Raw genomic sequence first — 117,926 nt, forward strand, 5'->3', positions numbered from 1 at the left:
TCCCAGCCATCCTGCGGGGATGCAGCTCCCGCTGGCTTCGTGGGTCGCCCACATCGCGCCCCACCAGCCGTCCTCAGTGGGGACAGCGAGCGGCGGGTCCAGCTCTCCTTCCCACCAGCGCAGTTATTGCCGAGGGCTTTGTTCACGTGCCAAAAAGAACGTAATTTTTTTTTTTCATGCATGTCTGCCTGGCGGTGCAATTTGGGTTTCTCAGCATCCGCCGCCTGCCGATATTCTTTCATGTCTATCAGAAAGATGCTCTCGCACAGGAGCCTTCAGGGATTCCCGATACCAGTATTTGCGTGCCAGCCGCTGCTAACGGCAATCCTTGGGTCCTGGCAGGAGACCCTCATTCTCATAGCGAAATTGTTCTCACAGCTCACTCTACCCCCATCCTCTCTGCCGGGCACGATCGGCGTCTCTTTATTCAGCCTCGCCCGCCGCAGCGGGGCGTGGAGGGAGCGGGGAGGTTCCACGGTGTGCGCCGGCCCCACCGGAGCCCCGGCTGCGGGCAGAGCTCCTCGGCGGCCGGGCGCGGCGATGCTCGGCCGCAGGGCCGGCGCACGGGAACGGGACTGCGTCGGGCAGTGCCTGTGTCCCATGGGTCGGTGGAGAGGGCGATTCCTCCGCTGCCTTCACCCGACTTCCTCTGGCCAGGCGGCAAGTTTAAAGCCCAGTAGTTCAAGAGCCCAAAAGGCTGCAAAACCGAATCGGTGTTCCTTCTTGTGCCGAGAAAACGCAGCGGCGACTCAGTCAGTACCTGCCCGGGAGAGGGAGCTGACAGGCTCACGGGGGGCCCTGAGTGCTTACCGCGCATCAAGGACGCCCGAAGGCCTTCGTGCTTAGGGCAGTTCTAATCGTGCTTTTATACGGCTTGTGAGAGGGCTTCCGGCCCTGTGCGGCTGCTGACACTGAAACACGCCGTAGTGCAGTCTCAGCAGTTCCCATCCTAGTACAAACCCAGGTGACTGGCTTCAGTGGAAACACGGAAGGGGATGCGGGAAAATAATCGCATGGGCACTTGTTTAATCACCTGTCTACTCTGCTTGTATCCTCCCTGCTGTTCAAAGTGGGAAGGGTCATGACGCGTGCCAGCCACATCTTATGTTGGGCTGACGTTGAGTGTGTTTGTGACTCCATCGCCAAAGGAAAAAAATACAGAGCTCTTATAGCATTAAACCTGTGCGGGTAAAACAGACCTCGAGAAGTGCAGAATGCAAGGCTTCTCCTGAAATTGCACCCAAGGGAGCACCATCTGCTCTCTCTTGCAAATATTATACTTTTGAACACATTACCTCTGCCTTTGCTGGGTGCGGATGTGCAGATGATTACTGTCGAGCTGCAGGCAATTTTCTATAAAGCTGCACAGCAAAACACGTTTATGTTGTGCTACGTTTCCTCAGCAATACAAACCCACAGTGAGATTGGCTCTCAGTCGAGCTTAGAGACTTCAGTCTCAAGGGCAAAATAGTTTAAAATGTTCAAATATTTGTCTCTCTCTATGTGCGCTGTTTTCTCTCATGATATGGGCGGCTGTTTATTGTGAGCAATTAACTGAACTCTTACTTAAGAAATCCCACCAGCCTCGGACCCCCTCAGTCTCGGCTCTGGGGGAATAAGTGCTTCGTGACGCCCCTTAGGAAAACTGCCATTCCCAGGGCTAAAGCCGGGCGCCGGAGGACAGGAGGGATGCTGCTCGGCAGAGGGCGGGGAGGGGCGATCCGACCGGCCGGAACAGATTCGGTCTTTAAGGGGTAAATTCGCAGCTGGGAGGGCACAACTTCCCTCCTCCCTACTCAAAAAGGTAGGGGTACTTGTGATTTTTTGGAAGCGGCAGCTGGAGTTGAAGGGACACCGCCCTCCGGGAGAGCAGGAGTGAGTGGCAGAGAAAAGCCTGAGAACCCTCCCAAGACTGGAAATTTGACATAGCAGCTTTTTTCGCCTTCCTCCCCAGCGACACCCGAAAGCCGAGCCGGGGAGCGAGTGAACCCCGCGCCTCTTGTTCTGCTGGGACGGGGAGGTGGGGTCCCGAATGTGGGAAACATCAGAACAAAGTGACTGTGCGTGTCAGTGACGGAGAACGAGGGTTTCCGAGCCCGGCGGTGCCCAGCAGGGCAGGGGCGGGGGCTGCGAGGGGCAGGGCGCAGGCGTGGAGCGGACGTACAATGGGAGCTGGCCAGGGGCGGGTGCTTCAGCATCCTCGGCACGAACCTGCTGCCGGGGCGGCTCCAGCTCTGCCCACAGCACGGTCCTGGTTGGGACCCCCCGGCGGAGCTCCGGCAGCGGAGGTTGCTCCGGCTGCGTGCGGGGGCACTGGCCCCACCGGGGAGGAGATGCTGCGCGGGGCGGCGCTGGGAAGGCTGGTGCTGAGCGGGATGCTACATTAAAAGATGTTTTGAAGGGAAGATAATAATAAATGCCGAATGTCACTTTTCTTTCCAACCTGCTTTCTGCGCTCTTCTGCATAGGAAAGTTGCCCGGTCTACATTGTTCTTGTCAGAAAACCACCTTAACACTAGATCATATTTTCTTATATCTGGTGCCTTAAGAAACCAAAGGAAAAGTGATTGTTGTTCGGTCTGAGACACTATGGTTTATACTGAAAGAATTCCTTAGTACTTAACCTAAAATAAAATTCCATCCTCACAAAGTGTTAGCTAAAGTCCAGGGATCTTTTGGAATGAACAGGTAGAGCTATGCTTAAGGTACTGAACTGGAACTGATGAGCAGTACTCAAGTTTGTAGCTGCAGAACTGAGTGATCCCAAAAACGTGTCGGTGCTTCTTCATCCCATCTGGAAGAGAAAATTATAGGTTTTCTTTGTCTTGTCTGTGAGCAGTGGTCTGGGTTCTGGGGCCGGTGCCTAAGAAGCCAGCAGGAAGACATGCCCAGGGCTGCCCAGGTGAATCCCTGCCCTCCCCTGTATCCTCCCGCAGCCGCGCAGAGCGGCGGAAGATCACCCTCTGCCTCCCTGCTGTGGGCTGCTCGGAGCAGGTTAAAATGGCGACGGCCACCCTGTCCCTCGAAGGCTGGGACTTCTGCCTGTCCCTGTCCGGCTGTCCAGGGGCTGTGGGGTGCGGGGGGACCCGGGTACGGCCATTACCGCCCAGCTGAGGGAGGCCGGGTGTTCTGCCCGGAACCAGCCCCTCTTTGGCCCGGGGTGCTGTGGCCCCTGCTCGAACCTGCGGGGTGACAGGGGTCCCCACGCCTCGCAGCCCTTCTCTGCCCGGTGCTTTCACCGCCGGGACTGACCGGCTGCAGGTGGAAGACTCTCACTCACTTCTTTGAGGGAAATGCGGCGAATCACAGTGTGGGGGCTCACCCCCAAGCGCCCCGGAGGACCCGGGAGGTGCTTTCCGGCACGGTCGGAGCAGCGGCAGGCTCCTTTCAGACTGGTCTCCGGGGCATTTATGTGCATCAGTGGATTTAAATTGAATAGAGAAGAGCCAGGGAAGGATGTTCTTGGATGTCGGGCAGAGGTATTTTGGACAGAGATAATCAGAAATGTGTGACTGAATAGCCCGAGCAATACTTAGTCCTGCAGTGTCGTCCCCCCCCCCCCCTCCAAATTTATCTTTATAGTGTGCCCCCAAGTTAATAAAAAAAATTCAAGACGTCCATGTCGAGCAGTGGTTTTAGCCGGTGTCCCCTTTGCCCCCGCTCTCAGCCTGTCCTCCCCGTCTCTGCTGAGACTGGCGGACGTGATTTTCGCGTCAGCCTTTCACAGAGGGGAAGGCAGCGGCTTCAAGCACACCTTCCCCGACGGAAGGGGACCGCCCTCTGCCTCCCTATGTCATGGCGGGGGTGGGGGGGAGATCCTCAGGCTTGAAGCCTTCCTTTTGGTCAGAGCCTGGGAACAAAGCGGCGGCACCGACTGTCAGCGGGGTCCTCTCATGAGCCGGGAGCCAGGGGCCCCCAGAACCCCCAAACGATCGCTTTGCGGGGGCCGCTTTCACCCGGCAGCAGCTGTCGGGCTCAGCCGGCTGCGGTGCACTGGCCTTTGCCGAGCACCGAAAATGAGCCCCCGGCACCGAAACCCTTTCTTCCCGCCGGCGGCAGCGTGTCTGCGGCTGTCCGTGCCGCTGGCCGGCCGCACGGTGCTCGCCGCGCCGTCGGGGGAGCGGAGCCCGGGCGAGCTCCCCCCGGCCCGGGGAGCCGCTCCGCCGGCCGGGGAAGGCAGGCTAGGGCTCTACTTCAGCCGCTGTAGTGCTGAGACCCATTCATTCAGGTAGTCCAGGCTTTAAAGAAGACCCCTTGCCCCACTGCCTTCCATAATACAGGGTGCACAGTTCGGCTTCACTTCTCCCGATTTAAGCATTATCCAGATTCTTCCGCCCCTAATTAAATTATCTCCTGTTTTTGCTTTTTCTGTTTGGGTTTTTTTGGTTATTGTTGGGGGGTTTTTTTTTGTGTGTGTGTGAAATTTCTAGGGAAGATCGTTGTGTGTTAAGTTTTCTTTCTGTAACTTCCTGTAAAAATTTACCTTTCAGTAAGGTTGTCTGTGCATAAACATGGAAATGAGGGGGAGAAGGGATCTGATCAGAAAATTTAGACAGACATTCAACCAAAACTACTCTTTCTCTTGCTCCAAACGCTGCTATAAATGTCCTAAGTTAATCACTTGGTGTTTGGGGATAGGCAGCAAGAGATTCTTAGCTTTGCTTCTCTTGGTGTCTGCAGCAGCTTGCACATGAAGGTGACCTCCATACTTCTCTAGGGTTGGTGAGAAATCCCCTTTTCCTTCAGGATGGGAAGTTTTTTATTTTCTCCTTCTCTCACAACACAGCCTCCCTTTTGTTTGAATTTTTCAAAATAATTTAGAAACGTGTAAAAGGTGTATCCACTGTGAAAAGAAAACCAAGTAACAGAATCTTGTGCTGGAGGGCTGTGTAAACTCAGATGGCCATCACCCCAACCTTGTTCTGAAATATGACAGGAATTCATAGTGGTGGAACAAACCAGTTTGTTTCTAGCACCGTGTGATGGTGGCTTTTGTAGTCAGTGTAACTCCCTATAGTTTTTAATTGGGCAAACTGGTCACAAAGACATAGTGGCTCCTGACAAAGGTGTTACTTGTTAGTATATCAGTGTTTGAGGAAGGCAGGGCTCTGATATTTGTTGCAGTAGTAGCAGGGTGACTATAAAATACTTATTACATTAATGAAAAATGATATATTTGAGTTTGCACCATAGCAGCAGCTTATCCCTGTCATCTGATTACTCTGTATCTCAAGATGTTTAAAAGGCTCAACTATCTCCCAGGTGAGTGAGTAAGTAGGAATTTACCGAGTCAGTGTCTGATGCTGAGCCCAGTAACTGTACCTAGTTTCATGCAGTGCCACAAAGACTATTTTGGTTTGCCCTGAGGAACTTCCATTCTCAATTAGCTACCCACCCGCTGTTCTGCTAGTTCCTTATGGCAGAGATCCCTGCCCATGGAGCTTCTGGTGACAATACACTAAAGGGAAGAGCACCGTTTTAAAGCTCTGATGCTTTGAGACTTTTCTCCCCATCTGTTCACTTCTGAGCAGAGGGATGCATCCTTTGCAAGAATGCAGGGCTGCCAGATCCAAGCTTTGCCTGGGGAAGCTTTCCATTCTCAGGAAGGGTTTAGCTGGAGTCTCAGAAGTTGTGTACAGATTTAGGCAGGCTTCAGCTGAAAAGCTGGATAGATAATGCCATTGTCAAACCTCCAGAGGAGCAGTTTGACCACCTGCTACTCCATTTGGATGGGAACAGGATGTTTACTGGAGGGCTTTTCAGGAAGGGAATGTACTTTCAGGTACCCCATCTGAACAGGTTTCTCTAGAGGACTTAACAGTGTATACCTTTTTTCCTGATCAATAACAGCTAGGATTTAGATTTTTTTTTTTTTTAGGTGCTTCATCCTCTTTCTTAGCACTTAGTTTCTTGTAATTGCTGGAACATGTCCTGCTCAGTCTGTGCTGAAATGAATTCTGAGGCCTGGATGTGGAGCAGTGGCAGGATATGGCCCTAAAGCCCAGCTGCTTGTGCTTCCTGCAGGGAAGTGGCTGTCTATGGCGGCCCTTCTAGAGGCAATGTACATCCTCTGCTGCAGTGGAGTGAGCACAGTGCAGACCAGCAGATCTAGGCAAAAAATTCTGTTGTGCCCTGGTTTTCAGTAAATATGCTATGAGCTACCTAGTGGTATTAGGTCTAATCACAGGCCTCAAAGCTGTGGCTAGATTTATGTTGATCACTTTAAAACAAATCTCACAGATATATTTAGTAGAAGAATGTGTAAAACCCCAACCCCCAAATGGTATTATGTAACCAATACAGTATTTAAGTGCCCCCTGTGTAAACTAAGTGAAAAGCCTGCTGTTTGCTTTCTTTGCCTCTGTTGTATATTTGTCAACCGAAGCCGGGTGCTCTGTTTGCTGTTCTGATTACTATTTTAAAAGGAAAGATCCATAGGATCATGTTATCCAGAAATTGAAAAAGAGTTAAACCCCTCTCACTGGGCTTAAGAGAGGGGTCTGGGGCTGAGTGAGAGCCCTCTCATGGGCTACCAGGGGTGTCCATTGCCAGGGGAGCTTGTGCCATTTGAAAGCACACACCAAGGATACAGCCCCGCACAATGTACTTTGTCTCTTTATTTTGGCATGTGTGGTGCAGTCGTTGTCAGCGGCCTCAGCAATCTCAGCCACAGGGTCCAGCTGAGCTCAGCAAAGATGAAGATGTGTTAGTGTAGGGTCAAGGAGATGGTAGGAGCTAGTGGGACAACTGGGAATGTTACTGCTGCTACATCTAGAGCTGATATCTGGTGGAAACAAGAGGTGGATTTCCTCTTGCTTTGAACCAAGAGGACTTTGTAGGCTTTCCCCCTAATTTACTGTTATTGATCTGCCATCAGCTCCTTGCCCAGTTAAATCCTTTATTCAAGGTGCTGGATCTGAGGAGCACAGTGGTTTCCCATTATTGTTATAATCTTTTGCCAAAGAGAGATTCCCCCTTCTCAGTAATGCACCAAAGTGGAAGTAATCGCTCTTTTTTCTTCTTGCATTTGTCCTTTCCTGTTTCATTCACCGATTGAAAAATGGCTAAAGAGCAGCCCCCATTTCACCTCCCCTTTTCCCTGATTGACTCAGCAGCTCCTGGGACAGAGAGAGGAAAGGGGCCTCGAGGTCACAACCTTCACAATCTTCAAAGCCCCTGCCGCTTCCAGCAGCTGTCACAGCTCTCACTGACCATATCCCCAGAAGGTCAGCAAAAAAATAAACACTGGGGCCCGACAGGTCCCCTTCTCATGCAAACTGGCCATTTCCCTCCCCAGCTCCCATTCCATGCATAGATTACACATTGGAGACCCCCTTGGATTTGCACAGAGCTATGCAAGAGCAAAATGCCACAGAAAATAAAAGCAGAAGGGCTTCCTGGGCAGGCAGGGTGGGAAAAAGAAAAGCAGCTTCCTGAGCTCTCCATGCCCACCCACAGGCTGCTGCAGCCATTTTGTGTGCGCAAAGCCTGAAGGTGAAGCTGGGGAGGGGGCTGACTTTTCCCTGGGAGAAAGACTGCAGGGAAGGATTCAGCTTTTGTATCTGCTTGTGCATGTGAGGGATGGAAGATAGAACCCAAAAGAAATAGGAAATTAAGCATAGAGTGTAAAAGCCTTTTTGTCAGGATTAGATTGCATCCCTCTCTGACAGCCAGCCTGCTTTCTGCACTCACCTTCCTCTGCAAAAAGTCATGATGAAGCAGAAATAGTGCCAGGGAGAAGTACAGGTTCAAAAGGACAGAGCAGGAAGGTCCTTTGCTAAGGAAATACCCCTCCCCAGCCCTCTTTTATAAAGTATCCATTTCACCATGACCACTAATAATCAAAGGGCTATTTCCTGGCCTTCCCAGATGCAAAGCACTGTTCTCATCTCCATTATTGCAATCCCTTCCCCTCCCGCCCCACACTCACTTCCCTAGCCGTGCTCTCCCATGGCTGAACCCAGCACGAGGGCGCGACTCGAGTTTTTCAGGCTCCGCAGTGAAGGAAGACGCTCGTTTCCTATTCACATTTTCAGCCTCTCCCCACAAGACCAAACGGGTGAGCAGCACACCGGATCGCAGGGCAAAAACTCGTCGAGGGGATTTTTATCTGCGAGGGGCTGCCAGGGAGGCAGGAGGGGCTGCTGACCTGCAAGAAACCCCCCAGGAAGAAAAGGCAGGGACAGGGGGCTCGGAGGTCACTTTTATTTATTTGTTGTCGGCCGGGTACAGCAGAGGGGCTGTCCCAGGCCCCGCGGCAGCGGGGAGCGCGGCCAGGGCCGGCGGGGCGGGGAGCGGCGGCGGGCCCGGGGCAAGCGGTGCGCGGAGCCGCTCACCTTGTCCTGCCCCTGCGCGTACGCTCTCCGCCGCTGCGTGTTTAAACAAAGAAAGTTGCACAACCAAAGTCCGTCCGTCAGTGTCGTGTGTATCCCCTCCGCCCCGTTAAGGCGGCTCTCGGGTGCGGCGGGACGTCCCCGTCCCTGCGCGCTGTCACCGGCTCGTCCCCGGCTCTTGCCGCTCCCCGGCGCACTGACGCCCTTTCATTATTGCACTGCTCGCTGCGACCGTGACAGTAGTGCAACAGGGAAAGAGGGGCAGCCCGGCCGGTGGTCCCAGCGCTGGCACAGCAGCTGCGGCGGCTGCCGGGCTGGGGGCACAGAGGGAGAGCCCGAGTGGGGCGGGAAGATCCTGGCTTTGTCCCCGAGCTGGCCGCCTCCCACTGGAATGATGCTAGGGGGCAGCTCGGGGAGGGGGGAGTTAAACCGAGGGTAGCGGCAGCCGTACAAGGGGAGGCAGCGGGCATGGCCCCACAGTATGGCTCCGGCCCCTGCCCCGAGCCCCGCCGCCCCGGGGAGATGCGCGGCAGCGGCCCCGCGGCAGCTCCGCCGCGCCCTGATCCGGCCCTCAGTCCCCTCCCACCACCCCTTTCCCTGGGCCCCTGAGGTCCCGAAAGGGACCGCGGGGACCACCTGAAATGGAAGGCAGGGCCACCCACTCGGCCATCCTGGCTGCTGTCAGCCCCCAGCTGATCCTCACAAAGCGGAGAGGAGATTTAACACCCCCATCCCTGCTCCGTTCCCACGTACCTCAGAAAGCAGCTCTCGGGAAGGGCCGGAGGCAGTGCCCGGCCCCGCTGCGCCGCCCGACCCTGGAATAGCCCCGGGTATTCGGGGCACGGTCGCGGAGCCCGGCGGGCCGCACTCGCCGGGCAGAGCCATGAGCTTTGTTTCGCCGAGGTTATTGGGATTAGAGCCTCGGCCTCTTTGTGCTGTGCTCTGCTTTGCACCACACTGGTTTTCGGGCTGGGATCAGGCACAGAAACAGCAAGTATGGCTATGTATCTCCTCCCATCCTTTGGTGGGTGTTTACATCAGTATGTAATATAGACACCCTTCAAACGTCTCAGAACTCATACTATTTTAGAAAGGAACCATGATGGGTTTCTCTGGTTTCAATCACTGCTTGTGTTTTAAACACGAAGCCGTTTTGAATCCTGTGTGATAGCATCAAAAATATGCCCATTACTCACAACCTGAGTCACCAGAATAGCACGATTATTTGTCACAAATAACATCTCTGTACAATTACTCGCCTATCTAACAACACTCAGCATTTCACAACTTTTCCCTTAACTCGGTGGGCATATGGGGTTATTTTTTCCTGCTGTGGCTTTCTTCTCTCCATGAAGAACAACCCTCAAAAGAAAAGACCCTATAAGCAATATTGCACTACTACCCTGATCACAAAAGCAGAGGCAATATTGATAGGGTCTCATCCTTAAGGTTAGGAAGCTGGATTATGTGTCTTGCAGCAGGTGACTGGAGGGAGCTTCATTCCATGCCTGCAAATGGGGAAGGGGTAAAAAGTTAGAAAGCAGTGCACTGCCCTATGGATCACAGCACCATGTGCTCCTGGGAGAGTGGGGATGCAGGAATGGAGTAAATCTCTGACCCACAGAACCCGTGCATGGGCACTACCCCTTTCTCCCAGGTCACATTTAACTCCAGTATGGATTTTATCCAGATTTTTGTACCTCCATCCCCAGTTCTCACTTTCTTCTGTGTAAATTCCTCTCCTTTATTAATAGCCTCAGTCAATTAGCTGCCTAGCTGTCAGAGGCTGGGAAGTGCTATTTATTTGATTAACTGATAGTTGTATTTTGAGCCTCTTAGTAACAGGCATCAAGTCCTCAGAGAACTTCCTTTCTAGGGCTGTCCTACTTGGAGAGCCCAGTGTTTTAAATATCCCTCCCTTCATTGGAAATCACGGGATTAAGTACACACTAAAAATTAGAAAGCAAAACAGGATCTCCAGGGCTGGCTCTCCAGCACTGACTTCACATTTATGCACACAGGTTAAACAGTGTTTGGAGACGCACGCGTGTTTTGCCCTAGCTTGTTTTGTTTGGCTTTTTCTTCTCTTCCCCCTCCCCAGCACCTTTTCTGTCCAAGGCTGGAAGGCACAATCTTCAGCTGGGGCTGGCTTAGTGTTGAACACACCAACAGCCACAGAAATTACTCCCAGGGAAGGGCTGAGACACCTCCAACTTCAGGGGTGCTTTGCCAGCTAGACTCTTCCTCTGCACTCTGGCTCCCAATTAACCTGCCCCAGCGCATTTGTCACGTAGGAACACTTAAAAGGCCCAGAGGAAGGGGAAGGAAATTTCATTCCCAGGCCATCCCAAACCAGGTCATGATTTTGACACATTAAGCTTCTCTTTCCTCAGTCTGCTTTCCAGTGGATTAAATTGGAGTGTAATGAAGGGACAATCCCCTAATTCATGGATTCCTGGCTAATTTATCCATGCTACGTTGATCTGGTCTTTGCCATTGGAGGTCCCGGGCTTTTGGCATGCTGGTGTAAGGCAGCCCTGCATCCTCTTTGATGCTGCCTCACTTGCCAAAGAAAAAGGAACTAGGCAAGCTCCATTCAGTGTTTGGTTTTTCTAATGCCCAATAATCAAAATCTCCAATCTGTCCCAATCCCTCCTTTTCCCCATCCTTTGTGATGCTTGTGGAAGAAAACAAGGATCTTTTTTTCACATTATTTATTTATATTAAATCTTTGCTCACACTAATTAAAAGTCCACATTCACAGAGATTGCTGAAAGCAGCTCAGAATTGAGCTTTATCAAACTTCTGTGTTCGTGTTACCTTGGCAAAACCTCAGGTTTAATCCTGCCATTGCTTTTCAACAATTCCTGCAACCTAGACATCCAGTTGGACTGAGAACATAAAAAAAGATGCAACTAGGCTCAGCCTTACCTTTCCATCTATTCCCGTCCAGTCTATTTTGTTTATTGTTTACCATGTCTTTTCCACTCTTCAGCCTGGATGTTATCTCAAACAAGACTTAGGACATAATACACACAATTTAACTTCTCCAGGGGCCCAAGAGACAAACCTACTGGCAAGCTTACAGTGGAAACACACAATCTGCACGAGAAGTGATGTTACTGATGCATGGATGGTGTGGGGGAAAGCACGATTTGACAACTTCCTCATAACTTAAGTACTTCAGTAGTTGCAGAAGCTACAACTGGCAGGGGAGGGTAAGGGATGTAATTAGAAATGTCAGCCACAAGTTCCAAGCAAAGGCAATTAAGTTACTTTATGTTTCTGGATCTGTGCTAGGAGCCTAGATGTGTCTCAAAAATGTCCTTATCGCTAAGTGGCGTATTGGCACAGGCCTCCTCACACATTGCCTTTTTTTTTTTTAACAAAAAATAAAGACTGAATCAGCCTTCAATAGTATTCCAATAGTATTCCACCTAGTTTGCAAATGATGTGCAAAGCCTGGGTTGCACTATGTCCTATAGCAGGGAGACTCTCTGGAATGTATATGGGGTTATTTTAAAATAAACGTTTAAACACGAGATTATGAAATGCATGCTATTTATACACTGTGAGGCTCAGCATCTCTAGATATGTTTAGAAACCTCTCTTGCCTTTAATCACAGTTATAGAAACTAAATGGAAATGTCACCCAGACTAGTATAGAAATAACACTTTATATGTTGCTCAATAATGGAAGCTCTTTTTTTGGCAGTGCGTGTGGGGGAATCTTACTGTAGTGGAGCCTTTGCTATGTGTTTAACTCCCCTTTTTCTGATGTTAGGAGACAAACAGACTGAAGTGTCCTTACTATGAAACATTGGGATAAATAAAGTAGTGAGCTGAGTCTCTGGAGCTGAGAGGCCTCTGCTCTTCAGGAGATCAGAGCATGCCTTCCCTGGTTTAGCTTAGGGAGCCATTTCTCCCTCCCTTTGTTGCTCTTTTGTTTGTTTATTTTTCTTGTGGTTAAAGATGCCACTGGGGCAAGTGTTTTTTTTAAATTTTCATCTCAGTTACAATCTCACAAAACATAGAAGGGCACAGTCCAGCCTTGTTTTCCTGGTCACAGCCAGTTCTCTAGGCTGAGGAAAGGAGACCATTTAAAAGACATCTTGCAATTAAATACATTATATAGTTTACAATATATTTTCTGCAGTGGAATTGACACTATCACCAAAGGTCAAAGCAAAAACTCTAAATAGCTGTCGGCTGAAAGTTGATCTAGAGTTTTCCATCATATTTAATAATTTTATCATTGTTTTAAAACTGGGAAGTGTTGCCTTTTTAATTTTTTTTTCCTTTTTTAAGAGAGAAAATTCTTAGCATTCCAGTCCTGGCTCCTTAAGTCTATCTAGCAAGTTTGTACAAATCTGTCCAGAAAAAAAGGGGATTCTTGCTTCCATGCAAGAGTCAACTTGTCCAGGTGTGAGACTCCAGAGAGTAAGGGTTGATAATCCTCTCTGAAAACATCACCTTCCCAAGTGTGTTTCACCCACCAAGCTCAGGGATTCTGTCACCCACAGCCACTTACCAATATGTTCCCCTTCTCCTGAAATCAGGAGGGATTACACTCCAGAATATCCTGCCATTTGATTCTTGTTCATAATATTTAGTTTGTGGGTTTCAATAACCCTTTTCTCAGCAGCAATATTTCCTGGGCTGGCAGAACCCAGATCTGCGTCAGTGAGCTCCATTAAAAGGAATGACAGAGCTCCTTAAACAGCCCAGACTTTGTAACCCCACAATACGGCTTTTCTGCATGGTGTTTACCAGCGCTCTGCTGTCTGACGGAAAAAAAAAAAATAAAAAAGACGACTTATGGTACTAAATGCAGGAGGAAAATAGGGCTAAATACTATCACCCTGGAAGTGCCGATCCCACTGTTGGCCCTGCCTGTACAGGGCAAGTGAAAGGCCTTGTAGTTGCCTTGGCTGGGGAGGAGAACACGCAAGGCTGATCCTGAGCTCCCCCAACTCTTTCCCCCACGGCAAGGGCCAGACTCCCGGCACCGCACACCCAGCAGCCCCCAGCCCGCCCGTGCCCGCAGGGCCAGAGCTGCGGTCTCTGCACGGGCCCCAGGGACGAGCCTGCACAGCGGGGCCGCACGGCACCAGGGGAAGCGGCACCTCCTGCCTCCCTTCCCCAGCCACCCAGGAGCGGCCAGAGCAGGAGCGACCTTAACACAGATCTAGCACTCAATGCAATGACTCAAAAAGTCCCCCTGAAAAAAAAAAATCCCTCTGAAAACTTAAACCATCTGATTTCACTTTCCGCTCCAATTGGTTGTGTAGCCAGGGCGCAGGTCTGGCCTCCTCCACCACACTAATACCCTATGTGTGCTGCCTCCACAGAGGAGGGGTTCTTTTAACAAGTTTATGCAACAACAGGATGGAGGCTCTGCCGGAGCCCTTCCCCCCGCAGCCCGACCTGATTCCCCGCATTCCTCCCGCGCCCTCCCCCTCCGACCCAACTGGAGACAAACTCTGGCATCTCCACACACATGCAAATGGTTTCCCTTGCACAAATACAGACTCCTGAAGGGGCCTTTGCTTCCGAATCCCCCCTCTTTTTTTTTTTTTCTTTCCTCCAGTGCCTTTTTTTTTTTCTCTGTTACATTCCTCAGCCAGGCAGGGTTGAAAAAAAAAAAAAAAAAGTGGGGAAGGGAGGGTTTGGAATGTGTAACCTCCATCCCAGGCCCAAATCTGCAGGGAACCTCGTCCTCTCCCCTCACACCCCTGGGGCCTGCCTTCCACAGAGCTGGCCCTCAGCACAGGGCGTTTGTGGGCTCCACTGCCCCAGCCAGAGCCAGGAGCCCTCAGAAGGTTGCACCTCTCCCTTTCCAAATGGGATATGGTCCTTGTCATCACACAGGCCTTTCCCTGTATCACACGCCTCAAATTCCCCCCACGCCCAGGGGAGGTTTTGAAGCGTAGTGACCATATTATTTTTAAAGACATAACTTCATGCAGGAAAATAACTATGCATCTATTACCCCTGTGATTTCTCCACCTCCAAACAAGGCAGGCTCGCATGTCTGAGAGGCCATCTTACAGCCCAGCATCAGCCCCACCAAGGCTTTCACTAGCACTTATTTCTATTCGCTGATGGGCTCACACGAGCGCACACACACACAGAGAACAAAGCGTTGCCCTGCTCCAGGGTGGCTTCCAGCTCCTCACTGGTCCACCCTCCTTCCCATTCTCCCTGGCCAGGGGCAGCAAAGGGCCCTTCATGCTCCCACTCTGGTCACTCTTACACTCCTATTGATGGCGAGGGGGGAAAGACACTCCCTAGCAAATCCCTCAGAGATTTCACTCTTTCCTACTTCTTCTTGAATCAAGAATTAGAAGGAAGAAGAGGGGAAAGTGCCAAAGCTAAATAGGCCTCCCTGTTCCTTAACACACACACACACACACACATACAAAAATGGCAACTGTGTTACGCTGCAGAGATGGACGAAAAGAAAAGCTCTAGAGAAAGGGAGCCATGGCAGCTCGAGTTTCCTCCACTGAGGCCTAGAATTGCACCGCATGGGCCACCAGCACCATGCCTCCAGTTCAGGCATAGAGGCATAGCCTTCTCCTCTGGGCGTGAAAGGGACACAGCCTTCAGCTCACCCCAGCAACAGAAGGGCTGAAAAGGTGTCTTTTGTCTGCTCCCTCGGTCATTGGAGAACTGGAGTGCGTTATTGAGGATTCAGCTTCTCCTCAACTGTCTAAAATGGGACACGCTCCCCCCCTTAGGATGTGGTCCTCCATTTTCTGCCTCCCCATAGCTCGCTCACCAGCACGTCCTGGCCTGGCTTGGGATGTGCTGTGCAATCTGAAAGCACTCGTTTACCTAGATTTGATTTCCAATATGACGGCTCTCCCCACCCCCACCCTTTGCTCCCAAGGTAACAGCTCAAGGCTTCAGGAAAAAAAAGACAGAGAGAGAGAGAGAGAGAGAGGAAGGTCCCATCCCCCAGCCCTCCAAACCCCTTTCTTAGCAGCTGCAAGCTAAAATACCACATCTGCCTCCAACTACACCGCGAGTGACAGTCACCAACATATTGTTATTTAAAGATCAATTCTGAATGCAGTGTTCCTGTTCCTAGGCCTACATCATCCTCACATCTCAGCCTTGCTCCACGTTGCTGTTGCGAAGTACAGGGACAGATTGTCTTTCAAATCCTATTGATTATTGTTTAGGTATCTTGTACTATTTTTTTTAATGAAAATGAGGGTATCAATATTCCTTTAATTTTAACAGTAATTTCTCTAAAAGTGAAATATGATGGAACTTGAAAAATACGTCAATAGGAAGAAAAAATTAAATTGTCTGCAAATACATGGGTATATATTAAAGTCACTCAATTCTATACACAACAGTAACATCCTTAGGTTCATAAATCCCTAATTTTTAGAGCAGAAGGAGGAAAATATTCAAAGCTGGTCAGGATATTTTTAATGGTGATGATTGCTCTGAAGGAGGACAAGAGGGCTTTAAAAGGTGAATAGGCCAGCTTTTTATTTTACAACTTGGACACACAAACCCAAGCTAGTGGCAGAAAGGGCAATCCATTTTGTACACTGAAGCAGTCAAAACGGGGAACAAAACCCAAGGAATTTCCATACAAACCACTCAACCCAAACACAAAATAAACAAACAAACAGAAGGGTAGGGATTTTTTTTTAAAGCAATTTCTACATGATCTTGGGTTTTTAATGCTTGTTTGAGCCTTTGTGGTGGAGAGAAGAAATCAGAGTAGGGGGCCGGTTCCCTACTAAAATGCATTAAATAACTACAGAATGCCATAATGTCAGGGGCTGGGTGTGCAACAGTAACTGATCATAAAGGATGTATTAGGACTGGAACCAAATGCTTTGACAATATTATTGCACTGCTTTATTTGTGCAGACAGTAGTGCAACATTGTCAGAGCCAGCGATACCAGCAGCCACTGTCACGTTCTGCACAGCTGTCCCTGCATCCTTTTGTAAAGGACTGTTACATTACAGTGTTAACCACAATAACGTTTTTATGTTTAGCCCCAATAAAACTCTGCATGACAAAGTTTATTTGCAATCGTAATTAGACAAGGTAAAAAAAAAAAAAGAAAACAACAAAAAGTTAGTTAAAAAAAAATGACAGAAAGGGAGGAAAACAAGGGATAGGGATAGAAAAAGACCACTGTTAGTATGGCTTGTTAAACAAACCATTGAAGTCTTCTGCTACATGCCCAGTCTATCTAGGCATGGTACATTATAAAGGTTTTATACAATAAAATATTTTTCTACTGTAATGGAGAATAAAACAAGAAGGGACATAATTCAGTATCCTCAAACGTATGTGCTTCCATAAAACCCAAACTGGTCAGTCAATGAATCTGAACTAGACTATTTAAATAAATCACAGAAAATGCCAAGCCTTTCCTGTGCCTTCAGAAGTTTTCTTAATTGTGCTGTGATTTTATCATGGTTGACCAATACCGATGAAAAAAACTGGGGGGTGTGGTGTATATATAGAGTGGTATAAATACACAGTGCTTTGATTTGGAAAATGATGAGACCTGGGTACAAAAATATCCAGTGCCTGGGCTTCAATCTCACACATATCTGTGTGTGTGACCACTCAAAAATTACAGCATAAACACCACAGATTCCTAGAAACAAATCAACAGCATTAAATCCCTGTAGACATCGATAGGGATCACCTTAAACATATAGGAGAAAGTTTCTCTAAGGGGAAAAAAGTATAAGGAAATCATAAAAAATTTCAGTGTAGATATTGTATGGAAGAGTGTAGAAATTAGCAACTAATTACTCACAAGCTATTGGTAAACAAAGCAAGTAATGGGATGCCTTGAAAGCTCTCAGAAATGTTTGGAGCTTATGTCTGAAATAGGATGTTTAAATTATTCTAGCCCATTTCTATAGACAGACACATAAAAATGTAAAACCCAGAATCTCTCTCCTTATTTAAAACCACTCTCATATGTATAAAACCTTGTTTAACACACGTGCATAAATACACTGGAGGAGGCATCTATTTTAGGGTTGTTTGCCCACTCTGAAGAGGGTGGGCTGCTAAAGGGGGTCATGTTTCTGCCAGCCAATGCCCTTTTAATATTGCACTGCTCATCATAATTGCCAGTAGTACAACAGAAAAAGGGCTCTGGACAACAGCATACTTCAGAGACTTTCCAAAATAAATGATAAATCAGTTAGAAACTTCTCCAAGTGATGGCTTCTGTGCATGTTTTAGTCTAAAACAGATTTGTTACATTCAAAAAAAAAAAAAAGGAGTTTCTTTAACAACCACATTGAATCAATGTAATTATTTAAAATTAGATTTTAATATTTTGTAACTGCTTGTTCAATTAACTTCAGCAAGAATTTAGGTAAGCTTGCTTTAGGGACTTTATTTTCCTTATCAATAGTAAATATACTGTATTAGAGCATGTGAGAGCAAATACCAGAGCTGGGATTGTCCTGCTTGCATTTTAGCACCCCAGTATTTTACTAAAGTAGGTATAATGAACTAAAAGACACAATGGAGGATAAGTTAATATCCTTTCTCTTGCTTTCATCTGAATCAGCTGTTAAAATAATTGGTATTTATTACATACATGCTTCTAGTACCTTAAATTATTCACTTCTACTTGCTAAGGAAGTATTGCTATTTTAGAAGCATCTAAACAAGCTTTCAAAACAACTGCCATCCAGCAGTGAGAAACCTTTAAAAATCACCTACTTGCATCATGAAAACATTATTATTGTAATTTTTCCTTTTTCAGAAAGAATATATGGGTAGTAAGGAGAAAACATCAGTTAATCATTACAAATCAGACATTCCAAATAATTTTAGCAATAAATAACATTTAAAAGTCAACTTAGTCTTTAGGCTCAAACTGTTTACCATTTGTTTCTCTAGACAATTTCAAACTTAAAGCTGGAAAATGTAACTATTTGTTAAATAAGAATCACTTGAGAAATTACAAAATTATTTTATTTCAAACAATGCAAAGAAATTCTATGCAAAGAAATCAAAACTTGAAAACTACTTTCCATGAACTGTATAGACAAATAAGAATTGTACCAGATGCTAAAATAAATTAAACTAATTTGGTTCTGGGGGAGTTTGGGCTGAGTGAGAAAATTCACTACATGAATTCTAGTTGTCACTCTACCATAGTAGTATTAACACAAAGCCAATTGATTTGGAAACATCCCAATCCAATTAGAATCTTAAATTGTATCATTCCTGTTTTCTCCCTTTATTTTAATTTTTCCTCCCTGTTTTTTTGGGTTTTTTTAACAATAATTTACCCCTAATCCAGAAACCTAGGCTGGTTTGGAGGTGTTTTTTAAAAAAAAGGAAAAAAGAGAGAGAAGGAAGGAAAAGAAAAGGAAAAAAACCTAAAATAATTTGCGTTAAACCTTAGGAAGTTTTTTTTAATTCCAGAGCCCCAAGTCTGTGTTTGAGGGTACAAGCTTTCCTTACACAACTCAAAGACCACACACTGGAGGGAAACGGAGCGGAATTGGGGCAAAGTGCAAGAATGCCAAAGAAACACTTTGGGTTGCGCACCCTGGTTTATTGCAAAAACTCTGGACTATTTAAGCAAAGCATTACTTTTACGAGATTTAAATATTAAGCCAATATAAATAGTGGCTGGAGATAGCATGTGACTTACTGCCTCGCTCTTTGGGGGTTTTAGCAAAAAAAAAATCCCAAAAAAGAAAACAAAACAAGAAAACCAACAAAAAGAGAGCTCCTAAAACAGGATCTTTTAACAGAACAATTCTACGTGGTATCTAGACAGATAGGAGTTTTGCTGGGTTTAAAAACATGAATAGTATTTTGCAGGAGGAGCGCTGTGGCACAATGAGAGCGGGCAGAAGCCGCGAGCCCTCCCGTGGAACAGCCCTCGCGCGAGCTGGGGGTGGGGAGGGAGCGCTCGGCTCCGGCGACAGCAATTTCAGCCGTGGGATCCCACTCAGTTTCTCAGGAGTGTTTGCACAGGTGAAACGTTTGAGAGGACGAGAAGGGGGGAAAAAAAAAAGCTCACCACTATCTACAGATTTCCAGCCCAGCCCGCCGGCACTCGTCTCTCTCCCGGCGCTGCTCGGCGCACGGGCGATGCGCTCCGTGCCGCCCCCGCTCCCGCTCCCGCTCCGCTCCCGGCGGGCACAGGCGCCCGTTCCCCACTCCTGCCGCTCCCAAGTTTTATCCCCAGCCCCGCCGCCACCCTCGGCGGCTCCGGCTGCCCGCTGTTTTCAACGCCTCGTATCGATCGCACGCCGGAACGCAAACCGACCAGCCTAACTTCACTCGGGGAATCGCCACACTTACAGTGCGGGTGGAAAGGACTCCCGCACGCCCGCTCCGCGAGGAAACCTCCGCGGGAAGCGCACGGCCCCGCCGGGGAGCTTCCGCACGGGAGGTGGGCGAGGGGCGCCGCCGTCCAGCGGCTCCCCCTCCCCCGCCCGGCCCCGCGCTCCCCGGCGGGTCCCCCCGCCCCGCGCCCTCGCTGCCCCGGGCGGGGGGCGCCGCTCGGCCCCCGTCCCGCCGCCGCTCGCCCCGCGGGCCATTGTCAGCGCCGCGCCCCCCGGCACCCGGCGCCCCCCCCGGGCCCGCGCTCCCGCCATTTCCGCCCGGGCGGGCGGATGCGGGAGCGGGCGGCGGCAGGGCCGGCGGGCCCCGGGCCCCGCGCGGTACCTGGCGGCGGGAGGGACGGCGGACGGGTCCCCGCGCCGCGGGGGGGAAAGTTGCCAAAAGAGGCGCAAAAGAGGCGGCGGGAGCGGCGCGGCTCCGCGGCCCCCCGCCCGCCTCCCGCCGCCGCCGCCCCGGGCGCGCCTCGGCGCGGGTCCCTGATCGATCCGAACGTGGGCAAATCCTCCGGTACCAACCTCATGGCCTCCCCGCTCCAGCCTCCATCTTTGACTAGTTGACATTCAGCTCCTGCCTGACCAACTCCTCATTAGCATACCTCCCCCGCCATTGGCCCGGCCCTGCGCTAGTCTTTGCCACCGCCTCCGCCATTGGCTCCCGGGGAGGATGTTTAAAAATATTACCCCGCCGCCCATTGGCGCCCCGGCGGCCACGTCACGGATCGCTCTTTATTTTAACAATGAATGCACAAACACATTCTTCCATTCACAAATTTTTTTTTTTTTTTCAGTAGTTTGCCCGCCTTTTCTCCAACTACATTTTCATTGATTTTTTGTTTCAACTGAGGGGGTCCCGGTTGTAAACAGATAAATCAAAGGCGAACAGAGGGGGGACTTGAGCAAATATTATTTTCTCTCTCTTTTCTCTTTTGTTCTGCAGCGCTGGTGTTGGGGGAACAAAACTGATCCCCAGCCGTCCCGGATCGGAGAGGTGTGGTCGGGGGTGGGGGGGGACGGGCTGTTCTGCCCAAGAGGTTGCAACTATTTTGTGCCTATTTCGTTTTCAAAGCTGGACCTCTTTCCCGCAATTAGAAAAGCAACCTCTGCCCGGGCAAAAGAAACCGCTAAATTTGTCAAATTTATAATAGCAATTATTGCTGTGGGTGTGGGGCGTTTGCGGGGGGGTGGGGGGTCGGGCAGTGCTTGCCCACGGGGCTGCTCCGCTCCCTCCCGGAGCGCAGCGCCCTGCACGGCCGCGCTCCCCTCCCGCTCCTCCCGCAGCCGCGGGCTGAGCCAAGCAGGGGATTTAATTGTGACCGACTGAAACACACCAGGTCACTTCAGTGCACTTTCATGACAAGAGCTTTTCCTTTTGTACCCGCGGTTGAGCTGAAATCAGGAGATATCAAACTTTAAGGGCTAGGGAGGAAAGATCTCTAGCATTTTCTCTTGCCCTGCAAATTGTAAAAACCAGGAATCGTTGAAACGTTAATCAAAGAAGACTGAGTCATTGGCTCTGAGAGTCCCTCTCACAGGGAAAGGTCTCGGTGAGTCTCTTTTTTGGAAAGGTTTCTGCCATATTGTTAACTAACAAACTCACGACTGTGCAGTTGCTTCCCTTTCCAAATACACAGTTCCCCAGTTCTTCAACAATTGATTTCAACAGATGTTTGTAAAATGGAAATATTTCCATACATCAGTGAGAACAATTTGTCAGCAAACTGAGTGAGAAAGCACTAAACTTTCATACACTTTAGTAGGTATGAAGGCTTTTTTTAAATTTTCAACTGTATTTACTGACATTTTATTAAGTTGCCTGACTTTAAAAACAAAACAGTGTATTTTTTTTTCTAAATTGCTGTGTTATTTTAATTCTTAAATATCCTTTCCTCTAATTTGTTCTCTACCTTCATACCAAATCCAGCCCAAAACTACAACTTGTGTCCGTCTCAACTAAAATTTTACATTATACAAGAAGAAAGATATTAGCTATTTTTAAAAATAAACTAAACTTCCTTTGTATCTATTCTTGGGCTTGGGAGTTGGTTCTGATTTGGATATTTTCTCCATATATGTATGCATACATGTGTGTAGCCCCCCACGCACAAACATTGAACCCAAGCTGTAAATGCTGGATCTGGGTACTAATGGGTGGGGACTTGGAGCAGTGGATCTCTGGCAGTGTTTTTGGAGATGGGAGAGAAGGGCAGTGGGCTGTGAAATCACACATTCCTGTCCAATGGAGCTGAAATAATGGTATTGTTCTCTGGAAAAGAGGTTGCTTTTCTCTTCTCCATTCTTCCCCTGATCTGCAGGGACCTGATTGTGCAGTTAATCAGCAAAAAAGCGTTTGATGTAAGGCAGGGCGTGAATTCAAAAGGGCCAGGGGGGATTCAAGAGGGATTCTTCTGTCTGTTAGAAAATGTTTTTCTGATTTCAAAATGGTAGGCATTTGAAAAGCTGCACTGGTCTCTCTTCAGAGATCCGAGTTTGTAGTAGGTACCAGCACTAATTATATCGCTTCCTTTGTGAGTTTGACACTTTACTGCTTGGGAAGGAAAAAGAAAAAAAAAAAAAAAAAAAAAAGAAAAGAGAAAAAAAAAAAAAGTAGATATCTTACAACAAAAAGAAAGATGTCCTTCCTGGAGCAAAGGTGAGCCTATACCCCTGCGCTTAATTCCTTCAGCTTGCTATCAGTCGCCAGAGAGTCTCCTCATGCCTTGCCACACGTTTAGCATTTCACGATTCTGAGTAAAATAAAGCCCGTGAGGAGCAGGTAAGAACTAAGTTGGTTTTGTAGCTCTTTTTGGTGACTTGTGTCCTGAGCACGGCACCCACCTCCCCGAATCTTTGAACACGGAGCCTTTCCTGTCCCACACACTTCTCTGTAAATCTTTCCTTGCCAGACCTGTCTCGAATGCCAAGAATATTTGAAGCCTGTTTCTTATTTCAGTGTGGCCATTTCCCAAACTTTAACAAAATACTTTCTGCCGATTTGTGGTGCTATCTTTCATATGCACAGCGTCTATACATATGTAAATATGTAAATTCATTGCTATCCCTTTACCTAATATGTTATTATAGCTACACAGGAAATGACACATCCTAGAGAAAGGCAACTGCCTTGGATGTTTACGTGAAAAATGTATAACTTTACAGCAAACTCCAAACGGATTTGTCAGTTTAACTTTGAACAAACTGCAAATAAAATGAATGAAAGGTGCCCATCGCCCACCCTCGGTCCCCAGCCCCAGATCTGTCACTGCACACTGCAGCCCCTTCCACGGTTTTCTTCCTGCTCTGTGAAAGGGGGATTGCTGTTTTGTAATGCTGGATTAATTGATTTAATTTTTGTGTTTCAGGGCTGGGGGACACTGGGGAATTCTTTGGATTTTTTTTGGTGGTGTTTTGCTGCAAACGTGCAGTTGTGCTCTCCCCTCCCTTTGGAAAGGAAGGCTGAGGAAAGACATTTGTTCTGCTGTTAGTTTGCTTTCAAGAAGGGCTTCTCGCAACTGTCCAATGCTGGAGAAGCATGGCGTTTTTATAATTTTTAAACATCGGGGAGGGGAGGGAGAAGAGCAGTTTTGGTTTTTTTTTCTCCAGATCTTGGGGTGTTTTTGCAGTGTAACTCAATCTGATGTCACTGGGGGTGGAGTCTCCGCTGCAGTTTGCTTAAACTGGAGCTGCCTCAGTTCAAGGCCTTGTGGCCGAAAGTTCTTAAATCTGTGGCAGACAGGCATGACTATTCCTTAATGAGACCCCCGCTGCAATAACGCATTTTGTATTTTAATCAGCTTCTCAATGCTATTAATTACGATTTCTTTCATAATACTCTCCCCATCTGCAAGGTTAATGCAGTCCCACGCGAGCAGCACAGTAACACGCTCCACCGTTACCGTCTGTGTGAAAACACATGTATAAACTCATATAAACCCCTCTTAATTAGGTCTTGAACATGCATATGCTTTGTGGGTGCGGGTGACAGGCAGAAACAAAGAGAAGAGAGGAGGGCAAGGAAAATTTCACAGAAGTTTCCAAAGATATTTACAAAAGTAGTTATAAATTAACTTTAAACTTCATCCTTGTGGAAGATTGCTGCATATAGGAAGGATAGATTTGGGGTTTATGTTTTGTGTTTTATTCTCAGCTCTCTAGCTGCAAACGTTTGCTTCTGTGGCTGAAACTATAGGTTTTATCAAAACTAATTGATAAAACTCCATGGGAGACGGGAACAAATAGATTCATAAAGTGTTCACAGGGCTGCATTGACTATTCATGTTTAAACTTAAACAGATTGGACTTTTGGTTTGCTTCAACTTCAAAAAATCAGTACTACTCATTCAGAGGGGCTGGAAATCAAAGACCCTCTGAGATCAGCTAAAATCTTAATTCTCTTCTCATTTAGTACAGCTGCTTTGACTTTTCTGTTTTAACACACAAACATGAAAAATAAAGTGGACACTTTATTTAAATATTGATTTGAATGATCCTAAAACTTGTGCCTTAAATATGGGAGATTTTACTATTCCCATATTTTTACCCAAGTAGACTAAAAAAAAAAAAAAGTTTTCTTTGAATGGGCTTTCATTCAGACACACAAGAATAAAACAGTTTAAAGGTATTATATGTATGCATTTCTGTCTCCAGATATGTGTCTGCATATCACTGAAATTCGAATTGTTTCTTAATTTTCCCCCAAATTCTTAGTTTTTCAAGAAATGCAGCTTGTTAAAGGCTTTTTCAAGTGAAAAAAAACCAACCAAAAACCAAAAACCAACCAAAAACAAAAGAACTATTCACAACAAAAAGGCATCCCCCAAAACATTTTAGTAATTTAAAAGCTGTCAGAAACGATTCCTAAAAGTTTAAAATGCACCCAAACTCCCTCCCTCTCACCACATCTTTATTTAGACCGAACAATCGTTTTAATGTGATAAAAATGCAATATTTTCTTCAGGATATTTTCCTATCTGCAGGATTGAAAACAAGAAAGGCAGAGAAATCTCGTACCTTTTACTAAAAATAATCCTAATCATTTCCTAACTAGCAGATGGCAAAAAATACCTTACATGTTTCCATAAACATATCCAATCGATAGCTTCAAAAGTGATTGAATGTGACCGAAATGCAGCCAGCCCAAAGAGCTCAGCTCTCTCCTGATCAAACCTCTACAAAGCAGGCTCTTGTGCTCGACTTGACAGTGTCCGAGAGGGAGGGGTGCGGCAATGAGAAAACCAGTCACTAAATGCGAGTTATGAATGAGGGATTGGATGGGAGGGAAAAAAAAAAAAATGGGGACGCAGCTAATGCAAAAATCAGTTTAATTCCATCGGTTTTACATTGATGTGCTTACGCTCCCGAATCCCAGCGCGGCTGCGGAGCCGCGGTTAAACCCATCTCCAGCCCAAAGCCCGGCACACATCCCCGCTACAGGAAAGAGGGGCATTGTGCTCCTCGGCTCACATTTTCTTCTCTCCCCCCCCTTTACTCGTCCCCCATCTCTCCCCCCTCCCTCTTTTGTAAATCAGAATGAGGAGGTTTTATAGTGAGTCTAATTCTCACTCCCTCCATTTCCTTCCTTTCTGCATTTTTTATCCCCCTTCCACCCCGCCCCTCCTCTGCCTGCAGCCCTGGTATTGATTAACCACTTCGCTGCTTCCCCGGGCGCCGCCTCGCTCCGGGCCGGGCCGGGCCGGGCCGGGCCAGCCGCGCTCGGCAGCGCCGGGGCCGCGGGCGGGAGGCGGCCGGGGCTGCCCCGGGGCCGCTGCCCCAGCGCCCGGAGCCGGCCCCGCGCTCCCGCAGCTCCGGACCGGCCCTTTGAAGTCAGTGGCACTTAATGGTATTTAATGAGGCTGCCGCAGCGCCGGCAGTGCCCGGGCGGCTCCGGCAGCGGGGAAAAGTGGTCAAACCATCCGCCAGCGAGCCAAAAGTGTGTGTGTGTGTGTGTGGGGGGGTGTTCAGCACAGGGGTGCATCCCCCGCGACTGCGGAGCACTGGAAGAAGGAGCGTGAAGGAGCGAGGAGGAAAAACCCCGAGCACCGAAATAGTTAATGGCCCCTGGATGCATTGATTAGTATTGATGGTTTTGGTAGTTTTAATGGATTTGTTGTTTGTGGGAGGTGGGGAGCTTTTCCCTTGCTTTGAATTCTAACCCCCTGGCTGGGAGCTTGCTCCTAATTGCATGCACAGCATTCCTTCGGAGTGGGTGGTATCACCTTTTACTGCTGCTCCCTTCCACAGGGAAGGCCTGTAAAAAATCCCTTTCATGTGCCCGAAAATCAATACCCAGGGCTCTGGATGGCTGCTGTAAAAACAAAACAAAATCCTGTCCCTCCCTCACACAAAAAATAATTATACATACATACAGACACACACACATATATATATATACTTATACACACATTTATCTATATGGGGATAGGGGGAAAAGAGCCCCAGAAGAGCCACCCCTCCCTGCAGACAAACGCAGGGGGCAGTTGGTTCCTTTTGCCAAACCAGGGCAGAGGCAGTGTCAGGCTGGTGTGGAAGAGCCCCTATTTTTACAGCTGTTGGGGACACTTTCAGAGGGGGCTGCAGTTGGGAGCTGGAGGTTTCAGTGTGGTTCTGGTCAATAAAAATGGATGTGGCTTGAAAATGCCTGCTCCAGTGACAAGGAGGATGGAGGGTCAGAAGCAGTGCTTAAAAGGTTAAAAAGGACTCTGTGAGTGGGAAGTTGCAGGGTTATGGGTGGAGTTATCCACACTTTTTGAAAAAGCACAACAGAATAAACAAATTCATCTTTCAGTTAGTGTCAGGATGGAGGTAAGAGTGAAAGTGTGTTCTGCCTCACTGTGACCGGCACTGCGCTTTTTGAAATAAAAAAATTGAGACGTTTTGTTAGGAAACTATTAAGCCGAGTTTATTTTTCATTCTGTCCCCAAATTGTGCAAAAATGATACCACTCTAAGTTACAAGTGAACTTCATGTTCACTTCTCTCTCTGCTGGATCTTAATTTCTTTAGCACTGAGGGGAGAGGGAACGATTGTTAAGCATTTAAAAATCCATGCAAAATAAATCAATGTGTTTCTGCCATCTACATTTCAATTCAATAACATCGTTTTCATAGAGCTATTTCATTAGGATGGAATAACTCACCTGTAAGTAATTACAGCTGACTTGCTTTCTAGCAGAGACCAATACAAGTCCAGAAAGGGGATAAAGGTTAGCTCAAAGAAATACTGCAGAGGTTTGGCATGGGTATAAAAGCCAATAGTTATGTTCTCTCCTTAGAAAGCAAGTAACTTTGAGTCATCATTTAAAATAAAATTCCTAGCTGTGCCTTGAAACTTCATTTTAATCTAGAATTTAAAACCAAAATCTAACTTGAAAGTGTTTCATCAGTAAAAGGTCTGCATCAAACAGAAAAAAGCTCCAAGTGAACAAACAACCCGAAGTTCCTATAATAATTGTTTGAGAAATCCACCTTTCTCAGATTTCACAGAGGCTCAAGCAGTCAAATAGTTTGTTTGGTATTTGTTGTTGTAATTCTTCTTCTTGTTGAAATTGTGTGTTGGCACTGAGTAACATTTGTTTGAAATTAGTTTATCAGTGTAACACTAACTTAAGAATGAGTTTAGTGGTTCAAAAGTGCACTACTTTGAATGAGATAATTTAAGTGGAGCTGTACATGGAAAAAACCCCAATGAAGAGTATTAAAATTTATTTTTAAATCTAATATTCACTATCAGATTTAAAAAGCATGTTTCAATACAGTTTAGTGCAAAAATCCTAGGTCAAAGTTCTTATTTAAACCCTAGTTCAAATGCTTACTAATTTTATTTAATGATTTTATTACAGCAAACTGCCCAAACATTTTGTATTAATTCATACCAATGTGCAACACTTATTTCTATCTTGTCCAGATAATGCAGTAGGAAATTTTCCAGGACAATTTCTTCTTAGGAAAGCCCATGTTTCTTAGTAACAAACAAGATTTTAAATAGAAAAAACCTTTTTCAGAATTAGATAATTTCAGGAAGTTCTTCCTTTCAACATTCTACAAGCTTTTGTACATACATTTTAAAACAAAATACTTGCAAAATAAAACATCTTTCTAAAATCCCTAGGACATGCTCATCTCCACAATTTTGTGTGATTGTATTTTAATTTCTTTTTGGAACAAAATTTTAAAGGTTATTTTGCTTTACCAAACAGTTAAAATGTGCTTTCAGACAGGCAGGGAGAGGAGGGAGCTGGGCTGTGACGGATTTGAGGCATTGTTTTAGGAGAGCACTACAGCTACAAAATCTACACTGCCAGCGTTTCAGGAGTACTCTTTGTTTTAGTCTTAAGTAGAACATTCAGATTATTTTATTTTATTTATTTTTCAAATTAAGACAATCCACAAAATTTAATCAGAAGCAGAACATAGGATTCATTTCTCTCCTTCTTTCCAAATCTGTTTCTTAGTTGCTTTTTTCCTTAAACAGTTTTAAAAAACCCTTAACACCAATCTAAAATAAAATAAAGCAAACGACTTGCAGTTCAGAGAACATGAAAAAAAAATGGATGGTTATTTTCTTAATTCACCGAATTCACCTTAACACACTATTTTGGAATTTTATTTGTTTGAAAACTGCAGCATATTTATCTCCCAGGCATTTTAAGGCACTAATCTGTTTGACATTCAAGAAAAGTAACTGAAGAAAAACCCACCTCTCTCCCACCCCCAAGCAGAATTGCCAATTAATATGATTTTGTTAGTCCTGACCAAATGGGAGGAATCATGAGGTATTATGGGAGATTTATCAAAGGGTCACATCTCACTTCTGAGTTAAGAATTTAAAATGAAAAGAAATAATTATAAAGGTTTTCTCTTTCTTTTGGTAGCTGTAAAATAGGTGCTAAACATGAAGATACTTCTGTGCTTGTTGAAGTGTCAGAGCAGTCTCTGGGCAGAGTTAGCAGAGCTTTTTGTTTCTCTGCTAAATTTTGAAATCAGCTTCCCCTTTTCTAACCCTAAAACCCCACCAGCAAACATTTGTGCAGATGCACTTGGTATATTCAAAAGGAGCGATCTGTATAAATGGAATGATGAAATTATGGTTTGCTTATCAAACAGTTTCGTTTAAAGGGCTCATGAAGCTTCAGCTTAAATTTGGGTGTTTTAGAGGAGTGACCATGTGGCTGTGATCTTAGCTGGACTATCTCTTAAACTGTCCTTTCCAAACGAAGTAGAAAACTGCAGACAGAAATGTTCACAGCTCTGCTTGGCTTGCTACTGAATTGCGGTCTGGAGCTGCATTGCAAACTCATTTCCATTGGTTTTAGCTGTTAACCAATATTACTTTGTTTTAATCTTGCAGACCTAGTGAACACTTCCAAAGTTAAATTTAATCTTTGTATTCCTCACTAGCACCAATGAAGCTTAATTTTGAACAATATTTATTAAAAACTTTGTTTCAAGATTAATTTCCGTTTCCCTTACAACTTGTGTGGTTTTCTCTTTTCACAAATCCAAAACAATAATTATTGTCATTTTGCTAAATTATTTTTTCTCAAGTTGTGTGCCAGTTATTCAAGTACATCAAGGATTAATGGTTCAATTATATTTAAAGCATCACTTATAAGTTCACACCCAGGTTTCAGGCACCTCTGGTTAACCAAAGAGAGCACCTACCTTTCATTATTATTTAGTATTCCTCATCACTTGTAATGAAAGATGCTGTATTGGTTAAGCAAGACTTTATTGGCACAAGAGGAAAAAGGAAAATAAATGAATTAACAAGCCCTGAGAAATGATCTTTGTAATTACAGAATTTCTTTGTTTCATATCTCACGCACATTGTGCATTTAACCACAGGAAAGTGGAGGGTGCTTTAGGTGTAAAAGACCCTTTAGAAATATTTCAGTCAACACTGCTAGCTCTTGAGCATGTTTATGTTTGCCTTTCATGTCAATGGGGGAAAAATAGCAATGAAATTTTGGTGTTTATACACCTAGGAGCTGGGAAGTCCTGGTTAAATATACCAATCTGGAGCTGGCAACATTTATGTCAGTGAATGAGAGCTTCTTTGTGCTAATTGAAATCTGTACCTGGAAAATAACAATCCACAAGAAGAACTAATTTTTCACTCAGAGCTCAAACTGGTCAAGAGCCTGTGACCAAACCCAGGACAAATTCAGATAGGTATGGTGCTCTATAAACACCCTCTTACAGAATAGGAGCTTTTTCTATCGTGGAGATGAAATTCAGATTGTAGAAGTCATCTGTTAAGATCAAAGAGATAACAGTGTCTTTTCAAAACATTTAAAAATATTCCTTATCCACAGTGTTATCTTTGTGACTAAATGATTTTAGTAAATGCTGCAGGGAATATGACATTAGCTAACAGAGTGCAAAGGGTCCCTGTTTGTCTCAATCTTCTGAGTATTCCTTGTAGTGGGCTGAGTCCACATTTAAAACATTCAAATGCTTTTCCCCAAATGACATCAAAGACCGTTTAAATCAATATTTGGATGATCAGGGAGCAAATGTTTGAATTTGGGAAGGAAGGGGCAAATGTAGCTGTGTGTGGTTGCTGCAGCACATCCCACACAATTTGAGGTGGGCAAAGGTTGTCACATGGCAGAGCTGCTGTGGGAAGGGCAGGGAGGGACAGCAGCCACTCACACGGTCCGAGGAGGTTTGAAGGATTGCATGGCTGGGCTATTCCATCAGGCAGATTAAAACTGGGAGGAATTAGCACTACCTTCAAGGAAGCTCTGATTTTTGTCTGGGCAATATTAACAGGGAACTAGAGATTCTCAGGGCAGAATCAGTTTAGCAGTTCTTCCAAGTACTTGATTTAAAGCCACCAATGAAGAGGTGCCTTTGTGGCGGAAACCAGAGATAGCACATTTTTTTTGATCTAACCTTAAAAGGAAACTACTTTTCTGCTGTGAACATCACCAAAATCCTTTTAAAAGTCCAGAATTTAAGAGAAAATTTTCTCTGTTAAGACCTGATGGAGGAAACTTCAGGCATCACTATGTTCCAGCTCAGACAGTTTTTCTCTTTGCCATGTAAACTTTTAGGAGAATAAAGGCATAGAATAACTGTGATTTAAACCAAAACAAAATAAAAGAAGACAAAAACAAAACAGGAAAACCACCATGCAGTAAGAAAACCTTGATAACATGTTAAACAAACTATTAAGGTTTGTTCCAAATATGCACATCAACTTTGTTCTAACAGGGGAAGACTCAAATAGAGTATCAAGTTTGTTTACTACTTTTACCTGTCTCTTGGCAGACCTACCTTGGCTTCAGCACAACCTTCAGAAGTCCCTGGCATCCTACAATTGCTGTTCATTGGTGGCTGAAAAAAACTAACCAGCTTTTCTCTGCTGCTCATATAGAGGATGTGCACTCTTTACTTCACTGTTTCTAATTCAAATTAAAGTTTTTATTAAAAGGTATCATCAAAAGAAATCCCTGAAAAGTTTCGGGTCGTTATGTGACAGGATATTTGTTTTTATTAAGGGTATGTTAAACTATCCTGATCCAAATAACAATCAAGATAACATCTCTTTAAGCTACATTAATTCAGACTCTTAAAGTCCCACATGTATATGGCAAAGTGTGCAAATTAATAGCTGAGGGATGTTGTGCACTTAAACCACACTTTGAAACAACAGACCTTTCCAAGGAGATTGTACACTCTCATCTCATTTAACTGAAATTAATCAAAATTAAACAAATTCTCAAAATGTCAGAAGTGATTGTAAAAAAACAATGTGCATTGCAAACCCCACCACCTAAACAGCCATTATGTTTAAAGGAAATCTGTGATCTGCAACTAATTAGGAGCAAAATGGTTGTAAAATATTTAATTTGTGAGTAGCATTTTAAATTCAGTAACAGCTTTAACAAAATGGGTAAGTAAATGACATTAATCACTTCTGATACTAAATTATCCCTATTTTGCTTCTAGGACAGGAATCAGACTGGGTAATGTTTTCTATTAGTTAAACACATCCGTAACCCAATGAAAGCCTAGGAGGCCCTTTAGCTAACGGGGATTCCAGCATCCTTGCTGCTCCTTTATTTTGGGTACTTTTAGAGGTCATATAACTATTTTAAAGAGTCACCTCTTGATTTTTCAGCAGAGGTAGTGAGCATTATTTTCCTGATAAGAACTATTTCAGACAGGTAGAGCAATATTTCCTGCAGTGGAGACTAAACACCAAGCTCATCTGAAATTACTTTAACAATTAAAGGAAAATATTGCTCTCCAGCCTGCAATACCTTTTTCTTCCTTTTTGATTTTGTTCCAAAGAAGAAGAATATTTGGAGGTTGCACTAAATAATGCAACAAAATCTAAGTGGTTATTTCCACAGTGAAGCTGTTGTTTCCCTCAAAATATGGCACCTTCTTTGGCTTTAATAAATTAATGGCAAGTGCAGCAAGTAAGCGCAAGTGCTCAGCTTCTCCATCCCAAAACACTCCTGAGTGGTGTCTACTGCATGATCTAAATGACAGAGACACATGGTCTCACTCTCACCTGTTTTCCAGTTTTTTACACCCTCTGGCTGCCCATTCCCATTTCTCATTTCATGAAAAGTAAAATTGTATTTTTATATCTTTTTAAAAAGAAAATAGACCTATTTTTAAAGCTCGTTTTAATTCACCAACATCCCAGATTAGATTCAGCTTCTCAAGATGAATTATTTCCTGCTTTTCTTTCTTGTAAATATCTTCCACCACCAACCACCTTCTGCAGATAAAACTTTACCAATTAGTCATTTACAGACATAAACTCACAAGGCAAAAAACAGCCTTTGCAGCTCTAGGCCTCTTTGATGATGATGATGTTTACAAATGCTTTCACTGCTGGGCTAGTAATGTGCACTTTGCCATTAGCTCTCTGAAACTGTTCGACACACAAAATGTGCCTTTCAGCAAGGCAGATGGTAAGAAAGATTGTTCCTTTCATTATATGCAGGACACTTGTAAAATAAATAATGGCTGGGGTGAAAGTACCAATTTCTTCAGACTGAAAAAAGCTGTCTTGTTGTTCAAAATGATTTCACTGGCTGAACAGGTCACTCGCATAAATATCTGTCCTGGTGAGATTTCCACTGTTCCCACATTGCCACCGTGCCTGGCAGCAGTGGATGGGGTGGGGGCTTCTGGTGCCAGGTGCTTTACATGCCCATCGTAAGGCAGCCCTTGTACACGAGATGGGATTGAAATCCTTCTTTTCTCTACCGTGTTTTTTCAGTTCCTACGAAAATTTGCAGTTCCTTACTTTAGATGTCAAGTGCATGAGGACAAGCTAGTTCCCAACAGCACTGTCATACATAACAGAACAAAAGTTCTGCATTTGATGGGGGTACAGGAGCTGAAAAGGGTTAATTCAGACAACAGAGACGTGAATAATCTGCACAGCCTGAACAGAAGCAGAAGTGGGTTCCTGAACTGTGTGTCTTGCAGGAAGGGTAAGTGGGAGAAATGTCAGAGCCCGAGCAGCTTGCACTCATTTGGGAGAGGAATAGCTGTTTCAGTAAAGCAGAGAGTGGGCAAAGTTTATCCTGCACGAGCATTACGGGGGTTAGAGCCCTTTTGCTGCTGCAGGCAGCCTTGGCTGAACAGCTGAGTGTCCATTTGGAGCCAGGCAGAAGCAAACATGAAGTGGGTCAGCTCAGCTGCTCTGTGCCAGAGCGTTCTCTCTGTGCTCTGGTTTTCCCTCGAGTGTTGGCTGGGACTGGCCATTCCCACTCCTGGGACTTCTCTGAAGCTCAGGCGAGGAGTTGATCCAAGCACAACCAGTTTTTGCTTTGCAGGTGACCACAGCAACACATTGAGAGCAGGCAGCATATTTAGCTTCCCATCTGAGTACCAGACACTGACAGAAATCTAGGGGCTAGAACCAAGAATCAGCGGCTCTCTCCATTCCCTTCCTTACCACGCTCTGCTGTGGTAAGGGATAACTAAGCTCCAGCAGAGTTTCGTTTGAATAGCCACCAAAATACTTTAATAGCTAACTTTGCTGTTTCAAGAAAGAGAAAGTAGCTAGAATGAATTAAATTGAGTCTCTGTGGTGCAAAACCCTCTCTGTTAGACAGATTAGACTTCTAATCACTAAACTAAAAGGAAAGCTGGAGACATAGTAATCAAGGAGAGGTAAGAGAAGAGAACAAATGATCAAAAAGGAGGGATGGAAGTATTCTCCAGACCAACTTAAACACTTTCAAGCAATAACAGGGAAAAAAAAAAGACTTCAGATGTCTCCAGACAGGGAAGGAGCAGGTTTCTAAAATCATTCTTGGAGAGAAGATCCAGTTGCCTTTTCCTGTGCTGTGCAGTCTTCACTGGCACTTTGGACCTGGCTCAGCTGGGTAGAAAGGTTCTGAGGGGAATGTTTCCACATCTGTCCTTCTGCCCCTCCGTCCCTCTCCCCATGGGGGAACATCCCTATTGTGACATGACTACAACTTGGTCGTGCATGATCATTGTGTTTAGATGTAAAAAGAGAAAATGCTCCGAGTAATACTGGGTTCTTGTGGGTCTGTCACTGGGATATTTGCTTCCTTCTTGGAGGATAAAACCACAGACATGTCTTACCCTAATCTGTCCTGTTCTTGCATGTTCCTGGGAAAAGCAAACACATCTTGGTCTCTACTCATCATATCCACACCAGCTGGTTAGCTGTGTGAGGGACATACAGCTCTCTGGAGAGAAGATGGGAAAGGGACCTGAGGTTTTGGTCATGAGTCTTATAAACTGTATCTTGGTCAACAAAAAAATAAATGAGAGGATCCTCAGAATGCAGATCTGCTTAAACACATGTTCTTAGCACTTGACACTGAGATTGCCAATGATCACAGTACCCTGATGCTTTCCTAATCTGGCGTGTCCATTGGCCAGGCTTCTCGGATTTCAGTTATATCCTTTTGTCTCATGTTTGCAGCTAATGCAGGACAGGAGTCCTGTGGCTGAATTCCCAGAGAAATACATTTCTAGAATTTGACTGAGACACTGTATCCTGTGGGGAAAGTAACTGTGGGATTTTGTTCAGCCCAAGGCTGGACAAAAATGTGTTCAGTCTATTGACAGATTTTCATTTGCCTTTTCTTTTTTGACATTGTTTCCCAAACCTCATAGGAGTTAAATGATAAAACATTTCATTTTTATGAAGAGTCTGATACTGTTTCCACTGATGCACATCTGCGCAGTGGGATTCTGGCTCGGCACTGCTGCTGAGTTTTCTGAGCACTACTGGTAGGAATGATGGATCTTTGCTACTCCTTGGGAGGATCCGAACTCCTGCATGATTTCTGTGATATCCTATCATCAGAGAAACTTAGGCCACAGTACACCTAAAGAGTAATCTAGTTAGGTTTGTCCCAAATCTAGAGGCTGTTTTATTTTAGTGTACTTATAGAAACTGAGGATGGGGAAACATCTCTCAGTCCCTGTAGTCATATTTCAGCTGTTACTGGGACATCCTCTGCACTGAGAAATGGAGTTTGCTTTTCTGAAATCTCTCAGCAACAGATGGGCATTATGAATGGAAAGTGAGGACTGCAGAAGCCAAGTTTCATTTCCCATACTCTGCACAGACTCTCAGTGATGCCAGATCTCGGAACTGACCAGATTTAGCAGTACTGTCCAATGTAGAGCAGTTTCTGTTTTTCTGCCTGCGTACCAGCTCAATGCTTTTCTATCCAGGTTTGTTTTATACCCTGTGTTTAGAAACGGTTCATTTGTGATGTTTTATGAAGACACAGAGTATCACTGTTTCCAACTCTTTGAACATGGAACGCTGATTAATTTCTAATTTGGACACTTAATTAAGATTAAGAGCTTGGAACAGTTTCCATCTGAAAGCAGTGAGACTTCAGCTGCTGATTTTGAATGCAGGTAGAATTACACTGTCAGGCTCTGTCAGTGCAGCACAAAAAGTAGACCAGAGTGCTAAAGAAACAGATTTTCCGCTAAAGTCCAGAACAGAGGTCTGGAGAGCTTCCAGCTCCTGCCCAGCCAACAGCATCTCCTGCTAAAATCATTGATGTGGATCAGTGTGAGGGTTGGAACTGTGTTTTCGGACAAAGCAGTTGTCGTTGAGGAGGCTGCCTGTGTGTCTCAAAGGAGAGTCTGCTCAAACACTGTCCTCAGTGCTCGCTGCAAGATGATTCTTTTTTTCTGGCAAGACAAGAGCCTGTTGCAGGTGACCACAGAAGGGTAGCCCAGGATGAAAAAGAAGTGATAGAGAAACTTAGATCATGTCTTGCCAACACAAAAATGGCACTTGCTGGCTACAGAAACATGCCACATTTCAGAGCAGTGTCTTGCTGTTCCCTGTGCTCATCAGCAGAGAAGAGACACCTCACTCTCCTCCTCCTGCAGCAGAAGAGCTGCATTCTTGCTCTCTGCCTCCATTACCCCTTCAGGCCAGAAGTTATTTCATGTGAGGACAGACAGAAAGCTCCCTGTGCTTCACTTGCACAGCTCAGAATTCAGTGTGGGGAGGGAGCAGCAGTGGGGCAGCCAGGGCTGTGCTCGGGGAGGGAATGAACTGAAGTGGCCCCTTGGCCCTGCCCCTGCAGAGAGCTGCACTGACAGGCAGGAGCATCCTGAGGCAGAGACCATTCATTCACACAGGCCAGCCCAGGAGCAAGTACATGAAGATCAAAAAAATTGATTGGTCAGGGATCCCTTATATTCCCTTTTCTCTTCCCAGTAAGCTGTGTTGTGCCTTATCTTGCCTATGCTTTAGGATCACCTGGTGTAAGTGAGCTATTGATTACAGCAGGCAAAGCCCCTTAGCACTTACCCAACTGCAAGGAGCCTCCCATTATAGGAACTCCTTCCCAGAAAGCCCCACTGCACTGGGGGTTAGGTTTTAAGTTTGGCAGGTCCAGGCCACTTCTCTTTATTCTGACTGTTCCTTGCTGCAGGTTCCTTGCTTGCTGGTGAGTGAGTACCTTTAGCCTGTGTTACTTCTCTGCGTTTCTTTTTGTTTGTTTGTTTTCTTTGTTAAACACAATGTTTGTCACTTCAGGAGCTGTTGTTATCCGAGGTTCTCAAAACACGTGGACTCTGCAATAATAGACACAGACACAATGTTGCTCAGAGTAGCAGCTTGCAATTGTAAATCTCAAGGCATTTTAAGGTGATTGTTTCTACAGCAGAGAAGCGAAGTTGCCTGCCCTCACACACACACCTCATGTGGGACAGAGCAGATTATGGAGTGCAGATCTCAGCTGCACTTGCTCTGTTTGCCTCCTTGGCCTTGTTGTATTGTGCTTATGCTGCGGGAGCACACGAACAGGGTCCTTGGATTGCAAACACTCCCACACCTACAGGTGGAACTTGAGTACATGCTCTTTCAGAGTAGTGGTTGGCACAAAGTTCAGATATCCCTGTAGGGAAAGCCCTGTGTGTTCGTTTGTGCCAAGTAGTTTTGTTGTTTTCTCTGCTTTCCTCAAGTGTTCATTCTCTCAACTCTGAACATCACCATAGACCTTACTGCTGTAATTGCTCTGCTTCTTCCTTGGGTTGCTCTAAGTTCAGTTTTCAGATGACGGTGTGAATTGGGTAAATGAGGAATTGTTGTACATGTCCAGGGTCTTGTTTTAAACATCAAATGGAATAATGGTACCCAGCTGAAAAGTAACAGGACTTTATTGCAATTATTTGATCATTTCCCTTTGAAAGAAATGTTTCTAAGCCCATCAGCACTTGTGAGGGGCAAGAGAAAATGATCAAATGACAATATGCTCAGGAAAACAGCTGCTCTTGCTATAGCCATGAGTCAAAATCTGTTTTACTGTAAAATTTCATTGGCGTCAACTGGAATTTTGCCCAAGTAAGGTGCTCGAGATTTTTCTCAAGTAACTTTACAGTTACTCAACATGGAGAATTGGGAATCACGTGACATTTCTGACACAATATTATGTTTCCATTCTTGCTGCATGAACATACTTATCTGAAGAGTAAGTAGATTTTGCACTTTAAAAAGTGCATGCTCATGCTGAAGGCAGACAAAGACCTTGGAGCTGTTGTGCTATTGGAACTTCATCTATTTATTCAACTGTCCACCATGGCAGGAATTTTTCTCTTAAATATGTAATTCCCCACTTTTTTTTCTTAAACAAGAGAACCAGAGGGTGAAAGGGTTGAAGATTAAAATGTAAACAGCAAAATTTATTATAATTACAAGAGTGTTTCAAATTATTTCCTTAAACTGCAACATAATTTACCTCTAGTCAAGGTCTCTATTGGTGGTGAAAGAGGAAACTGCTTGACCTTGGAGTGACCTCTGGCCCCCAGGGGTCAGCGCCCGAGGAATGTGCAGATGTCACGGTTCATAAGCAAGGACAGAAACTCTCAGGTTTCCCAGGCAGAGAGGCGCCAGTTCGGGGATGGGGCCAACATGTGCACCTCCCTTTGAACCAGCCACTCATACCTGCAACCCCATGGAAAGCAAGCACGCACTGGCCTGGAGATGGGAAAGGCCCAGGGCTGTCCTGGATGGAGGTTAGTGCCAGCAGTGGGCAGAAGCAGCAGAACATCATGGAGGGAAAGATAAAATTTCCCTAAAAAGCATCTGCACCACTTTTTAGTTGTACTCAAGGAATGCTGCAGGCAAATGTGACCTGCAGTGCAGATTCACGTGCAGATCCCGGCTAGGAGCATTTAGAGGAGCTTTGGCTGCAACCAACGGCTGCAGCTCATGGCTGGTGTAAAAACAAGCCTACTAAACTCTTTAAAATGCAAAGAAAGGAGAGAGGAACAGAAGGATTTACTGCCCATATACTACGTTAACAAAAACTCCATGGGCTGAATTGGTGCAGGGCAAATTGCTGCTGGGACTTTTGCAAAGTCTGCAGAGGTCCTTTCAGTAACCCTGTGTGGAGTCAGTCAAGTGCTGCTGGATACCTCCTCTCTGCCCCAGAGAAAGTCATTTGTGCTGCCAGCCCATGTTCTCTGAGCAACAATACAAAAAAAAAAAAAAAAAAAAAAAAGCCCCAAAGAAAAATTTTCACTGCTAAAAAAAACCCCAAACCAACAAAACAAAAACCCCAAAACAAAACCACAACACCTTTATAAAATTATTCTTAATAAAACAAATGAACAAGGAAAGTAGGTTTAAGCTAAAACAAATTGTGTGGTAAATATTAAGGTCAGGGAGAGAAAATTATACCAACAATAATATTCAAAGAAGAAATGGGATGAGGGAAAAAACAAACACAAGCTTCATTTTAATATTTAAATCATACCTTATATATCAAAATATAATTTATATTCAAGGAAATTGTGAACCCAAGAGTTCCTTTCAACTATTTGCAGTCTACAAACCACAAGTTGTGCTAAGCATGATCAAAGTACTTCACAATTAGTTAGGGTTTAAATCACTGTAATTGTCAGCCTAGGTTGTAATCAGAGAAACATTGTTTTGAAGCGGCAGCAAACTTGCTCTGGTTGTAATCTGGGGAAAATTCAAGAAAAACCTTGGGATCTGGTTGGTTAACTGTAGCCCGGTGCTTGGGGACAGAGTTTTGTTAAGCATGTGGGACCCCAGAGAGGCTGTCCTGGGATCATGAGAAGCCACCCTGCGCACGCTGCTGTGCAAAGCCCTCTCCGGCTGCTGCTGCTCCTCTCAGCTCCCTGGGGAGGAGTGGGCAGGACATCAGAGAGCCTTTGTGGAAAGTTCTGAGGTGCCATAACAATCACGTGCTCCAGGTGATCCTGGGAGGTGCTCGGTACGTTCCTTGTGGGGATGGTAGGAAGAGGCAGCCAGTGGAATGAGCGCTGCAGAATTCTTGGATGGAGGAGGCTGCAGGAGTGCCAAGAATGACTGCAATGCGAGTGCAAGCCTGCTCGAGCATTGCTCTTTTAATAAAGCTGGCAGCGTGTTATCTGGAAGCTGTGATGGGTTTCCTAACAGATTCCTTGGAAGTTTCAGGTTGGAGAACTCTTCCAGGGGCTCTGCCAACACAACTGAATAGAGGATGAGCTCAAATGCTTTTGTAATTAGGAAGAGAGTATTTATTGAAATTAAAAAAAGCTTCTAGGAATACAGGAAATAAAGGCTGTCTTTGAAGAAATCATGCTTTCTAGACCTTAAAAGGGTAAAGGTAGCTTTAATCTGGACTCTGCTATGGAGAAACTGGAGGAAATTTCCCCACTGGAAGCCTCAAAAAGAGAATTTGCTCAGCAGTACAAATGAATAAAACAACAAGGCTTTGTGCTTGAGGATCTCAAAGCGTTTTCTGCTTTGCACCAGGAAATGTAATACCTCCTGGGAGCTGTGCTAAATTGGAAACAGGGACTTTCTCAAAGCTCAGGCAACTCTGCTCTGGCTCAGCACAGCCATGCTTCCACCAGCGTTGGTGGAAAAGACAAGTGATGTTTTGACAACTTGAGTCTTCAGTCGTGACTTTTCTACAGGGGTGCAGGAGATTAGCAGGCAGCATAGATTTAGTGAAGAAGCAGTTAAGAGAAGAGAATTAAATTTGCCACCTTATATACAGCCAAGCCAGAGACTTTCTTTGGGTTCAGAATGGCAGAAAAATCACCACCTCCTTTACAGTGACTCTTAAGGCTTGCAGAAAAATGGGGGTAGCATTGGAGTGGCAGTGAGGGAATGGACTGGTTGAGGAGGCTCTGCTGGCAGTTTCCCCTGCTCTGTTTCAGAAAAGAAAGCAGAACTGAACAAAGTTCAACCCTCAATTTATTTTGCATGAATCATCTCCCCTGCTTCTGTTCTCTTCTAGTCACCAAAGAGGTATTAGGGAAGAGATGACTGAGAAGGAGCAATGGGCAGGTGAAAGTGAGGGCAATAATTAGTAGAAGAGATGAGGTTTGTAAGAAGCAACCTGTACATCAGGTCTTCATCTGGAGAAGGGAAACCATTTCCAAGAATCCATTTGGGTTCTACCCAGCAGGTAGTGCTGGACTGAGAGAGCCCTGGACATGGCTGCTGGGAAGGAGGGGATTATAACAAAGCAGAGGAGCTCCTGGAGAAAGGTGTGCTGTGCTCCCCCAGTGGAGTGTAAATGGATTGTAGCTGTCTTTTTGGTCTACTTTCACAAAACAACTTTCTGAATTGTTTATTTGAAGAAGTCACAATTAGAGTAAGTAAAGGCAGTAACTCAGGTGTCAGCAGGCACTGCCAGACTCTGGGCATGGCCACATGGTTGTGGTCCCACTGAATTCCACAGAGCACCCAGCAGATGCTTTGCTGGCTTTGCACACCTGGCATGGCACCAAGGAAAAGGAACAGACAGGTGACACCTGATCTGGTGTAAAACGTCTCAACACGAGCACTGCCCTGGCAAACTGCTATAAATTAAGAATTCATAGATTGGATTTATATCCAAGCAGTGATTTTTTTTTATCAGATTATAGCTTTTCTGAACGAATTATTAAAACCTCCCAATTAGTTTTCCTCTTTATTACTGACTTATCTAAGAACAGAGTAGCCCTTTTGGCTTTGCTTTCTGTGTCCAGAGGTATGAGACATCATTGCTGTTCTCTGTTACAGAGATGGTATAAGGGTGTACCAGCTGAGGTGGGATATCATGGCTCATTACCCCAGAGTTTTTGTTTATTTTAGTGTGAAGAGCCTTTATGCTCTTGCCCAATTTTGACTGTGCACATTAACCAGTGCAGTTGTGAATGGTCCCAGTAAGGTATCAGCGATGAACGTCTTTGTCTTCAGCCTCTGGGCATGCACCTTTTGTGATGCATGGTGTGTCTAATGCATCTCTGCAAATTTGTCCTTACATGACGCAGCCCACACTGTTCCATAAAAGATAGTCCACACAACTGATGGGTGGGAGTAACAAAGAAAGAAGAAGTGAACCAAGACTGATTCTGTGATTTTATTGTTTTGGTTTGGGTTGGGTTTTTTGGGGGTTTTTTGGGGTTTTTTTTCCCTTTTATTGAGTGGGTGAGCATCACATGAAAAGAAGGACAGCCTGTGGAAATTGGTGATGGAAGGATTCTCCCATTGACTGGCTTGACTCAACAAACAAAATCTGCATGAATCCACAGAAAGCAGAGGACACAGAGGGAGAGAAGTGATAGTAAAGCTGCAACCAGTCCTCCAGCAGCAGCAAAAACCATATGTGGAAATTATTCCCTGGGCAGACAGAACCCAGAGTTGTTTCTTTAGCTTTCCTTTGGCTCTTCTAAGATTTTTCTTGCTGTTGGGAGGAACTGGGTGAAAAGGGCAGTGAGAGAGGGGGATTTGTGCCATTCTTCCTCTTGAGTGTAGAGAACAGAGAGCAGAAGGTGCGGTGAGAAGCCTTTTAAAGTGGTCATAGATGTGTGAGGTCTGATTCTGTTTTCAAAAACGTATCTGTTAGATGTAAGTGCATGGGAGGTCATTAGAGCTCTGCTGCCATTCAGGGGTGAGGCAGGAGGGAGCTGGGCTGCGGAGCGGCCGGGCAGGAGCATCGCTGCCGGAGCGAGAGCCACCCTGCGATCAGCAGCCTCCGGCAGGGGGACCGGCGAGGAAAAAAGGCTGGATTTCCTTCTCCTCAGCTGAAGGCATTGCTGGTCACAGCCAGGGGCTTATGTTTAAAATCACACCAGCTTGTGATTGTGCCAGGAGTTACTCTGGAAATGAGTATGGCTAGCTGGCAAGGTTTGAAACAGAGCAGTTCCTAGCTTCGGTGGTCACCCAACATCTTGTTATTTACTGGATCTAAAAATAAACTGTGTTTTCCTAGAGCAGAGACTCCAGCTTGTAGGAAAAGGCAGGTATTTCCAAATTGCTTTCCATATGGTAGGTACCTGTGGTTTATCTAACAACCCTCGCTACTCCTCTAATCCTTCTCAAATCCTTGCTCACTTTCCATAGATGGGGACTGAGGGCTTGCCAGGCAGCTTTTTATTCTATAAGGAAAAATAATTAGTTCCTGTATGCAAAGTTATTTCTGACGGAGAGACAGATGTTACAGAATGTGTGATAATCTTCAGAGTTTATGGGAGTAGGTATCCTCTCAGAAAAAAAAAAAGGAGAAAAAAAGAATGGTCTGATATTCACCCTGCACAGACACAATGTATTTCCAATAATGGTGCTACTCACTGATATTAGGATTCTTGTTGCATCTGAACTAACCCACAATAAGTCTGTGATGGGTCACAAGTGAAGACATAAAAGCACAGATATGAAGACAGAGATGTGATAGGGTCTCAATTTAAGGTTGGCCGTGGGCTGCATGTGACATTCTTGTAAGTAAACTGACAGTGTCCAGGTTTATAATAGCTAAACTCCTCAGTTTCCTTTATGTAAACATTTCACTCTAATGGAACATTATACCCAGGACCATGCCTCAGCAGACATACATGTATATGAATTGCATAAAGATAGAGCAATAGATAAATAGATATCTGGATTTAATAAACACATTCTAACAGTAATAGGCTGGTGAAATCTTACAGAGAGGGAGAGAGACTGAAGGAAAATACAAAATGCTGCTGAGAGTTTACAGACTGGCACAACTGGAAGCACTCAGCATCAAAAGAGTGAGGAGAGGGAAAGGCCAAGATGGATCAGGCAGGCATATTCTGTGCTTATTAGTGTTTTCCCATCTTGTAGCAAGGGATGGTGAACAAGCCAGTGGGGTGGGTGCCTGCTATTTCTTCAGAGGTGAAATCATCCTCATCCAAATCAAAGAGTTTCCTTTATGAACTATGGAAGATTCAGACACATTTTTCTAAAGCCAGAGGATCTCCAGGAGTTTGTATTCCTTGAAAGTCAGGTAAGTGCCTTTCAAAATTTTACTTCAACTTCTCTTGGAAGCAAAAGTGTTTTTTCCAGTAGGGACAGATTTCTTCAGATCGATTTTCCTGTATACACTTCTTGACATTTTCCCTATTGTTTTTCATCAAAAAAAGAAGAGGGGAAAAAAGTGACAAACCAAATCCTCCATTCCCTATTCCCTCCCAGACAAATCACTCTTCCACTTCTTGGTCTGGGAACCAAAATTCTGTAACAATGGCAGCTCTCTACTGAACTTGTTGAAACTTGACAGGACATGGTCCTAATGGCCAGCATGGAAACAGGAGGATTCTGAATCCAAGAGCCTGTGTGGGAGGGCTCAAATAATCCCCGTCAGTTATTTCCCATGGCTTCAGAATTCAAGGTAACTAGGTGAGAAGAAGGAAGAGCTTTATGACAGTAAATGAGCAACAAATCAAACAAAAAAAGAGGGAAAAATAATTCCTAGGTTCAAGCTTGCCTAGTTGGGTCTGTCTTTGAAATGAGCATTGTCTGTTACCCAAGCAAGGTCAGTGCAACTATTGCCCCAGCCCAGACACCCTCTTCCCCTCGTTTTCACAGTGCTTGGGTTTATTTTATTTCCCTCTGCTTGGCTCCGTGTCATTTTGTTGGCTAACAATCACCTTGGCTGCGTATGCCGGGGAAGGGCTGCTCGCTGCTCTCTCCATGGTGTGCCCAGTGAAGCCCACTCTCCCCAATGGCTCGAGCCGTTGATTCCTCCTGCCACCTGTGTTTTGGGGAGCCAGCAGCTCCTGAAGCAAGCCCCCTTTTTACCTGGCTTTAATTACTCTTCTGAGCTAGACCAAAGAATATATTTGTCTACTTTGCAAAGAGGAAGCAGTAAAACAAGGGGGCTGCCCAGCACAGGGAGGGAGAGCTGGGCCGGCGGAGCCCCACACGTGCGCGGGCACCGCGTACTCTCCCACCAGGGATCTGGCAATCTTGCATGCATGAATTGCCTTGCAATGGCCACTCGGCTGTCATTCTGTCAGGCCCATTTGCAAATCACATAACAGGTTTAATTTTGAAATCTCTCTCTTCTCCCCCCTCCCCTCCTTATTTTTGCTGAAATGGATTTCTAATGGAAGTATTTGAAAAGGAATAATTATCTATATGAGCAACAGCAGCACAATGCCTGCAGCAGCAGGGTGGGCTATGATCAGAGGAAACGAGCTTGAAGTCTGAAATCTGCTTTTATACATGTGTGCATACTTAAAAAGAGCCAGGTATTTGCAAATACCTATAAAATATTTGATGGATATGGATGTGACATGATTTTTAAATTCTGTGGGTATAGATCGGACATGCAAAGTTTTGATTTCAGCTTTTGCTTTTGTTGTGCTAAATGCCACATTTTAAAATAAGTCTCCAATCATACCACTGTGTGCATTTTATATCTGAAGTTATATTCCTCAAGAAATTGGTTACTAAAACCCTAGAAATGCTTTCCAAAACATTCCAGCCCAATTTATGTTTTTAAGAAGGCAGCCAGCTCACACTCTCAAAGTGCGGGAGAGCCCGTTTTATGCAGTAGTGGACATGAAGCTGAAGCTTTTTCTATAGTCTCTGTCCATTTCTCTCAGTGAATTGAATCCAGTCAAAGGTCAAACTGGCCAGAGGCACTTTTATTGTCATGGTAACCATGACTTAATCAAACAATCCTGAGATTCCAGGTTTGTGGGAACAGAAAAAGATCTGAAGAGACTGGAATGAATCAATCAAAGGGGGCAGGAAAGAAAATCCTAAGATATATGACTTATCCTTCCAAATCTATTACTCTGTCCTTAAACACACAAGAATTATGCCTTGGACAAAGCCTCTTTTCAGACCAAATACCTCTGATTTTTGTTTTCTTGTCCTTTGCATCAAATTTCCTAACATACCTCTGTCCTACAGCAATCAACCTCAGGCCAGATTTAACCAACAAGAGGAAAAGAGGAGGAAAAAGAATTTAGGAAAGATAAAGATTATTTTGTAAAAACCTACTTAAAAAAAAAAAAAACAAAAACGAGGAAGAGGAAAACCAAGGCAAAATGCAATCAACCACCTTTGATTTGAAAACCTATTTAGGCTTGTTACTAGTGATCTAATGCAACTCTACAGGCAGTTAATGAATTTTTAAGGTTTTTCTCCTTTCTGGGCAGCTACTGCGTCTTCTTGGGATGCCAAGGCTGTGGGACTTGCCTGTGTCTCATGCACTGGAGCATCCAGGGGTGCTGAGTTCAGGCAGCCTCTGCTCTTTGCTGAAAGCCTGGCAACTCCAGGGCTGTCTAGAGGAATCTGGAGAGTGCTGGAGGCTGCTTAACCTGCAACTTGGCTGGGGCTAGGGCTGTCCTAAGCCTGTTTGTGCATCTTTGTTTTTATCCCAGAAGCAATTTGCATGTGTCTTAACTCATGTATGTGCTTGTAAGTCCTGGCTGCATTTCTTGGTTGGAGGAAGAGGCAGACGTGTGGCCTCTGCTCCACCACCTTACTAATGGGGGAATGCCTCGTGGGTTTGTGGAACCTGACTGCAGTCTATGTCCACATGCCTTTAAGCCCTTCCTAATAATTCCTACTTTGGTTTCTGTTAATCTCTTGCTTTGGCTTCCTCTGTCCTGAGAAGTCATAAATGGTAAAGTCATGGGGATTTGAGAGGAGTAGGAGGCATCTTGCTGAAGTGTTGGTAGCAGTATGTTTTACTTGTTATACCTGGTTAAGTGAAAATATCACGTGTTCTTTTCCAGTGCTGGAGAAGTATTAGCTAAGAATCTGAAATGTATTTGCTTCTGGAGACTTTCCTGAAATTGGGTGTGTGGGCTGGGGCTGGTTGTGTAGTATGTGTGCTCAGTTACACACTTTCTGATACACAGTCATGGAAGCGTGTGGAAGCTGTTGGCTGCTGTGCCATACTGGCAAACTGGTTCTGTAATGTCACACAGAGATGTTCACCTCCCCAGCCTGCCCTCACACGCAAAGCAGGATATTTTCTGGTGACTACCCTGTCTGAGGAGATAGCTGCTGAAATTCTCTGTATCCATGTTATTTAAGGAATGCAGGTTGTGGCTTGCAAACCCCAAACCTAAGAACTGTAATGAGAATCAGAGCATGAAACAAACTCCTTGATTGTTGTTTTTAATGTAGAGGTGTCCTTATCAGAAAATGTCCTCTTAATGGGCTCAGCAAACAGACTCTAATGGGGGAATTGTCCAGAAAACAAGCTCCTTCCTTGCTGCTGGATGGTTGTAGTGTCATCTACAGAGATAGATGTTGGTAGGCAAAATATGCAGAAAAAGATTGCATAATAGAGTTTAGCAAATGGACAGAATTCCATGGATACTGCCAGGATACTGACAGGACAGAAGATAAATTACAGAAGCCTGAGCTTAAGACAGGGAAATGAGTTGTTTAGAAGGTCTGGAAAAAAGGAACACTGACCTGTGTCCAGGGAGGACGTGTAAGAAGAAAAAGGCCCCCTTTCAGCTTGGCTGTAAGAAGACCACTGCTGCCTCTGATAGTGGTTGTGGAAAGGAGACATTTCAAGCCACATGGGAGGAATGGAAAAGCAATTCAATGTAGAAAAATAGCAAAGTTTAGAAAACAACAGGAAGAGGCAGAAGGCTGATTATGTCAAGAGAGCCTTTTCTGAGGTCTGTACATATCGGAGAAAACAAAGGAAACAGAAAATAATAGCAGAGATGAAATAAGAGAGAAGTACAGGGAGATCAAAAATAGGAATTAGAGGACTAGATGAGCAACTACATGAGCAAAGAGGGAGTGACATCTGATGTGGGCTTTCTTAATAGCAGAACAAGAAGAAAGTTTAAGAGGAAGAAAGGCTGTGCAGGACCCGCTCTGAGAATGAGCAGGGTCTGTGGTTAGAGATACTGGAATCAACAAAATTGAGGAGAGTTTTGATGGTTTTTGATAGGAAAAGGCTTTTCTTCATTTCTTGTCCAGTGTCTCAAATAATATTTCAGACCAGGGCAAAGAGCAGCACAGATAGAGATGAATTGCTGCCTACTGCAGCAGTGCTGAGCACCCTTTCTATCAGAACTTTGAGGAGCAGCAGGCATTCAACACCACTGGGAAAGAAAACCTTAAATCTTCTCTTCTCTTAATCTGTTGATCTCCTCAGGACAAGACTGAGGATATTGGTGAGATGAGGGATCATGGGCAGGTTATATAGGGAGCCAGCACTGCACATGACCTGTGCTGAAATGAAATGCCAGTCTAGTAGGTAAAAGCCTTTGTAAAACTCCTTCCCCTCTGCAAAAATACCCTCCAAGTTAGCTTTAACGCTTAAATACCATGGTTCCTGAATGCTACCTTTAAAGGTTAAAGCATTTAAACTATAGGAATAGCCAGAGGCAAAAAGAGGCCCGTTTCAATTTGATATGTTGAGGTCCTGCGAAAAGCCAGACTGGGGGGTCTCTGAGCTCTTTGTCCTTTCCTTTCCTCCTGAACCTGAGATGGCCCTGAGGCCCAGGCTGGGCTGTGCTTCACTATCCTTCTTCCTTTCTCTCCCTATGTTGTAGTAAATTATCCATTTCCAAAGGGCTCAAGCAGGGGAGGAAGTTCTCCATCCCTGACTTGCCTGCTGCACTGGCCAGCTTTGCAGGAAGGAACTGAAAGTAGATCAGGAAAGACTGGTGCATGAAGAGAAGAGCTGCACTTCTCCCAGGGGTTCAAAGCTTGGTTGAGACAAACAACATCTCTCTGCCACCGTGAGCACTGCCAGGATGGGTGGAACTGGTCCCAGTCACCACCACGTCTCAGGGGGAGCTCATCTGCCTTTCATGGTAGGTCACAGGACACCTGCCTTCCCTGGAGGGATCAGGGTCTGTCCCAGCATACTGTGGTCAGCTAACAGTTTGGGGTTTTTTTCCCATTTCCTGACCTTTATCTTGCAGCTGTGTTTTGAGGCAGGCACAGGCCTGGCTCTTGCTGTTTTACAGTCAGGGCAGGGCAGAGCAGCCTGTCGGTGTCACTGCAGCACCAGCAGCAGGACGGTCCTGCTGCACTGCAGCTGTTGGGCTTGCAGAGAGAGGAGAACACCCCGCGGACTTTACCCCACCCTGTAATCCAAAGAGTACTCCTCAGTTTGCTCTAACCTAAGCCTTGCTGCAAGCTGCTGCCTCTTACAGCGTTATCTGCTCTGATAGCCGTGGTATTAATAGCAGGAACCTTCCTTGCAAGGAGCCAACTGCAGCTACAGCACAGCTCCCACTGTGCTCCTGCACTGCTATCTCTGTGCAAGGAAACACTTCCAGCTCTGCTCCACTGATTACAATTAATGGAGACCTCCATCCATTTATCCCCCCTCAGCATAAACAGTCCTATCTGGAGGTGGTGCCTGCTGTCAGCTCCCACCCTTTAAAACGGTGCTGGAACTTCCTTGTGCTCAGAGATGTGAGCGAAGGTCTCCAGCACTTTCCAGGCAAGAGCAGGGCTGAAGGTGACTACTGGAGAATAGAAGTGTAAAATCTTCTTGCTGGGAGCCCTACCACAGAGAGGTCTTCGATTGTTGTGTTTCCCTCTTTTAAAGACATCCCTTTAAAAACCTCAATGAAAATAGTGAGGGATTTGCAAGCAATCATTTAACGGGTCAGAAAAGCCCAACTACTTGATAAAGCTCTTTTACCTTTAGTAAAGCATGTTGGTACTGGAAGGCTGCCATGTGCTCTCCAGGGCTGTCCTTACAGTGAGATGTTTTAGAATAGCTGCTGTTCAGGAAAGAAGGATAGGTGTGTCATACCAGGAAAGCTTTCTAAGGGTCTCTTCCAAGGCTTGCTTTTCTCATGGGAGCTGAGAAAGGTCCAGGAGTCACTTCTCTGTTACCCTGACAGAGCTCACTCTACTGTTGTAGCTGTGCACAGCTGCATGGGCAGGCACCAGTCCTGGTGAGTCTCTCAGGTGGGGAGAACTCTGAATAATGCTGACTATTGAGTGCTTAAAAACAGACATTCTGCAATACAGTTTTTTGGGAGAAATGTTATCTGCACCAAGAAAAGCCTGTAAATTGTGTGTATACCATAAGAAATTTGGTTTCCAAGTCCTTAGTGGAGACCTTCTCTATCAGATATTTGTTTTCTCCATCCTGCCCTCAGTGCAGCCAGGGGCTGTAGCTTTGCCAGGGAGCTCTGAATTCCACAACTTTCTGCTTCTGCTAATCTCCAGTCTGACACTTCCTAATACCACCATTCAGAACAAGATTATACTGACATACACTAATTTCTTTGTCAATCTTAATTCGATATAGAAATCAGTTCTAAATCATCACAAATTCTATAGCACTGAGCTATCTCTCCAAAAAGATCACATGAAAGTATACTATAGAATTTTCATCAGATGTGTTAAGGCATAGAAGCAATGTGTGGAGATGATTGGAAAATTTAGGCGTGGAGACATTTTTTTCCAAATGATGGATGTGCAAAATCTTTTGTTATGGATCTTGAACCCCCAGAGGAAGGGCTAGGTAGATGGCCAAAATGTCTTCCTAGCTGATGTAAAGAGAAAGCTCTAAAAATCTGGTATGTGAAGGTTGGAGCAGGAGGAACCTGACTCAGTTGAGTCAGAGAAAGGTGTCTGATATCTAAATAGAAATAAATTCCTCCTCCTCAAAACAAACAAATCAACAACAAAAACCACAAAGAAAGATCTATTATTTTTTTTAGAGAAGAAACCTAATTCTGCTTCCTTGCATTTTTATTTTAAAAACCCCAACAACCCCCCCACACACAAAAAACCCTCCAAACAATAAAAACCCCTCAAATCCCAAAACAAAAAAACCCTGCAACCCTTCTAAGCAAATGAAAATAGAATTGCACTTCTGTATGAAGTGTGCATCTCATTCTCACTTTACGGCAGTGTGTGAATATGAAGTTCAGCAGAAGTTGATGAATTTACACCCCTTAGTGTCCACTTGCAGAGTGTGCAAGTCTTGAACCAGAGCCCCAGCAGGGTGAGACGTGCAGGCAGGAAGCTGCGCCAAGCTGCTTTTGAGGAAATCACACTTTTTGGATAAATATCAGTCAGCTGCAAACATTTTTCTCTCCAGGATGTGTGTGCTTTTCTAATGTTTAGAATAAAAATGTGGTGCTAGGAATTGGGAATATAGTTTTCACGTATTTGATTACTCCAGCATTAAAGCAGCATGATAATATTAGTGGTAGCCTTTAACATGAACTTTGTTCTGTGACTTCCAGGCTTCAAAAACTAATGAGGAGTAAAATTGGGGGAAAAAATGTCTTCCGACAGGCTGGTCTTCAGCACCTTTTTAATGGATAACAGATTTGCCATCATCACACGTCACTTGGAATATATTATGACAAGACACACAGGCTAATATAATGCATTGTCTACACAAGGCTACTATGTACTAGTGAATTTCTCTTCAACTTGATACAGGATGGTGCAGTTCCAGTTACAAAAGCTTTCAAATTGTTTTCCTGGAAATACCTAAACCCAGTGCAGCTATTCAATGTAACCAAACAACAGCAGATGCTTTGTACAGAAGTTGCAAAATGGTTTCTTTGCTTCAGTGAAATTTGGAAGGAAAAGCATGGGAAGAGTTTCTAACTGTCAGCACTTAGTAACAAGACTTCAGGGAAGCCCAGGATACAGACAGGCAATCAGAAAGGTCAGACTTTCACTGTGCTGGGTTCTGTTCCAAGAGATACGGGGAGCTGACTGCACCCTGAGCCAGGCTCATTTTCATTTCCAGTATTCAGATGTGAATCTGGATAGGTGTTTTCAAATCCTTCAGCTGTCTGAGTGCTGGGCTCTTGCTGTTGTCACAGGTTTGGCTATGGGGGTAGTGCATAGAAAGTGTAAAAGCATCAAAAGCCCCATCCCAGAGAAAGCAGGTTCGTGAAAGAGATGTAAACTTAGAAGCAAATATCTTCTCTTATTAAAAGACTAGTACATGCAAACCTTTTTTTATATATTTTTAAAAATTTGGTCAACAGAGCAAGATTGGCAGATGTGAGGGCAAGCCTAATGCAGCAGGCACAGCCACCTCCACCAGCTATGGACAAGACTCCTTCTGTTTTTTCCCCGACTGTAAATGGCAGATCTAGAAGTTTATCTCTTGTCCTGGTTTTGCCTTTTCAGTCAAGAAAGTATAAGGCAGACTTAAAACATTTTTAAAAGTGTTCTTCAAACTTCCCCAGGTAGGTCAATGGATAGTTGGAACTGGAATGACTCAGGAGCATTGAGTCATCAGCTGGCATTTTCCCCCTCCTCTCCACTTCTACAAGCAGTGATTTGTTTTCTTCCTTCCTCTTGATTAGCTCTATAATATACTCAGATTATAAAGTGAACTCGATTTTGTGTCTCTTGTATTATCTGTAGTGTCTCATTAGCCTCAGTACCATCATAACCCTTCTCTGAATCATCATTTGTATATGGATGCTTGACATATCAGCTGATTGTCCCTTTTTCTCTTTCCTTCCCATCTCTTCTGAAAGCCAATGAAGCCATTTCTGTTGATACTTAAATATCACAATTTCTCCCACTATCACTAATAGCATAATGGCATTATGAAGAACCTTTCTGCCGTGCATTTTTGTGTGACGTCATGCAAACAAGACTGAAGTCAAGGAAAACATCATTAAATGTTACCCTCTTAAATTTAATTTAAGAATGAGCAGGAAGTTTGGACATAGGAAATGTTGTTTTTCAGGGTCTCAGCATTGAACAAAATATTTTCAGGTCAGATTTAACATGGAGAAGGCACTGTAATGTTTATATGCATATGACCATAGAAAAGGCTTGAGTGCACAGAAAATAGGTGTCTACGTGCCACTGAAACCCTTGTGGCATAGAATTAGTCCTGGTTTTCCCCTTTGCATAGGGTGAGATGAGAAATATTTCCCTAGGGCTTATAAACAATTCTCCAGATATAGGGTAAAAGGGAGTTCAATGTCTCCTGCTTCTATATACTATAGAAGTCAAAGTCACACTCCCTGTGAGAATTCTTCTGTGTGATGTAGGGTGAGATTCTTGCATGCTTTTTTAATGTTTTCTTGGCACCCATAGTCACAACCTGTTTTTCTCTTCTTCTGGAGACCTTTGTCCAGGGAGCTGCTACTTTTTAAAAATCTAATAATTAAAATAATTAAAGCCATTGTTACTTTTTTTTTTTTTTTAACTCAGGATAACAAATTCTGACAGGTTTTTAGTGCTTGGTATCCGCAGGAACTAGCACTGCTTTGCAAACATCCTCAGATTTTCAAGATCTTGTTCCACCAAATACAACCTACATTTTTCTAATATTTTCCTTTGTTCAGCTTCCCTGTTGTCTCATTCCATGCGGTCTCACTTGAGTCTTGTTTTAACAATGATATGTTCTTTTGTTTTCCTATTCTATCTTATCTTCACAGCCACATTTATTTTTCCTATATAAAGTTAGGCAAAATGTCTTGCTGTTACAGTGCTGATGTAGGGGTGTCCAGAAAGCCAGAAAATGCTCCTCCAGAAACACAGCTTATGGATACCAGTCAGGCTGGGTGCACACAGAGCACTTTGCTGGTTTGGGGCTTTTCCTTGATGCAGTTTTGCAATGCATGTGAGCAATTATTTTGCTGAAGCAATGGGACACTGAGTTGTCAGGCTTTGCTCATTCTGTGATCTCCTGAAAAGGCATAGAATTAGGAGCCATCTTAGGAAATTATAGCTCTTTGCCCTACAGGATAGGGAACACGGAGTTCAACTGGTGTCCTCGATGGATTTGACTTCTGAAGGACTTTGTTCTTGTGACAAAAAAAAAAAAAAAAAAATCCCTAGTATTTCACATTAATTTAGGGGCTTAACTTAAGAGAAGTAGAGTAGAAGATGTTAGCCTGCTGGGGAGTATTGCAGAAAGACCTGCTGCTGCTGCAGACCTGCTGCAAAGGTGCTGTGGTGTCCCTGCCTGGGCTCTGCCCAGTGCTGGCAGGCAGTGCTGAGGCAGGAGAGCAGTGGCTGCAGTGTCAATGCTTGGGGAAGCAATGGGCACTTCTGCAGTAAAGTTTATTGCCCAGCACCTGCCAGGGTCCCTTGTCCTCTCTGTGTGTCCTGGGTAAAGGAAAAGCATTGGCAAGCAAGGCAGTGAAAGGCGGCAACGAGCTCATCTTTCCTTGCAAGGGTGTGAAAGCAGGTGCAGGCTTGAGGCTGTGTTTTTCCAAATGCAACAGTTTGTCTGTGCATCCCCTGGCTTGACACCCCCGTTCTTACTTTTTAAATTAACATTAACATGTGGGTGTTACCTTCCTCAGGAATTAGAAGCTTCCCTTTCCATCACTTGCTTATTTTAGCTTTTGGAATGGGTGAAGGTTTGTTTTCCTTTCTGGAATAGTCACGCTGTTATGATGGAGAAGCTGAAGGGTCCAATTACTCTCCCCTTGATGTTGTTTGTAAAGCAATTAGAACTGGCAGTGTGTGATTAAAACCAAGAAGTTATCACTCCTTTCTTGAGGCAGGAGAGGTGACTGCTGGCAGATGAATATGCACCAAATCTACAACAGGACTAATTTCCTCCCCCAGTGTGTAACCTCCTCTCCTGTGTTACTGGCTGCAGGTATGCAGTGTATGGGTTTTTGCACATGAATTAACACTTGTAGCTAATAGCAGTAAACTCACAAATGGACTATTACTTTTTATAGCCTTTTAGCAGAGGCAGCCTAGTGGAGCAAAACTGCTAACAAATTAAGATACGTTTGACAGGGCTTCAAGCAGGAATCATAACCCATGAGTCACTCATCGGGACATAAATGTAAAGGTGTCTGTAGAGTGAAGCTGTATCTCATCTGTTGTATGGTGGCAAGTGCTAAACCACAAAATAAGAATTAAGACCAAGAGTTAATCTTGGAGAGGTTTTCAGAGCAAGGAACTGACTCCCTGTAATGGCTGTAAAGAGCTTGTCATATCTGTCGTGCTACAGGATATAAAATAACAGTCACAGTAAAAATAAGTTGTATTTGTCTACTTATGACACTGTACATATTTTAGCCATTGTATGATAATGAGGAAATCTGATCTTCTGAGGGGAGTGTCTTTAAACCACGGACAGAATATATTTGCCAGTGCAGATGCAGGGCTTTTGTGGGGTTTGTTACTTGAGCATAAACCAAACTGGAGTAAGAATGGCTGTAGGAACTATCAAATATGTTTAAAACAAATCACCTTTTCCAGCAGACCCTCTGCTACAGCCAAACAGAGTGTGGGATTTCTGGTACGTGGCTTCAGCTCCATTGTTTTGTTTGTTCTTTTTTTCAGTTGAGGAGGTGGAGGTTGAGGCTGCACAGAGGCTGTGTTTGCAGAACATCTGGATGAGCACTGGCTCCTTGGGTGCGTGGGAGTTAACAGAGAGTAGTTGCCCACCTCGGAGCTTTCTGCCTCTCCTCATCTGTGGCTTTCAACCCTGTCATTCTTCTTTTTATTTGAACTTTCATAGAGTACCTAATATCTTTTACCTCATCAAATCCCATCTCAAGGACAATCTTTTAGTCAGCTTCAAGTTTTCCCTTATTTTGGAACTGGCTGATGGGGCTCTTGCATCTGGCATTGTTTCATTTTTTGCCTCACCTTTCCACTACCCAACACTGCATTTTATAAGGTAGAGATGCAATATAAGTCTTGAAGCCCCAGCAAAAGCTGTACCCTACAGGGGGCTTTTCTCAGTGCATTCTTATTTTTGGGGCTTGTTGACTGTGCAGCATCGCATCGTGCACCTGCGTATGCTCCTATTGAGGAGCTCAGGAGAGTTCAGTTTGTCACCAGCTCCCCAATCACTATGCTTATTAGTAACTTAAAGCCCAAACTTAGAGATATGCAGGCTGATTTTACTCCTCTTTCTCTATCTTGAACCTTCCCTCCCTACTAGGCTTGTTAAAACTTCATTCAACATGACTGAAGACTCATTCTTCTCTTAATTCCTTGTGATATTCTGCTAAGAACATCCAGTGTTAGAGTTCCAGCATAATTATATTTTCCCACAGGTGTAAAATGTGTCTACATCAATGGCTTATTAAAAGAGTGTAATAAAAATTATGACCCCACGATTCTGCTATTAATATAACAATTCTGAGCCAAGAAAGCGCCTTGATCCTTCTTATGTGTCTGCTGTAACATGGTACAAGAGCAGAACACTGTAAGCCAGTTTAATCCCTTCTTCTCACCCCCTAGCAATATACATTGGCCCAAGAGAGTAACATGAATTGAAAGTTTAATTAATTAATATGCAATAGTGATAATGTCAAAAGAACAATATGTAAAGCCCACACAGAACAGGATTACACAGTACATAGGGGAAAGCCTAGAGCTAATATTTAATATAGCAAAACACAGCCAAAAATAACTTCTCATCCAAGGAGCAAAAGAGGGAGAGCTCTGCAGGTGCTGGAGCAGGGGAGCTGTGCAAGCAGCCTCTGCCTTCAAGTGCACAGCTGGACCCAGCCATCCATCCTCTGGCTGAGCTTCCTCTCTGCTGGGAGCTGCAGAGATCGTGGTGCTTTCCACGAGTGCCAGCTTTGGGCAGTGACTGAAGTTCCCAGCCATCAATTTGACTACTTTAAAGTCTCTCACTGCTCCAGTTGAACAGTGCACGCCAGAACCAGAGCATCAGACACAAGCAACACAGGTGCAGAGCAAGCCACAGCAAAAGGGGAGCCTCAGAGCTCAGAGCACTTCTGCAAGTGAAGCATGAGACCAACTGTTCACTTCAGCTAAATTGTTCACTTAAGCGTGGATGAGCAAAATTTCACCAGTAGGCAAAGTACCCTGCTGCTTTAGCAGAGGTACAGCCACATTAACATGTCACTGGCTTTGCCAGAAATGAGCAATTTGCCCAAGAGTCTCAAATCAGTAACAGTCATGTGAGTGGAAAGATATTCAGCCTCTTAGGGACTAGCAGGTTTCACACATTGCCTAGAGTTTACTTTCCTGCTCCTTCCCTAAAAAGAACAAGGAAGGAAAGGACAAATGTGGAGGAATAAACACTCAGTACTTCTTCAGTATTACCGAGGGTTCAGTGTACAGCCAGGAGAGCAGAACTCGCTCTTGGAGGACAAGTTGAGAGAGGGGTGAGATGGGGGACTCCCTGGCTTCCCTGCAGGTTTCCCAGTCTGCCACACATTCCTTAAGTGGTGGAATGAGGTCCATCTATCCTGCCTGCTGCTTGGCACTGTCACCTCCCTGTACACACACACCAAAGAAACTGCAATAGCAAATAAGTACCTGGTCAAAATATGGGACCTACTTGTCTCTGTTGATTGAAGAGTGTAGGTCTGGCAGCCAGGGCTCTCTTAGCTGTTGTGTCTGTAAATTCATCCCCTGTCTGATTCCTCTTCCAGCCTTACCCAGCTCTAATCTGCTTGCTGTCCTTCCCTTTGCTGGAGTTGATTGCTCCCTTCCTTCATGGCGTAGACTGATTTAGAAGAGCCAGGTCAGCTCAGCAAAGCTCTGCTGCTTGAAACTAACTCATCTCCTCTTGAATGCCACACAAGATGCTCAGCTCTTATATAGCAATAATCTCTGGAAGTCAGGAGGAGGCTGCAGAGATGAGAAATGAGGGCAAACCAGGAAACCTAGCTCTCAGCTGATACACCAGCAGCTGGGAAAGGTTGTGTGCCCACAGCTTAGTTCGGCTGCATGTTGTAGGTCAGAGTCCACAAGCACAGCAGGAGAAGAAAAGCCATTGGGGTTGCCCTCCAGCCCCTTCCTGAGGTGGGAGAGATAGAGGAGGATGTTTGTAGTAGTGGTTCTTGTATGAGCTTGCGGTCTCTAAAGTTTTCTCACTGGTGTTTTTCAAGTGCCAGAGCCTGGGCAAGTTAACACAGGTCACAGCTGCCTTGTGTGGAGGTGTCACGTCATGCTGCCTGGTTTTTATACATGGATCTTCTGTGATTTATTTGCTGCTTCTCTCAAAAGCTTTCTTTCTCTCCAGCTGACTAAATTAATGTATTTGTAGTAGTTGAAAACGGGTGACTAACAGCAGGCTGGGCCCCTGGCTGAGTGGAGGAGGAGAGCTTTCCCCCTTCTGCTAGGAGAGAGGGGTCAGGAAGAGCCATGTGTCTGTCTGGCTTCTGCAGGCTTTCAGGGCCTTTGTGATATTCTCCTGCTTTCCTCCTGTGGTTGCCATTGCTCTGCAATTTCCTGTACTGTCATAATTTTTTTTTCTTTATTTTGACATTCATTAAATTTGTGACTATATTTTACTTTGCTCAAAGCTTTGTGCGTTTTGTGCCAGGGTTTTACCAGCAATAGTTAGTGCATTGGACTGACACTTCCCCAAGGGAAAACCCAGCTTCCAAAGAGGAGATTTGCCCAGAGGTTTACACTTAATATGTGGGGTAAGTGCCAGGGAAACTGTGGACAAGGACAGGACCGAGTCACTTGGAAGGGCAGCTGTGAATGCTGTGATCACAGTAATCCAGTCCAGAGCAGGGCGAGGGGTCAGACAGCAGAGTTATACCCAACATCAGGCTTGTGTGCTGGGTGAAACTGCTGCTGGACAGAAAGTAGAGTGTTTGTAGCTGCTCCACTGACCAGAGGGACATGAGACTCCAGACAGGTAAGTGAGTCTCACTGGCAAAGTGAGTTTTACATCAGTGAGTCTCTAGTTGGTTTCCCTCCTCCCGGAAGGAAAAAAAATTGGTTTGAGTCGTTTCTGTGGTTTTAAACATCTCACTGTGTTGCATCAGTCAGATGTGGGGATATGGTAGATGGAGTGAAAAAGAAATGTGTGAGACAGAAAATGAAGAAAAGTGCCATCCTGTTTGTACAAATGGCTCTGCCCTGGGCTGAAGAAGGCAGGAGAGAATAACAGACAAGAGCTCAACCAGAGTTGAAAGGCAAATCTGAACTAGAGGAAATAGGAGGGAGTGATTCTTCAGTAAAGGAAAAAAAGATTAAGATCTGACCTAGATACAAAGATCATTCCCATCCTGCCCCCCATTTGCTAGGTCAGGGGAGGTAATGAGAACAAGACATCCCTAGGACTGCTACAAAATTCTTCTAAGGTTTTGAGCCTACGTAAGGAGGCTCACCAGGAAACACAAGGTAGCTGTGCTGCACCACCTGTGAGCTGGAGTCTGCCTGGGTACTGGGTCAGGTTCAGGGGATCTAAACCTGTTCACTGTGTGTCCCCATTCCTCAGCTCCTCACAACATCAGGCAAAGGCCAACAGGCACAGGATGGTGTGTGTGGAACCACAAGTGACTGTTCTGTCAGCCTGCAAGTGAGAGGCTCTTACTCAATGCTGCCTTAACAGCAGTATCTCAGCTCCCACCGTGCTCAGGATCTGACCTCCTCAGCTCTTTTCATGTGCTTTCCCCCTGCCCTGGGAAGGGGTCAGGCTCTTGCTGTTGCTCACTTCAAAATAAGGGTGTGCAGCTTAGCTGAGCAATGTACCCTAATGACAAACTGCCAGGAGGTGACGAGTTTAAAAATATCAAGAGATATGATGAAAAACAGCAGAAGAATAGACCTAGGAGTAATAAAATGAGGTTGATAAAGGAAGAGTCACCTGAAAAGTCTCCTGGGAGGTTTGCTATGCTGAGGCATGGCCTCTTGGATAAATGTGAGCTTTCCTATGAAACCATTTATAAATTATGTGAACTGTTTGCTTTTAAAAGCCTCATAGCAGAGACTGCCATCCATATCAAGTCACCTGTTAACTCTTGATATTTCCAGCCTCTTTTCTTTGCCTGTTGCCAGCACCCTGATTACAAGGCTTTCTTACACTGATGAGTTATCTAGTCTTATCTGCCCTGTATGGAGCTTATTCACAAGAAATTTTTAAAAAATTATTGTTCAAAATTCAAACCATTTTACTTGGCCTTTGCTATTATGTTTGTATCCTGGACTTGAGGGAAAATTTTAAATGTGCTCAAAGTGACAGCTTAATTCCAGCTTAATTTTTTGAAAGTGACTTGGATACTTCATTCATGGTGAATTCAACCCATTTGAATTTGGGTCCATTTAAGTTCCGGACAAGGCTTGAATCACATATACCTTCAGGCCTGGGTCTCTGATTGTAACTGAATCCAGGCCTTTGTGCTTAAACTCTCTGGTGTGAACTGTGAAGGAAAAACATGCACATGGACGCTGTTGATAAAACCTTTGGGTACTTGAGGGAGATCTGTTTCAGTAATGTTAGTGTTTTTTCATGGAAAAACATTTTACATTTGTTTTTCACTGGTCTTTAGAGACTGACAGTGAACACAAACCCCCTCACATATAACAGGAAAATAAACCTTTTATCTGCTGGGGTTTTTTAAAACATGACACACAACACTCTTTATCATTCCGGAATTAGAGAAAGCATTAATTCAATCAATTTAAGTGATGAATGCCCACAAAGTGAAACCTTTTTTTTTTCTGGAATTATGACCTTGGGCAGATTAGAGCAGCTAGGTAAGAAATCCAGCAAGTATTTATCAAAGGCTTCTAAGGCAGTGCAAACTCTAGTGAGTTCAAAAGCAAGAGACTTTCAGTCTTCATACAACTGACAGGGTCATAACGTTTCAAGAATGTCAGGAATCCATGTGGCTGTTCCATTAAACACCCCTGATTAGTGAATGTGCTGATAAACTTAGAGAGTCAGAGGTCAACATTTTGGAGCCCAAGGTACCCCAGGTATCTGAAAAAGTCGCCAGAATTCCTGTGCCTTTCACCCAGTTAACCCCTTCCATCACGGCACCCATGGCATTTTCCAGACAATTCTGCAGAGATGTTGAGTTACTCTGAAAACTATGGAAAAATTACCTGAGGCAACTCCCATGGAAGTGTTCATAACAGCTGGCTGCTCTGTGATTTCAGCTCGAACTCAGAGTCAGTAAATGTGTAAAACCTGCGTTGCACTGGCTCCTCCGGCTCCCTGCCCTGGACTCTGGGCGATGCCAGGATGGCAGCAGGCTGTGCACTGAAATCCCTCCAGAGCTATCACACTGCAAACACGACAGTGGTTTCAAAATGCTCAGAAGCAGTCACAGCACCCTGTCACTGCACTGAGCTCTCCACTCTGCTCAGATCTTGTTGCAAGACCTACAGCTCTTACTCCTGCCAAGTGCCTGTGGCAGGCAATTGGGAAATCTGTGAAAATATGGGCTGTGTGCCTGAGCGTTGCTTTTACAGGGCATTGGTTTAACTGCAGCACAATCAGGAGAGTCCCGGGAAGGCTGAATTATCCCAGTAGTTCCCCTGGGTGTTAGCCCATTTTCCAGGCAATTGCCCTAACTGGCACGGCCCCTCCATGGAGGTTGTTTGTGCCTCAGTCTCCCAGGCAGAGAGGCAGAGTTTAACTGGTCCTGCGATATATGGCTTTTCATTCCACGCGCTGATTATGAGCTGCTGGAGGCACTAAGCATTCGTGTCTGCTGAGGGCCACAGCGTGACCCCATCAGTTTCTTTGAAAATCAATAGGAAAAATGTTGGAGAATGCAAAGGAAGCAGGAACAGTCAAAGTAAAGACAAGTGATGTCCTGTAATGGCTGTAATGATTCTGAAGCACGCAAGGTCACAGATAATCAGGAATCTAATTTTCCTTTGAAAGAATCTGTCAAGTTACTTCCCTACCTCAAAAACAACTGCTGATTGATGTTATTTATGGGCTAACAAACTCATTGAAGGCAGTCTGAATGGTGGTTGTACAGCCTTTACTATCCAGGTGGAGTTAGGTACCCTCAGCTGTAGGAAAAAAAAACAGGTAAAGAGGTTTTCATTGTTGCAGTAAAACACATGGATAGGATGTGTTTCAAAAAGTGCCAACACTGCTGCAAGCCAGAGACACAATGCAGCAGTTCTGTTAATCAAGCTCTCAACAGTTTAGGCTTGAGAGATCTCCCCATTTAGCTGCTTCACTGTGCTGTAGTTCAGAATTGTTGTAAAGTGGGGAGAAAATATCCAGGAAGGATGGAGGTGCCTTGGGACTGGGCAGAAGTGTGCAGAGAGGTCAGGGCTGGGCAGGCACTGGCATGAGTGCCATGCCTTCCTTACAGAGGGAACCAATATTTGGGGCTCTTTCTCAGTGTGTGTTGCTCAGAGTAGATTGCAGGTAACACCTCAGGAAGAGGATGCTGAGCTCTGCAGGCTGTATCTGGGAGGATTTTGAAGCCATTTTGTAGCAACATACACCCCAACATGCTGGCTAGAGCTGCAAAGTAGGACAATCTTGTTTCTAACACGTAATGTCAAATCCCTTCTTCTCTACCAGTTCTATCCAGGTGCTTTTTGGTTTTACTTCAAATTGTAAAGAGCAAGGGCAGAGCTGTTTCCTGTAGGAGTGAAGTAAAAGGTTTGTCACAAGCAACTGGGTCGCTTGACAAGAGGGTCTCTTTTCCCTGGACTGTGTGTGCTTGGAGCTGGTGGTGAGGGAGCTATGGCATGGATCCAGATCCAAAGCAACCTCCAAACAGTACAGATGCAAGGCAAATTTGGACTTCAGCACAAGCGTGGGTGTCAGCTCAAAATGTATAATGCAAAATCAACTCACAGCTCAAAGGTCAGGGTCACAAGCAGGGAAGTAGCAACCCCACAACTCAAAATCTTGGGATTAGGCTGGATGGCAAAGTCAGCCAGCAGAAGGAAGAGGCCATAGGAACCTCTCGTGTAGGTATAATTTAAAATGCATTGTAATTGTGAACTGCATTCTGAGAGGTTTCCTGTAATGAGGGGTCTTAGAGTTTGTTGGGTTGGGTTTTTTTTTTTTAAAGCTGGTCCTTAATTTTTTTCACAGCTATTTCAATCTCAGCAAGCTCCTAGACCTGAGGGGAGATGGGTGGTCCTTCCAAAGAAAGAGCAGTGCACTTGTTTTGATCATTTTAACTTCAAAGATGTGGGGTAGAGAAAGACCGTAAGAAAATGTGGTTGCAACAAGAAGAGAACATATGAAAATATGTGATGAGTGAGATGTGAAACTCAGGCAAAGATGAGATTTTGGCTAGCTCCAGCTGGGTTCAGCTGGCCTTTAACACTGAGGATTCAATGCAAATCAAAGAAGAAGTTCCAAATTCCAAACACAATAAAAACTGTTGCTCAAAATGAAGTTATTTCTGCAAAGTGACAGTCAAGAATTTACCTCAACTCTAATTTACACAACTTGGATGTTTAGAAAGCAGAGACATGAATAGTGAGATAGACAGTAAACATTGTGATGTCTAAACCTCCCTGTATGGCTATGAATTACAAATTATGTATTTGCTCATATCTAGGTATTATTTTTTGGCAGTGGGGGTGTTCATGGCACGCTATTTTGTTATCTAGATTTTTCTATCACTTGAACAAGAACTTTGAAACTGCAAATATGGTCAATATCTAGTGCAGGAGCAGCATGGCCAGAGCACATGAAAGTCTGTTCTGCCAGAGCAGCTCTGGGGTTCTGACAGGACAACTGTCAACAGTCAAGATCCAATGAAGTGTTGCGTGTCATGTGTATGCCTGTCCCAGCAATATCCTGTTTCATCAGCATTCACCCTTTTCTGCCCCTCCTATTATTCAAAGGTGTTTTAAAGAAGAATGTTCTTATAAGGGCACAAGCATAACTTTCGCTCCAGCATGAAACACTTCACATGCTGGTGTTGCTCTGTACGTAGTAGACTTTGTCTCCTTCTTCCCAGCACTGAAGTATCTGGAGCCCAGATTTGTAGTCAAGATTTCAGGCACATTTTTGTGGTCTCATAGCTCTTATTTAGTTTTTTTAAAAGAAAAAGAAAAAAGCTATTTTAATAATCTGACCTGCATTTTAATAATTTCTAATGTCTGTGGTATCCATCCAGATGTGGTTTTGCCTGTCTGACCCTCCTGTCAATACTTATTAATTTCATTACAATCTTTTCAAGTGTGTTTGGAAACAAACAGGGAAAAGTTACCCTAAGGTCAAGAATGAGCCCAGGGAGGCGAAACAGGAATGATCATACTCACTACAAAAGAGAGCATGGTATTTCTGCAGCTTTTTCTATCTTGCTCTTGAAGTGAGCTCTATGCACAGGTCAGTAAGACATCCCTGAAGAGGGAAGTTGCTACCTGAGTCCTGGAGGTAAGAGGAGGAATCAAGGCATGTCACCGAAGCAAATCAGTGAGTCAGTGGCAGAACAAGGAGGACCAGAGCTTTAATACTTCAGAAGGTCTTCTGATGGACAAGTGAAATGTGAATGTCTCAGTCAGGGTGAGGGCTTTGACTACTTAACTAACAATGCACTGGAATAACCTGGGGGAAAATTGGTGTTGAAAAACTTGGGAGTCAAAAAGGCAGCAGGACTGGTGAGGCTGAAATGTCCACAGTGTGTAAAGTGCTTAACCAGAATGGTAGTTTCTTGATTTGACACACTTCCTAAGTTAATGTAAACCAAAATTCTAATTATTTAAGCCTAGAAACTGTCTTCATTTTCTTTGAGAAAACCGCAGGAGAGTCTGCTTATTTGGGGGTTTCATTATTCTGCCCTGTTGGTACAGCTGGAGAGACTTCAGATCTTTAAAGGAAAAGTGGAGGAACAGCAGCCAGAACTGGATGAAGTAAAGGATGGGGTGTCAGTGGTCCTGGACGAAGCCTGCCCCAGCTCTGTGAACAGCTCCAGTGTTGGCTAACACGGGCTCTTCGCCCTGGAGTTTCTCCTGTGCAAATGAGGGTGCTTGCCATGGGGCTGGTGGGGTCTTTTTGGAGCCTTTTCCAGTGTGGCGAGAAGCACCTCTGAGGACAGGGCGGCCAAGCCTGAGCTGGCAGTAGCGCAGAGCCGCTGCGAGGAGGCGGCGGAGCGAGCGAGGCTCCGCGGCGCTGCCCGGGCTGGCGCGGCGGGCGGGATCCCATTCCCGGGGAAACACTGCAGCTCGGAGCGAAGCGAGAGCACCGGGGGCTGGGCCGGGGGAGCCGTGCGAGGGATGGCAGCGGTGCGAGGGGTGGCGGCGGTGCGAGGGGTGGCGGCGGTGCGAGGGGTGGCGGCGGTGCGAGGGGTGGCGGCGGTGGGAGGGGTGGCGGCGGTGCGAGGGGTGGCGGCGGTGGGAGGGGTGGCGGCGGTGCGAGGGGTGGCGGCGGTGGCAGCGCGGGTCCCCGCCCGGCCCCGCCGAGCGCGGCCGCGCCCCGGGCCCGCGGGCGGCTCCCGCGGCGGCAGCGCCCCCCAGCGGCCGGCCCGCTCCCGGGGCCGGTGCCGTCCCCTCCGCGCTGCCGGGACCGGCGCGGCTCCGCGCCGCGGGGCTCGGAACGGAGCGAGGCTTCCCCGACAATTGTCAAAACGCTTCAAGCGACTGTGTGAGCCCCCCGCGGGGCTCGTGGGTGTCCGGCCGCGGGATCCCTTCAGGCCGGGGGAGCCTCTGCGCGGCCGCGGGGAGCGGCCACACGCGTCTGTCCCAGCCCGGGAGCACACGAGGACTGAGAGCGCCCGGAGTCCCTCGGCCACGTGGGGGAGAGTCCCGACTGTGCTTTCCCGGGTGAACGCAAGTTGAGATTTCATGTTTCGTTGAGCATTCAAAGAGAAAAGGAAGGTTGGATTTTGTAGAGGGCTTTTACCGGAGGAAATTAAAAAATATGTATCTGACATATCTGAAGACTCGGTTTTAACTTGCATCCTGATTGTTCCAGATGTTCCCCAGATGTCAAAGGGAATCAGGCATTGAAACAGCAGAACACATTTGTTTTAATATGCTCTAGCTTTAGTATTGCCAAAGAATTAAAAGGCCTGAGTTTGTTTTGATTTTTCCTTTCACTAACAACTTCAATGTCTATTAATTGTCTACTAATCAAGTGGAAGGTGAATTAGTTCCTTTTTATTTTAGACAGCATGAGGTTGATATACATCCTGATCCTGGCTGCTTCCCAATCTCTTCTCTCTGGGTTTGTATGGTACTGAGCAGCTCTGGGAAAAGTGCTGTAAACATTGGCAACGATCGATGCACAGCCACGGGGGTAAAAATAGAGAGCTGAGCTCTTCCACGAGGTGCTTATAAAATCCATCGACTTGGGGCTTCCCTCTTTAGCTCTTCCCTCGACAGATTTCAGGATGTGTGGAAGAACTGAAAGCTGCAGGAAAGGCTGGAAACCCCTTCAGCCCACTGACCAAATCTCCTTAACAGGGCCCAGCATCCCTGGAAAGCAAGAGACAGGGCAAAGAGCACCTCCACGACTTGGGGAAAGGAGCTGCAGCTCCCAGGGGCAAAATCCCCTGGGGCAGCCCTTGCCTTCTCCTTGGGGAAAGGTTGGATGAGGGAAGAATGTGTTTCTGCCTGGCCTGAGCCTTCTCTTCCCGCTGTCTTTTCTCTTCTTTGTATTTCTGCCTAAGCAAGATCAACATTCAACTAAAATTTAATGTGTAAAAAATGCACTTTTTCAAGAACCATTCAATATTGTTTCCATTATTTCATCGGGGTGCACAAGAACCAGGTGCTCTTAAGACTCCTAAGGAAAATTTATTTGCATTGAAGGAGATGCTGTCAGCGTCCGACACTCTTTGTAGTGTTTTGGGTCTACGGAAACTGGAACCTGAGTGACAGACTGGATGCAGGCACAGCGGTCCGTGTCGCTGGACCAGAGCAGATAGAATTTGTGCGCGTGTTCTCTTAGAGGAGTTTGGTGATACACGTTCTGTGCACCTGTGTGGATGAAGGAGGGGGGCATCTGTGCACCGCACCGCACAGTGCCGGCGCTTCTCGCGGCACAGCTCTGCCCACGGGCTTCGGCAGGAAGGGGTGGCGGGGCGGTGTGCCGATGTCCTTGCGCCGGTGTCCTTGTGCCGGTGTCCTTGTCCTTGTGCGGGGCACAGCGAGCGACCCGAGCTGCGGCCCTGCCCGCCCCGCCACCGACAGCGCGGGGGCGCTGCGCCCTGCGCCGCCAGGGGGCGCTGGAGGGCGGCGCCAGCCCCGGGAAGGGTCTGAGTGTGAGAAAGCGTGAGGCGCGAGTGCCTCTGTGTGTGTGTGTGTGTGTGTGTGTATATATATAGTGTGTGTGTGTGTGTATATATATATATATATATATATATATATATATATAGTGTATATATATATATATACTGTGTGTGTGGGGCTACATGTATGTGTGTATATGTCCATGTATACGTGTATCTGTGTGAGTGTGTATATGTGTGCGTGGGTGTATGTGTGTAAATGTGTGTGTGCCCACGTGTGTGCGTACGTATATGTCTGTCTGTGTGTGTGTGCCCATGTGTCCGCACATGTGCCTGTGTGTATGTCTGTGTGTGTGTGTCCGTGTGTCCGCACGTGTGCCTGTATGTCTGTGTGTGTGTGTGTGTGTCCGTGTGTCCGCACATGTTCCTGTATGTCTGTGTGTGTGTGTGTGTCCGTGTGTCCGCACATGTGCCTGTGTGTCTGTCTTTGTGTGTGTCCGTGTGTCCGCACGTGTGCCTGTGTGTATGTCTGTGTGTCCCGCGCCCGCCCGCGCCGCCGCAGCCCTGCGGAGCCGCCCGCGCCTTCCGGCGCCGTGACCCGGCAGTGACGCGGCCATGGCCGCCCGCTGAGGCGCGGAGCGCGGCCGAGCCGGCGGAGCGGGGCGGGCGGTGGCTCCTCAGCGGCGGCGCCGTGTGCTCGGCCCTCGGGTGGAAGCGGGCCGTGCCCCTCGGCCGCGGGGCTGCGGGTGCCGCCGTGCCCCGGGAGCGGGCGGGCTGAGCGGCGCTCCGTCCCCTGAGGCGCGGGAGCCGCCGCGCCCCATCTCCGCCGGCCCGTCCCCGCGGCTCCGCGCCGCAGCGGCCGAAGATGAGGACCGTGCTCATGGTGGCGGAGAAGCCCTCCCTGGCGCAGTCCATCGCCAAGATCCTCTCGAGAGGTAGGGGAGGCGGCGTGGGTGGCCGTGCCCCTGGCCCTGCCCGGCCGGCGGCGCTGGGAGCGCTGTCCCGGCGCGGCCGCAGCGCGGGGATGGGTGCGAGCTGCCGGGAGGCGGCTGCCGGGGCTGCTGCCAGGGCAGTGAGGGTGAGAAGCACCCTGGGCATGGCTTGGTTGTCTTGAGGCCGGAGCCTCGTAGGAGCGGTGTCTTCGGACAGGTTCATAATTATGGATCCCTGTTTAATCCAAGAATAAAGGAATCTAGTTTCAATATTTTGTGTAGCTCTAGAGCGCCTTAGAGCATATGGTGTCTGCAAAGTGCCAATCAAGTAGCAAGTGGCTGTTCTGAGATTTTTGAAGTAAAAGTTTCATAAATCTGGAAAATAAAATTAATTGATTATAAGTGCGTGATCTAGAAAACTTGCTGTATTTTTGTAAGGTATCATAGTGGGAGGGAAAGGCTGGTGGAGATAACTGATAGTTTAATTCGAAGATGAAATATACTTTAGGAAAGCCCTGAATTGATATTTAATGAAATAAAAGTTTGATCAATGAGTAGAGTTCTGTGATCAGGAAGACCCTAGTTGTAAGATCTAAGGGAAGGGGGATGTAATTTCACACAAAACAATTTGTTTCACTAGCTGGGTTTTTTTACCTCATTAATATTTGTGATCCTGTTTTCACAGGGAACATGTCCTCTCGCAAGGGACTCAACGGCGCGTGCTCTGTGCACGAGTACACTGGGTCCTTCATAGGACAGAGTGCCCACTTCAAGATGACATCGGTGTGTGGTCATGTCATGACTTTGGATTTCATAGGTATTTGCCTGCTCATCCGATGTTTTAACTAATATGGCTTGTAGAGCTGCCAGGTGCTTCAGAAAAAGCTAAGAGGTCCCTTGGTACACAGTAAAGCAAGATGTGTTAGTGTAGAAAATTTTCCATACAAGTTTTGGAAGCCAAGTGTTTTGCAAAATAAAGCTGTTTGTTTTATAAATATTTCTTCAGAGCTCCACTTAATATACCTTTGCTTTTCAGGAAAATATAATAGCTGGGACAAAGTGGATCCAGCAGAACTATTTAGTAAAGCTCCTACAGAAAAGAAAGAAGCTAATCCCAAACTGAACATGGTGAAGTTTTTACAGGTACTCTTTCTTATGAGTAGTATTTAGAGTTATCATTTTCTATGTTCCTAAATAAGAATTCCTCCAGGGAGTAGCTCTTTGTCACAGTTAGATCTATTTTATTAACATAGTAGAAATAATTTATTTTTTGCTTGTTCATACGCTGTCTGAAGTCTTTGTTAAGTTCACTTTTCCCATTGCCTTCTGAAATTTTTGACTGTTGATATCCCGCTTCTCAGAATTGGAGCATTGGAAGCAAGCTTAGCTTTAACAGCAAGTGCAAGGCACAGCTTATAAATGCCTTCTTTAAAATAAGTCTGTGTTGGTTGCTGTTTACCCTTCACACGCCTGCTGAAACCAGAAAAAGAAATATATAGGTAGGGAGGGGGGAGGTGTTTTCTTGAGTTGCTGAAGAACTGTGCTAATTTTTCTCACAGGTGGAGGGAAGAGGCTGTGATTGCATTGTCTTGTGGTTGGATTGTGATAAGGAAGGAGAAAACATCTGTTTTGAAGTAAGGTTTCCATTTTTAAGACTCACAATACCATAATATATGTCTGACAAGACTACTAATGCATTGTTTTATGAGTATACAGTAAAATTCAAACTAAAGTTGAATAAAGTTTGAAAGACATAGAGGGCCTTGGTGGAAAAACTCACACGCTTTGAGCTCTGTAAGATGTCAGTTAAAGAGTATAAATGAATTTCAGAGGTGTCGATCATCTCAGAAGAAAAATCAGGCCTCTTAAATGTTAGAACATTCCAGTGCTTCAAGAATTGATCTGTATGCCACAGCTGGAGTAGTTATTTTTATGTCCTTATAAACCTTCATCTCTCTTATCTTTTGTTTCAATTAGATGCCTTAGAGCACAGAAGCTGCTTGCAAGTGTAGGCATACTGCAGAAATTTGGCCTCTGCACATAAAAAGCATAGAACAAAAACTTTGCTAAGATTTTTTTTTAACATCCTACTCCCAGAAGTCTACATGAAGAGTATTTGTTTGGAGCTTTTCTTTAGATTAAAGAAACACATTTTATGAAGTGATTGTTTTAAGTTCTTTACATACCCCTGTATTGTTACTGTTGCCTTAGCAATGAGTGGAATAAATCCAGCTAAGACACTGATACATGTTCACCAAAAGGTGCTGCAGCTGCACTGGTGAATGTCTTTGCCCTTAGCCAGACATACTGATGTGCTCCCAGCAGTTGCTGTATAGTAAATAAACCCTTCAGTTTTGTTAATTCTTCGTATGCTTTTGAGGGGATGGACAAATACTGCTCTGGCTTACCAGTTAATGTATTGGCATGACATCTTGCTGTATTAAGAAAGCAGTGACACAGAAACAAATATTTTGTGGAGAGTGGTTTTTTTATCTTTAGAGAGAAAACTAAGATCTTTAGGATCTTTCAAATCCTCTTTAACTATGCTTCTGATTTTCCTTAGGTTCTTGATGCTGTTCTTCCTGTCATGAACAAGCCTCGTGGCACGGAGAGGACGATTTACAGAGCTAAATTCAGTTCCATCACCGACACAGACATCTGCAATGCCATGAATCACTTGGGAGAGCCCAATCGCAACGAAGCTCTGTCTGTGGATGCCCGCCAGGAGCTGGATCTGAGGATTGGCTGTGCCTTCACAAGGTGACAGCACAGCCTACAGACAAAGCCTGCAGGTTTTCTCAAAGGTTCAGGAGTGGCTCTGTGCCCCTGTGGTTTAACCCCAGCCAAGCTCCATACAGCCGCTCACTGCCTCCCCACCCCTGGGGTGGGGGAGAGTACTGGGTGGGTAGAAGTGGGAAAAGTCGTGCCTTGAGAGAAAGACAGTTTAATAGGTAAACAAAAGCTGCATGCACAAGCAAAGCAAAATGAGGAATGAATTCACCACTTCTCAGGGGCAGGCAGGTGTTCAACCATCCCCAGGAAAGCGGGGCTCTAGCACCCATTATGTTTACTTGGGAAAACAAGTACCATCACCTCCAGTGTTCCCCCCCTTCCTCCTTATTCCTCCGGCTTTATATGCTGACCACGATGTCCCATGATCTGGAATACCTCTTCCGTTATTCAGCTGGGATCAGCAGTCCTGGCTATGTCCCCTCCCAGCTCCTTGTGAGGCAGAATGATTATGTCTGAATTAGCTGTAGTCTTTCAGAATGCTCCTTTCCTAATGCCTGAATGATTTTATAGATTACTCATATTTTGTGCATGTATGATGACAAAAACTTCTGCTTTTCATGGGAATGAGGATATTAATGTGTACATTTCTCATTTGTTTTTTCCCCCTTGCCCTTGTCTTAGGTTCCAGACTAAATATTTTCAGGGGAAATATGGGAATTTAGACAGCTCCCTCATCTCCTTTGGGCCATGTCAGACCCCAACACTTGGATTCTGTGTTGAGAGGCATGACAAAATCCAGTCATTTAAGCCTGAGACTTACTGGGTGTTGCAAGCTAAAGTAAGTTTTACAGTATTTGATTTTACAAAAGAAATGCATTTGTGTTTTGTTCATTCATAATTTCGTAGCTACTGACAGGAATTCACAATGCCTGTAGTTTACTCATGTGTTCTCATTCTGTTCACATGTGTGTCACCACTCTCAAGAGCAGATTCCAGGATGTCAGTTTTGCATTAGAGTGCTTATTGTCTGCTGCTTATAAGAATTCTTCAGTGCTAATCATCTAAGCTTAGATTCTGCCAAAAAAACTACTTAAAATGGTGCTCTTTTGTTCCCTGGGGTCCTTGGACTGACTGTTGTTAATTTGAATCCAGGAATTAATTAGCCTGCCGACAAACATTGGCATTGCTGAGTATCGGAATTTTAAAGCAAATAAAATGCTCATTGTGTTAATTGGCAATTGAGTCCTCAGAGTACTTTGGCAGCTTAGAGTGGTTTTACAGCCTCGCTGCTGTCCAAGCTCTGAGAGCAAACCAACAGCGTTTTATGGTTTGTAATCACAAGGATTTTTTTAAGCAAATAAGGGATTCATGGTAAAAAGTTGCGATTTTTGTAGTTTAGAAATAAAAAAAAAGGTGAAATCTAGCATCTGTTGTCATCTGTTGTGATGTGTCTTGTGTGTCATGCTAGGAAACACTTGGTGCTGTTTACAGAGGGGTTTGTGCTCTCTCGTGTTGGTCACTTCATACTAATTTTTGTACATGGGGCTGAAAACATGACCTAGTTACAGTTTAATACAAAACACTGATTCTGCTAAATCAAAATGGTAAACTTTGAATTTCTGCCTGTTTTAGTCTTTATTGTTCCCAGTACTAAACAAGAATAGTATTTCAGGTCAGTCAGGAGTAGTTCTGGTCATTTCCCAGACCCCAGAACTCCAAGTGCTCCGTCCTTCACAAAAGCCCCCCCCAAAAAAGAGCACAACTGCATGTTTGAGCACTGGTGTCCTGGGGTGGGTTTGTCCTAACAAATCCTCTATGTCCTAGGTTTGCTTGCTGGACTCTTGTTGGGAATATGCATTCTTACACTTCTAGGAGTAGAGTTGGTGGGAATTTATTTTTTTTTTTTGTCCAATAGGTGAACCCTGAAAAAGAAAGTTCTCTCTTTTTGGATTGGGATAGAGTGAGGGTGTTTGATCGTGAGGTTGCTCAAATGTTCCTGAATATAACAAAGATGACAAAAGAAGCAAAGGTAAGAATATTTACCAAGTGCCAGTAGATCCATATTTCATATAAAGGAAATACAATTTAATATTTCATTTGCTGTATATTGAGGCTTTTGGTTGTTTTTGTTAAAGAGTGTAGAATATCTGTATTTTGGTTTTCATTTTATTTTATTTTATATTTATTTTATTTTATTTTTTTACTTTGTGTAAATGAGAGTAAAAGGCAAGAGATTTTTTTATTGTAGATTGTACTGTGCTGGTGTGGTCATCTCAGCAGAAGCCTCTTCTTAGTATTGACTTTGGAAATGCTCATCACTCATGATAGGAACTCTTCATTACTAAACCTGCTAGGAAATACTGTTCAGATGTCTCCAAGCAGACCTCTTATTTCCCATGAGACATTGAATAAATCGGAATTTAATTATGTGTAGGGCAATATTCCTGCAGTTAAATATTTAATCATGTGTGTGGTACAGTCTTTACAGCCAATTAACTTCTACTCTGCTCTATTCAATACTTGTTTGACAGTGGGTTTGGATTTAAGTGCTTATAGACATCAAGGTTCAAAGACTGCTAGAAGCTTTTAAAAATCTACATTCTTATAGTTAGGACTGTTGCTTGGAATGAGCACTAAATCATTGTGGCACTGAAAGTAAGTGCTGCTGAGGTAAGTGGGAAGTAAGGACAGCAATAAGCTGCCTTGCTGTGTTTCCAGTTAGTTATAGACCTGATCTAGTCCTGGCACAAAGGGACTTTCAGAGTTTAATTTTAGAACTTGATAAAATTATCTCCAGACAGATTTTCTGAAGTGAAAATATACTGGTGGTTACTGTTTTAAGAGAACAAAGCAGATATTATAAGAATAGACAATGGTAGGTATGATATATATTTATAGACATGATTAAAATGATGCATTTAGCAAATGTCAGAAGTTTTACTGTGAAAATGCTCTTTTCTAGGTAGAATCTGTGAGTAAAAAAGAGAAGGTGAAGCAGAGACCACTGGCTCTCAATACAGTAGAAATGCTCCGAGTGGCCAGTGCTGCTTTAGGTAGGTACAAAAGTTCAGATTTTCGCACTGTTTTAAAGCAAAATACTTTGGCCTCTTAAACAAAACAAATAATACATAGTTTTGGGCAAAGAATCAAGTTTAGAAAGCTGCTTGTCAAAAGTGAAATGTTTGGCAAGATCAAGGTGACAAAAGTCTTGTGAAAAGGACAAACCATAGTTTATTTAAATATTTGGATAAGGTGTACATCCAGATGCAGCAAACCATAATCACAGGGATGTGTATATGATTTCTGTTTTCTCCTGGCCCCTCTCAGGAATGGGTCCCCAACATGCCATGCAAATAGCAGAACGTCTGTACACTCAGGGCTATATCAGCTACCCTCGAACAGAAACTACCCATTATCCAGAAAACTTTGACCTGAAAGGATGTTTGAGACAACAAGCCAATAACCCTTACTGGGCAGAAACTGTGAGTACATGAAGCAAAAGCTGTACTATCATTCTCTGGTCTGTTTCAGACTAGATCTTGCTTGGTGTATTATGACCTATAGGCCTTCAGAAACTTTAAATATCTCTAGTTTCTTTTATTTATGTTGTATTGTTATGGATTTGATGTGAGTAAGCCATTTTTTTCTTCACCCAGGTAAAAGTATTGCTGTCAGAAGGCATCAATCGTCCAAGGAAAGGCCATGATGCAGGAGACCATCCTCCCATCACCCCAATGAGAGCTGCCACAGAAGCAGAATTAGGTACAGGCAAATTCAGCAGTATTGGGACACTGTGTGAGGAAAACAGTCCCTTGAGGTGTAAGGTGCCAGTTTCAAAATCACTGAGTTTCAACAGGAAATAAAATTATTTGAATGGCAAGAAGTGAAGAGAGAGCAAACTTGATCCTCACTAAAGGTGAAGTGACCTGAACTGGTGACAATGAAGTTCAGAGCTACTTCAGCAATTAATCCTTGGGACTATAGTACTGCCAAGAAAAAGAAAACTACTTAATGCCTGCGTTTCTAGGAGAAATTTGTCCCAGAATAGTAGCTTCCAAGTACTGAAATTTGATTCTATTTGGTGGCTGAGGTGTTGTTTCTCCCCAGGTGGAGATGGATGGCGACTGTACGAGTACATAACTCGGCACTTCATTGCCACTGTCAGTGCTGACTGCAAGTACCTTCAAACCACCATTTCCTTCAGTATTGGCCCTGAAAGATTTACCTGTGTTGGAAAGGTGGTAACTTCACCAGGTAAGACAAATTAGAAGAAAGTATTGGCTGCAGATTAATTTTTTTCCTCATTAATACACTGAATGGATATGATAGTGAAGCTGTGGGGACAAGTGCAATTGTGAAGACTTTTTTGAGCCTCAAAACCAGAGACCAAATCTTGTCCTAATTTTCATACTTCAGTTACGATAGAAAAAGTGCTATTTTTCATGTAGTAGTCTCAAAGATTTAATGCCACATTTGCCAGTATGAAGACCAGTCTTTTTACAAACAGTAAAAGCCTTTTGGGGGATAAATTACACAAAGGCAGGATTTTTTTCTTATGCCTCTGTAAAAAGAATGTAGCAGCATTACTGAGGCTTTTATGGTAAACTTGCAAGTTGTTTGTTTTTTTACCTACAGGGTTCACAGAAATTATGCCATGGCACAGCATCCCATTAGAAGAGAGCCTTCCCCACTGTGAGAAAGGAGATCTTTTTCCTGTTGGTGAAATAAAGTTGCTGGAAAAGCAAACCAGCCCACCTGATTACCTGACAGAAGCAGAACTGATCACTCTGATGGAAAAGCATGGCATTGGTAGGAACTTGCATAACTTACATTGTTCTGCAGTACATCCACCGAGAGTGCAAAGAGTCTGAGTCACTCCTGTGCGCTGTCTCTGTCAGTGATGAGCTCTCAGTATTCATTTGGATATGTACAGTGATCATCTCTTTCCCTTTAAACCACCATGCCCATAGCTCCCCTCAGCAGATGGTAGATTGTTTCTTCCCCCACGTTCCTTTCCCTTAGTTATCCTTATTTTGAGTAGGTTCTGGTTTCTGGCCAAACGTTTCTGGCCAAAGCAGTATCCTTTCATAACACATCCCTGTCACTTCTCTGTCAGAAAGAGCTGATGTGTGGAAGGAAGCACCTCCTCATTCTTAGGAATGATTTCTTGTCTTCACAGCTTGCTTTAGCTTTGCTCTCTTCAGTAATCCTTCTGTATCTTATAATACAATTTACCACAGTTCTACTTTCCTTTATCAGTCTGACTTGTTTCTTTTAATGTATTTTCATTCATTTGCCCCGTCAGAGCAAACACAATTTCTTACTCTACTGTGTTTTTCCAGAGTAAATAACTGTGAGAACAGGTGTCTTCCCGATAGTAATTTCTTGGAAGAGATGAAAGGATTAAGGTTAAACCATATGTTTCAGACTTACCAGAATTGCAAAGAAACATCAGAGTTACTAGAGAGGGAGAAGTTATGCACTGGAAGTTGGGTAACAGTAGGAAGGTATCTGAATTTAAGCAGTCTTAAGTCATTTGTTGAAAACTCTTTTTTGTTCAGGGGGGATATATTGTTTTCCTTTTTGTGGCAGGAACTGATGCCAGTATTCCAGTCCACATTAACAACATTTGCCAGCGAAACTATGTCACCGTGGAGAGTGGTCGAAGACTGAAGCCTACAAACCTTGGCATTGTTCTGGTTCATGGTTATTACAAAATAGGTCAGTTAAATGCTCTTCCCTTTCCATCCTCTTCCTTCCTTTCCCTCTACTATATCAAAGGCTGATGTCAATGTCTAAGTAACATTTCTGTCTCAAATAATGCTTATTTTGATGTCAGTTTATGTATGAATGATTTCCTACCTCCATTTTTGACCTTTCATTGCTGCTGTCTCTGGTTTCCTGTTAGATGCAGAACTGGTTCTTCCTACAATCCGCAGTGCTGTAGAGAAGCAACTCAACTTAATAGCTCTGGGTAAAGCAAATTATCATCAGGTCTTGGAGCACACCCTTGACATTTTCAAAAGGAAATTTCACTATTTTGTGGATTCTATTGCAGGTAAAACTTTCTACACGTGAAGTTCCCTACAATTACTTAGTTGTTGCATAGAAAATACTTATATATTAGGCTCCTTTCAGAGGTTTAGGCTTTCTGAAAAGTTGTGCCAGGACTGGAAGTTTCCAGTCAAATTAATTTGCTCTCCAAAGGGAGATGGACTGAATCATGTCTCCAAAACTCTGCTTTAAGTTTATTTCATGCCTGTGCAGTAGTGAGTTTTTGAAAACCTGAGGATAGCTGAACGTGTATGTTTGTGCATTCTCTGTGCAAAATGCTTTGTATTTGTCTTTGTTGACAAGGAAGAGCATTGTGAGTAAAATATTTTCATTCTCATTTCTTCACAGGTCTAGAGATGTTTTTGTGCAAAGTTTCCTCTTAAGAACTAGAATTCTAAATAAGTGTGATTATTCCTTTTGCAGGTATGGATGAACTGATGGAAGTGTCTTTTTCACCCTTGGCTGCCACAGGCAAACCCCTTTCCCGCTGTGGTAAATGCCATCGTTTCATGAAGTACATTCAGGTCAGTTTACCTCACAAATTCCTTACTTGGAATTTGAATTTCACTTGCTGGGGGGCATTGAGTATAAGCTTCTTTTCTGTTATTGAACTTTGGTTCAAATGTGGTCATCACGAGTTCCTTTCTAAAACAAAAAGGCTGATAGGGTTTTGCCTTGGGGAACAAACCAGAGAGCAGCTCGAGCTGGGTTTGCCACAGGTTTTAAGCTCTGTTGACCCTGCAGTTGCTCAGGAGATTTGTGTTCTGTTTCCAGGCCAAGCCGAGTCGCCTGCACTGCTCTCACTGTGATGACACCTACAGTCTCCCCCAGAATGGTACCATTAAACTCTACAAGGAATTGCGTTGTCCCCTGGATGACTTTGAGCTGGTGCTGTGGTCATCTGGATCCAGAGGAAAGAGCTATCCACTGTGTCCATACTGTTACAACCATCCTCCCTTCAGGGACATGAAAAAAGGTAGGAGTTGTGCAAACATGCAGGTATCATCCTCACTTGGAATAAATTAGGAACAGTCTATACAATGGGCTTTTTAGGAGTTTTAAAATCAGTTTTGCTTAGTATAAAGTGCTGTTCAAATTAGGCTCTAGATACCTAAAATTCACATTAAATTAAACTTACTGACCAAAATGTATTAGTTAACAAATTTTTGAAGGGTTTTTTTTCATAAAAGAAGTAAGAAAATAATTTACCTGCATGCACTATAGGTGACCTTCACAACACTCAGCATGCAGTGAAAGACACCAAGATACTGATGCCTTGCAAATTTGAGTAGGCTTGGATAGGAGTATAAACAAAGACCAGGTCTTGGGAATGTTCTGATAGAGATAAATGGTGTGTTAAAAGCTGTTGAAGGATATAAGAAGAGGTAGAAGTTGCAGTTAGTTTAGTGACTGTGGGACTGAGACTTAAAGTAGTGCACTGAAGCTTTTCAGCATCTTTTTATTACCATCTTTTAATTAAAAATATCTTGGACCAACAGTGAGTAGTTCAAGTATAAAATAACAGTTAGGCAGGAGCCATACATTTAATTGAAAATGTAATGAGTTTTCATCACTAATCTGTCTAAACTGCCTGTACTGTACAGTGGCAGTATATGGCAATTCTGAAAACTATTACAGGAAAAATTTTCAGCAGGGGATTATTCTGAAACTGCGAAGAGGCAAGTTGCCATTTTGGGAGCAGTTCCATTCCTCAGTGATTTAGAAAATCTGCAGTATACTCAAGTGTCTCTGGCTTCTGTGTCTCACTTCCTTCAAACTGGGTAGTGTGAGTAGTGAGATAAAGGGTGGTATGGTTTCACTCTTCCCCCAGGAATGGGCTGTAATGAGTGCACCCACCCCACGTGCCAGCATTCCCTTAGCATGCTTGGAATTGGGCAGTGCGTGGAGTGTGAGAACGGGGTTCTGGTGCTGGACTCTACATCAGGTCCCAAGTGGAAGATGGCCTGCAACAAATGCAACGTGGTCGTGCACTTCTTCGAGAATGCCCACAAGGTGCGGGTGTCGCCCGAGACGTGCGACTTGTGCGAGGCGGCGCTTGTGGACGTGGATTTTAACAAAGCCAAATCTCCCTTACCTGGCGATGAGACTCAGCATTCAGGCTGTGTGTTCTGTGACCCCGTGTTTCAGGATCTGGTGGAGCTGAAACACGCGGCCATGAGGCACCCCATGCACCGTGGGGGACAAGGGAAGAGGCAAGGGCGGGGAAGGGGCAAAGGCCGGAGACCTGGAGGAAGACTCAACCCAAAGAAACCCAAGGACAAAATGGCAGCTCTGGCTGCTTACTTTGTATAATGGCTGCACAACAGGGAAATAAACTTCTTATAAAAATGTGTTTCTCTTTGAGTTAATTTTTAAGGATCTTTGATGTTTCACTGCTTTCCTGTTCTTAGGACAGTTAAACACCTTAGGTTGCTCCCAAAACAAACTATTCTGATTATCTGTCAGTAACTGAGTAAGCCCTTAAGCTTTTAATTGGGATTCGTTGATAGAATTAGAGCTCACAAACAGTAGGGAGACTCAAGAATTCTTGTCTCCTTGGACTGTTAAGTGTGGCTAATAGAAAGGAGATGGAATTTGTCTCTTCTGACATTTCTGGGGCCTTTGTCAGCAATGCAAGTGCCAGGAATATAAGACCTGATTAAGATCAGTGTTATGCTGCCACAGTCTTTAAGTGTGGCGTGAGACTTGCTTCATCTGACTTTGAATCTTCAAAAATATCAAATTATTAGTAACTGCCAGATTTTAAAAACACATCTGCAATACCAAGGGCACTGCTTCAAGTCTGTCATTCTGCTGCTGCATAGTGAATAATGCCAACAGACATACAAAATGGAAATTATAAATGTGAAGGGGAATATCTGCCTTGAGCAGTGATTCCCAAATTATGGCCTACGCAGACAAGTTAGTATCTCACGGTCAATGGGGTCCAGTTAAATGAGACCTCCTCCTGCTGCAGGAAGACAGATTGAGTATCCATGCTGGTTTATTCCTCTGTGGTCACACAGCAGGTCATGTCTGACAAAGTACAGTTTGTCCTGTCTGTTCCTTGAATTGTTGTTTCAGTGTCAGTTAGTTTTGCTGTCAAAAGGAGGGTGTCCTCGTGCTTTCATGTGGAGCTGTATCTAACCACTGCAGCACTGGGTGCCACACTGCCAAATCTCATTGTACAAAAATATAATACCCTCTCCTTTCCTTCTCTGGGCTCATGGCTGAGCATGTCTGGTCATCTGGTCAAGCACAGTTTGTGTCATCTATAGCCCCAAAACGGTTTCAGCACTAGTTGTGGTCAGATGGGAGGTGCAAAGGCTGTTGCATTTCAACACAGAATGTGCAGAGTGACCTGACATGGGATGCGCTGGCAACAGAGAGGAAAAACAAGTCCCTACAAGGATAATTTACAGCTCTGCTGTTTTACTTGGCAAAGTGTGTGCATTTACTGAACCAGAGAACACAGCCCAAATACCACAGCACCAAGCCTGTTCCTCTGATCAAATGTTTGTTTATACACTTACAGCTCAAACATGAACTATGTTTTACCGTACTGCTTAGAAGATCCAGCCATAGGTAGAAGGGTTTTTTTCTGTAGTTCTTTTTAGTTCTTTCTGGTAAAAGCAGGCTGGAGCAAATAGCTTCTTTTCATGGGAACTGTGCCACTGTTTTAAAAATCAAGTTGATGTGGTGCCTCGGAGTCATAGGTCTTAGTATGAACTACAAGGGATTCCAGGGTACTTGTACTGATTCAGTTGTTCAAGTCCTCTCTTAGCTGCAGCCTGGTTTGTACACCAGGAGCTGCTCTGAACATACCTGTGTGCCCAGCTGGCTGCTGCTGCTGGCTGGGATTTCTGTGATGCTTGGAGATGATCCTGGAACTGTGGGAAATCTGTCATGGGTCATTCTCCATGGCTTCCCAGCTGAGTGGGAATGCTTTCCTCTTCTTCCAAGCATTGCTTTTACTTTGGTTATTTGCAGACAAACTTTTGCTTGTAAAATCTCTTTGCACCCTTCCCATTTGCACGTATCTCCATGCGTGGTTTGTCAGGGTGTGTAATTCTTCATAATCTAATGCAAACTAAGTATTTTAGGATAGAAAAGCCACTCACCTGGGTGAGTGCTCACCTTGAGTACTGCCTGCAGTTTTGGGCGCCGCAATGTAAAAAATACATTAAGCTATTAGAAAGCATCCAAAGGAGAGCCACGAGGATGGCGAATGGTCTGGAGGGGAAGCCATAGGAGGGGTGGACAATGCTGTCAGGCACATGGTGAGATTTTTGGGGTGATCCTGATGGTCCCTTCCCACTGAGGTAATTCTAGGATTTTATTAATGCAGAGAGTGGGGAGGGCTCAGTGAAGAGGTACCCCTGGGAAACACCTTCGTGCTCCTTTCTGCTGCTTTCAGCCCTTCTCTGATGGCAGAGGGGGTGTGGAAGGAGCGCGGCCCAGCCGGCCCGTGCCCGTGCCCGCGGGCGCCGGCAGCGCCTCCCCGCATTCCAGGCATTGCTGCCGGCCCCGCCCCCGCCCGGCCCCGCCCCGCCCCCGCGCGTCCCTTAAAGGGGCCGGCACCGCTCTCAGCCCCGGCCCCGCCCCGCCCGCCCCTCCCGGCCGGGCAGCGCCGCCATGGCGCTGGAAGCGGAGCCGTCCGCTGCTCCCCTCAGCGCCTTCCTCAGGGACTTCCCGGCGCCGCTGGGCCCGGGGGAGCCGCTGCCGTGGAGCTCCGCGGGGAGCGGCGCCCTGAGCAGGGCCGAGGTGCCGGGCGCGCTGGCCGAGCGAGCGAGGAGCCTCCTGGGCAGCAGGTGAGGGGACGGCGCGGCGGGCGGGGGCTCCGGCGGGGGCGCCGCTGGCGGCCGCTCTGAGGGAGCGGGGCCGCCCCGGCACCGCGGCCGCGGCAGGTGCAGGCACGGGAGGCGCTTCCTCCTGACGCGGGGCCCGCCGGGGGCGGGAGAGAGCCTCAGCGTCTCCAGGGAATTTTAGCTTTGGAGACTTATTTTTTTATTATTCCCCCTGCTGAATTACTTTTGGTGACTGTTAATAGCATGCGTGTATTCAGGCCATGGCCCATAGGCCCCGTGCCTTCATAGTATTGTTTGTGTGTGCTTTTCAAAAATATTCCTCTCCCAGTCTCGGTGCGGATTCAGCCACAAGCCCGCAATTGGCGCCATGGGGTGATTCCGGTGCTGAGGAGGCTGCCGTGAGTTCAGGTCCCTCAGGGCAGCTGTGTGGGTCAGCTGGAAGCCCGGGAGGGAGGCAGTCCGTGAGGTGCCTCGCAGGGCTGCCGGGGCTGTTCAGCTCCCCAGCCCTCCCGAGTGGGACGTGCTTGTGTGGGTTTCTCAAGCTGATGTTTTCTTAAAAGTTCAGGAGCGCAGTCACACCGCTGCTGGAACATGCAGCTGTTCATCAGATGCTTCTGTCATCCCCTGACTACATCCTCATAACCTTCATCCTGAACAGTTTAGACTTCCTCTTTAATGCTGCTAAGAATTTGGATATGACTTACTTCTTTTGGCAAGTTAATGCTTTGTCAAGAACAGAGTATCTCTCACCAATTTCTTGTCTCCTGATGCTCCACTCTCTTTTAATGCACTTTGGCTGTTACAAAGTCCCTACCAAAATCTGCTTCACTAACCTGCTTTAGGAGTCAAGAACAGTGGCTGTAGATGGTCTGAAAGAGCACGAGTGGTGATCAGACTGTGCTGTGGCACTGGGGCATGGAGGAGACTGGTTCTGGTCTGGTATGTGCTGAATGTTACCTGGTTACTAGAGGAATTTGATAGATAGTAAACATGGTTTGAATTAATGGCCTTTTAAACTATCACCCACTGATTTTATGAACACCAAATAGATTTTTGTTGTTGTTGAAAGCATATAGGTGATTTTTAGATATTTAAATTGTCCTAGAAATTTGCCTTAAAAATCAAGTTATTCCTGCATATTACAGGGATTATTATGGACATAATATCACTCACTTCAATGGTATGCCTAAATCTGAAGATCAGAAATGCATACCAAAGAAATAAAATTTCTTAGTCTGTAGTTTAAAAAGGTCCTGATAATCATTGCATTTTTCAGTTGTGCTTTGACCAAATTGCTCTTGAACAAAACACAGCTGTGTTTTGTTCCACAGTGAGATTGCAAATTCATCACGTGCGTTGAATCTTTGTACTCTGTGGAGCAAGAGTGGTTCTGGGCGAATGCTTTAAACAACAAGGTAATGCCAATCTTGAACAAATACTTATCACATGGCACCCACTGTGCCACGTGGGCCAGGCTGGTGCTCTCTACAGTTGGCTTAGAGAGGAAGGTATGAGGCTGGTAGAGTTATGGATGTGTTACTCAAACTGCAGTGCTTTAAAAATGAGTATTTCTGAGCTGCATATCTGCTGACATTCTCTTCTTGCCTATTGGGCACAGAAACAAGTGGAAGCAGAAGAGGAATGATAGTTTTGCAATGCTTTCACCTCACCTGTCACATCTGTCACTGTCAAAAGGGTCAGAACCTTCATCCTTCATTTTTCACATACCTGCCCTGCAGCCAGTTCTGGCTCCACAGCCTCTCTTGTGGAGTTGCCCAAGTCCTGAAGTGGCAATTAAAAAAAAAAAAGGAAGGGAAAGAGAGTTAAAGAAAGTAAAGCAGAATTGAAGTGCAGCAATCTACTTATTAATTCTTCTTTTTACAAAATGTTTATGAAAAACAGAAGTAGGTAAGGCAAGTGTTTTTGTGAATTCTCATGGCTGGCTGCAGGCAGCTCTGTGTTTGGGTGAAGCCACGCCTTTGGGTGTAATGTAGCGTACCTGGAGTGTCAAATGTAGGGATCCCTACAGAATTACAGCTCAGCTTTGGACTCCTAAGACAAAGAGAAACCTCATTTTGCAGTTGCAAAAAGACTGCATTTTCCTGTTGAGTAGGCTAAGTTCTTGCTTGTGGAGGAGAAGACTGATACAGCTCAAGGCCAAGACAGGAATCTTGTGTTTTGAAATTGCAGTCCTTCTTCTTATAATCCCTGTAATTAGGAACTAAAACTGAAGTCTCTGGTTGTGTGAGAATTAGCCAACATTACGTTTTTTTTTCCCATGTTGCTACTGTGGATCAATTCAAAGTACAGCTTTGAAGGCTAAATAAACTTTTCTGTTGATGTGAATCCTCAATAAAATAGATGAGGGAGTAGTAGGGCAATAAGAGAAAGAAGGATGTTAAAGATTTTAAGAAATGGAAAAATAAGGGTGAGGACTGACCTTAGCAGACACTTAAATGTTTGTATAAAAGTTGAAGATGCAGAAGGGGGGCCAGATCAGTGACTGTGCAGGAGGTCACTGTAGTTGGGATCCAGCAACCTGCAGGCTGTCATGGCAGTATCCCAGACACACGGAGGGCAGCTCGGTGAAAAACACCGATCTCTGTTTCCTGAGTGTGAGACTTCTCTAACACTCCAGCATCACAGAATGTATCTTACATGGTGAAAGTGTTATTGGGAAGCAAATTTGACGCTCAGTTCTGCTGTTCTGCTTTTCATTTCTGTGTTGTCAGGTACTTCATTCACACATGTATGGGTGTTTGGGTCATGCCCAGAAGGGCCCAAGCCAATCAAGGTCCATAGCCAAAAAAGGCCCAGCACTGTCCTTGGCTCATGAGACAGCCTATGGTGATGTCTAACTTGTTCTATGTTCTTCCAGTTGCTTGGAGGGACAAACCTTTGTGCCTTTGCAATGAGGAACGTTGTTCCTCCACTACTGATCAGGGTTTCTGCTGAGAAGAGAATGGGCCAAGAAGCAACTTTGGTTGGCTTCAACAAAGAGTTTCTGAATGCTGTTGCTTCTCCAAGGCTGCACACATCTTTTTACATGGAAGCAGCTGGGGATGTCAGGCTAATCCCTGAATGACCTAATCCAATAACAAATTTCTGCAAATGCAGCTACCATAGTGAAACACCAGCTGAAACAGCAAACCATCTTGCTCTCTGGCAGGCCTTGTCCCTACATCACCAATCTAGTAAAGCTTTGCAGAGATTTCTACTTTGAATAGTTAATTTAAATCAATGGAGCTGCCTGCTGCTAACTGCAGCTAAACATGTGCATAACATCTTGAAGAATCAGAGCAGACTTAAGTAACCTTGCTTTGCAAAAGTTTAATTAACGTACATTTTTTGGTAATAGCTGTGTCCTGATAGTCTATGAAAATAGGTGAATGTGAATGAAGTGACCATTAGTTACTTCCCAAGCTTTGGAAATTAACCTGAAATATTCCTGACTTTCACTGCAACAGATCATGAGATGAAGTCAGACCCCCAGGTATAGAAATTTTGTCTTCCCCCTGCTAGGAGCTGAAACTTGTATGGCCATCCTGTGACATATCCAAAGAACAATGTGAAATTGCTGCAGCCTTCCTGTTGGAAGAGATTTACTACAATAACAGTTGAGAGACTTGGGCTTCCTGTTCTGCCCCCTCCTGAGCGATCTGCTGTTGCCTCGGCATCCTGTTTTGTGTCTATGCTTTACACTGTAGTGCTCACACCAAGGCGTGGCCCTGGTACCTTTAGTTCCAGTATTCCCTTCTTTTAGAGTAGTTAATTCAGCAATTCTGATATTTTGATGTCTAATGTGATTTAAGTATGAGGAGGGGGAAAAGAAAATCTTATCTTGCTTCTGATTTCCTGATCTCTTCTTAAAACTCTCTTTAGTCTCTTCCTCTATGAAAACTTTCTATTGTGACCTCCGCTTTTAATAAATTCCCTAAAACTTACTTCCTTATTCCTGATTTGAACAATTTGATGTAATGCACTGGTACTTCTCCTTGCTTGGGATCATGTTTCCATATTTTGCTCTCATAACCTGTGTGAAACACCCTTTCTGTTGTTGTTTCAGGATAAATACTCAATTTTGAAACAACATGTTTAGGGTTTAATTGAAAAGTGGCTTTTGTGGCATTAAGCCTCTCCTGTTCTGCTTGGGGTTTTTCCTCCTGCTGAGAATAAAATGGAAGTAGCAGGTGACTCTTCACTGCACATTTTGTATAAAAACTGTTCAGTAATGACTGAAGGGCCTGAACAGATGGATTCTGGATTCTAAAGCTGCTGCTTCTGGTAGTTTCATAAGAAAAGCTGGAGAAAAACTGCTTCATGTAACCATAAGAGATGGAAATTCTGTGTGTGGCATTGTTTATGTATTTGTTTTGATTCCCTCTTGTTCATCTCCTTTAATGACCTGATGTCATCAGCACAAGCAACAACTTCCTGTGCATTGTAGAATGTCAGATGTTCTCTCCTTAATGGATACATATTTGTGCTTTTCTGGCTACCATCACCCTGGGATCTCTAGGTACTGCTCTAATAAATGCTAATGCTTAAAGCTTCTTGAGTGGAAACATTCTGTAGTTGATTATAAGAATAAAAAGCAAAAGGGAAATAAAAGCAGCAGATTGGGGAGAAAATACTGAATACAAGCAGCTTTTGTTTATGAGGAAACTTGTGACCTGCTATTATTTTGGCAGCGTGAGAGGATCTTTCACTTGCTGGAGAGCTGCTAGCATTTGCAGATCTGCACTAAACCCGCTGCTGATAGAGCTGCAACATGCTAGAAACCCACCCCGAGCATGCAGTGCCAGAACTGAGCTGTGTGTGATCTTCTGTTCCAGAGCCCACGGAGCAAATAGGGGCACCTCTTCCCTCAGATGTAAGGCAGCTGCAGCTGACTTATGCTAGAGCTCGTGCTTTCAGATATAGCACTTCTTTCTCCCCGACATGTGTGTGTATGCACAGTCTGAAAGGAAGAGAAGATTACACACTGATGCTCTGGCCTGCAGTAGCATTGCTGCCTTGTTGCCATGACTTTGGTAATAATGTCTAGAAACAAAATTATGTAATTTTTTTTTATTAATCTGAAAGGTAAGTGATCAATACTTGGCCAAGACAGCTGGTAATCTCTTGTGCTTTATTTTATACAAACAGATTTCCTGACAGTACTGTGGGAGTATGTGTGTATTTGGAGTGGGGGGAATATGAATTCTTTTGCTTGCAAAATAGGTGCATAAAAATGCAGAAGGCTTTGTGTAAACATGGAGTGTTTGGCATATCCTAGAGAGCCTGTGTACCACCCTCCAAGGTGACACAGAGCTCGTTTCTCTGCTCCCAGTGCTGAGGAGCATCTTTTTGGGGTCTGCCATCTGCTGCACAACTCTGAGTCCTCAAAGCCACTGTAAACTGGGCACGGGGCACTGCAGGAGGTTTATCAGCTGTTTTCAAGCCTTCACAAAAAGTGTAGTTGTAGCTGAGGCTCTGGCCAAGGTATGGTGGCCTGACCTTTGATGCTCTGGATGCTTCCCTGTTACCCAAAAAACTCTTTGCTAGAGACTTCTGGATGTACCTCTTAAACTGGAGGGGAAGAAGAGGTAGGAACATCTTTGAACTGATGACTTGTTTGCATCACTTGCTGCAAGTGTACTGGGGGTTTAATGACCCAAATAAAAAAATGAGTGAGAAGTTCTCTTATTGTGTTTCTGTTCCCAAAAAAACCATGTATATATTTTGGCATTTTTCTTTCTGAAGACTGGTACTAAAAGGGTCAGTAACAGTCTTATGATTGACCTGACATACGTGATCACACTGTGGCTGTGGTGGTGTGAGAGCTGGTCTTTTGAAATGGAAAAAAAATAGATAACTAAATTGTATTGCAGAAGAGAAACAAGGTGAACAAGAGAAGTAAGTTCTGTTCTGTAATTTATGCCAATTCTAAAGTATGCAAAACATCATAATAGCATTCTACTTCTGTGTGTAACTTTATTTTGGCTGGGAGGTATGTGTATCAACAGGAGCTTTGCATAGCTCCATTTACCAGTACTGCGTGTGTCCAGTAGTCCAGAATCTTTCAAGGAGGAGGGTTGCATATAGATTTAAGTGTCATCTTTATTAGCATAAATATTGCTTTACTCTTTAACTTACTCTTACCTCTTACGTGTACTCAGGTTTTTTAAACAAGTCTTGTATTTTGCTGTGAGTAGGTGGAGGAGATGAACTCCATGTTCCAGCCACTGTTGATCTGACTTCAGCTGCTGGTGAAGCTCCGATGCCTCATCTGCACTGTTACAACATGCTTTAATTCTGTTAAAATGTTTTTTATTGTGGTCAGAACACACCCTTTATGTTAGCAAAGAAATAGCCTGCAGCAAAGAAATTCAAGGTCTGTTTACTACTAGCCTGTGTGTGCTGAGGCTGAGTGTTTAGGGTTGCATGTCAGAGAAATAGGGCTAGCGTGTTTCTTCTAGAATTCCCCCAAAGGAGCATCCTGTGCATGTAACACGCCCCACCAGCTTTCCTCTTCTTCCCAATACAGTTGGTTTTCCACTTAGGAAACAGCTACAGTGTTCCTTCTGATTCACGGAGATTAAATTATGCTTGGGTCAGCTCATCACCAGGGTGTCTTGGGCTTCTTTGAAAGGAAGGTTTTAACAATAAGTGACATTCTTCTTTGCTTACAGGAAAGGTTTGAAGTCTGCAATGGTAATTGCAGTGGGTGACTTTTGCACTGGTTGCCATAGGTACTGTGGCTGTTTCCAGATACTCTCCAGCCAAGTGAGACCTTGTAGTTCTCAACTAAAGCAGCAGTTCTTGCTCTGTTTTAATGACATATTTTGTTAACTCCTAAAGTCTCTGATTTAGAACTGGTAAACGTTGAACCTGAATGAAAGATGCCATTCCTTGGAGCTCCATTTACTTGAGTTCAAGTGAAAACCAGTCTTGCCAATGTGGTAATGCTGTCATGAAGATTTAATAAAGTAATCACAAATATGTTCTGTTCAGAACTGAGTTTGAACTAAATAGGTTTGGTAATTTTTAGACTTCTATCTTTTTTCAGTGTGTCAGAATCAATTATTTGATGTTGTTGCTGTCTGCATAACAAAATCCCAATAAACAACCACTTTCTTTAGATTTGCAGAACTATGGAGTGGGAGGAAATACATAGGAAGCAAAGCTGAATGAAGCATTATCAGTACTGAGGAATCACAAAATTTCCTTTTTAGGAACTGGGTGGCAACTGGAAAAAGTTGAAGGATGTGACATAATTTGTAAATTTTCTTTGTTATAGGCATCCTGTAAGCAGAGGTTTATACATGACTTGTGCATTATAGCACTTAATAGATTTCCTTTTGTTTAAGGTGCTTTTTGTGGACCCAGTTTAGCAATTCTGGATTCTGGAAAGCAGAAATGTACAAAATTTAAAATCAAAGTATTAAGCCCTCTTCTGATGCTGAACTGTGAACCCTGGCCAGATATTATTTTTTTCCTCCAGTATAGCAGAGAAATTCTGAAGATGTCTGAAGCTGTGGCTTTCACTGTGCAGCTAAATACATTGCTGTTTTCTTAATGTTTCTTGTCTCTATTCTTGGAGCTGAAACATGCTTTGACTAAAGCTTCTGACTTTCAGCAGTGTCAACAGCACATCTGACATTGTTTGTGGGGCTTATATTTCCATAGTCCTTTCTTTTTCTCCTACATGAACAACAACAGGAAGAAGGATTTTGGAGGGCAGGGGTGCCATATCAGTTTTGGATGTATTTCTTGCCTGACCTTTTAAAAGGTTGTCTGTCAGTGTCAGAGCCATTATAAGCAGGCATTGTTACTTTAAATGAGCTAGGAAAGGAACTGACTCCCCTAAACATATCAGCCTTAAAAAAGAAATAAAAAGCCACATTCTGTTTTCCCTTGATGTGACATGACTGCAGCTAGCACTGAAAGGGCTGCAAACACGTTGCCATCTATTTGAAGTACCGAAATAACTCATTAAATTGGGCCGTCACCGCCACAGAATGCGTGGCATAAAGCAGGCCTGTGTTGGAGTCTGCTGACTGACACAATGCTTTCTGTTTGCTGCCACGGGAGGTACTCATACATGGCTGTGAGGATGTGACAAGGCCCCTCTTTCAGGAGCACAATGGCAAAATGCATTTCAGCTTGTTGTCACTGGGATCTAAAACCCGTGGCCTTCCCCTCCCTGCCCTTCTGTACACACAAACCACTCATCGCTGAGCAGCATCACAGACCAAATGCTTCCACCGTTTCATACTCCCCAGCAAACCAGTTTCATGCAGGACTTTCTAAATGTTTTCTGGGAAAACAAAGTCTTGTCCTTGACTTGCACCTTAATGTGGTATTTGCTTTGGTTGGGTAATTCAACACCTTGTGAGAATCAAACATTCCATGAACAATGGATAAAATGGCTTTTTATGGATGTTGATGCTTATTCTTCCTTGTGCTTGTAGAAAATGGCTGGAACATGTTTTGTATGTATTCTGTTGTTGTTAGTGCTTGCCGTGAGACTGTAGTGAATATAGGAGTTATTTTATAGTCGCCTCCTTTTGGAGTTGGATGGCACTTATTTGTTTACAGATTCAAAAACATTGTAGCAAGTGTGTGCTTCTTATAAAGCATTGAGTGAGCAGACTGTGTAGCATTATTGTGTTCTAGATGCCTACCTAAAACCTTTGTCTAAATAACAAGTCTTGGAGCCTCTTCTCATCCTAGTCCCTAGTCTCACTCACATCTTTGCACCTTTTACCAGGGTGGTTTCTTTAGAAAACTTCCGGTCAGAATAAACTGAATGATAAGGGCTGTAGGTTAGCATTCAGCATGACTTTTCTTGTGAAGGGAAGGAGCGTTCCAAGTAAGTTTTTTAAAGATTTGCATCTACCACAATGCTGAGATCTCGATACTGTCTTTGGTGAGATTGTTGACTGCAAGCAAGAAATGCTGTGTAGTGAGTAGAAACAAAATGTGTGCGTGCGTGTGTGTGTGTGTGTGTTCAGAGGCTGGAATTGAAGGTAGCAGTTCCCGCCTGAGAGCTCAAGAGAAAGAGGTACCATCTGCGACTGGAGTGTGAGGCAACAGTTTGAAAATATGATTCATACGCTTCTTCCTCTTTACATTCTTGAGAAAGCAGTTGTCTAACTGAGACTCTTACTAAAGATTTGTGTGAATAAATATTGAACATATGGTTTGCTCTACTAGTTTAATAATGAAGTTTGTATTATTGTGTGTAATGGTTTCTAAGTCTGAGGTCACCAGCCATACACTGCTAGGTTGTAGCTCAGTTTAAACTAATGGAGTCTATTTTGCTTTCCCTTCCTTTTCTTACCAGCAGAGATGTTTCACCACTTCTTGCAGCATCATTGATCCATGCTGCAGTTCATGAAGTTCTCCAAACAGACTTGACTGACTTTAAGCTGCAAAATGTGGAAACAGAGGGAGGAGGAGATGAGGAAAGGTTCACCTGTAAGTATACTTTTTCTTCCCTCTGTGGTTTTCCCAGAGGCTGTCTTTCAAAAGAGTTCAGTGTTTTGAAATGTTTCCCAGATTTGTTTGGTTGGGCTGCCTGGCAAGCAGCAGTGAATGGAGCTTCATTTGCTTTTGCTGTGTATCTGTGGGACGGAAGGAAGCTGTGCTGGTTTTGTGGGCAACATGCAAACACAGTGTCTGGAGCCCTGACTGACCCTGTACAGGAAGAGTGTGTCCATTTCCCTTTGACAGAGTGACCTTGGCTAATTATTCCCATGTTTTGACATTGACATCACCACGGTTGTTGTACAGCCAGATCAACACCTTCAATTCATCCATATAAACCATCTTGATTTTGTCTTGGCTATGAGATTCTGGCTCCTCCACATCTTAAACATCCTGAAACTCCAGATCTTTCTCTTGGCAAGTTGCTCAATGGTCTGTGTCTTTATCAATGACTTCTTTTCTTCCCATTCTCCCCTATAAAAGTGAAATACCAAGGGAAGAAGAGCTTTGCATGTCTTCTACCTGATGCCTGCATATTTTCCTGAGTGAACTGGAGAGAGAACAGACCTTGGTGACTGAGCACTGGGTTTGTGCCTTGTGTAACAGATGGTCCTACTGCATTTATGTGCTGAAGTGTTTAACATTAGACTTCACCAAACCTTTAGTCCCAGTGCCAAGAATTTAAATGAAGCAGGATGCGGGCAGAGTAGAAGATAAAAATGGAGAAGAGGTATCTTAGGCAAACCAGTCTGTTCTGTAAGAGGAAATACTCACCCTTCCATTTCCCTGGGATGGGTTGAAAGGCAGTTCAGTGTGCCCCGAACAGAGCAGTGCAGTGGCCAGGATATGACACTTCCCAGAAGCCTCTTTCAGCATTCATGTCCAAGTCTGAAACAGCAGGAGGGGGAACTCAGTTAATTAAGTCATGCTGCACCTTGATTATGTCATCCCTTAAGCCCTAATGCTTGTGGCCTTCACTCGCTGCAGCTAACCTGGCTGGGGGCAGGATTCTGTCTTGAAGGGGAGCTGGCAAATATGAGTTCAGTGTGACCAGGTCACTGCAGCCTCTACAGGAAAGTCAGAAGCAGCATATTGTAACTCACCTAGGAGAATTATGTAGCTTTGCACAAAGCAGTTGGAAACTGTTATCAGAGCACCCTGCAGTCACTGTGCTGCGGACTCCTCGTTGACTCCCATGTAATTGTCTTTGAGGTGAACTGTAGCAGTAACACAGGACATGAACTGCTATACATTTGTGAGCCTACGATTGCAATCTGTAGTTCTGTGTCTTAGGTAAATCTTGGGCCCACAAACCAAAATGAACTCTATCTGAATAATAAAGTAGTAATGTTTAGAAACAAGGAGTAATGAAGAACTTGATAGGATGTGGACGTTTTCTTGGTCACAAGCATCTGATGTCTCTGGTTACTATATACTGGGGACATTTGTAGAATATTCAGGCTGCTGTTTTGCTCTGAAGGCCATAAAGATAGGACTGGAGTCTACTTTTAAGATAGGGGAGGCAAAGTTGGAAAATCTTTGGATGAGTTTCGTGTTGAACTAGTTCACATTCACTATTCCTGTTGACAAATGCCCCAGAGCCCTCCCTGTTCTGATGGTTGAAACCTTCTTTAAGTTCCATTTTACATATTCCTCTCTGTTTCGTTTATTCGTTCTTGTCACCATTGCCATTTAGATCCTATCTCTACTGACCATTCATTCCCCTATCAAACAGGGTGGAAATTGGCTCATTGTTCAGGTACTTGGGTTGCCCAGTCTCAGCAAGGAACAGCTGCTTTCAAGGTGTTCATTTTTCTGCCCCCTTGGACTGTACTTGTTTTCTTCTATCTTGTAATTGCTGTTACATCACTTTAACTGTACAACTAGAAGGAAAGCTGTTCCTCATGCTACAGCACAGCATGGACTCTTCCTGCACTGCGGTAATAAATCTGCCAAAAAAAGCTTTCTTGGAATGAAAGAGAAGTGATTATATAAAAGTAACGGGTGGGGGGGGAATGTGTGCACATGTGGGTACCATTTCTGCTGTTAAGATACTAAATGCTTTGTCAGATGTCACAAGCTTAATATTCAAACAGCTGTATGTGTCTTCTGTGTCTTCTGGTCAGTATTAGTCTAGACATTTACAAATGTGTAAACTAACAGCTGTAGGCAAGGCTGTCAGAGATGCTGTCCTATTTAGTTATTTTGTGTATGGGATGATTTAATATCTAAAGGTTTTTATAGCTTGTCCATTAACACCTACATATCAAGCAAATCAAAGGTAATTTTGGTAGTATGTAGTGGCTGCTAATCAAAGATGTGTGTTTAAATTTAAACTTTCAATTCTCCAGGCCCAGAGATGCATCTGAAGCTGGCCAGCCACTGTTGCTGAAGAAGAAAAAAAAAAAGCCTGAGAACCAGGAGTTATAAAAAGGAATTCTGAGGAAGCTTTAATGCTAGCAGTGTTTAGCAGGAGTCAGGATAAAATAGATATAGGAAAGATAGTTCATGCACTGCAGGTCTTTAGAGTATACAGCAGTGACCAGCAAATTATTTTTGCTCTATAAATGTTCTTTTCAAGGCGTTTTGAAGTTAGTTGATTTAGCATTGAGGCAGGTTTCCTGTTCAAATAACAAAACTTTAAATTGTTACCTGTTTGGAGGGATACTGTATTGCAAAGCTAGAGGCCAAGCACCAAGCCATTCAGTCTGATGAACAAGTTTGGATTAATTGATCTTTGGGATCTGTCCAGAAAAGGATTTGAGCGTCTGGCTGGAGCTTTTTACACTATGCCCAATGGGTGTTTACAGTTCTGCTCTGTAATGACAAAGCTGGAAAGTAGCGGAAGTGTTCTGTCCCTGCAGCTCCTACAGCCATGAGTATTTAAAAAGATAAAGATAACAGCTTAAAATTCTAATCTGTTCAGCTCAACTATGAGTTGAACTATTGACCTCAGCAAACATTTTCAGACTTCCTTGTTGTTTCAGTGGAAGTGGTTCAGTAGGACATAACCTGACCCAAAGCTAGGCCAGTGCTTTTTCAGCCCTGGTGTTCAAGACACCAGCAATCTCATCTTGAAGTTTTTTCTGCCCACTTGATGATTCCCTTTTATTTTTCAGTATGTACAAACTCCTACCCCTATATCTTACTGATTTTACTTACATAATAATGACATTAATGTCTAATATAGTAGACTGATTTTTTTTGTGTCTTTGTTATGATTTTTGTAATGTTGCTTGATAATACCTGCTTGATAAACCTCTATTTTGAAAAAGAACTAGCAAGTAAAGAAGCTGCTATTATCCTTAATGTTACATTTTTTTCCATTGCAACTTTCTCTCTGCTTTATTCTCAGGACCTCATTTTAATTCTTGCAGAGCCTGTAAAGGCAGGGTGCTGGATGTGTGTATGTAGCTGTAGGGAAAGAAACTTGAAGGAAAGACAGGCCCAAAGATGGAGTAGTGTAGGAAAGTGGGACAGAGCACTCACTGTTTTGTCTCTGTGCTGTCAGTGCTGGATGGGGAGTCGCTACAGCGCTGCTTTTTTAACAAGCTACGGGACGTGTGCTCCGAGTGGCAGAAGCAGTTGCCACCACTGAGGCCGCTGGCACGCTTCCTGCTGGTGTCCATCCACGCCATCCGCAACGCGCGGCGCAAGATGGAGGATCGCCACGTCCTGCTCCCCGAGTTCAATCAGCTCTTTGGTCTCTCAGTAAGTCTGGACACAGCAGGGGGGCTGGCTGGGCAGCTTTGCAGCGTTGCTGTAAGCGCAGGGCCCTGGTGATGGATGATCTGTGAATTTGTTGCCATAAATTGTTTGTCGTGTCTGCGCTGGAGAGAGGACTTAGTGACTCAGGTTGCTGGGGGCCAGCTACTGCCCTGATAAAGAAGTGATGCAGGGAGGATCTTGTGACTTTGGGATTCGTGTCGTAAGTTATGCTAGGGGAAGATGGGAAGTTCACCCAGTGTTATGTTGCTGGAGTTACAATGTTCTTGTGACTGACACAACTTATATATGGATTGAGAGCAGCCCTGAGGAGCGGGACTTGGGGGTGGTTGTTGATGAGAAGCTCAATGTGACCCAGTGATGGATGCCTGCAGCCCAGAAAGCCAAATATGTCCTAGGCTGCATCAAAAGCAGGAAAGGCAGAGGGCTGAGGAAGGGGAATCTGCCCCTCTACCCTACTCTGGCAAGACCCTTGCTGCAGAGCTGTGTCCAGCCCTGGGGCTCACTACATAAAAATGAGAAGGACCTGCTGGAGAGAGTCCAGAGGAGGCCACAAAGATAATGAGAGGGCTGGAGCACCTCTGCTGTGAAGACAGGCTGAGAGCTGAGGTTGTTCAGACTGGAGAAGAGAAGGCTCTGGGGACGCCTTATAGCAACTTCCGGTGCTTAAATGGGCTATAAGAGAGGGCCTTGGAGCAACCTGGTCTAGTGGAAGGTGTCTCTTCCCGTGGCAGAAGGGATGGAATTAGATGTCTGTAAGGTCCTTCCCACCCAAACCATTCTGTGATATGGAGAACAGCAGTTGTACAAGTGCAGTTCATGAAACTGCTGGAGGACTGTATAACCAGCAATCTGCTGCTTCAATGCCAGGTTATTTTTAAGGACAGTAAGTGACCAACAGCAAACAAAGAAAAGTAATTGGCTTGCAAAGTATCCATTTTGTACATGTGTAAATGGACTTAAATTGTCATTGGTATGGAAAAAAAAGCCCAGAATAAAGAATCTTTGCTTGTTGGCACCAGTCTGAGCTATTTTGGTTTTGAACATGAATGTCTTCCTCTCTCTCCCTCCCTGCAAAAGGATGATGTTGATCGCGCTTACTTTGCGGTGTTCGATGGCCATGGTGGAGTGGATGCTGCTGATTACTCAGCAACTCACTTACATGTAAACGTTGGGTTACATGAAGAGATTGTTAAGAATCCAGCTGAGGCCTTGAAATGCTCTTTCCAGAAGACAGATGAAATGTTTCTTTTCAAAGCCAAAAGAGAGGTGAGTGGGTAGAGATTAATTCCATTGTATTTAAATAACACTGAAAACTGTTGGACAACGTGGTATTATCCAGAAAATTATGACAGTACAGTTTATTTGAATCACTGGCTTCTTTATGAAATTATGCTACATGTAAAGATTTTGTTTGATCAAATTATTTCTTATTTTGAGGAAAACCAGTGCTTGGGAGTTCAAGATGAGTAATTGAAAAGAAATGCTAAAGTGATTTAAATGATTCTGATATATCCATTATTTGAGAGAATACTGGTGCCTCCTTGTCTAAACCAGGCCTCTAGATGTTCTACTGTCTTACCTCTACCTGGAAAAGAGATTTCTTTCTTCCTGATAATATGGTTATCTTCCTCTTTCTTGTCCCACTATTAGTGTCACTAGTGATTGTAAGTGAAAAATGTGTTCTATGATTTAAATCAGACTCCTCAGTTCATTAAACTTATTGATTCAACTTTGAATTAAGTTGGTACAATGAACATTCTTTCTTCAAAACTACGTTAGACTGTTTGAGAACTCTTATTATAGCGCTACTGTGGTAGTACTCATTGTCAATATCTTTATTTCTGCCAATGAAGTACAAAAGAGGGGACCAGCATTTCATAAGGTCTGATTCTCACTAATCTTTTCAGGGAATCTAGGTGTTTTTCCTTTGTTGACATTCTCATTTAAATACCCAAGCATAAGGAGATCTGTGTGGAGCAAGGCATCTGTAATTGCTAGGGTGGAGAATGTGAAAGGGTTTGGAGAGATGTGCTTGTTTGTGAAATGTCCATTCTACTGAAATTCAGATCCTTTTGCTTTTCTGCATGTCTGTTTTAAACAACAGAGCTCTTAGTCTTCTAGATCAGTTTTGGAATTAATAGCAAGAGAAGGAAGAACATAAGAGACAGTATTTATCATCTGCATATTAGAAAATAAGTTTATATAGTTTATTTCACATCTCTCTACTATCTTGTACCATTTTTCAAGTACCTGAATTAGGATTAGCAGGTGTAATCTGCTGCATTTAGTGTGATTAAACCTAAGTTTTCAGTATTGCTATATATCCTAGTAAGGCTTGTTGAATATTCACCTCACACACCTGTTTTCCTTCTGAAGAAGCTGCGGAGTGGCACAACAGGTGTGTCTGCATTGATTGTCGGGAACAAACTCCACATAGCGTGGCTGGGGGACTCTCAGGTGATGCTGGTGCAGCAAGGGAAAGCCGTGACATTAATGGAACCTCACAAACCAGAAAGAGAAGTAAGTCTGACTTGTTTTTTCCTCTTAAGTGTGTGAAATCAGACTCTCTCTGGAAACCTTTTGGAGTCAAGCCTTTTTAAGTGTTTGGTGCTTTACATAATTACATATACTGTATGTTAGGATGCATGGAATTAACAGTTTCTTGTTTTGCATCCACTCCTGTGTCTTGACAAGGTGATCCCTACACCTTACCTGCTTGGAAGTACTAATGAATAGTACTGATAATCCTGACTTCAGTTCCTGCTCAGACTATTCAAAATTTGCAGTAATTAAAGACTTTCATAGGCTTTTTTTATGTGTGAATTTAAATCTGCCTATTACAAAATATCTTAGTAATTTGAGATTAATAGCAATTCAAAATATTAGTATGATGCAAATCTTCCATTATATGCAGTACTGTCATTGAAAAGCTAATGCTAATCTATTGGCCTAACTGGCTTAAAGTGTATTGCATTTCCTATCTATTTTTATAGCCAGATATTTTATTCCATGAAATTGGATGGGGACTTTGCAAGTTTAGCTGGCATTGCATGACCTTTTGCCTTCACTGCATGAATACTTGTAACAACTGAGTAGTTAAAGGAGTATCAATGCAAAGACAATTGTTACTTAGCTTAGTTATCACATATTTCATTCTGAACATTTATATATTCACCCAGCTGCTGTATGGAATGGGAAGAAGTGGCAGGAGAATTTACTCATCCATATGAGAAAGCATATGACAATACAAAAGCTTTAGAATTCTTCTTTTTTGTGGACAAGCCATAGCAGGGATGGAAAGTAGTTGCATGTTTCCATTAATCCTATGTGCCCGTTTCTGTGTCAGATTCTGATATGTGTGTTTGCTATATTCATTGTAGAAATACAGAAGCTGGAGCAGCAAACAAAATGTATTCCACTGTTTTTCAGGATGAGAGAGCAAGGATTGAGACTCTGGGTGGCTGTGTAACCTACATGGACTGCTGGCGGGTTAATGGTACCTTGGCTGTTTCCAGAGCAATTGGTGAGATAAACCATCAGAATCAGTAAACTTCGGATTAAATTTGATTGAAACACACTACCTGAGACTGTTTACTGTAAATGATGTCTTGTTCAGCATCAAACAAATAGTAAACTACTTTCTGTCTTTCCCATAAGGCAAGGACTTACATGGCTTGCAGCTACATCAGCTTATTGGTTTTACCATGAGCATAAAGTGTTGTTTTATTTTACATACTAGCCATGGTAGTCCTATATTTTTTCTACTACTAGGATCTCGCTTCCTATAAGTGCCTAAAGTACTGTAATGTTTTACAGTAGTTTAACAAATATGCAGCATTTAATTTGTAAAAGTGGAGGAAGCAATAAATGTTTGTCTAGCCTCTTTTACGTGCTCAAATGTCTGAGTTGTGAGGGGGTTTGGTCCATTTTAATATAAATGAATCTTTCTCCTGACTGCGGATCTTTCTGCTTAAGTCAAATCACTGCATTCTTCAAAATCCAGCAATTTAGGGCATTTTAATTGTAGTATTCTCACAATCTTATTAAACAAGCTTACTTTGCTAATTGCCAGTTAGGGCAGAAAGAGAAAAAACCCTGAGCAATACAGCAGATAAATGTAATGTATTAGTGGGAGCAGATTAGTGTAGAATTTGTATAATGCTATTTGGATCAGTAGTAACCCATATTTGGTAAGTATGTCCACATAAAACTGATAAACTAAACACAATGAGCAGATTCTTAGGGCATTGTGATGGATAGCTGAGAAAAATTCTATTTTCATGGCATTTTGAAGGCTGTACAGGAGGCACATCTGCAAAATGAAGGCCTGACTATCTCCTTGCACAAATATATTTCTGCGAGAAAAAACTTAGGAATAAATTCTTTATTTTCCCTGCAAAATTAGGGGGGGTTTCTAAGGAGTTTCTTTAATTTTTACTTTCTAAGGGGTTGCTTTTAATTTTTAAATTAAAGTGACTCCTTAGAAACCCACTGGATTTAGGTAGGTTCCAAGCAACCTTAAAGAAACAGAAGTCTTCTGTACTTATTCCATGGCTTTTGACTACTCTCATCCTGCTTCAGGTACCTCTGGAACATGATCTGGCCATCCTTGAGGATGGCAAAAGCAATTGGTGGGTAAAGAAGCACCTGTTTACATCTGAAGTAATCAAGCCTTTGCTTTGTATGTTTGTCTCAGGTGACATCTGCCAGAAGCCCTATGTCTCTGGTGATGCAGATGGAGATTCCTTTGAGCTGACTGGCTCAGAAGATTACCTGCTCCTTGCCTGTGATGGATTCTTTGATGCCATCAAGCCCCATGAGGTTGTAGACTTGGTCCTGGATCATTTGATGCAGACCAAAGGAGTGGGGCTCAAAGCAGCAGAGAGACTGGTGGCTGCTGCCAGGGAAAATGGATCCAGTGACAACATCACTGTTCTGGTGGTCTTCTTGAGGGATCCTCAGGACATCCTGGCAGACTGTCTCAGAGACTCTAAGAGCCCTAGGGCTGATGATGATGCTCAGAGCTCACCCTTTAACTTCCTCAGCTGTGAGGCAGCAGCCGCACAGTGACAGAATCTGTTTAGTGTCCAGAAGGTTCAAGTAAGTTCATGTGAGGAACTGCTTTCCATTGAAGAAGCCTCTAATACAGTGGGCAAAACGTATCAGGAAAAAAGACAAATGGACAAATGTGGAACAGAAAGGCAAGACCCCTTTTACTGAGTTCCCATTTGTCTTTTCCTTCTCCCTTTTTTCCATCCTCCCCTCAGAAAACACTGAGCAGATGTGGAGATTTGTACAGCTATTTCATCTCTGGGAGCAGACACTGAAGTGTGCCCCAGGGCTGTTGGTCATATCCCTCTGTCCTGGAAGGGTAAGAAACCATAATAGGTATAAGCTAATGGATGAGAATATGCATTTCATGAATTCTGAGTGAAAATTTGAATTAGTGCTTTAAAAGAGCACTATATGTTGTACTTAACTGTGATGTTACTTTGGAAGATGGAGGGAAGAAGCTGTCCCTACCACAGAAAATGTTCTTCCTGTGTGTGTTCTGTAGGGACAGGCTCGGGGTGCAGGGACTGGGAGACACCAGTGTAATGTGTAAGATGCTTTTGGTTTGTACCAAAGATAGTACGAGAATGATGTGGCCTCTTTATTCAACCAGAAACATTTAACATTCGTGTGTATGGAGAGGAGAAAATAAAACTGGATGCTCCAGAAAAGCAGGAAAACTAGCTAGAAATATCCCAGGGAAAATGGTAGAAAATCAACTGCTTTCTGGGATGCTCTGGTTCATAAACTGGAATCTGATATTTAACTGCACTGAATTATTTCTCCCTAACAAACATGCTTATTGGCTATTTGGCAACCTGAAAAGACCCCTCTTGTGGTATTTCAGAGAGATCTTTACAGCTTGTGTGCTCAAGCAGGTAAATGTCTTCTTCCTGCCACTATTTTGTGTACTATAACAAAGGAGAAATTTATTTTTCTTGTAAGTGTTTATTTGTTAATTTTCTGAACTTTACATTTGAGGAATGTTTTGCAGTGTTACTTTGTTTTGTTGTGGGTTTTATTTAAACTGGAATTTTAAAGTGGCTCTGTCTTTATTACCTGGTGTAAGAAAACTGACTACCCTCAAGTGCCTTAAATATTTCACCCAAGGATTTCTGGCTGCCTATCGGAGTCTGGTGAGCCAGTTCCTAATTTTTAAAATGTGACTTTTTGTTTTCATTGATGCACTTAAATGTTTCAGTTTGTGAATTATAACTGGTAACTAGGTTTCAAGAAAACATCTTTCATTGTTGCCAAATCTAATGGTTTGTAGGAAACTCTTCACTGTGACTTACTCCCTGCTCTGTGCAGAAAGCTCTAGAGGTTTAATCATAAAGTAACAATCTGAGTAATTATTTCACTTTAAAAGTAACTTCTGGCCGTCACAAAAAAATTTATTAACACAAACTAGAAACAGTTTAGTAACATTTTTTTTTCCTAATGGAAGCTTAATTTGGCCACACTTCATGAACCTTTTGGGTCAGAATAACTTTCTAAGGAACTGTGAAGCTCGGAGGATGAAAGAAGTGTAATGAATGTGAGGGTGTTTGCACAACTGCTCTATTCATGATGTGCTAGAGCCCGTGGTTTTGTTTTGTCTTGCCTGGCTAGCAGGACTCAACAAGATCTGAAGGCTTAATGGTAAATTTGTTATTAATTTCAGTGTCTAAACAAGAAGTGCTTTGCATCTGGCAGCAAGGTTGTATGCCACATTTAGAAGCACATGTCATTGCAATATGTCAGTCCTATTGATTAAACTATGGTGAGTGTTAATGTTGCTTGGGGAGGAGGTTGAGGTAGAAGAGCTGGAATGGCTCAAGGGAAGAACAGAGCAGCACTGTCTATATCCACAGTCTCTGGATCCTTTGCTGATGTGGGATGGTGCAGTGACCCCAAGGCTTTTGCTGCCATTACTGTGGATGATCCCACAGTTTTAATGTAGGAACTCCTCAGTGACCTCCCCTCTCACTACACAGCAGCTAGGACAGCAACTGCCTTGTTCTGACACGGGGGCTTTTCTGCTGAGGAGGTTGTAAGCAGTTTGCCACCCTACATTTTGGTGTCTTAAAATGTGTGAGGAAGGGTTTCCATTATGGCAGCCTGGCTGGGTGGGCATCAGTGTTTGTAGTGAACCTTCTTCAGTTAAAGAAGCCCTTAGGCTTGTTCAGTAATCTCCTTGGATTTATCAGCCCCTCTGTCTTTGATTTCTAGCCAGATATTCAACTCCATGCTAAATCCTGATGACCACTAGTGCCTCTTGGTGTCTTGGAAATAGTTCTATTGTTAATTTAGTAAGAATCATGCAGAACTGATTGCTACCTGAGGGGTTATCAGGAGAGGGCAAAGTTATTGTATTTATGAAGGAAGGTGTGAAATATTGGTAAGTTCATTATATTGTTTAGTTTCTGAAAGTTGCCAAATTTCTCAAAGGTGAAAGGGACTGAACAAGCCAAACTCTTTGTAATGGCTATTTTTTTCAACCTTTTCTGGGCAGATTTGCATTATAGAAGAAAGATAGTCTTAAGTCTTCTGATGGATGCTTGCAGCTATGAGAATATCCTTTTTTGTTTCAAATTTGATAATTTCTGTTTTATGGGAGTGAAGTGGGCCTTTAGAAAGCTGTCTGTGGCAATCATAAAATCTAATTCTCAAGCAATGCTCTAGGGAAGAAATTCTGCATTCTTAGAAGCTGTTCCCTTACATTTGCATTCATTCTGACTGACACAGTCCTTCATTTCTTTGAGATGTAAATGAATAGGAACAGTGTTTGAGAAGTCATAGAGAGTACAGCATGGATTAAAAGTATTTCTCTCATTTTCAGATACTTTTTACTAGCTTTAAAAAGTCTGGTCAGGTCAACAGAAATTGTAATGGGTCAAAAAAGGCAGTTTGTATCCCATAGCTAGAATAAGTAATTCCTAATGTGTCATCTGCAGGAAAACCCCAAATACAGTCTGGGGGAAGCTGTAGAAATTAGGTGAAGGATTCAAGCCAAATGTTCAATAATTTTCATGTCTTACTAGACTCCAAATGAATGTCTGAGTGCATTTTAGCACTCAGAAGAAAAATTGCTCTTTGGAGGAGCTTGAAATTTTAAAACAGAGCACAGTTAAATTCTTTTGTTGCTTGGCTGGAAGCTGACTTCAGTTCTGCTTCGTGGGTATTCAACATCTCTTTTGCTTATGGGTAATTCATGCTTCTACCTTCCCTTCCTTTCCCCATCCTCTCCTTCCAAGCTACTCACCTAAGACAGTGAATATTCTGGGTCTGACAGAGACAAGATAAAAGTTTTACAAATAACATTTGTTGGGGGGGGTTCGTTTTGGATTTTTTTTTTCTGAGAATACAGATGATAGAAACGCAGGAAAATTCTTAGAACAGAGGGAGATTAAGTAAAATCCACCCTCTGACTGATGGAGGAGTGAAAGAGAGAGACAGGAATGCGTTTAAGTATTATTAATGCCTATTTTAAAAAGGAAGTGGGCTGGAAAATAGAGCTACAAATGTCAGTTCTTTAGAGCGAAATACCAGTCCTTGAAAGAATTAGAAACACACCCATTAAAAAGGCAGAGCTCAGCTGTGGTAACTCTTGTCTTCAAACAGCCAAAGAAGGAATAGCACTGAAGTGTCCAAGGTGTCTTACTGTGACCCCTCAACACTACCATGAAAGCTAATGCTCCTAAATGGATTTTTCCAAGCATCCTCCCATGTAAAGCAGTGCTCAGAGAGAGCACCCAGCCTCTGCAGTTCCTGGTCACTGTGCAAATGCTGCTGTGAGTAAACCTGGAGTGTGTTAATGAGTGGAGGGGATGGTGAGTCCTGCAGGATGAGTAATTGGCCACCGAGTGGTTACAGCAGTGCTGGCAGCTGAGTAGTGTTAATCACAGTGATGACTTTAATAGCATTTAATAGACACTTATCTCAATTCAAACTCAGATGTAATACTGCTCTTTTAAAAAGCATTCCCAGTGCCATTAACCTTCTGTCATGAGGAGCCACTAACATTTCCACTTTTTTGTTGGCTGTTGGGAAAAGTGCTTCTCTTGTTTTCTGAATTCTGGAGATAAGTTGGCTGTCTGCGCTGGAAAACCTGTGTTCACTTGATAGCTTAAATCAGTGATTTGGGGTTGAAGCTTCCCTCCCAGGCAAAAAAAACCCAAAAAACACCAAGAAACCAACACCTAAAAACTAACCTGAAAAAGGTGTTTCCAAAACAAGTGCCTAAGAACTTTTGTAAATGGTATTTGTAAATGGCCTTGCAAAAAAATGTAACCAGCAAATACCCTCAATCTATAAAGGGCATAGACAGTAAAGTCTAAGTTAATATTCCAGCTCTACTCTTGCAAATTTGACTCTGTTGGTTAAACTATTTGTGTTCCTGTGGATGCAAGCACTGGATGTGCAGCACCAGCCACTGTCTGCTTCTAGTCTTATAGTACTGGAGTATCAAGCGAATGCTTTAGGGAGAAGGTGGGGGGATGTTAGCCACAACAGAGCAGATTGCAGATGATTCATCTACAATTTAGCTCTGGTTAAGCCTGAATTAAATTTCCCTGCATCATTCTATTACTGTCCCTTTTGCAATTGGGCCTGTGCCTTCAGACAGATTCCTACAAGGAAAAAATGGTTCATTTTCCCCTTTTTGAGGAGCAAATCCTTCTGATGAACAAAATGCCACCCAAGAGGGATTGGGGAAGGAGAGAAGTGAGCTTTCAAATGAATGTGAAACTGCCCAATCTACATGAAGTTACATACTGTCCCTAAACACAAATTTATAGCAGCTCTGGTAGCATTTGAGTAGTACTGGAAACCAGGGGGGTTTCTGCCAAGCTGATCAAAACCTTTCAAACAGCATCAAAACCAAGAAGCTGGTCCTCTCTGCGTTACTGAATCAACCAGCCAGCCCTGCAGAGTATTTGTTTTTTAGCATTGACAGCTCTCAAGAGCTAAGCCAGACACTTTCTGCATGTGTTTTGGTTGGATTTTTTAAATTTGAAGTTATTTTCATTTATATAAGTCATGTCAGCTGAGAAGTAAACTAATGGAGACTTGAAGGAGTGACTGCTCTTCTAAACATGTATCTGTCATAGACACTTGTTAAAGTAATGCCTTAAAATGAGCTGGTAGGATGTTGTGACAGATAACCTTATCCCTGCATGGAACAGGAAACCAGCATCTTCCAGAGAATCACATAAACCTTTATTTTGGTGTGACCCATCCGGCCTGAATGCTCACAAGCTCTTCAGTGTCCCTGGTTTAATGTATGTTCCAAGCTGTACAGGCTGCTGCTCATGCACACAAAAATAAACAAGGGACAGCTGTGTTGGTCACATAGAAAATTTAGCAAGATGCAGCTTTCGTTAAGTAGGAGAGAACAAAATTAATAGGAAAAGAAATGTTTTCAAGCTTCTTGGAATGCAAACAATGGAATAAAAAAAAAAGGCAGCCTAGAAGAGTTGGCAGTGCACTGTCGGCTGAAAACCACTGTTTCAAGCAAATGAATTTGGCTGTGTTGTAATATCTGTTTTATTTTGATAACAAACTCCTCTCAGTCAGAGTTTTATGTCTTATTATGTGTCTTTTAGTTGAAGAGACAAGATACATTCAGTTCCTTAGAAAGTTAAATATATCTGGGCTTTGTGACATGCTAGATCCTGATTATTGAATTTTCTCTCAACTATTAAGCCTGATGACTAATTTCCAGGAGATATTAATATATCAAATACTGAAGTTATCATTGATTGAATGGTTTTGGATTTCCATGCACAGGAATGTCATTGGTCCTTCTTGATCAAGTGGATCACTCCTTGAAGTTATTTATCCCTTTCAAGGCCATACATTAGGCAGGTAAAAGGTTTGTTGCTTTGGCAAATGAAGCTGGAATGTGTGACCATCATTCCTGCCAGGACCTATTTATCCTTTTATCTAAGCAATGATGCTTCTTTTTCGATGCCCAAGGATAAAGAGATAATAGCTAGGAAACCAGGGTGAAACCTTTGTGAAAAGGCATTCAGCTGAATATTGCATGATTAATGCTGCTTTCTTTGTCTGTTTTTCCCACTTTTTCTTTTTTCTTAAATGTATTTAATAATAGTATGGTATTTTTTATTTGGGGTCAAAACTTTATACTGACCATAAAAAAGGCTAGTATAATGTTTTTAACTTTAAGTTCCTTTAACTTAATTACTTTAATTACTTTTAATTTCCTCTTCTGAAAATCAGTTCTGCTCTGTGTCCTCCCTATTTTATTCCCAGTTTTCTTTTTCTCTATCTTTTATGTCCTTTTACATTGTCACCCTCTCCCTCCCCAAAATCCTGCTTTTTAGGCTATAAAATCTGTTGGCTGTTAAGTCAGTTTAGTTGCCACTTAGTAATTTTCACTTCATCTGTGTCCATAGTGAATTTTGTCCAATCTTTGGAGGCCTGCAACACCAAGATTGTAAAAAGAACCATGTCAGCTAGGAAGATAAGAGACTACAATAACTGTTGCTTTGACATGGACCAGTATTGGATATGTAAGAAGAAAATCCTGATATTTGTATTTTACTTCATAGGAATACTTAAGCTTATTCTGGGTAACAATAGCTCTCACCCTGGTTACAGGACTACGGAAACGTTCTTGTCTCTGTCTTTTCTTATACCTGCAGATTGTTTGTGTTTTCAAACATTTGCACTGTTGAGAGTGGGGGGGAAAGCTTTCTGCCTTCCTTGCCCTCCCCAGCTCTCTGTCCCACCCCAGCTGGCTGAGCAGGCAGGGTGGGAGCAGCAGCACAGCCCGAGGCTCAGCGACCTCTCAGTCAGTGCTGTTCTTCAGAGTCTGCCCCGTACTGTAACGCCAGTGCTTGAGGAGTGGTGAGACCTCTGTAACTACTCCTACTGACTTAAAAATCTATCTTCTTATCAGTATTAAAACAGTACAAGAGCAGAGCTGTTGCTTCAGGCACATTTCTTGCCACTGTGTTGGCTGATGAACCTTGAATGGAAGTAAGAGGGCCAGTGACTTTGAAATAGGAGCTGTTAGCCAAGTTTTGTAGAATCATAGTCCTTATTTATTTTATATGCTAATCTGCACTTGTGACCCTGAGCAGAAAAGCTGCAGTACAGCAGGTTTTATAAGCTCTGGCTTAACCAGTTATCTAGTCTCTTAAAACTCTTATTTAAGCTGACTGGTTTTATGCACAAGTTGAAAACCTGTTGTCATTGATCATTAAATGCTATGCATATTGTACATTCATTTACATGGATTGTTCTAATAGTGCTTGTGTGTATTATGCTACATTACCATATTTTTTATATATGTATGTATTGCATGAGGTTCAATTGTTGGGAATTTTTTGTACTGTCACTTTCGTATTCACACGGTGCCTCATGTATCTATTTGCATATTGCAAGAAGTTGTTTCAAAACAGTGATTGGAAACAGGTGAGGATAAGAACTTGCCACTGTAGGATCTGATGGTTCTGAAGTATTAATAAAGTATAGTGACTCAAAGCACTGTTTGTTTCTTTTCTAAAAGTTCTATTTCATTCTAGTATTTCAGGTGCCTCATGTTGCACATCTTTGAGTGGTTACCTTGTCTCACCCTGTTACCTTCTTCCATAGGGCTTTTCTGGGAAAAGAGATCAGTGGAAGCACTAGAAGGAAGCAATCCTTGGGATTATACAGTGTGCTTACTTGAAAAGATGAACGTCACTGAAACCATTTCGGGACTGTGTACCTCTAATTCATTGATTTGATCTGTTCCTTCTTTTTTCCAGCTGACCAGAGTGACAATGCAGGTTAAGTGGGGTGTACTGCTGGTGTCCTGCAGAAACAGGATAATGATCTGAAAGACCCTGTTGCAGCCAGACATGGTGACGATTTATTTACTTGCCTACTTGTTAAAGAAGTGGTCTTTGACCACTGAAGTGGGAGGCTGGAGAACAAATTCTCAGAGTATGTTAGAGCTAATTTACTACAGAACATAGAGAAAGTTCTAAGGAAATGGTAACCTGAAATACAAGTAAGGCTTGGAAGCTAAGCTGACCTGTGTGATTGTTTCTGAAGTGCAGGTGTTCATATCTTCATGAGAGGAAGACATAAGGAGAGCAGGACAGAGACAGGAGACTTGACAAAAGGCAAGGGGATCTGAGAGATACAATCTTTCAGGAAGTTTGTCTAAATGCTTTTGTATTTATCCTAGAGAGAATAAAAGTCTGCAAGAAACCAGAATGCTGCATCACAGGGAAGCAGATGAAGTATTTCTTGAAATACAAAAATAAGTGTAACCATAATGAATCATCAGGTGTGTTCTGGTCAAGATATTATGGGCATGCTTGAACCTACTTCAGATCAAACCTCAAGTCTCTTGGAAATATCTTCCATTTCATAGTTCTAAATGTCTTTTTTTGGTTTGTTTTTATTTTATTTTTTTAACAGGAAGAATTGCCAGGGTGAAACTTCACTTGTAATAATCTCTAAAAAATCAGCAAATTTCCAGAAAAGTGTAGGCTGGGGATTTGCTTGACTAGGTTTAGCAGCAGTTTTCCAGCCTGTGATTCACTGGGCTCACCAGGGAGTGCAAACAGCAGCTGACTGCCACTGTTTTTCCATGGTTTTGTAAAGCAGCTGTGGGAATCTGTCAGCCAGGTAACTCCACAGTCCAAAGGCAGCTACAGCTGGTCTTTACAATAACAACACTGAGCTGAACAAAGTCACTTCAGTGTCTTGTGGGAATCTCTGGTGCTTCCCTTCCCAAAGGACACTGCCTTCCTCTAGGTCAGAGCCCTTTCCAGTTAAGAACAGGACGGACATCGTTGTTGTTTCTCCTTGGTGGTGCCCAACATTGGCTTTGCTGTCTCCTTTTGAACAGTAGGAGATGAAATCCAGGCATTGCTGATTCTTGGCTGTGCTGTTGTACTCGTGACTGTTTTCCTTCTCCTCCAACAGATCCCCACCATCCATGTGTTCAACATGGGGCTCAGAGCCAACCTTCTGCTCCAGGATTCCAGTCACTGCAGGCTCTGTTGCTGAAGGGTTTGAGCACGAAACAATCAATAAGCCTATGGAAGTGAAAGTAAAGGAAAAGCCTTCTGGCCAGTTTGGGTCAGCTGTTCTGGCTATGCTCCCTCCCAGCTTCTTGTGCACCTGCTCACTGGCAGAGCCTGGAAGACTGAGATGTCCTTGATTTAGAGTAAGCACTGCTTAGCAACAACTTACAGCATCAGTGTGTTATCAACACTATTCTCACACTGCATCTAAACTACAGCACTGTACCAGCTACTAGGAAGAAAATTAACTCTATCCCAGCCAAAACCAGGGCTCTGCCAACACCCTGGAAATGCCTGTCCTTTCCACATGGAAATGGAGTGAGCAGAAGTGCTTCTTCAGAGACTGGGAGAACTTTAAGAAATATGGATTCTCCTAGTAATGCAGACTTCATATCTCTGCCATTTGGTGAGGGATAAAACATTTTCTGCATGTAGATCAAGTTTGCTATTCAAGTAGCACTAATGTAGATTACAGGCTTTCATCTTACTGTCTCTAATTTTTTTTTTAAGAAATCAAGCATAACCTTGAATATGTCATGCAGAAAATTGTTTGTAAATTACATGTAGAGACTGTAATGAGTAATTCACCAAACTGATACTGCAGTTTTGCTTATGTAACTGTGCAGGACTTCTACAGTCAATATCTCTTATATTACAAAAAAACCCCAAACAACCTTGGTGGGTTTTTTCCAAAGTGTTGAGCTGTTCTTGCACTCCTCTGGTGTGGATCACTAACAAATCTGTTATTGGTTGCACTACAGTAACTTCTTAATATCTGGTTAGATGCTTTTTGATGCTTGTGTTTTGTTTTGGGTGTTGTTTGGTTTTGGTTTTTTTACTGGAGTCAAAATGTTTTGAAGTTTGAGTTTGCCATGTTCTCATGTTGTTATGCTGAGCTGTTTGGAAAGGATCTTAAAGTTCTCATTAGAATGAGAAAATATTTACATGTTTAAATGGTGCAGCTGTTACCTAGCCTTCAAATAGAAGTAGCTCTTGGAAAGGACTATTTTGAACAAGCCTTGACAAAGATAAACCTGCTCATTTTATACGAGAGTTCACAGTATGCTTGAGGCACATAGTAAGGCAAAACCAAGTCCTTTTTGCATAGCCTAGAAGAAAAAATTCCAGCTATGCTGTGGTGAGCCAGCTCCAGAACTGCAGTCTGCACTTTGGTGATGTTCTGGTTTCCCTGAGAGGATTGAACCAACCACAGAGAAGAGACTTCCCACATCATATTCCGGGCTGTAGAGTAAGCACTTCTAGGAAAAAGTCTGGGATTTCCTGGTACGCAGCCTGATTTTCTGTGTAGACTTTCAGCTGCTGAGCCCTTGCAGCTGCCAGGACAGCGCTCTTGTGCCGAGGGAAGGCAGGAGGGGCTCGGCATGGGAAAGGCTCGGCAGGTGCCCGGTGTCCCTTCAGGGCTCCGTGTGCCGCCCCTAGAGGGCTCCCGCCTTCCTCTGGCCGGAGCGAGCCCAAGAGCCTGGGGGACCATGAGGGAATCGGCAGCGGCCACAATCTGCGCTGAAGAGCCCTCTGCGTGTGCTGTCCTTCCTTTAATGTTTTCGTCTTGCGGGTGGGCATTGGAAAGCCGAGTGGGAAGCGTTCCTTTGCATGAGAACACCTTCCTTCCTCCCCTGTGTCCTTTAAGCAGTTGCCATTTTTCTGGTATTAATTGTGTGGCTTGCTTTTAAGCTGGTCCAGGCTGGGGCCCAGCTGCCTGATACCAGATCTCTGATAACAGTAGAAATGTGGGGAGGGTGCAAAAAGCTTTTTAAATGGGAAGCAAGAAATAAATCTTTCCTATAAGGACTGGGATTAAACAAGTGTAAGTTAGAATGGTACTCCTTTTTGCATCTCTTAGTTAAAATTAAAAAAATTCTGAAGCCTTCTTTCTCTTTATATAGGATATAAAAGGTGTTTCTTTGTGTTTCCCTACAAAGAGATGCCTCTTTTTTAATCTTCTAGTTGACAGCCCAGTTCCTTTATGAAACCACATTCTGGTGTCAATGTGGGGAAAGGAAAAAATAATTCTAACAATGGATGAGAAGACACTTCAGGCTTTCTGCCTAATTAATTATAGTCATTTAAAATCTTGAGCTAAGTCTATGCTTGGAGAAGTTCTAAGTTATAATTAAGCCAGGCTGCTAACGATGGATCTAATTGTTGGGTTACAGACAAGCACAGGTAACACGAGTTGGACCACTGACAACAGATATTTTACCCCATTGTTTTCTGTTGATGCAGCTAATTCCACACAACTGTTGCAGCAGCTGGAATGACTGGCATGGGCTGAGTGTGGAGGCACATCAAGAATTTTCCCTGACAGACTTAACTGGCACAAGGTCATTGGTCTTTACAGGTACCGTGTCCTCCTAAGTGCTGGCTGTCAGAAGGCTCCCTGGAGCACAGCTGCTTTAGCCCTGCTCCTGTTGAACCCTTACCATGATGGACTTGGAGATGGGAGAATGGATCAGCTGCTGAGATGACTCTGCCAAGTCCCTCTTTCTACCACGTATTTTTCTGAAGAACAGAAATGTTACCATTGAGATGAAGGTCAAATTCAAAAGTGCAGGCAGGCTTTGGTGTTGCACTGGTGAGTCTGCTTTTAAAACCAAGCAGTAATCCTCTCCCTCTCTCTGTCCTCCCTCCAAAGGAATTCCATCTCTTCAGAGTGATACAAATATAAACTTGTACATGGACATACCTTACTCTTACTATAGACCTAGGGCTGGTTGCCTGTACAATTTTTAGTGTCCTGATAGATCAGGACACTAAAGTGAGTATCAAATTCCAGACATTCAGTACTAAGGTTACATTTAAAGTCTAAATACAAGGGGTTTGAAAGTTACCCGCTAAGCCACTGCGACAAGGTTCCTGCTGCACAGTGCAGTGATACCAGAAAATTGTAAGGAAAGCATTTCAAGTGCTGGAATATGTACTGACACTAAAACATTTGGAAAACAGTTTAATCTTCCTCCCCTCACCAATTATGTTCTTTCTCACAGAAAAGTTTATAAGGCTGGGTTTTGCCTGAATTGTAGCATTTCAATTTGTCTTGGTTTTGTTTGCTTTCTAAGGTAAAGAGATCATAGATCTGTGTTGCCAGTCTTAAACTTTTGAAATTGGTGGTTTGTACTTTTTTATTTCCTTTCCTTTCCTTTCCTATTTTAATGCTAGCAAGAGCTGGGGAAAGACTGTTTTTTTGCAGGGCAAGTTAGACATGAAGGGGATCTGAGCAATTTAGTGGTTTTTACTTTTAGGTAGTTTAAGGAAGAGCTATTGAATAAGCCCCAATACAAATAGTAACAAAACTTGTTTGTTTCTTCCCCCTACTAATAATCACCTTTTGTAATGGAAGACACATTGCAGAGGCTGCCCCTGCCATTAGAAAATTGACTTCTAATATTTTCTTGTTAATGACCTTTTAAGTCAGTGAGCTATTCCCACTAGCAGCTGGCCAGGCCAGGATGTGCATTAGCAGGCTAATGGCAGGCGTCCTTGCTGTGTCTCATGGCAATCCTCTGGAGCTGGCTGCATCACTTGGAGCACTTAACACTGGCTTTAGCTCTGCTAAAGCACTTCTTGTGCTCCCATCACCTCCTTTGGGAGACTGCTCCATTGACTAATAGATCTCACTGTCAGGAAGTCTTTCCTGTTCTTCAGTCTTACTGATCTCAGGGCCAAAATATAGAACTTTTCTTTGACTACTCTTGAATGAAAAGTTAAAAAAGAAAAAAAAGGAAAGAACAAAAGTCATCACACTTGTATAAAAAAAAATAAAACTGAAATTAGCCTGGTTTCCAAATTTCACTGTAAAACTTGTGGAGCTTGGAGTTTTAGTTAAATGCTGCCTGCAGACATTTTTGGCTGATGGCAGCAAGATCTTGAAGCTGGCTAGCATTAAATCCACTCATAAATAAAACTACTGTGCCTTTGGGTCTGTCAGGGACCGATGTGTGTGCCTGTGTCATGTACAAAAGCTGGCAGCTAATGAAAGCCACACAGAGCTGCTCAGGGAAGTTTGTGAGCTTACACAATGCACTAGTTGAGATGTCACAGGAAAGCCAAGGGCTGGGGGTGTGGAGGGAGGACCACCAGGGCTGCCTTTTGCAGAAAAAAAAAGGTGTCAGCACAAGAGCAGCCTGCAAAGCTCCTGGGCTGGGCAGTGGGAGCTGCCTGTAGCCCTCACCGGCCTGGGAGGGAGGCTGATGTGCAGGAAGTAGCTGGAGAGAGGTTTTCACAAGGACCTGTTGTTTGGTTGCTCAGATTATATCAGTGTTCTGGCTATTGAGAGGGATTTGGCCTTTGGGTTTTGCTTTCAGCTTTATTTATTTTCGCTGTTCTCAATTCTCTTTGTGAATACCAATATTCTGAGTCACCCAGAATGATTTCTGCCTTCATTAAAGATTCCTTCCAGCTCCCCTTCGACTGCCTGTAGGCTGGTGCCTGCCCCTGCCTCCCCCTTTGCACTTTACTGCACATATTTAGCTCTCAGTATTCCGTCACTTCTCAACTCCTGCAGCTCTGGCACCTGAGTGCCTTTGGTTCTTTGCACAATTTGTGTTCCTCACCTGATCTCTTCCGCACTGTCCCTGCACTGTCCCACACGTTTCCCAGCATTTGAGAGAGGGTATGAGGCTACAGTTTATCCCAGTGCTGCAGCAGCTCTGCTTCGAGCTGATTGAGTGAAATGCTTCAACCTGGAAACCAGACATCCAGAGCCTTTGGACAGTTTCTGTTACACAGCTCCTTCTGTGTCACTCCGGACAAATCCATTCACCTATTTGCCTTTGTTTCTTTGATATACATTGGTGTTGAAACTGTCTATGGTATCTACACTACACAGACAGGGCCATGTTTCTCTAAAACCAAAATTAAAAGATGCACTATACAAAAAATGTAATTGTATAGTGCTTTAAGTGGTGTTCCTACGTGAGTTGCTGAGCTTTGTCACACTCTAAAGCTCATGTGTAAGAAAATACAAATCAATAAAGAAAATAACCTGGGAAGGAGGATGGGTCACTGTGTCAATACTGTAGATGCCTTAGTGCTCGTTAATGACTGTCCCTAATGGTATTCAAACAATCTACATTTGCTTTAGCTTTTTTCAAAGTCCAGATGAGCTGCTCAGAGCTCTCTTAATGATGCAAATTATTTAATGCTCATTTGTATGCAGTATGTTCCTGCTTTGAAAGTACTTCACAGAATTGGAGCCAAATTCAGCCTTACAGCTCCACTGAAGTCAGTGCTTGTCTGTGCATCTGTTGGTCGCTTCTCTTTTTGGTTTTGATTGAAGAGCTAACTTCTTGTTATGCTGATCATATTTTTTAAAGGTAGTATCTGCAAAGGATTTTTCATCACTCTTTTCTCCTCCCAAAATATCAGCTGTAAGTACAGAAGCAGTTCTGCTGATTCTCACATCTCCCTCTTAACCCCTGCAAGAGGAGGACAGGCTAAGCAGAATACAATTTTGGTGTTTTTTCCTTTCTTTTACTTTGCACCTCCTAAGCACAGTTGCAGTGATATCTGGCACTTCTCCTGAAAATCATCCTGCAAAGAATCTCTGCCATCTGATGTATGCAAGTTATTCTCTGTGGCCCATTTCTGGTTTAACACAACATGAACTGGTGGAGGCCAAAGTCTTGCACAATTCTGCAGCTTGGTTGTGCTCAGTATAACAATATTAGGATGCATTTTCTTGTTGTTGAGAGCAATGGGCACAGGAACCTACCTGAAATTTTGATTTAAAGTAGCTGCTGAAAGGTGGAACAGACACTCTTAGTTCAACCACATACTCATTTTTAGTTAGACTTGATAACTGCAGTAATGTAGTTTTTCAGTTATCCCAACTATCTTTTTAACACGCATTGAAGAAAATAAAGAATCATTGCAAATACATTGTTCACTCCCTCTGGGTAATGAGTAGGGCATGATTTTCAGCTTGCAGCACAGACCCACAGCCGTCTACTGCCTGCACAGAGGGAGTGGGAGTAATGGAACAGCAACCTTTCTAGATGTGCGTGTCACTAGGAGGGGCAGAGACGTTTCTTGTCAGGTGTTAGAGATTTGCTGGCAGCACAAGGACTAGTGCCGAGATGTGGGACTAATGGGTTCATTTCCAAGCTCCTCAGCAGATCAATCCAGATGCCCTGTTGCCCTATTTACATAATGGAGTGCAGGACTGCTTCCCCACTCCCTCTTCTGCAGTACTGCCCTCCAGCTCCTGCCTGGGTTCATTTGGATGTTCTCTATTGCTCATTCCTTCCCTGCTCCCCTCAACTCCTCCCTCCTACTGCTTGCCCATCCCTTTTGGCCTGCATCTCTTCCCTCTCTCCTGCTGGGATGGATGTAATCCCCAGAGGAATGTGGCCCACAGGCCTCTGCAGGACTTGGGTGTGTGACTCCGGAGAGCCACTGAGCCGCTGATGCTGAATGTAAAGCAGGAAAAAGCAACCTCCTATCACCTGGCAGCACAGGCAGGGAAGAGCTGGATATTTGTGGGCTGTTCGTGTGCCTGGATGTCCAGACAGCTTATCAGATGAAAAATAGAGGCCAGACTTTTCGGCTTCATGTGCCATTTCCCTATTCATTTTGTCTGGGTGATGTATTCTCTGCCCGTGGTTTGAATAAATATCTTTCATAGCTACTTTCTGCTTCAGTCCCCCTTGGGACAGCTCTTTCCAGCTCTGCTGCATCAGTGTGCTGAAGATGTGAACTCCAAGTGTGTGGAACAGAGAAAAGAGGAGAGAGAACTTCATGCAGAGCATCTAAGAAGCTTTAGCTTCAATCATATCTCTGTGAAAGCTGCGGCACATAACACAAGCCTCTCCTGCAGTGTAAGTTGTACACAACGCTCTTAGTCAGGACTCTTCTTCCCTTTCCCCTCTGTATTTATACGTCCACAGAGCGTTCAAAAGTATTTGCAAGGAGAATCCCAAGCTACTGGTCGGACCCAAACTTGCAATGGTCTTTTTATAAGGCTTTGCATTTGGGATGTTGCTGTGTTAGAAAGTATCCTGGAAAAGTAACGGGGATGTAATGGAAAAAAGAAATCACAATTCTGTGTGGGGAAACTGAGTTTTGTTTTATGTAGTAAGCACCCATCTCAACCCTGCTAGAGCAGAACAAACCCCCTCTCTAACAGAAACCCGAGTTGTTGTTAATTAATGTCTTGCTGAAAACGAAGTCTTTGCCATCTGTTCCGCCACCTCACTACGAATGTGCTCTCATGTTGATTATGTAAGTAAAAATGAAAAAATATTTTTGGTAGAGTGCTGCATGGCACTGTGCTGATTCTTCTGTTTCTATTTACCATTCCTTGCCCCTATCCCACAAGGAAAGGAAAAGGCCACAATTGTTTGACTCCTTGGCGGCCTTATCCTGGAGCTGCTGTCCTGGCTGCCAAGCCCTTCGTGTTGTGGGAGCAGCCACCTCACCCCTGCTGCGTTTGAACCGCAAGCCCTTTGCAAACCCTGCTTGTTATTAGGTTCATGAAAAAGCCATGGTGGGAAGATGTCCCTTAAGCTGAAGCTGCTCTACATTCTTGTGAGGGGTTAACTTGAAATGCAGAAAAAGAAAAGTGAAAAGGAAGGCCTGGTTACTCCATAAGTGATAGCCCGCTGCTCCTGTTACAAGTGTGGCCTCTGTCTGTCCAAGGGTGGAGAAGGAGAGAAAGAGGAGGGGTAGCTTTCCTGTAAGTGGGTTAGAGCAATTACTGAGGTCTCTTACAGCAAATAAAGTTGTCAGTGTGAGTCACATTCCCTTTTTTCTCTCACTGCCAAGTTTTCGGTACTAACCAGACAGAGGGAGAAAAAAAAAAAGGAAAAGCAACAATGGGGTAAAGTTGAACTGGAACAACCCTTCATTCGGGGTATTGTTTGATGTTTTAGCTCTGATTGTACATAGAGATAAAGGATCTATAAATATCCTGTCTGCTGAAATTCCTTATCACAACATCGCCTGTCAGCTGAACAAATAGGTTAGGTTCTCAAATAATACCTAATTATGTATGTAAATACAAAATTGCTGATTAAATCCCTGCAATGCCACATGCAATGGAGCCTCATCACTGGAGAGGACATTAACCTCTTGTGGTGCCTCAGCCTCAGGACAGCAAGTGGCACATGCAGCTGTTACTGCTGAAACAGCAGGAGCTTGGAGACTGGGCTGGAATAGGCAAGGAGATATTTATCTGCATGACTAGACTAGATGAAAGCATCTTCTGACACTTTTTGAAAGTATCTGAGCATTTAGTTCTGTTTAGCAAATGTCTGGAACCTTTTCTACTCTGCTTTAGAGCTTTTAATGAAGCATTGTGATTCCCATTGTGGTCAATTGTTTGACACTTTTATTATTACTGGTATGCAGAGCGTTTTTTAATGTTTGACAGCTGGAGAAAGAAGTATTTTGTGCATTGAAACTTTTAGCACAAAGCTGCTGTTTTCCATTCTGCCTTTGTCTTTTATTCTTGCTGATGCAAATCAACGAAAGACAGAACTGATTAAATTACATTTGTTTACTTCTTCCTTGATGATAATAAGACACAGCCTGCCTTTTATAAAAGGCAGAAATAGAGGATGTGACTGTTTCTACAGTATTTCTAGAAAGGCTTCCCCCCCACCCCCCCAACAATATAAAGGCATTTATTTGTTTCTAATGTCTTGATTTACCCAATAATGTGCACTTCCTAATGTGTGTGGAACAAGAATAGAGCTATGAAGGACATTTAGTAATGGATTCCATTTGGAAGCTTCTATCTTGTTATTTTTATTAATCCAACAGTATAAATTAGTAGAACACATCACAAAACAAACACAGCAAGATACTTCTGTCCTTCACAGTAGGGCTGCTGATCATTGCACAAAGCAGTGCCCTCCATTGCAGGCTTTGGGTTTATACAGCCACAGTCCTGCTACTGGCTCCTGCCTTCAGGGCACTGGTACCACTGGAGAGAAAAGAGAGGCACAAATAGGATTCCCAGGATTGTTTTGGTGAGTAATGTGCATGTCTTGGGGATTGTGTAATACTTTTTTTTTTGAACACTTGTCCTGAGAAAGTCGGCCTGGGTTTGTCTGTCTTGCTTGTGCAGTTTGCAAGGGAAAGTTTCTAGTGGAAAGGCTCTCCTGATCCAGGCTGCTCGTGAGAGGGTAGGACAATGTCACCAGGAGCACAGAGAATTACAGCTGGGAGACTTTGGGAAGCATAAACTGCAGAAACAGGAGAGGCAGAGGACAAGCAGAAAGGAGCTGGTTAAGGAAGTCATTATAAAACTGCCCTCATGACTGCTTTTTCCTGCATTTTTCAAAAAGAGAGAAAAGTGCAGGAAAGGATGGCAAAGGCAAGAGAAGTGTCTGATGGCTTCTCAGCAGTGCAGTCAAACCTCCTGATTTTAGAGCACTAGTCTTAGGGAGTGATATTACCTGGCAGCTGAGCCAAATCTAAAGTACTGCTGGTATCAAAATGATGCTTCTGCTTCCAGTCATGCTGCTTTCTTTATGCAGGTCTGATGCTTGTCTGACTCTTTAATGAGCTCATGCAGCTCAGTAAACTGCAAGAAAATGAATTCAGTAAAAAATATAGCAGTCCAGGAAAGGAGAAGAATTGGACACTGTGAGAATTGAGACTGCAATGAGTGGGAGAAGTATGAACATCAGAATTTTGCTGCACGTTTGGGGTGTTTTGGGGGGTGCCTTGTTTCTAGTTGATGCTTAACCTCTCACTTCACCTCCTAGGTGGGGCTTCCCTCAGAAGGGCACAGGATGAACACGTCTGAGCAGGGAGGATGACTGGAGAGGTGAAGGAAGGTCACCCAGCAGCACCACCCCCTGGGACAGAGAGAGGACTGGATGGGACTGC

At 44.0% G+C, this 117,926-nt stretch overlaps 2 protein-coding genes and 2 long non-coding RNA genes across 5 annotated transcripts; 2 read left to right on the plus strand and 2 right to left on the minus strand.

Moving 5' to 3' along the window:
* Nucleotides 1-8,191: 8,191 nt before the first annotated feature.
* LOC119707607 lies at nucleotides 8,192-15,231 on the minus strand. The gene is made up of 2 exons (XR_005258797.1): nucleotides 12,865-15,231; nucleotides 8,192-9,841 (listed from the first exon to the last, which is right to left on the minus strand). It is a non-coding gene; the product is annotated as an uncharacterized LOC119707607 (long non-coding RNA).
* Nucleotides 15,232-30,861: 15,630 nt separating this feature from the next.
* On the minus strand, nucleotides 30,862-60,462 carry LOC119707656. The gene is made up of 2 exons (XR_005258802.1): nucleotides 60,199-60,462; nucleotides 30,862-36,773 (listed from the first exon to the last, which is right to left on the minus strand). It is a non-coding gene; the product is annotated as an uncharacterized LOC119707656 (long non-coding RNA).
* Nucleotides 60,463-66,837: 6,375 nt separating this feature from the next.
* Nucleotides 66,838-78,330, plus strand: TOP3B (DNA topoisomerase III beta). Its single transcript, XM_038152832.1, has 17 exons — nucleotides 66,838-67,195; nucleotides 67,878-68,009; nucleotides 68,229-68,335; nucleotides 68,752-68,826; nucleotides 69,756-69,952; nucleotides 70,607-70,763; nucleotides 71,841-71,954; nucleotides 72,888-72,978; nucleotides 73,253-73,407; nucleotides 73,582-73,687; nucleotides 74,033-74,179; nucleotides 74,561-74,734; nucleotides 75,518-75,646; nucleotides 75,834-75,983; nucleotides 76,403-76,503; nucleotides 76,754-76,955; nucleotides 77,811-78,330. Exons 1-17 carry the CDS (start codon nucleotides 67,126-67,128, stop codon nucleotides 78,290-78,292), a joined length of 2,589 nt encoding a protein of 862 aa, XP_038008760.1. The 5' UTR covers nucleotides 66,838-67,125; the 3' UTR covers nucleotides 78,293-78,330.
* Nucleotides 78,331-80,576: 2,246 nt separating this feature from the next.
* Nucleotides 80,577-106,536, plus strand: PPM1F (protein phosphatase, Mg2+/Mn2+ dependent 1F). Of its 2 annotated transcripts, none has more exons than XM_038151988.1 (7): nucleotides 80,577-80,790; nucleotides 90,119-90,252; nucleotides 93,773-93,972; nucleotides 95,068-95,256; nucleotides 96,367-96,510; nucleotides 97,420-97,513; nucleotides 98,687-106,536. In XM_038151988.1, exons 1-7 carry the CDS (start codon nucleotides 80,615-80,617, stop codon nucleotides 99,058-99,060), a joined length of 1,311 nt encoding a protein of 436 aa, XP_038007916.1. In that variant the 5' UTR covers nucleotides 80,577-80,614; the 3' UTR covers nucleotides 99,061-106,536. The 2 variants fall into 2 exon arrangements, with proteins under 2 accessions (XP_038007916.1, XP_038007917.1); XM_038151989.1 differs by having other exon boundaries at nucleotides 90,122-90,252.
* Nucleotides 106,537-117,926: the final 11,390 nt, after the last annotated feature.

This window comes from Motacilla alba, chromosome 15 (genome assembly GCF_015832195.1).
Source record: "Motacilla alba alba isolate MOTALB_02 chromosome 15, Motacilla_alba_V1.0_pri, whole genome shotgun sequence".
Lineage (NCBI taxonomy): Eukaryota > Metazoa > Chordata > Aves > Passeriformes > Motacillidae > Motacilla > Motacilla alba.

Bases quoted from the DNA above. Each gene is read 5' to 3' on its own strand.
- TOP3B (XM_038152832.1), top strand. From the start codon at position 67,126: ATGAGGACCGTGCTCATGGTGGCGGAGAAGCCCTCCCTGGCGCAGTCC. The intron at 69,953-70,606 runs GTGACAGCACAG...CCCTTGTCTTAG, and splicing joins ATTGGCTGTGCCTTCACAAG to GTTCCAGACTAAATATTTTC. The intron at 74,735-75,517 runs GTAGGAACTTGC...TTTTTGTGGCAG, and splicing joins GATGGAAAAGCATGGCATTG to GAACTGATGCCAGTATTCCA.
- PPM1F (XM_038151988.1), top strand. From the start codon at position 80,615: ATGGCGCTGGAAGCGGAGCCGTCCGCTGCTCCCCTCAGCGCCTTCCTC. The intron at 80,791-90,118 runs GTGAGGGGACGG...TTTTCTTACCAG, and splicing joins AGGAGCCTCCTGGGCAGCAG to CAGAGATGTTTCACCACTTC. The intron at 90,253-93,772 runs GTAAGTATACTT...CTGTGCTGTCAG, and splicing joins AGATGAGGAAAGGTTCACCT to TGCTGGATGGGGAGTCGCTA.